At 34.3% G+C, this 122,714-nt stretch overlaps 16 protein-coding genes, 3 long non-coding RNA genes, 1 other non-coding gene and 2 pseudogenes across 30 annotated transcripts; 18 read left to right on the forward strand and 4 right to left on the reverse strand.

Moving 5' to 3' along the window:
• The first annotated feature begins 4,032 nt into the window (after window positions 1-4,032).
• Window positions 4,033-8,560, forward strand: LOC140835956 (probable inactive receptor kinase At5g58300). Its single transcript, XM_073201371.1, has 3 exons — window positions 4,033-4,429; window positions 5,651-6,952; window positions 7,246-8,560. The coding sequence occupies exons 1-3, from the start codon at window positions 4,414-4,416 to the stop codon at window positions 7,854-7,856; spliced, it is 1,929 nt and encodes a 642-aa protein (XP_073057472.1). The 5' UTR covers window positions 4,033-4,413; the 3' UTR covers window positions 7,857-8,560.
• LOC140835966 (uncharacterized) lies at window positions 8,328-9,601 on the forward strand. The gene is made up of 2 exons (XM_073201380.1): window positions 8,328-9,081; window positions 9,440-9,601. The coding sequence occupies exon 1, from the start codon at window positions 8,328-8,330 to the stop codon at window positions 9,078-9,080; it is 753 nt and encodes a 250-aa protein (XP_073057481.1). The 3' UTR covers window position 9,081; window positions 9,440-9,601.
• A 3,163-nt stretch (window positions 9,602-12,764) lies between these two features.
• On the forward strand, window positions 12,765-14,249 carry LOC140835977 (pathogenesis-related genes transcriptional activator PTI6-like). The gene has a single exon (XM_073201393.1). It carries the CDS (start codon window positions 13,400-13,402, stop codon window positions 14,144-14,146), a length of 747 nt encoding a protein of 248 aa, XP_073057494.1. The 5' UTR covers window positions 12,765-13,399; the 3' UTR covers window positions 14,147-14,249.
• Window positions 14,250-16,513: 2,264 nt separating this feature from the next.
• Window positions 16,514-18,901, forward strand: LOC140835985 (uncharacterized). 2 transcript variants are annotated; one of them, XR_012118960.1, is made up of 3 exons: window positions 16,544-17,576; window positions 18,178-18,484; window positions 18,607-18,901. It is a non-coding gene; the product is annotated as an uncharacterized lncRNA (long non-coding RNA). The 2 variants fall into 2 exon arrangements; XR_012118957.1 differs by having other exon boundaries at window positions 16,514-17,576; window positions 18,178-18,901.
• Window positions 16,796-16,882, forward strand: LOC140815336 (small nucleolar RNA SNORD34). Its single transcript, XR_012114346.1, has one exon. It is a non-coding gene; the product is annotated as a small nucleolar RNA SNORD34 (small nucleolar RNA).
• A 3,353-nt stretch (window positions 18,902-22,254) lies between the features above and the next one.
• LOC140835933 (uncharacterized) lies at window positions 22,255-27,422 on the forward strand. 3 transcript variants are annotated; one of them, XM_073201348.1, is made up of 5 exons: window positions 22,255-22,273; window positions 22,455-22,510; window positions 23,990-24,063; window positions 24,313-24,421; window positions 24,767-27,422. In XM_073201348.1, exons 3-5 carry the CDS (start codon window positions 24,049-24,051, stop codon window positions 27,247-27,249), a joined length of 2,607 nt encoding a protein of 868 aa, XP_073057449.1. In that variant the 5' UTR covers window positions 22,255-22,273; window positions 22,455-22,510; window positions 23,990-24,048; the 3' UTR covers window positions 27,250-27,422. The 3 variants fall into 3 exon arrangements, with proteins under 3 accessions (XP_073057449.1, XP_073057455.1, XP_073057462.1); XM_073201354.1 differs by having other exon boundaries at window positions 22,256-22,273; window positions 24,013-24,063; XM_073201361.1 differs by lacking the exons at window positions 22,255-22,273; window positions 23,990-24,063 and having other exon boundaries at window positions 22,464-22,510.
• A 4,298-nt stretch (window positions 27,423-31,720) lies between these two features.
• On the forward strand, window positions 31,721-34,348 carry LOC140835996 (trans-cinnamate 4-monooxygenase-like). Its single transcript, XM_073201414.1, has 3 exons — window positions 31,721-32,610; window positions 32,879-33,012; window positions 33,572-34,348. Exons 1-3 carry the CDS (start codon window positions 31,826-31,828, stop codon window positions 34,168-34,170), a joined length of 1,518 nt encoding a protein of 505 aa, XP_073057515.1. The 5' UTR covers window positions 31,721-31,825; the 3' UTR covers window positions 34,171-34,348.
• A 2,715-nt stretch (window positions 34,349-37,063) lies between these two features.
• On the reverse strand, window positions 37,064-39,195 carry LOC140836006 (trans-cinnamate 4-monooxygenase-like; annotated as a pseudogene).
• A 5,400-nt stretch (window positions 39,196-44,595) lies between these two features.
• LOC140836015 (B3 domain-containing transcription repressor VAL1-like) lies at window positions 44,596-50,507 on the forward strand. 2 transcript variants are annotated; one of them, XM_073201430.1, is made up of 14 exons: window positions 44,596-44,966; window positions 45,138-45,284; window positions 45,872-45,953; window positions 46,055-46,171; window positions 46,550-47,205; window positions 47,308-47,404; window positions 47,497-47,671; window positions 47,795-47,871; window positions 47,943-48,023; window positions 48,118-48,333; window positions 48,662-48,711; window positions 48,831-48,944; window positions 49,402-49,469; window positions 49,680-50,507. In XM_073201430.1, the coding sequence occupies exons 2-14, from the start codon at window positions 45,172-45,174 to the stop codon at window positions 50,354-50,356; spliced, it is 2,523 nt and encodes an 840-aa protein (XP_073057531.1). In that variant the 5' UTR covers window positions 44,596-44,966; window positions 45,138-45,171; the 3' UTR covers window positions 50,357-50,507. The 2 variants fall into 2 exon arrangements, with proteins under 2 accessions (XP_073057531.1, XP_073057540.1); XM_073201439.1 differs by having other exon boundaries at window positions 46,589-47,205.
• A 4,560-nt stretch (window positions 50,508-55,067) lies between these two features.
• On the forward strand, window positions 55,068-60,653 carry LOC140836030 (B3 domain-containing transcription repressor VAL1-like; annotated as a pseudogene).
• A 1,019-nt stretch (window positions 60,654-61,672) lies between these two features.
• Window positions 61,673-63,252, forward strand: LOC140813436 (uncharacterized). Its single transcript, XM_073171901.1, has 3 exons — window positions 61,673-62,410; window positions 62,504-62,607; window positions 62,831-63,252. Exons 1-3 carry the CDS (start codon window positions 61,838-61,840, stop codon window positions 62,952-62,954), a joined length of 801 nt encoding a protein of 266 aa, XP_073028002.1. The 5' UTR covers window positions 61,673-61,837; the 3' UTR covers window positions 62,955-63,252.
• Window positions 63,253-64,614: 1,362 nt separating this feature from the next.
• Window positions 64,615-67,057, forward strand: LOC140836042 (small ribosomal subunit protein eS26y-like). The gene is made up of 5 exons (XM_073201459.1): window positions 64,615-64,766; window positions 64,876-64,968; window positions 65,757-65,841; window positions 65,958-66,091; window positions 66,836-67,057. Exons 1-5 carry the CDS (start codon window positions 64,764-64,766, stop codon window positions 66,899-66,901), a joined length of 381 nt encoding a protein of 126 aa, XP_073057560.1. The 5' UTR covers window positions 64,615-64,763; the 3' UTR covers window positions 66,902-67,057.
• On the forward strand, window positions 64,980-65,639 carry LOC140836052 (uncharacterized). The gene is made up of 2 exons (XR_012118967.1): window positions 64,980-65,117; window positions 65,197-65,639. It is a non-coding gene; the product is annotated as an uncharacterized lncRNA (long non-coding RNA).
• A 2,823-nt stretch (window positions 67,058-69,880) lies between the features above and the next one.
• On the reverse strand, window positions 69,881-71,334 carry LOC140813443 (transcription repressor OFP3-like). The gene has a single exon (XM_073171910.1). The coding sequence runs from the start codon at window positions 71,229-71,231 to the stop codon at window positions 70,215-70,217; it is 1,017 nt and encodes a 338-aa protein (XP_073028011.1). The 5' UTR covers window positions 71,232-71,334; the 3' UTR covers window positions 69,881-70,214.
• An 8,377-nt stretch (window positions 71,335-79,711) lies between these two features.
• LOC140813452 (uncharacterized) lies at window positions 79,712-81,531 on the forward strand. Its single transcript, XM_073171922.1, has 3 exons — window positions 79,712-80,168; window positions 80,366-80,421; window positions 81,206-81,531. The coding sequence occupies exons 1-3, from the start codon at window positions 80,012-80,014 to the stop codon at window positions 81,440-81,442; spliced, it is 450 nt and encodes a 149-aa protein (XP_073028023.1). The 5' UTR covers window positions 79,712-80,011; the 3' UTR covers window positions 81,443-81,531.
• Window positions 81,532-82,512: 981 nt separating this feature from the next.
• LOC140836099 (CBL-interacting serine/threonine-protein kinase 11) lies at window positions 82,513-84,199 on the forward strand. Its single transcript, XM_073201511.1, is given in 2 exon segments — window positions 82,513-83,781; window positions 83,783-84,199. Coding segments are annotated over 2 exon segments (1,296 nt in total). The 5' UTR covers window positions 82,513-82,638; the 3' UTR covers window positions 83,936-84,199.
• Window positions 84,200-84,877: 678 nt separating this feature from the next.
• Window positions 84,878-89,523, forward strand: LOC140836060 (uncharacterized). Of its 6 annotated transcripts, none has more exons than XM_073201475.1 (11): window positions 84,878-85,022; window positions 85,169-86,060; window positions 86,423-86,538; window positions 86,643-86,762; window positions 87,234-87,321; window positions 87,645-87,736; window positions 87,815-87,919; window positions 88,529-88,638; window positions 88,878-88,965; window positions 89,046-89,081; window positions 89,162-89,523. In XM_073201475.1, exons 2-11 carry the CDS (start codon window positions 85,238-85,240, stop codon window positions 89,243-89,245), a joined length of 1,662 nt encoding a protein of 553 aa, XP_073057576.1. In that variant the 5' UTR covers window positions 84,878-85,022; window positions 85,169-85,237; the 3' UTR covers window positions 89,246-89,523. The 6 variants fall into 6 exon arrangements, 4 of the variants coding, with proteins under 4 accessions (XP_073057576.1, XP_073057597.1, XP_073057583.1 ...); XM_073201496.1 differs by having other exon boundaries at window positions 87,253-87,321; window positions 87,645-87,767; window positions 87,845-87,919; XM_073201482.1 differs by having other exon boundaries at window positions 84,899-85,079.
• A 2,399-nt stretch (window positions 89,524-91,922) lies between these two features.
• On the forward strand, window positions 91,923-92,925 carry LOC140836109 (uncharacterized). The gene is made up of 2 exons (XR_012118980.1): window positions 91,923-92,271; window positions 92,571-92,925. It is a non-coding gene; the product is annotated as an uncharacterized lncRNA (long non-coding RNA).
• Window positions 92,926-98,156: 5,231 nt separating this feature from the next.
• LOC140836126 (uncharacterized) lies at window positions 98,157-100,133 on the forward strand. Of its 2 annotated transcripts, none has more exons than XM_073201539.1 (4): window positions 98,157-98,372; window positions 98,519-98,657; window positions 99,016-99,149; window positions 99,354-100,133. In XM_073201539.1, the coding sequence occupies exons 1-4, from the start codon at window positions 98,209-98,211 to the stop codon at window positions 100,036-100,038; spliced, it is 1,122 nt and encodes a 373-aa protein (XP_073057640.1). In that variant the 5' UTR covers window positions 98,157-98,208; the 3' UTR covers window positions 100,039-100,133. The 2 variants fall into 2 exon arrangements, with proteins under 2 accessions (XP_073057640.1, XP_073057647.1); XM_073201546.1 differs by having other exon boundaries at window positions 98,519-98,612.
• A 138-nt stretch (window positions 100,134-100,271) lies between these two features.
• On the reverse strand, window positions 100,272-103,500 carry LOC140836116 (CBL-interacting serine/threonine-protein kinase 10-like). Its single transcript, XM_073201529.1, has 2 exons — window positions 103,363-103,500; window positions 100,272-102,150 (listed from the first exon to the last, which is right to left on the reverse strand). The coding sequence occupies exon 2, from the start codon at window positions 101,767-101,769 to the stop codon at window positions 100,477-100,479; it is 1,293 nt and encodes a 430-aa protein (XP_073057630.1). The 5' UTR covers window positions 101,770-102,150; window positions 103,363-103,500; the 3' UTR covers window positions 100,272-100,476.
• Window positions 103,501-107,927: 4,427 nt separating this feature from the next.
• Window positions 107,928-109,417, forward strand: LOC140836143 (LOB domain-containing protein 15-like). Its single transcript, XM_073201556.1, has 3 exons — window positions 107,928-108,067; window positions 108,176-108,413; window positions 108,690-109,417. Exons 1-3 carry the CDS (start codon window positions 108,054-108,056, stop codon window positions 109,107-109,109), a joined length of 672 nt encoding a protein of 223 aa, XP_073057657.1. The 5' UTR covers window positions 107,928-108,053; the 3' UTR covers window positions 109,110-109,417.
• A 4,148-nt stretch (window positions 109,418-113,565) lies between these two features.
• LOC140836153 (protein TIC110, chloroplastic-like) lies at window positions 113,566-121,969 on the reverse strand. The gene is made up of 15 exons (XM_073201565.1): window positions 121,337-121,969; window positions 120,399-120,458; window positions 119,967-120,090; window positions 119,792-119,860; window positions 119,599-119,697; window positions 119,380-119,446; window positions 118,842-118,906; window positions 118,600-118,694; window positions 117,942-118,060; window positions 117,697-117,797; window positions 116,928-117,144; window positions 116,617-116,774; window positions 115,316-115,441; window positions 114,139-115,101; window positions 113,566-114,047 (listed from the first exon to the last, which is right to left on the reverse strand). The coding sequence occupies exons 1-15, from the start codon at window positions 121,840-121,842 to the stop codon at window positions 113,805-113,807; spliced, it is 3,012 nt and encodes a 1,003-aa protein (XP_073057666.1). The 5' UTR covers window positions 121,843-121,969; the 3' UTR covers window positions 113,566-113,804.
• Window positions 121,970-122,714: the final 745 nt, after the last annotated feature.

The following is a 122,714-nucleotide window of genomic DNA, read 5'->3' on the forward strand; positions in this document are numbered from 1 at the left end:
TATCAACATGGCCGAGAGGCCTGTACAGAATTTTTAAAAGACTCTTGCTGGCAATTTCGTTTTATTGTTTGCATCCTGCTTATATAAATGTTTAAACATATCTATAGGGCTTGATTGAAGAGCAAAGAAGCAATATATACATGCCTGGAAATCGTTTTGAAGAAGAACAAACCAATACGACAATACGGCGCGGCGGAACAAAGTTGTTTCCTCTTCTTGTTTTCTGCTGAATTCTCACGCCTCTAAGCTACTGTTTTCTGGTGTATTTCGAAGGTAATGGTGTGGAGGTGCTAGACAATGGAGATGGTTGTTATAGGAGGTGTTAAATGGGTCTTGAATTGCATTTAGTTAGGAGTTACAAGTGAAAGCTTTGAATGGAAATTTGAAATGCTTCATTCTCTGGTTGGCCGATTCTTTCCTCCCTTTTTCTGCATGATTTCGTTATTTGCTAGCTTGATTGGTTAAGGAAGAATCAAGGTGTATTATTGTATTTGAATTCACTAATAATTAATGGGTTAAAGGTGAGGAATTGTATTCAACTTCAAGGCTATTTAAGGGTGGCTTGAATGGGATTTACTAAGCATTTGAATTTGCTTAAGAAGTTGATTAAATTTCTTCTAATATTGCATGGTATAATGTTGATTAAGTCTTGTATTTTAAATTCTTAGTGTTTTAACTAACCATTTTATGTTTTAGTGAATTAACAAATTAAATTAGAATGAAATCTTGCATGGCCTTTACAGTTGGTCAAGATATGAGACAAGATAATTATTTATTTAGAAAATTTTCAATAATTCTGCAAAATTACGAATACGAAATACGGGCCTTTACAGTTGGTCATGGGCCACTAGGCTGAACCAACAAAGGCCTCGGCTCATATCCACGCACCACTACTGGTCATGGGTCGTTAGGATGGTCCAGCATGGGCCTCGGCCTATGCCCATGCACCGCCACTCACAGAATATCCCACTCCTGAAAAGTGGGTATGGGCCGAGACCTTTGTTGGTTCAGCCTAATGGCCCATGACCGTTACAAAAAAAAGGCGCCTTTTATTGTAATGCACATGGGCTGTTCCCGATTGGGCTTAAGTCCCCTCACGGTTATCCCATTACCCATTACTCATAGAACTTCTCCAACCCAGGCATTGGAGTTTTTACCTCCCCTGGATTAGAACCCAAGACCTCCTTGACTTATATAGATCTTGGCAACAATCTTGGTACCAGTTGATCTAGTATTAGTTTAAAATTTGTTGTTTCATAAAAGAAAATAAACAATAGATTTTCTGAATGGGAAACTTACTTAATTTGATTTTATATGATACCTATTTGATTGTTTTACCTAAAATAATTGTAAAAAATAGATATAGTCTCCTTAATTTTGAGAGCATGTTTCTTCTGAGACGGTCTCACGAATCTTTATTTGTGAGACGAGTCAATCCTACCGATATTCACAATAAAAATTAATACTCTTAGCATAAAAAGTAATGATTTTTCATGGATGACCCAAATAAGATATCTGTCTTACAAAATACGACCCGTGAGACTGTCTCACACAAGTTTTTGCGTAATTTTGAATGTTGTTTAGCTAGGATTTAGTCATTCATCTCCTATACATGATTGAATTCACGATATCATAATTATAAAACTATAATATAAAATCCAAGAATACAAAATTGATTTGGATATACGAGATTCATTAAATTTTTATAGAACCTACACAGCCAATGTGAAATCGCAACATTAGATGTAGTAACGAAGAGATGAAAAACTCTTATGCAATCGTCTCATGAACCAACTCTCACAACTCAGAAAACGAAGTAAACAAATTCTTGAAATTTCTTATTTATTTTTAGTTTATATGATATAATAATATGGAAAGGAAATGAAAGAAATGAATGGCACAAGCTTTGCCACCTCTTTCACAGCAAATTAATGCAACCCATGTTCAACCTTCTGTAATATTAATGGGTTTTAATATAGAAATGAGTAGTTCCAATTTTTGCTCAAAAAGAGAGGCAATAAATATATATGCAGCTAGGTGGTCCATGTCTACACCCAAAAACATAAAATTCCATATTTTTTTCCCTATACAACATGATTGGCGATTATATATATGACCACGTTGGTGGTTGATTACACCTCATGGAATTAAATAAATGTTTTTTTTAAGTTTATTTTAAGTTGGTTCGAAGTGATTTATTTAAAAGAATTTCACTACGATAAATTGATATTCATGAAAAAAAAAGAAAAATGTATGACGAATGAACTCATTTTAACATCGATTGTCATCACTTAATTTTTTAGGATCATCTAGAATATATACATATGAAATTTACAAAAAATTGGTCTCCTGTAAGACGGTCTCACGAATCTTTATATGTGAGACGGATCAACCATATCGATATTCACAATAAAAAATAATAGTCTTAGCATAAAAAGTAATATTTTTTCATTTATGACCCAAATAAGATATTCGTATCACAAAATACAATATGTGAGACTGTCTCATATACTTTTATGAAAAAATATAATTTTTATTTTTAAATATAGATCAGATCAATATATCTTACGACTATAAATTCATAAGACATACTCTATAAAATTTCAGTCGCAGAAAGTTGTTCTGAATACTTCTACTTGATATAAACTTGTATGTCCTTGTATGGGATACCATGTCGAGTTAGATCCGGTAGAATACCGTCAGATTAAAAGATAAATATAATAGTTTTGCATTTGATGTAAATCCAAGCGCGTTAAAGTTAAAATTTAGATAATATTTTAGCCTCCCATTTATTATTCACAAAAACTTCTGTTATACGTTTTCACAGATCAATTTTATAAGATAGATATTCTATTTGGGTCACCCATAAAAAATATTAATTTTTATTATAAATATGAACATGTTAAACCGTCTCATGAATAAAGATCCGCAAAACGTGTTTTTTTTTCGTGTTATTGACCCTACGATAGTCCCAAAATGGAGGAGTCCGAGACGGCATTCCGCGGCATGTTGTCTTAATTCTCGATCACAATAAAACATCTACCCCTTAAGAATTATAGAACTAAATTGGTCTAAAAAAGTAGTTTGCTAAGTCGACCTCTTAAAGCACTATTTATTTGATCAAAGTCGATACACAAATATTCTTTAAATTTTTAAACATAGATAAAGTAGAGGTCGAAGAATAAAAAACGTTTGGTATGTCCGATTTTAGCGCTTGGTCTATTTCTATAAAAAGTGTGTTTCATGTGAGACCGTCTCACGGATCTTAATCTGTGAGACGGGTCAACCCTACGGATATTCACAATAAAAAATAATATTTTAACATAAAAGGCAATATTTTTTCATGGATTACCCAAATAAGTGATCCATCTCACATATAATACCCATGAGACCGTCTCACACAAGTTTTTGTCTTCTCTATATTATTTTAGAAAACAAATTCAAATATTAGTGTTTTATTCTAAAAATGTAGATTTAAAAATTATTAGCTCCCCGTACGTCACGTCTCAAATCTAAACCCGCTCAAACAAGACGACACTACAAGCTCTTATAATAATTACTTCGTATCCATCATTCCTTTATAAAAAAACGATTAACTCAAGTTATTATAAAATTCAATTATATCTCTTTGTAAACTTCATTTTAAATTTTCAATTTTTAGACAATGTATTTCATAGTATATTTCCCAATATATTATTATTATTAATTTAAATTTAATTTATCTTCTATATTATATTGTTATACTATGTTTTTTTAAAAGTCAACCAAATATCAAATTTTTGTATATTTATCTCTACTTAGCCATGTTTTTCTAGGCTTTTCTTAAACATAATATTTTTTAGTTTTTTAAAAGCTTTAAAATATATGATCCAAATATCAATTGGATATGTGTGCTAAAATTCAATTACAACATTAAATTTCTTCAACTCGTAGCTTGTATATATTTATTTCACGCACTTGATTTATCGTACGTTAAAAAGAGACGTTTTTTAGGTACAAACAAAGCAAAGGAATCAACAGATTATTAATTGCAAATCACACCCTGGCAGTGGTTGGGTGAGTTACTTCAGTCAGGGGCTCTTCACTTCCCTTCCCTTCCCTTCCCTTCTCCCGCACTTCATCTTTTGTCCTCTGTTTTCCAGCTCAAACCAAGACTTGCTTCACTGCAGCTTGACTTTGATCTGTGGATTCCCACTTGTGGTGTGCATACTTGGCTACAACGTGGTTACCAATGCTGCTGCATTCTCAAGATTTGAGCCATGTAAAAATTCGTTCTTTATCACGCTGTGTTCAGTAACTTCAGCGTCGAGATTGGAGGAAAAAGCTCTGATTTTTCAGTCTTAAACTCACCATTTCTAGTTAACCCCCTCTTAAAATCAAGAAATTAGCCGAGAAATTTCCGGGCTTCTCGGAATGCTGCTGCTTCGAGGTAATCTTTGGAGACACTTTACCTTATGCTCTCTCTCGTTTATGTGTGGTCTCTGTACTTTTTATTCTATTTGGAGTAGATGAAGTGGGAAAATTTGAGTTTAATTGTAGATCTGAGTGTGCTGAGTTAAACCAGTTGCAGAAAATATGTGTGGTCATTTATGAACTGCATTTGTTGCCATTGAAGACAATCTGAAATTGGTTTTTTGACGATTTTTATGCCAATTTTTCATAGTGTTTGAAGCTTAGGAATCTTGGTTATACGGTTGAAACAATCAACTTTTTTGGGGGTTCTTTTTTTCTCCTTCTCAACTGCCCAAAGGCACATTTTTACTCTAGGATTCGCATGTTGTATAGGATTCCTTTTCATGCTTCCCCACCCCCCCCCCCCCACCACCCCCTCTCTTTTAAGTAGTAATTGGGAAGAGAATTTCTCGATAGATTCCACCTGAAGAACGAAAATAACCCTTCTCTGTGTTTTGTTTCATCAGATGATGAGCCTTGAACCTATGAGATGGTTGGTAGCTAGGGAAGTATAAAGAAGTTTTATTTAGAGTCGGAATGTGCGGTATTTAATCTAAATAGTTACAACTAATGAGGCTAAGATATCTTTTCTTATATAAATTACTTGCTAAGAATTTGTGTTATTTTGAGTGTGCCCCGCCAAACCCAACCCCCAATGTTTCTCTACCATAAACTTTTAATCCCCTTTCTTGTAAAATATTAAATTAGATTTCTCTGCTTAGCTACCACGGTTTGGGAAAAGGCGGCATTATTTTGCCTTTCCACTCCAAAATGCGTTTTTACTTTTAATTTTGTTTTCATTTCATTTGTTCCATAATTTTCTGAAAGAAAGGATGACTAGGGTAATCTATAGCTTGATTATCGATTTCCTAGTGCTTTTTTTTTTTTGCTATATCCAAATTCATTTTATGTATAAGCTAACTTGGGTTGTGGATCCTTTCACTACAAATGTGTTTTAATTTGACCTGATTTTATGGTTCTGTACTCATGAACGGGCAGTATACATGTCATGGTGTGGTGAAATTCTTGCCTTGTTAAAAGAACTTGTTTTCTTCTTCCCTTGTAATCTGCTTTTACCTAGAGTCTTAGTTTTTTTTGTTCAATTATTTCAAATGAAGATTGTTTTAATCGTATTTTTTTATCTCTCTAAGGATAAACTAATGCCAATTTATTTATTATCTCTCTTTCTCGCTTTCAGAAAAGCCACATCGTATCCTCCTGAAACTCTGGACGGCCCGTGTATTGCTTTCTTTGCTTTTCATAACTATCCAGTTTCTGCCTCTGGCTCTTGGTGACTTGAAAGCGGATGGACAAGCCCTCTTGGCGTTTGCCACTGCCATACCACACGGCAGGAAGCTCAACTGGAATCTTACTTCTCCGGTGTGCACGTCTTGGACTGGAATAAATTGTGCTAAAGATGGTAAAACCGTGATCAGTGTTCGCCTTCCTGGTATTGGTCTTACTGGTCCAATTCCCAGCAACACTCTCGGAAAGCTGGAATCTTTAGGGGTTCTCAGCCTTCGATCAAATCTCCTCAGTGGAAATTTGCCTTCAGACATTCTTTCTCTACCTTCTCTTCGCTATCTCTTCCTCCAAAATAACAGATTTTCAGGTGAAATCCCTACATTGCTTCCCCCTCGACTAAATGTGTTGGACCTTTCATTTAATTCATTTACGGGCAGCATTCCCATAACCATTCAGAATTTGACTGAACTTACAGCATTGAATCTTCAGAACAACTCTCTTTCTGGACCTTGTCCCGATCTGGGCCTACTACCTCTCAAACGTTTTAACCTAAGCTACAACCATCTCACTGGCACCATTCCATCTTCTTTACAGAAGTTTCCAAATTCATCATTCATCGGAAACTCTTTATGCGGCCCACCTTTAAGTCCTTGTTTTCCCGTTCTTCCACCGTCTCCTTCCCCAAGTCCTTTTCTACCACCCACCGGAGGTCCTCAAAAGCAAAGCTCCAAGAAAAAACTTGCTTTAGGAGCTATAATAGCCATTGCAGCGGGAGGTGCTGTACTTCTATTTCTTCTTGCTCTAGTTTTATTTTTGTGCTGCTATAAGAAAAAGAAGAATGAGGGTGGTGCTGTGCCAAAAGTTAAATCTTCTAGTGCTGGGAGGGGTGACAAGCCAAGAGAAGAGTTTGGAAGTGGGGTGCAAGAACCCGAGAAAAACAAGTTAGTTTTCTTTGAAGGTTGTTCTTACAACTTTGATCTCGAGGATTTGTTGAGGGCTTCGGCAGAAGTGCTTGGCAAGGGTAGTTTTGGAACGGCATACAAGGCAGTTTTGGAGGAGTCGACTACTGTGGTTGTGAAAAGGTTAAAAGAGGTCATTGTTGGGAAGAAGGATTTTGAACAGCAAATGGAAATAAGCGGCAGAGTTGGACAACATCCAAATATTGTGCCTTTACGTGCATATTATTACTCCAAAGACGAAAAGCTTCTGGTCTATGATTACTTTTCAAATGGCAGTTTGGCGACTCTTTTGCACGGTACTGACTCACTCTATAGAAGTTTTTTGAACGATAAAATCTACCTGAGTTGTTGATTCTGGACAAATTGTACTCACTGAATGAAGCAAATATTGAATATTTAAAGGTCTTCCAAGATCATATGGATACCTAGATAAACCTCATGATGCTGTAAATCCATGATATGTTTTTATCTTGGATCGCTTTTTTCCCAGCATCCGATAGTCTAAAAACAAGCTTCCGCTGATGGAAACTTTATCTATTAATATTTATACTACTTGTTTGACATTTATTTCTCACTGTCGACTTAGCAGGAAACAAGACCGCGGGACGAACTTCACTAGACTGGGATTCAAGAGTCAAGATATCTCTTGGGGCAGCAAGAGGCATCGCTCATTTGCATTCAATAGGAGGAACAAAATTTGCTCATGGAAACATAAAGTCCTCAAACGTCCTCCTGAATCAAGATCTGGATGGATGCGTCTCAGATTTCGGCTTAGCCCCTCTAATGAACTATCCCCCCACATCATCTCGTCTTGCAGGATACCGTGCTCCAGAGGTAATCGAGACGCGGAAGCACTCTCACAAATCTGACGTTTATAGTTTCGGGGTCATATTACTAGAGATGCTTACTGGGAAACAACCGATTCAATCCCCAAGCCGTGAAGACACTGTTGATCTCCCAAGATGGGTACAATCTGTTGTTCGAGAGGAATGGACAGCTGAGGTTTTTGATGTTGAGCTAATGAGATTCCAAAACATTGAAGAAGAGATGGTGCAAATGTTGCAACTCGCCATGGCCTGTGTTTCAAAGGTGCCCGAAATGCGACCTAATATGAATGAAGTAGTTAGAATGATTGAAGAGGTTCGACTCTCTGACTCGGAGAATCGGCCTTCTTCTGACGAGAATAACTCCAGGACTTGAATATGCAGACGCTGTATTTTTTAGAAATGAACAGTCACTCATTCTAAATTCTGAATTTTCTCATCTGTTTGTGTTGTGAAAAATCTTCTGATTCTAAAACGCCATTTGATATTTACATGTAGAGTATTTATTCTGGTTTGTTTATCGTCACCATTGTATATCGATTCAGAAGCTTCTTAACAATTCAGTGGTTATGAAATCTCCTTCACCTTAACTGTTCTTATTCTAATCCTCTCATCAAAATTTATTGAATTCTGATCACCGATTCTGTGGGCCTCTTATTATCTGAATGGCATTTTCAGAACTAAAGATTGTTTCGCACAATTTAAGGGCTGCCCCAGGTTATTGTCTGCAACAATTGTACGGTCCTCCCGAGTTTGCGAGTCCATGAAACATATCCCATTGAATCATATGACATCAGACTCACATTGCCCCCTGAGATATTAACGTGTTGAGACCCGTTTTCTTGGCATGGCGGCAGGCCAAGTTTCAAACAATGGCCCAAAACCGCTGCAGAGGAACCTTAGCCGCCGAGTCTCCTTCAACGAAGCAACCCTGGCAAGATCCCAAGAGCACCCAAAACCACCCTCGGAACCTGAGTTCATAGACACAGAAGCTCAGGTCACCGGTCGCCCCGGATGCAGCGCGTGCTGCAACTCGTGCTGTGCCTGGACCTCGCTAATCCTTGCACTGCTGCTGGTCCTGGCTATACTCGTAGGAGGCGTATATTTCGCCTTCCTCCAATCCAACCTACCCGAAGTCCGCCTACATCGCCTCGATGTCTATTATCTCGGGGTCAACAACACGGATACGGACACTTTTCTGACCTCAGATTTCGAAGTACGTCTAAATTTTACAAACGACAACTCGAAGATCAAGCTATCTTACAGCCAAATGACCACCTCTTTGTCGGTGGAAGGAGTCGACCTTGGGACGGTGAAAATCCCCGCGATAATTCAAGAACCAAGCTCATCGGTAGACGTGAAGGCGAGGACGTGGATGAGGAAAACTTCCACAGAAGAGACGGTGGCAGAGGATTTGCGGGATAATTCATTGAAACACTTGATGGTTATTGATGTAGTGCTCAAGGGACACATTGATTTCTTGGTGAATGGGAACAAGATGAATGGTTTCCCATTTAAGGTTTCTTGCCGGAGCATTGATCAGTCGGAGATTGACAATGGACATGCCCCTAAATGCGCTGTCCAAATGACTCCTCTATAAGGTAAAACATACATACATGCATGCATGCATGCTGCTCCTTAACTATTTTCAATCATTTCTTTGGAAAACCAAATTTAAATTCTTTTTACATATAGGATAGGGCCTGAATTCTTGTTCTTTTTTTTGGGTCCAAAATGTTATCTTTTGAACTTTACGGTCTAGACTTAAAGGATTGGGTTTCGTGATTTGAAGTTTTAGGATTGATGAAATTGGATTTGCATGTCCAAATAAGTTTTTGGGGATCCAATTCCATTATAGGTTCATCTCCTATTCTATTGTTTTATTTTTTCTTTAATTTGTTGGAAATTTTTGGGATTCATGATGCACATATTATAATATTTAATGATCAAATATTGCAGATACTTAATATAAATTATACAGAAAAGTGTATTGCCATCGTGCAATTGAAGATATTTCACATGTATTTTTCAATGGGTTGCTATACATATACGATTGTATGAGTTTTTTGTACAATAAAATGTTCCGAGCTTGGTTTATTTCGAACATAATATCGACTTCAGCTCATGGAATATTTCGGATTTATCTCGTAATTAAACTTGTTTCAAAATCAACCAATATATACGAAAAAAATTCTCAAATTTTTTTAATGAACAATTCATTAAAGTTTGGTAAAAAAAATGTTATTATACAAGTATTCTGGGTATCCCAGTAGATAATAAAAGATAACAAATACAATAGGCATCTCCACTTATTTGTCATAACACATCAAACTTCATTTTCATCTGCGATGTTAAGCGAGAAAATTTCACGATGATGAATTTGCATATGAAGAAGAGTATGATCACAACCATAGATTGAGTTGATTTAGATAATGATTTAATATTTTAAAATTAAAATTTAATATTATTTTTTATTATTCATTTTCTCTTCACTTATATCGAAGAATAATTTAATATCTTAAAATAAAAATAAAATAAAAATATTTTAAATATATTAATATATAATATTACTATATAAATAGTCGTTCGTAGAACAACTCATATTCTATATATGTTTGGTTGATGTTTGCCTGTTATCATAAGTTGATGGGAATATAAATAACAAAACTAAAATATGTGTATATTTATATTTAATTTAAATTAATAAATAAATAAGAAAGTCAGATTTAGTACTGCGAATTTTAAAAACTCTTCACTTGGTACTTGCACGTCTGATCGACCGACAATTAACAATTAATAATTCTAAATGTCTTTTTTCAAATTTTAAAAAAAAACTATTTTTTTATTTATAAAATTTCAACACCTCCTCTGTGTATTCTTGCACTACATTTTAAGTAACGTAAAACTTGTTAAACATTTTATTAGTTTTTATGATTGTTTGGTTCCTGAGATATGATGACAAATAAAATATAATTAGTTTGTTCAACCTGAATTATTCAAGATATAGGACTTGTTATAGAAATCGTTCCGAATCGAGTTTTAGTAATTTATTTCAATTTTTATCAAATTTAATTATTTTTTTATCTGGAATAATGATCTGACATTGAACATGTAATCGTTACGACAACGTCACATAAACTCCAACCAAAATTTCAAAGAAGAGTAAGTATATCCTACAGTAATTAAAATTCTACAACGTATAAAATAATTATAAAAATTAAAATCACGATTTTCTCGATTTTATGACATATTAATTGTGGTAGCTAATTACAAGTGAAATCATTCTGACACGTACCACATTTCGCACCGTTGCCTTAAATCAACCGATCCACAAATTCAAAGTTAACCTGGTCAATAAATGTTCCAGTCAACACATATCGTGTCACCTTCACAATTATTTTTCGAAGAATTTGGAGTGTACACCAAGTTTTTTAACATTTTATTTGATTTATTTTTTTTTTTTAAATGGGATGTAATAATTTTTCTTCTTCTTTAATTTAGGTTAGACATTATAGCATGGGTATCAATTGTTTTCGAATAAAATTTGTTCTAAAAATATATATTTTACAAATAAGTAATTTGTTTTTATCGTAGACCATCAATTTTTTATTTTTTTTTGCTATCCAATTTAAAAATTGTACAATTATTACTTTATTTGGACTATTGTTTGAAAAAAACAAAGTTACACAAATTTATAGAAAAAAAGTTCAAACTAAAATTAAATAATGTTATATACCTTACTGTTAATTTTTTAAAAACTTTATTTCAAATAAATTTCAAATCACGCCAGGAAATTTATGTTTGGGTCGACCCCTTTTTATACTCTTCTATATTCACATAAAATAATTTTCAATATATTGTTTTGTCTTAATAAATATAAATAGATTTTGAAAATTCATCCTCCGAAAAAAAAAAAATTTCTAAATAGAAGTTTAAATTTAAAATATATTTTTGGTATGATTTAATCTCCCTCCCTATTATTTAGAAAAAAATGAGTCATCGATTCAAGTACAAGATATTACGACTCAATTGCAAAAACTTCGCTCTGCTAACTGAGCTATATCCCCCAGCCAAATGGAGCATACATAAAATAATCAGATTTTTCTGTTACAACTAGACAAATCTCGACTTGAACCAAAAACTTTACATATGAACTTATTGTCCAATCGATTGGAACGGGTTCATGTATTAGCAACTACCAAAGAGTAGCATAAACCTACGACTCTGCTTGGCGCCGCCATGTAATTATTTGCGCGACACTATCATTTTCGCTCCGCTCTCATTACCATACCTTTCTTTTCATAATCACAATCTTAGGATTCCATAATTGATAAACAATTAATTATTCACCACATATTATCATCAATTACAACTGGAGTCATGTATTCTTCCCTCCACTAGTGATGAGCAAGATTTCAGTTAAATCGAATTAATTGATCGAACCGAATCAATTCGGAAATTCGGTTCGATTATTTCGGAAATTCGATTTTCAAATTAAAAAAATCCGGTTATATCGGTTAATTCGGTTAGATTACGGTTTCCAGAATTTTTAAATCGGTTAACCGAATTAACAGATATATTAAATACTATTATTTAATAAATTTTTATTATTTATCAATTTTTATATATATTATAATTTTAATTTTGAAATCAATATAATATATATTAATTGTGTTCAAACAAAACTTATACATTTGTGATGTGTGTGATTTTATGTTTTTATGCATTTATGTAGATTGTAGTATTGAAGAAAAATTATATATAATTAAAGTTAAATCACATTTTTTCTAAAAAAACTAATCGGTTAATTCGGTGACCGATCGATTTAACCGATTTTAATTCGATTCGGTTTTCATCGGTTATGAAAAATAATTCGGTCAGTTCGGTTATGACAAAATATTTCGGTTCGGTTCGATTGTGACTAATTTGGTTCGGTTACCGAAAACTCACCCCTACTCCCCACTACTTCATCATTGCCCAAAATATCCCAAAAAAAAAATCTTTATACAATTTTAGATTGTACGTTTAAATTGTTTTTAGAGTTGACGACTCTTTCCTAGTCCGATTTATAATAAAGATTTTCTAAAGTAGTCCTACATGTTAAGAAATGACAGAAATACTCTACACTGACGATAATTCGATTATGGCATAAGGGTGATGTAACAATTCCATTGTTTTTGGGAATACGAGGCCTAACAGTATCAAATACATTAAGGCCGTTGGATCTTAGCTACGGATCCGGGATTGGTGAATATAGTTCAATCTTATTAAGGTCATGTGGACTCGGGGTAGTAATTAAATACAGAGACAAAGCTCGCACACACAGAGACAACTGGGTGGAGGGAATGATAGTGAGGATCCTGCATCCGTTCTTTCTACTCCTCCACACACTCTCTGTTTGTCTCGTCTTTGCCTACTTTCCCGCCAAAACAAAGGAAAAGGCGCGTTTTTATTACAGCTGCTGCTGCTTGAATCACACCCCACTTTTCCCTCTCTTTCTTGAAACCTGTGCGACCCTACACTCACGGCTCCTTCTTTCTATGTTGTGTAACCAGATAGATGCAGTATTGGTGCATGCCTACAAAGAACGGAGTTGGTTGCCTCATTTGCTTTAATGCTCTGTCTGTTTCTGTTCAAAGCTTTGAAGACTATTTGCTTCTTTTTGTGAACTACTCTGAGCTTCTTTCGACAGTTCAGTCTCCACCCCTTTTTCACTCCGAGTACTACTACTACTGCGAATTTTTTTTACTCAGATCATTTGGTCTGAAGATTAACGAGAAAAGAAATCCATCATGGCTTTGGTTCTTTCTTGATTTGGCTTTTGATTTTGAGCTTCAACTGTTTGTAGTAGAGCGGCTCCACTGCTTTTAGGGGTTTGTTTTTTATATTTATGCTTTAGTCTATTTGGTTACGATATCAATGGAAGTACAGAGAAGATTTAAGTTTACGGAACACGTCGTCTCTAGTTCCAAGCTCGTAAATAACCGGATTTCCGCCGCCGACGCAAAGAGAACCTGGAAAGTAGTTAGAATTGTTCTGACAGACGGAGACGCTACGGATTCCTCCGGCGATGAATCCGACTCCGCTGCGGGACTCTGCTTGCGGAGAGTTAAAAGGCACGTCAAAGAGATCAGCTTCCACACACCGTCCATGCAACATCAACCTGGACAAGATCAAGATCGTTGCAACAAGAAGAGGCGGTGGAGGCCGACTAGAAATGACGTCACCAGCCGGAAGAAGTTCCGCGGCGTTCGCCAGCGGCCGTGGGGGAGATGGGCTGCCGAGATCCGGGACGCGACTCTCGGAAAACGGGTCTGGCTTGGAACCTACGACACCCCGGAAGAAGCTGCTACCGTTTACGACAGCGCAGCCGTTAAACTGAAAGGCCCCGCCGCTGTAACCAACTTCCCTGTTACCTCCCCCGCCACAGACTCCTCAACTGAGAGTGAGGCAATTTCTTCCGAAAACGACGCCTATCTGTCTCCGACATCAGTTCTCCAGTTCGAGGAATTGCCGGCTTTCGATGGCCTATGCTACGGCGTCGAGGACTTGGGGTTCGACTTCGATTTGCCGTTAGGCCTCCCGGGTATAAGGATGTCGAGGGATCACCAGACCGACGAATTCGGCGAGTTTGACTTCGATAACTTCATCGACGACATCAGCTGATCTTGACGTGGCGCTGTATGATTGGCCATAAATGATGTCGGAAATTTCTTATTAAAAAATTCGCGGATCCGTCACTTGTATTATTAACGGGGAAGTCGGTGAAAAATCCTCAATCAAAATATTTTTTTGGGTTTACTCTCTACCTACAAAATTATGGTACTATGTCATTCAAAATGTGGTATACTTTATGTGGAAATGTGATACACTTAATGTAGAAATGTAGTACTAAAAAAGTACTCAAAGACTGAATACAAAAAAAACGACGACGGGATACTGAGAGTAAATTTCTCGTAAATGTATAACATACCGCAAAATTTTGAGAAGAGATTTTGTGTTTTATATTTCCAAGCTATTGGATAATTTAATCTAATGTATAAATACAAAAGCATGAGTAGTAAATATTAAAGAAGATGGTATTTCGTATCGCAATTTTATTTTGTATGAAATGGAAATATTTCGTTGATTTATAATTAGATCGAGATTTCATATTGGAGATCAAATTATATCAGTATCTTTTTGTCACAGCCGATTATTTCATTTTATTAATTATTAATTACTTAATAATTGTGTCACTAGCCAATTATCAATTCCTAATGAGAAGATGTACGAGGTTATTTAATCAAAAATACGAATCCATATGATAATAGAGTGTAAAAAATTAGTATAATATTGTTGGTTCAATCATTCCGGGGTGGCCCTGCTCATGTCTCTATACTCAGTGGCAGATTCAGGAATTTGACTCTATTCGAACTAGAATTTTAAACTATAGAATTTTTCAATATTTTAAACCGATCTAACCGGGTTAATATCGCATTAATCCAAAATTTACATATAAATTTTTTATAAAAAAAATTAGACCAACCCGGGCTAAAGCTAGAGTATCATTGACTGTGGATCCGCCCATGTCTACACTAGTCGACGGTGGGGAGAGTGAGTATTCGATGTTGCTCATTATCTTAATCAATCTATTTATAATCTACACTAGTAAAATATATAGTTTGAGCATTACATTTTTGTGAAAAATGTCTTCCATTATGTTTTGGATGCAGTCTAATTATAATATATTATACTTATGTATCTTTGTTTATCGTTGAGGTGATGTTGGTTATTTGATGTGATGAACATATCGAAATTATACATTTGATAAACAGACGTCACTCAGTGATAGTTATATAGATATTCACAATTAGAATACAATATAAATTTTCTTTCTTGAGAATATATGTTATTTCCTATGGATTTATATTGATTGACATTGATTTGATTTTAATGATATTGATGTTGAGTAATTTGTGACTTTTCGATTATTTTTCAAATGGATATATCTAATTATAATATATTATACACACGAACCCTAGCTAGCTAATACGGGAAAACAACGTATGGTATATATTTTTAAATATAATAATACTCTAAATTGTATTAATAGTTTTTGCAAATATATAAACTCGTTTTCAATTTTGTTGGATAAATAAACTTTACCCTTTTTAAAACAATCAAGAATTTATGAATCTCTCTGTAAACCCTATAGAATCTTAATTTTGTTTTGATTAATCGAAATGCGTTTAATGAAATTTAATAATAACAAAAAATTGAAAAAGAATATTATTTTATTTATTTTTTGCTTCCAGAATTAATTATTATTTTTTTGAGACCGGAAATTGCTTGGAAAGAAAAGGGATAAGAATAAGACATTGATGGGTCCAACGGTTGGTGACCAAACTCCACAACGTGGTCATTCACATGCCGCCGCCGCCTTCCACTATTCGCACGTAATTCTTTTTCCAGAATATATATAATTCAAATTTCATGTTTTGTATTATAATAATACTCGTTCAGTATATTTTACCTGCATAAATATATTTTGATAAAATTATATACACATATGTGAGATGAGTCTTTTCAATCCATATTTATAAATTTTGATCATGAGCCGATAGTTTGAAATAAGTCTTTTTCTTATTCTGAACAAGTCTTTTCTTCACATTTAATCGTCACGTCGACGTCACATCAACTCCAACAAAAATTACAAAGAAAAATACTATAATTACAATTCTACAACATATAAAATAATTATAAATATTAAAATTACAATTTTCTCCATTTTATGGTGTTAGTTGTGGTAGCTAATTACAAGTGAAATTATTCTGACACGTACAACATTTCCCACAGTTGCCTTAAATTAACCGATCCACGAATTCAAAGTTAACATGGTCAACAAATGTTCCAGTCAACACATATCGTGTCGCTTTGAATTTGGAGTGCACACCAAGTTTCTTACATTTTTTTTTTTGAATGGGATGTAATAAAAAAATTTCTTTAATTTAGGCCACACATTATATAGCACGTCTAACAATTTTTTTCGAATAAAATTTGTTCTAAAAACACATATTTTACAAATAAGTTCTTAGTTTTCGATCGTAGAACATCAAAAAGTCTTTTTTTTTTTTGCTATCAAATAAAAAACGTGTAGACTTATTATTTAATTACTTTTTTTGGAATTTTATTTTGTTTCCGGAGGCGAAGGAGATGTAAGCGTAAGCAACTTATTTGGTGCGGGGTTGAGAATTGAATGTTTTAGTCATAAATTCGTGCAAAAGGGTCAATGGGTAGATGAATGAAAATATTTTTTTTTTTCCAAATTTTCTTGGGGGCCAATGATTATCCAAACTATTGCCTACATCGTCTGATTATTTGAGGTGATCAAGAATGTTATATACTGCTTATGAGGCCCCTTTTGAAGATGATTATTATGGTTTCTGCTTGAAAATATTTCATGGAATCTTCTAAGATTCTTCCACCATCGTAACTTTTAAGTTTTGATTTGCACTTTTGCTTGGATATCATACAGATCATACAGTTTGGTCTGGAGTAGAAATCGCATTCATATCAGGTTTGTTCGACTCAAATGTACATTCGTATATGGCGTCGTAGATTTGTGTAAAAGGATATGATGATCAAAACTGTTGCCTACATTGTCTGATTTTTTGAGGTGAAGAATGTTAAAGCTACTACTTCTCAGGCCCCTTTTAAAGATGATATATGAATGAATAATGATGCATGAAATAATCACCCCTTTGAGGGAAACCCCTATCATAGTTATAATAGGCACGCACATGGCTGCGTCTGTCGCCTAGGCGGAGCAAGGTGCACCCCCAGGCGTGCCTAAGGTGCGTGACTGCCGAGGCGGGGTGCCGCTGGGAGGCGAGCGCCTGTGAGCTTGAGTGATATGTATCAGATTTTTGTGCGTACATAATTCACTACATATATAAATTAAATGAAGCCCAACAAATTTTAAAGCCCAATAAGGAAAGCCCATCCCTATTTAAATGTATGTTTCATGTCATCTGATTCCATCTGCGACCTGCGTCTACGAGTAGCAAATTGGAGAGTGCAACTGCAGCGGCTTACGTTCCAAATTCCGATCAAGGTAATATCTCGTTTTCTAAATCTCTGATTATTCTAGCCCCATTAGCATACTGCGCTTCATCATTTCATCAAAAATGATAACACCGTCCACCACTATCAGATTACATTTCTTCCCGGATGATTTGATTTGAATTCATAAGATAGTTATATCACCATACATGGGCAAAATACCAGACGTTCAGGGTCTTGTGTCATTGAACATGCTGCAAAATATGAATTATGAACCTGCTGATTCCTGAAATTACTTGAATTATGTGCATGCTTCTTCTGTATTTTTCAGTAGTGACTTAAAATCACAGTTGTTTGTGTCAAAGTATCTATTAATGAATTTTTATTTATATTGTATGCTATGTTTGTGAAAAATGTTTAATTTAATAGTATAAGTTACTTTATATATATGTTTAATTTTATAATTTATGTCAAATGCGGTATTTTTCGATAATGCTTTATATTTCGATGAAGTCTCAAGCCCCAAGGCCAAATAACTACGACCCCTGTAATTATTTTGATATGTTCTGTGAAGCTCTGGCTCCAAATTATATTTGGGCTGTTTAATTCAACATTTATTTCTGCTTTTATTCCACCTTTATGCAACATATCAGGATACAAATTTTCATCTAGAACAAGGTCATCAACACCACGACTGCAGCTGATAACAAAGCGAAAACCGGAGTTGAGCTAAATCTGTATCCATGAGATTGATATAAACTGACTCCAGTGAAACCTAGAGAGGTATTGCAGCCATTGTTGATGGTTTCGTTGAGATCTTTGATGGTAGCTTTGTTTGCAAAGTAGAAGTCTTTTTTGACATGTTCAAGGCATAGAAGCACATCCCTGGTGTGAGCCGCACACCCTCCCGCGCAGAAAGACTGGCCGTCACTTTTGGTTACGTTCAGCCATCCTGACATGGTTAGCGTATATTTTTGTTGGCAGCTGTTAGATACCTGCATATTATCCAATCATATATGCTCAGATGATATGATTTTATGAAATTGATACACAAATGCTCGGTGTGTGTATTGCCCTCGTAGGAAAATGTTGCGCGAAAGCTGGGGAAATCTCTCTCCCAGTTCTTACATTCTGTAAGCAATAGTAAGCACTCCTCCAAGCTTGGATTGGACTTAAATTCACATTGTTTGTGGGATCCGTCGTGTCTGCAACAAATATTGCTTTGTAAATATAATCATCAGGCAGCTAAATAACGTACCGATGTCGAAAGATGCGTGTATTTATTACGCGATGGAAGAATTTCAAGTCAGTTTGAGCTATTGCGCAGATGATGATCGTCCATTGAGATTTAAATCGAAATAATTAACTTTCTTTCAATGGTTCAAAATTGATTTAATACGCGAAGTATACGAAATCGACCCTTGGGATGTAGTCTTCAATCAGACGTACACATCCTGAAGCAATCAATGCGGGGCGTGTGTTTGATCGATCATTGTACAATATTCGAATGTAACCATGTTGTGTACACGGAATAAAGAAGAGAAATTACTCTCCGCTTTGGCTAAGCTGTGCGAGACGAAGAAAATGGCAAGGATCATGCCTCCTAGATTTTGCCATCTTTTGTCCATCTTTTTCCCTCTCCTGTTCTGTCTAAGAATTAATATCGAATGGTGAGTTTTATGGCTTTTACATGTTTATATACGAATAAATCTACAATATCTAGGAATTTAGTTGGGCATTGTTGGATTACATGAAACAAGAACTATGTGGAACTGGAGCATATACTGTTGAACAAACGGCTAGATGAAATCAATGGCATCTAAAGCACCTTCAATTTATTATCATTGTCGATTTCAAATTTTAAAAAAATATGTCTCGTTCGAGTGTGGTCAGTGCCACATGCTCACCGGGAAAAAATGTTTGTAGAAAATATCAAATCTTGATTATTAACCAAAAATTAATCTACTTCATAAATTCGAACATCTATGTTATACAATATTCACATTTGTTCACTACGTGATACTCACGAGAAATTTAAGGTCCGCTTCCGGTAAGTGTCACTAGTCCAGACGCAGGTTTTGAAATTATCCTGAGCCTGAAATCACAAATAAGATCGTTAGAAGGAGGCCAGAAGGGTGTCCTGACATAACTCCTCCGCAACGCTCAAGTCAGAAACTGAGGATATATGAGGGGAGCAGCTAAAGGTGCTGACGTAACCCCTCCACGACGCTCAAGTCAGAAACTGAGGATATATGGGGAGCAGCTAAGGGTGCTGCTGAAAACAATATAGTGAATCTAATGAACTGAATATTCAAACATGGTATTTATAGGAGGATACCTGGGCCTTTGACGGACCTTCTACCTTGGATGGGTCGGGCCTTCCCCTTAAGATAGGGATGGGCCATGGGTCCCAAATCTAGTTTGAGCCTAATTTTAATGGGTCCATCTATGGGTATCACTATAGATACCGACGAGTATAATTTTTGGTGAGAAAATTGTGTTTTTTATTCGGATTATTGCTCCTTATATTTAATTTATTTACCTTTTTTTATATTACAATGGGATTGATGCATTTTCAAATTAAATAACAATAAAATCGAACGGCATAATTTCACTAACATTATATTTAAGCATTCATGGAGGTAAAGCACGGACGTGTAATAATATTTTAAAAAATAATACATCAGCCGAACTCCTCCTGTCTCCTATTCCAATCATCGATAAAATTTGAAACTAGACCAATTATCAATTGTACAGCGAAATGATTCCTAAATTATTTTGTATGTTATATATTGTCTAAAGATGACAGCGAGACGATTTCATGACAAATATGACCAAATCCGAGACTCGTCTCACACTCACTTGAGATCCATTTTATCGGGTCTAACTCGTGCCGACGAAATGAGTATAATTTGTAGTTGGATTTAGACTCATCCTATTGTGATCCTTATTCTCATCCCATATTTTGTTTATTCAGATTGTTTCGTGAATTTACCAATTATAATAACGAAGTATTTTACATCATAAAGAATGCATTTTCATACAAAGTCGTCTCTTGTCACTATCTCAGTGCTCCAATTTTTTTTTTATTAAAAGATGATTATAATTGATTTTACATTGATATTAAACTTGAGATTTTAATGTCGGTTGATAATTTTTTTTTAAGATTGAAAAATAAGTGAAAAAACATTATTCTCGAATTAGATAAATATATAACTATATATAAAGATTAAACTATGCTTATTTTAATTTTTTTTAAACAAAACTTGCAATTCAAGTTTGACAAATCAAGGTAACTATTAATAATTAATCACATCATTAATAACGAAAGGCACTAAGTGTAAGTGTTCTTGGTAAATCTACTTGCCGACCTACAAGCGAAGAAATTAATCAACGTAACATCGAGACATTTATTTCAACATTATGTTTTTAACTTAAGACATCATATATAAATTAATCTAAAAAAATAGGAAACATATTGAGTAATAACATGTTACTAACACAAAAACAAGATGTATTTTCAATTCGACCCGACTCATGAAAAATTATTATTTTTATGTCCAAAACATTATTTTTCATAATAAATATGAAACAGGTCTACTCGTTTCATGAATATAAATATGTGATACTTGTTAAGATTGGAACTTGTACCTAACTCAACCGCAAAAGCTAGCTCAAGGGGGAGGATTGTCTAAGACCATATATACAACTCCCAGGTTATTTATCCTACCGATATGGGACAATTAACACACCCCTCTCACGCCAAGGAATGAACATCTGGAGCGTGGAGTTTACAAATGACCCAATTATGGGCAGAACGGGTGGCCTAATTATAGGCAGTCCAACACATAACGGTGGAACCCAGGCTCTTATACCATGTTAAGATTGGAACTTGGACCTAACTCAACCCCAAAAGCTAGCTCAAAGGGGGAGGATTGTCTAAGACCATATATACAACTCCCAAGTTATTTATCCTACCGATATTGTATAATTAACAATACCATTTTAAAAACATGATCACTACTAATAAAGTTTACTAATGAGATTGATTTCAAAATAATTTTTGAATAAATGGTGTGATTGATATTTAATTAATAATATTAATAAATCTTCCATAAAAAACACACACACACACACACATATATATATATATGTTCAATATTTGGACTCACATTGTATATGAATATCGTTAAAATAACGTTTATGTATAGGCTGTATATTTTTATTAAATGCAATATATAGGAGTTCTCTCAACGATGCTCACATGAAATATCAAAAAATATATATATATATATATATATATATATATATATATATATATATATATATATATATATATATATATATAGAGTGAGTCTATGTGAAACCGTTTCACGGATCTTAATCTATGAGACTGATCAACCCTACCGATATTCACAATAAAAAGTAATATTTTTTCATGAATGACCCAAATAATAGATCCGTCTCACAAATAAAATCCGTAAGACCATCTCACACAAAATTTTGTCATATCTATATATAAATGCTTATTATTTATGTATTTTTTAAAAATACATTATTTGTAGACAAATATCATACAGGTACATGTAAACACAAGATTTGACTTGGCCCATACCGTGTTTGCATGTACGTTTCTTCTTTCCAATAACCCTCCAAGTAAATGCACACACACAAAAATAATAATTATATATTCCACTCTCTCTCGCTGAAGCTAGTAGATTCATCAAGAAATTATCAGAAAAGAAAAAGGTGAGGCATTTTCTGGCCATTCTCTCGCTTTCTTTTTCATCTTCCTCCATTAATTTTCTCGCATAATTATTTTATTTTTTTCGGTACCTTGTCGATTTTTTAATGACAATCCATCTTCCCAGAAGTGCCCAGAAGAATTTAATTCATCTTCCACTGATTTCTTTGTTCCCTTTTTTTCTAGTTTTGCTGCTTGGGAGTATGATTTACTGGAAATAGCTTACTTGCTCCTGATCTGAGGTATGCTCAAAATCTTGAAATTTGAACCTTTTTTTCGCGAAGCTTCTGCTGGATGATTGTTTGTTGGATGAACTTGAAACTTTTTCCCATCTTCATTAGTTTCTTGAGTTTCACCCGCGATATCTAATCCCATTAATATTCAATAATTTTACTTAAAATTTATGCAAAAGATTTAAGTTTCTGCATTTTCAATTCTCTGATATTTTATTTTTTGATTAGATAGATCAACTGAAGTAGTCTTTGATATTTCAGTCGAAGTAGCTGTCATTATCACGATGAACTTGCTGAATCTATCTCTTTTCACGGAAAAGTAGACTCTCTTTTTGTTTATATATAAATTCAGTGATTTCACGATAAAATAATATTTTTAATATAAAAAATAATATTTTTTTTATGGATGACTCAAATAAAATATTTGTCTCATAAAATACGATTATTGAGACCGTTTAACACAAGTTTTTGTCATTATTTTAAATATATAATTCGATTTTTTTGTAAATTTTTTTAATAAACTTTATTAGTTAACGATATTTTTAATGTCGAATAAGAAATAAACCTATATATTTATAGAATATTGACTATAGAATTTGGCGCGAGATATTAAAGGAAGACAATAAATGTATGTTGGCGGACAGTTGTACGCTTTCTCCCTACTTATAATAGCAAAATAATGCCGGTCAACTTATTTATTATCTGGCCCATCTTCCCACTTGGCCCATGGGCCTACGTAATAAATGGCCCACTTTGAAATTTTTGGTTGCTTCCTATTCCAATTTAGTTATTAGGCATTTAATTTCTTTTATGGCAAAATAATTTATGCTTATATAAGTCTTTGAATATTGGGCAAGTAGGGATATGACATTAACCTGTAGTTTTTTTTATTTTTTGTTGTAAAAAGAAGAAACATTATTTTTGTTTTTATGTATTACTACTATTTAGTTATCAAGTACCTTAACATAGAGATGAAATAAAGGTCATTGAAACTAAATTTTTTGGTTTATTTGCGTAAAAACACATTCGAAATTACAAAATCTTGATCAAACACCAAGTTTTTTTTCCATAGAACATACTCTCTGTCCACTAGTAGAAGTGCTGCTTCGAATGCCTGTGAACTTTTAGATCAAAGTAGCGGTGTTCGAGTCTTAGGTGCATTTCTAAAGTCATGTAGAAAATGAACATTTGATTCTTTTGTTCTAGCTTCCGTGTGGTGGCTTCAAGAAATTCATTCTTGTTTTATTAATCTGTTATACTGTTAAATTAAATTATGAAACATTTACAGTGATCAATATTTCGGTGTATCACACACGAGTTGAAAGAAGTTATGAAAATGAAATATGATCAGATGCGGATTTGTAATATGCACTTCGAGGTGCAACTGAGACAGTAGTAGTTAATGCTTATTTCGGAAAATATATATTTTGTCGGATGATTTGCATCTTTAACATTAATCTGTGGTTACATATTATCTGACTAATCCAGGTGTTTCATTTGTTTTTACCAAGAAAGCAGAACTATCAGGTCACTTTGAGTTTGCAGTAATGGCATCAAATGATGTAAGAAACTTATTTCGACGCTGTATTTTTTATTTAAGAATTTAAAACTAATCCTCCAAGCATATATTGTTAAAATGGGAGGTATTGGCTCTCCCTGCTCACTCCTTCTAGGTTTGCCCCTACATACTTTAATGTAATACATTGGATGCATACATATAAATTATAACTGTTATAAATTTGTTTGTTTGTTTTTTTCCCCAGTTTTTTTCTCGCTCGTTTCTAACGTGATCTTAAACTACTTTGCTATAGGCGAGGCCTAATAGAATGAAGAGATTGGAATCAAAGAAGTCTCACTCTTGGTGGTGGGATAGCCACATTAGTCCTAAAAACTCCAAGTGGCTGCAAGACAATCTTGAAGGTTAGATGTTTGGAATTGAACATACATTTAACATTTTATAAATCATTGCTTGGCTACATTTCGGTCAAATTTGATTAACATTGATTTGGTAATATATTCCATGGCTTATAAAATGCTTTTTGGGTACGCGATAAGTGTAACGAGGCACATATGAACATTCAGTTAATGAAACAGTAGTAGTAATGGAAAATGATTTGAAACTCTCATCTTAAAAAGTATAACATGTCTCAAAATGTCATTTACAAAAACTCTTGCATATTCTGGACTTTGGTTTCAACTATAATGTTCTTGTGCTCCATATTAATAAAAAGTACGACGCAAAATATGATGAGTTTTTGATTTCAGAAATGGATGATCTTGTCAAACGAATGCTAAAACTCATCGAAGAGGATGCAGATTCATTTGCCAAAAAGGCTGAACTGTATTTTAAGAAGAGACCAGAATTGATCAGTCTGGTCGAGGAGTTTTATAGAATGTATCGATCATTGGCTGAGCGGTATGATATTGTCTCCGGAGAACTACGAAAAACCATGCCCTCCGATCTTGTATCTCAAGGTTCCGGAATTTCTGATGTGGGTTCAGAACAAAGTGTCCGTTCTCCTAATCGAAAGAAAAGTCATGGTAAGTCTGGTTCTCGTGCTGCAGGATTTGATGTTTTTCTTGGTGGTGGCGGCGGAAGTAGCTTGGAATTAAATAATAAAGGAGATGATTCGTCTAGTTCTGAATCAGAAACCGATGAATCCTCCATCGATAATTACAATATCACACCGAGCAATGATGGTGAGACGCAAGAGTTCAGTCAGAAGAATATTGAGTTAGAGATCCAGCTTAGAGAGGTGAATGAGAAGCTGAAGATGCTCCAAGAAGAGATTACTGAAGTGCATAAGAAATCCCATGATGAAAATGCTGAATTTTCCTCCAAGATAGCTTTTTATGAAGAGGAACTGCGAGTTGCTAAAGAAATGATACGGCATTCTGAAGAAGAAGTTACTAACTTGACAATCGAGCTTCAAAAGTATCATCAGTCTTTGGAAGATTCAAATAATATTACTGATCCTAGAGTCTTGGATTCAAGTTCATTACAGGAGCTAAGTCCAGCCCAAGAGCTCGAGGAAAACATCAATGGTTCGCAGGCGGAGGATTCGGATTCTGTCTACAAAATTCAGACGCTAGAAAAAGAGCTGAGAACCGTGGAAGAGAAGCTTTTTGATTCAGTGGAGGAAATCGAGAAATTGAGGCAGGAACTTATGAGCAAGGGCTCGTTCATTCAAAACTTGCAGAATCAGCTCGAATCAGCGCAAACAGAGGCATCAGACTCAAAAAATGAACTCAAGAAAGAGAAAAGAGAGGTCTCGGAGCTGCAAGACGAAATAACCAGGTACAAAACGAGCCTTTCAGATAGCGACCAAGTAATCATGGGATTAAAAGAAACGTTATCTAATGCCAACAATAACTTATCTGAAGAAAACGAGCAACTTCAAGCACATATATCGAGAATGACAACGGAAAAAACACACTTGGAGGATAGCCTAAAAGAATTGGATTTACGTCGTCAATCCTTAGAACACGAACTGAGACAAGCCAAGGCTGGAAAAGACGAGAAGGAAGGTGAATTCCGAGGTCAAATAGAATCGTTATCTAATGCCATTAAGAGCTTATCTGAAGAAAACGAGCAACTTCAAGCACATATATCAAGATTGACAACGGAAAAAACTCACTTGGAGGATAGCCTAAAAGAATTGGATTTACGTCGTCAATCCTTAGAAGACAAACTGAGACAAGCCAAGGCTGGAAAAGACGAAAAGGAAGGTGAATTCCGAGGTCAAATAGAGTCGTTATCTAATGCCGTTAAGAGCTTATCTGAAGAAAATGAGCAACTTCAAGCACTGATATCAAGAATGACAACGGAAAAGACTCACTTGGAGGATATCCTAAAAGAATTGAATTTACGTCTTCAATCCTTAAAAGACGAACTTAGACAGGCCAAGACTGGAAAAGACGAGAAGGAAGGTGAATTCCGAGGTCAAATAGAATCATTATCTGATGCCAATAAGAGCTTATCTGAAGAAAAGGAGCAACTTCAAGCACAGATATCAAGAATGACAACAGAAAAGACTCACTTGGAGGATAACCTAAAAGAATTGGATTTACGTCTTCGATCCTTAGAAGACGATCTTAGACAAGCCAACAGTGGAAAAGACGAGAAGGAAGGTGAATTCCGAGGTCAAATAGAATCATTATCTGATGCCAATAAGAGCTTATCTGAAGAAAAGGAGCAACTTCAAGCACAGATATCAAGAATGAGAACGGAAAAGGCTCACTTGGAGGATAATCTAAAGGAATTGGATTTACCTCGTCAATCCTTCGAAGACAAACTGAGACAAGCCAAGGCTGAAAAAGATGAGAAGGAAGGTGAATTCCGAGGTCAAATAGATCGGTTAAATGCTGATATTACCGAGAGGAATGAGCGTTTGGAAGAACTAAACAAAACCGTCGATTCACTACAGCTCAAACACGAAAGTCTAAAGTCCAAGAAAGATGATCAGATCGATCAAATGAGCAAACATCTGCACCAACTGCATATGGAGCACGTCAAACTGATTGCTGGAGCCGAGAGGGCACATAAACTGTCAGAGGAGCTGGGTTCGAGGGTTAAGGAACTGGAAAGGGATGTAGAAAGGAAACAAGAGATCATTCTAGAAGGAGCAGAAGAGAAACGAGAGGCGATCAGGCAGCTTTGCTTCTCGCTCGAGCATTACCGCGATGGGTATCATCAGCTTCGCCAGGTCATTTTCGGCCACAAGCGATTGCCAGTAATGGCATTGTGAGTTTTAGTCTTTATTTGAGGCATATCATGTTAACTAGCTGTCCTAGCTCCGTATTTTGTTTCGTCCTATGTTTCTAGTCCGTTGGTGTACCGGTTTTAGCTTTGATGAACTACTTCAGTTGTGGTGGTGTGGTTGTCACTGAGTTCTGAAGGACTAAAAGGATGTGATACCAAGTGTAATGTGTTGCATTTTTCCTCTCTAATATTGTATTCTTACAGGCAGCATTATTTTTTATATGATTTAAATACCTTATTTTCCATTGTCAAAAAGCTTTGATCATTATTATTAATTACCAGTGACTAGGCCATATAAGACTGACTAAACACATTATACGTTGTTGAATGATGAATCACGATAACTTGATAATACGTCATAATTGAATGAGTGATTAGGATTTATCTATTGATCACACTTGTCTTATGCTGAGTTTGTAAGAACACTGTCAAGTGAGTAGAATGAATAAAATCGTACACAGCCGAATCTCAGAGTTGGGTTCAGTTGAATTAGTTTTTTATAAAAAATATATTGGGGTTATTTTCTTGACTCCATGTATTTAAAAATAATCCATGTTTTTCATTTTCTTATTATTTTTTAAAATAGTGACACTACGGGTTGATCGCACCAAAGCGTTTGACAGCCTGTTGGCTACTTATTATTAAACAAATAAAGTAAGTTAAGAGCTCTTTTTAAGATTAGTTGACTTTGCTCGGTTACAAATTAAATATCAAATTCCATATTAATCATAACAATTTTTTTTTCTAGTAATATATATATGAAAAACTATATAAAAATAATACCGATAGGCTTAAAAAAATCGAATAATAATACCGATAGCTTTAATCCATCTGGCATTCGAGTTCAAATTGTAACAATGCCAGATGGATTAAGGCTATCGGTATTATTATTCGATCGGTATTATTTTTATATAGATTTTCATGTCCAAATTGTTATTCGAAATTTAATCCCAAGGTGATGGTTCAAAATTTAGTCTGTCGCTAATATGACACTAGGGCTGCGTTTGGTTCGGGTGATTAGGAGGGATTGATTATTTTATCCTACCTAGTCAGTCGTTTGGTTCGCGTGATTATTTAACCAAGTCAATACCTCCTATGAATGATTAGGTTATATTAAGTGGGTTAAAATAATACCTCCTCACCCCCTAGGATTATTTATCCAAATCTTAATCCTTCATATTTTCCAATTTTACCCTTCTCTATATCCAAACTCACCACCACTTCCTGCCATAACCGCCGCCACCGGCCACCGCGCGCCGCCGCCAGACCACCGCCGGCCGTCGCCGGAAGACCACCCACCGTCGGCGTCGCCGGCCGTCGCCGCCGCCACCCACCGCCGACGTCGACGGCCGCCCGACCACCCACCGCCGGCGTCGCCGCCAGACCACCCACCGCCGGCGTCGCCGCCGAACTACCGCCGTCGCCAGCCCGCTGCCGTCGCCGCCGGAGTGGAAGAAAAAAAAAGAAGGGGCAATTTTGTCCTTTCATCAAAAAATTCAAAATTATCCCACACTTAAAAATCATACCAAACATAACACCATATAATACATTCCTACAACAATCATTTTCTTTATCATTTACTTACTAATCATTAGTTTATTTTATCCTCCAAACCAAACGCAGCCTAGGAGTTATCTTTGTGGGGTTAGGTTTTGGTTGAAAATGATGTCCCCATCCGTGGTGGTAGGTTTGAAAAATATAAAGATATAATACATAACGTGGATAAATAAAAACAACTAATTTATTTTTGGATTTATCCTATATTAGTTAGTATATTCCATGTTAGAATTGAAAGAGCAACTGCCCCATTTAAAGATCCTTGTTTATTTTTTGCAATAATTTTCGATTTCAAAAAACTTAAAAATAATAAAATTTTACTTAATCTTGAATAATAATTGTGTTTAAGAAAAAAAAATTGAATAACCATATATAAAATAATTAATTCTAACATCTGATAATTATATAAAACAACACAAAAACTCTTGTGAGACGGTCTCACAAGTCAATTTGTAAGTCAAATATCCTATTTGTATCATCCACGAAAAAATATTATTTTTATACCAAAATTATTACATTTTATTGTAAATATGAGCATAATTGACCTACGTCACAGATAAAGATATGTGAGATCGTACGACAAAAGATCTCTTCAAATAAAACACTAATTGAATAATCATTGTTTCCCACCGATATGCTCCCTAACAATCCTACAATTATTAGTTTTTGGAAATTAATCGTTTGACCTTAATTTTAATATCAGAGGATCAAACTATAGTCTGTTATCATAAAAAAATAAAGATTTTATTCCATACAGACAGTAAAGCGAGATATCGAGATGTCTATACTAAGTCACCATAAGTACTTGTATAATCGTGAGGCATATTAACTTACGAGATAATTACCTTATTAAGATAACGAGTAATTGACATGTGATTTTTGATTGTTGCACGGACTATCTAAAAGATTGAATTTTTCAATTATCATCGATTATAACTTTTGATAATAGAACCAATGCTTAAACCAGATAAAAACCCAAAATTTGTGCGTGGAAATTCATTTATATATTTAGTAGCTACCTGGTTGTTTATATGAAGTCTTCTTAAAAAGAAAGAATACATAATAGCTGCATTCAAACAAATAGTTACAATGGATTCTGGCATAAAGGTCAACCTGCATGCTAGGTCTCCTCCAACATATATATATATATATATATATATATATATATATACACACACACACACACGTTTGAATCGTGATTACACTTTCAATCATGCATCCAATGATCCAAATAGGAGCCAACTCACACACACACACACAACTCTTGATGGACCGTAAAAGTTGGTGGAATATATGCATTTGTGATCAATTCATCGCACAAATTAAATTCTCTATCAACACATTACTGGACAAGACCGTCGCACATAAGCTTGTATAATGCAGTTTACTCGACTAACGTGATTTGCACGTTATTGCGCTCAGTCTGAAATTTTTTAATTTCCACACCTACAAACTTCGTTACCAAAAAATATATATGTATCTATCTCTCTATCATAAGGTTAAAAACATTATTTATTTTTAAAGATTTTGGTTCAATTTGTGATCAGTTTACTAAGACAGTCAACTGATATATATTATTTTGCACGAATTTAATTTTACGAGACACGTGAAAATAATGAATTTTTATTAATGGTGGTGGAGAGAATCTTGTTCGGCTAACTCATAGATCTATTCGAATTCTTCAATCCACCACGAGTTTTACCATTCGATCTCACATCAAAGCAAAACTCTTCACCTCGATTTACAATAAAGAAAAAATTATCTATAACAAATATATTTTTAAATAATCAAAACACAACTGGAACTCTATTTTAGAACACTGTTAGATTTGAAAGCACGTCTCTCGTGAGATGGTCTCACAAATCTTTATCTGTGAGACGAGACAACCCTACCAAAATTCACAATAAGAAATAATATTTTTAGCATAAAAATTATATATTTCATGATGACCCAAATAAAAGATCTGTCTCACAAAATACGATTCGTGAGATCGTCTCACACAAGTTTCTCCCTAGATTTGAAGATATAAACTTTTTTCCTAAAATGTTGTTTAAGAATCAATTAGTTTAGCAAAAATAGATAATTAGAATCTCACAAGAGTTGTCCCAAAAAAATGTATGGAATGATATCCGAAAGTTTAACCTACCATTATTTTGTATCATTTCAACAATATATATTTATTATTAAATGGAAGGTCAATTATTTTTTTATGCGAAGTGGGAATTAATAAGGAACAGTAGATGCAACATTAGATGAACGATTAGTCGTGGGTTTGATTATCCTATTTTCTCGGGTTAATTTCTTGTACAGAATTTGTCAAGTATGATTTATCTGTCTAAAATGATTTCAAATTATTACTTTAATTTGAAGATTTATCCCATACACATGGATAATATCTTAAACAAGCATATCATTAATTGTATTATTCTTACAAATGTAGATCCAACAATCTTAATTGCTCAAAATACACGAGATATATGCTTCGTTCCATATAATTTTTTTTAAAATATATAGATGAAATTAAACTATGTATAAGTATTCGAAATGATTAAATAAAAAATTTAAATTCTTGAAAAATGGAATTCAATCAACTACTCCTGCTAATATAAAAATAATAATAAAGTATCAGCCAGATCGTGAAATTTAATAATTAAAAATTACTTGAAGCCAAAAAAAGAAAGTATAATTAAATGCGACTTTCTGTGAACTCACGGTGAACCGAAGTACCAAACCCGTTTACCTACCCACTAATCCTTTCCTAAAATTTACCCATTCAATTCTGATTCTCCACCAGTATCTTTGACGCCGTCAATTCCATATAAAATCAACTTCTCACCAAACGCCGTTAACTTTGACGCCGTCAAATCCTGCCTCCGTCCTATAAGTTTCAACCTTCCAGTGTCACCTTCTCATAGAACAGGACAACTCCGCCAACATTGTACTTAACCCACCATCACTCCACCGCCATCAACCGCCGTTAGGCCCCGGCTCAGCTACTTCTACTCATGGATCTTCTCCTCCTAGAGAAGACCCTTCTTGGCCTCTTCTTCGCCATAATAACCGCCACCGTCATTTCCAAACTCCGCGGCAAGAAGTTCAAGCTCCCCCCGGGCCCCATCCCCGTTCCAATCTTCGGAAATTGGCTTCAAGTCGGAGATGATCTGAACCACCGCAACCTGGCAGACTACGCCAAGAAATTCGGGGAAATATTCCTGCTCCGTATGGGACAGCGTAACCTCGTCGTCATCTCCTCCCCTGAACTCTCCAAAGAGGTCCTCCACACTCAGGGAGTGGAGTTTGGGTCCCGCACGCGTAACGTCGTGTTCGACATATTCACCGGAAAAGGGCAGGACATGGTTTTCACCGTATACGGCGAGCACTGGCGGAAGATGCGGAGGATCATGACGGTGCCGTTCTTCACCAACAAAGTGGTGCAGAGGAACCGCCGTGGATGGGAGGCGGAGGTGGCCTCCGTGGTGGAGGACGTCAAGAAGAATCCCGAAGCTGCCACGAATGGGATCGTTCTCCGGAGGAGACTCCAGTTGATGATGTACAACAATATGTATCGGATCATGTTTGATAGAAGGTTTGAAAGTGAAGAGGATCCACTGTTCAATAAACTCAAGGCTCTGAATGGGGAGAGGAGTAGATTGGCGCAGAGCTTTGACTATAATTACGGGGATTTCATTCCCATTTTGAGGCCATTTTTGAGAGGGTATCTCAAGGTCTGCCAGGAGGTTAAAGACAAAAGATTACAATTATTCAAGGACTATTTTGTTGATGAGAGAAGGTGAGTTCTTATTTCCACCTTGTTTTCAATCATTGCATTATTAACTCACTGCTTTTTACCCTTTTCCATTTTGTCAAAACCTTTTGGTTGGCAAAGGGCATATTCTGATCTGTGCTTTGCTCTTGAAATAACTATGATTTTTAGGCATACTTTTTCCCTCAAAAGATTCAATTTTGCAACCCATACATCTGTTCAAGCTTTGAAGCAATTTAGCGTAACCAAGAAATAAATCAATTTCTTATTCAATAGCTTGAATTTCATGTTATAGGAAGCTTGCGAGCACGAAGGCTACAGACAATGACGGCCTAAAATGTGCCATTGATCACATCATCGAAGCCCAAGAAAAAGGAGAAATCAATGAAGACAACGTCCTTTACATTGTCGAGAATATCAACGTTGCAGGTAAATTTTTTCCCCTATATTTGTCCGATAATCCTTTCATTTCTATCGCTGAAAAAATTTCCTTTTGAATCTTCTTCTAGTATAAATGATTTCTTGATGGTTCCAGATTGTGTTATTGATAATTGTGGAAATGGGGTAGGGCCGTAGGGTTGTTGACTTTGATATCACAGTTGTTTTCTAATTTGAATAAGTGACAATGACTGGAAAGACAATTCGAAGGCTCTCGTATGTTCTTGTCTGTAGTTAAAAATGTCCTCATCAGTTGAGCTAATAAATAACCCCACGCACTATATGTCTTCCTAGATATATTCACCCCGGGTCTTCAATTGTAGATCACCAAAAAATTAGGCCCTACTTCAACTTAAAACAGCACAAGGATGTAGAGGATAATATTGAAATAAAAAATTCAGACCAAAGTTACTTACTTGCATTGATAGGAATAGATTATTTCGAAATCTAGGAACTCCTGAAAGATTGACCCGACAAAAGTTTCATACTTCACCAAAAAAGTTATCGTTGGTGATCAAGCCAAATCTAACTCATTTTTCCCCATGAACAGCAATTGAAACAACACTGTGGTCAATTGAATGGGGTATTGCTGAATTAGTGAACCACCCTGAGATCCAGAAAAAACTTCGGAATGAGTTGGACACCGTGCTTGGTCCGGGAGTACCAGTTACGGAGCCCGAACTCCAGAAACTACCATACCTTCAAGCGGTTATCAAAGAAACGCTCCGCCTCAGAATGGCCATTCCTCTTTTAGTACCCCACATGAACCTCCATGATGCCAAGCTAGGTGGCTATGACATTCCAGCCGAAAGCAAGATCTTGGTGAACGCTTGGTGGCTGGCTAACAACCCAGACAACTGGAAAAAGCCCGAAGAATTCAGGCCTGAAAGATTTCTGGAAGAGGAGTCCAAAGTGGACACTGCTGGCAATGATTTTCGGTATCTGCCATTTGGGGTTGGCAGGAGGAGCTGTCCTGGAATTATTCTCGCATTACCAATTCTTGGTATCACTTTGGGGGGACTGGTGCAGAATTTCGAGATGTTGCCTCCTCCAGGGCAGTCGAAGATCGACACCACCGAGTGCGGTGGCCAATTCAGTTTACGTATTTTGAATCATTCCACCATCGTTCTGAAGTCAATATCTCAATAAAGTTTCATCGGTTTGAATCATAATGGGACTGAATTTTGGATTCTTCAAAATCATGTTTTGTAATATTTCTATTTTGCGTGTCTTTGGGTGATAAATATCATTGAAAAATCCCCTTCTTCGTGTTTGTTCGTCTTTCTTGCTTCCCTTTTTTTCTTTTTAACCCCAAAACCCTTCAATATATTGGCTGCCTCTTCTGATCTCTAACATATATACACAAAACAGAATAATCTGAATTAAAATATAGAGATGAAAAATAAGATAAAAAGTCACGTGCGTGCTCTATTTCAAATGGAGCTAAATTTTCGTACTTTTGATATTTTTAATTTTATTTAATTATTTAAAATTTGAGTGAAATAAATACGATAAGATCATCTCATTTAAATAAATTTTCATGATGCATTAGTCGTATGCTAAAAAATTCATTAAATGTTCCCAATACTTTTCCTCTCTGCCGGCCATTGATGGCTTACAATTGATTTCTATAATAATTTGGGTTAATTATTTTCGTAAAGCGATAACGAATACGAAATAGCTACTATAGGGGCCTATTGTACAGTAACGCAAGTGCGAGCCCGGGCTCGGGGCGTGATAATGGTGACAGAGCCGGTCACCGGCATGGAACACTGAGAAATAAGTGCTATGCGGGGCAAAGTGGGATGATTCGATGCTGGGCCCCACACAGTATCAAGAGCCAGGATTTCATTTCAGGGAGGAAAAAAATTAGAAAAAAATAAAAATTGGCCAGATCTTGGATGCACCCCTGCAGGCAGGCACTGTCTGCAGGGGTAGCATGAAATATTCCGGCAAAGTGCTACGTGGATGGGATCCACATCTTGAACCTGCGGGGTAAAGTGCTACATGATGAGAACCACCTCTTGAACCTGTAGGTAGGGATGTAAACAAACCAAACCGTTCGCGAGCTATTCGAAGCTCGGCTCAATAAAAAAGCTTGTTTGAGTTCGTTTGTTAATCATATCAAACCAAGCTCAATATCGATTTTGAGCTCGACAACTTAATCAAACCAAGCTCAAGCCTAAGCGTATTCGGCTCGTGAGCTCGCAAACATGTTCGTTAATAGGCTCGCGAGCTCGAACTCGGCTCGTTTAGGTGGCTCGTAAACTCGAGCTTGACTCATTTGTTGAGTTGACAAATTAAAATATTAGTACTAATAAAAGTTGAATTTTTATGTCTAATATAACATTAGTTCATAAATATATTTAATTTTAACAAGCTCGAATCAAGCTCAAATTCGAGCTCAATTATATGTTTTACGAGATCGAAAACGAGCCGAGCTCAAGTCAAGCTTGTTACATAGGATAAACGAGCTATTAATAAACCAAACTCGAGCCAGGCTTGATTAACATGATAAACGAGCTTTTAACGAGTCGAACTCGAGCTTTTCACTAGCTTAGTAATTTCAAGACAAGTCAAATTCTAGTCTGATGATAAAAGCTCGAATAAAGCTCGAGCTTGAGCTCGAGCTCTATCAATCTTAAATGAGCCAAACTCAAGCCAGATGATAACAGCTCGAATCAAGAGTCGAGCTCGAGCTTGAATTAATCTTAAACGAGCCAAGCTCCAGCCTGATACTGTTCGGCTTGGTTTGGATTGTTTACATCCCTACCTGTAGGAGCCACCTCTAGATTCTTGGTGCTGGTGGATCGAGGGGTCAGGCCGCGACGAGGACATCGCATTCTGAAAGAGGGGTGATATTGATACCGTTGTCCCACATCTTAAAAATGGTTTATAATGGCTTACAATTGACTTCTATAGCAACTTGGGTTAATTATTTTTGTAAAGCGAGGACGAATACGAAGTGATTGCTATAGGGGCCCAGTGTACAGTCAGGCAGCCGCGAGTCCGGGCTCAGGGGCGTGACAATAAATAAATAATATAATATATATAATATAATATATATATATATATATATATATATATATATATATATATATATATATATATATCCGAATCACTCATATATATTCAACTATGCAATATATATTTTTCTCTCTTAAGCGATTTAGTTGTTTGTTTATTATCACAATATTTAATCATTTCTTACATTATTTATAAATTTGAAAATCATTAATTTAGACGAGTTAAGGAGATTATTTAAAAATTTGTATAAATAATTTTAAAAATAAATTTTATTTTAAGAAATTATAAAACATCATCTTTTTATAAAAAAGAAACAATTAGCTAACGGGGCACTGATCTTGCGCTTTCAAGATGCTAATTAGAGACGTTTTTGGAAAGAACCGTCGCTAATTAGCGCTGAGTTTTGAGAAAGCGTCGCAATATGTTTGCGACGGTGACTTAACGACGATATTAATTTTCGTCGCTAATTTGCTTAAAAACAGTTTATTCCGTTGCAAAAACCGTCTCTAAGTTTTTTTTTGTAGTGTATATCCTAGGTCTTCTCGTTCCGTTTATATATATATATATATATATATATATATATATATATATATATATATATATATATATATATATAATCGTTCGATCCTATCTGTGAGGACACTGTCCTCTACAGGATTTAGATGGTCCAGATTTAGCCACATTTGTGATTTTTAAAAATTAGTAGACCTCATGTACTTGTGACTAAATCTGGACCCTAGATCTACACATAGGGACACTGCCCCACATGTAGGGTGAAATATTCCATAAATAATATATATATATATATATATTATATATATATATATTATATATATATATATATAAATATATATATATATATTTATATATATATATATATATATTTATATATTTGAAAAATTACAAGTTTTTAAAATAAGATGTTTGTCAGCTTAATAAATTAATTCAAAAAGTTAGACGATCATAGTGTATTGTCCATAAAAATACATGGAGATTTGACTTTGTGGTCTTCACCTTTGTTACGAAGTCTCTACAAATTCGGGAATTTTTTTCAAAACGATGAAGTTGAATTCTTACAAGAGCACATACGTAATTGCCCAAGAGAAGATAAATATTCGGTCAATACACAAATTAAGAGTAGTTTTCGTCAGATAGATCGTGGCTTCATCACAATGGTATGGCGGTTCAAAATGCGGGTAGAAAATTGTCCATTATTTTCTGTCATATCGACCTTGGATTGTCCAGGCGGGGGCAAAAGCTCGAAATTTTGAACCAAACTTCCCAAGGTGATTCCCACAGAAGCCATCGCCATGAAGATTCCGGGGCAGCTCCTCCTGCCAACCCCAAACGGGATATATTTTATATCATTACCATTGGCTTCCACCTTACACTCTTCCTCCAAGAATCTCTCGGGTCTGAATTCTTCCGGCTTCTTCCAGTGAGCAGGGTCGTTCGCCAGCCACCAGGCGTTGACGAAGATTCGGCTTCCTCCGGGGATCGTAAATCCCTTGAGATCAGCATCCTCCAGGTTCAGGTGTGGAACCAAACAAGGGACGATCATTCTTCGGCGAAGAGTCTCCTTTATTACTGCCTGGAGATAGGGGAGCTTGAAGGTATCGGGCTCGGTAACCTGCACGTCCGGCCCGAGCACGGTGTCGATCTCAGCCCAGAGTTTGCTTTGAATCCGAGGGTTGTTGATCAGTTCTCCAACGGCCCACTCTATCGCCCATATGGTTGTCTCGATTGCTGCTCCATCGGAAAAAAAGATAACTCAGGTTTCTGTCACATTTTTAGCTAAAGAAAACAAGTTCGAGAGGCAGTTTCCAACAATGAGTTGGTCCGAAATCTGATTGAATTTAGTTTTAGAGTTGAATTAAATGGATCAGTTTCAAAGATGTACATGTTTTAGCACCTATTAGACGTACCAGCAACATTCATGTTCTCGACAATGTAGAGAACATTGTCGTCATTTATCTCTCCCATGTCTTTGGCTTGAAGAATGTGATCGATTCCACGTTTGAAACCTTTGTTCTCTGTTGTTCTCGTGCTTACATTTTCTCTGTTGAAAATTTCAAAAAAGAAAAATAAAAAAAAGGTGTCTAAAAGAATTACTTACTCTTTAAGTGAGACAATATTTTCCAAGATTTATAATTAATAATTTAGGTCAAAGAGTGAAACTTACTTCCAGTCAACAAAATAATCCTTGTACAACTTCAACCTCCTCTTGGTAACCTCTTGGCAAATCTTCAAGTAACCTCTCAAGAAAGGCCTCAAAATGGGAAAAAAATCACCAAAATTGTACTCGAGACTCTGCCCCAATCTATTCCTCTCCGCGTTCACGGTCTTAACCTTGAGATACAAAGGATCGTCCATTACTCGCAAACCCTCTCCCGAACATGATCTTGTACACATTATTGTACACCATTAACTCTATCCTATCCCTCAGAAGAATCCCTTCCCTCGCCGCCGCCGGGTTCTTCCTCACATCCTCCACCACCGCGGCCGCCTCCGCCTCCCACTCGCGGCGGTTCTGCTGCACCACCTTGTTTGTGAAAAAGGGTACCGTCACGATTCTCCTCATCTTTCTCCAGTGCTCCCCGTATTCCGTGAAGATCATATCTTGCCCTTTACCAGTGAAGATGTCGAAGACGATGTTTCTGGACCGGGAGCCGAACTCGACTCCTTTAGTGAGCAAGACTTCTTTGGCCAGCTCTTTCGAGGAGATCACGGCGATCTTTCTTTGGCCCATCCTGATCAAGAAAACTTCCCCGAATTTCTTGGCATAGCGGATCAAGTCGTGGTGGCTCTAGCTTGTTGCCAATTTGGAGCCAGCTTCCGAATATGGGCAAGGAGAATGGGCCTGGAGGGCACTTAAACCGCTTTCTGCGTAGCTTGGACACAAAAATGGCGAATGTTACTGAGACAAGGAGACTTACAAGGGCTTTCTGGAAGAGGGAAAGATCCATTTGGAAGAGTGAACGAGCCAGAATTTTACAGGGAGGAACTGCTGCTCACTTTGCCACCGATTCGTAAACGAACACGGATGAAAAAATAACAACAATAATCGAAGTGTCGGCAAAGAAAGATATTGACACAGTAAATGCAAGGTGATTAATTCTGAGAAAAAGACTGGTCGTATCAGAGTTGCAACTGGAAGGAAATTGTCTAAACGTGGTTTCACAAAAGACGAAGAGCTCCCTCTTCTTATTTTAAAATAATCTATTCTTCTAATTTTTTCGTCTAATAACATTTGAGTTGTTAGTTATATAATATTTATGGGGTGTTTTGTTTTTCTATATTAAGTGAATATGTGTTTTTTTTTGTTATTGTACACCATAAAATATTATAGTGAAATTTTTTTCGTCTTACCCGTAGTTTTTACCATAATAATTTTTTAGTGGTTTTCTACGTAAATCTCGGTTTTGAGTTTATCTTTATTTTCATATTTATTATCTCAAATTGTCGCACATGGATCAACACAAAGAAAAACGTGAAAGATATAGTGATGATGACCATATGGATCCCAATGTAAAATTCCGAACAGCATGAGGCATAGCGATTTATTGTAGTTATTTAAAATCAAATGCTAATTAATCAAGTTTGGCAATTGATACACTCCGTGAGGGAGCCATGAATATGGTTATATTTGAGTTAGAATTTTAAAATCTAGAATATTTTAATATATTAAATTGAACTACTCGAACTAATATAATATTAATCCAAAATTATACAAAATTTACACGTACATTTTTTTTTTAAAAAAAAAATTGGCCCCTAAAGCCCGGGTGTCAATGACTGGGCTTCGCCATTGAGTTCAGATGTTTTTCTGATTCTGCTCAATGGATTTTTTGTATCCAAGTTTCTATATTGTATAAAATATCATTGGCGCACATACCATCACAGTCTCAAATTAGTCATTATTTCACAGCAGTTTGAACAAGGCGATGAATCCTCAAGGAACATGTCCATTCTTTCTATCATGTTGACTATTTATTCCTACCACTTGTTGGCGAGGAAGTCGTTATTGAATTTACCTCTTTATAATAGCCCATTCGCCGATCAGGTCGCTGCTATATGGGTGCAATGTTTGTCTACGGAGTGATATAATTTAACAAGACTTTGTAGTTTTCATTTAGCAATACGTCAATAGAATTTCCCCTATGATGATGTTGGTTGGCAACAACATATATTGAAATCTGGAATTGATCATAGTCATGCTGCTGTTGACAATAACTTGGCATCTACTTTTGAATTTCCTTCTTTTCCTCAAGATGTCGGCGGTGAAATCTGAAGTGAGTTTTATGGGAAATTCAATATAAGGTAGAAAATATTTAAAATTTCGTCATTATATGGTGTAGTTGATAATCAGTGCAAATCAGATTTTCAATTATGCTTTTAAAAAATGAATAACTATTTAACCAAAGAGTGAGTCTTATGTGAGACCGTCTCACGGATCTTAATCCGTGAGACGGGTCAACCCTACCCATATTTACAATAAAAAGTAATACTCTTAGCATAAAAAGTAATACTTTTATATGGGTGACCCAAATAAGAGATCCGTCTCACAGATACGATCCGTAAGACCGTCTCACACAAGTTTTTGCCTTAACCAAATTACAACTGCATATTAACGTGTATATTGATTTACTTATGTCATAATGTGAAAAATTATCTCTGTAAATTTCATTCTTATACAATAGTTCAGCATATCAATTTGTTTCCCAATACTTTTAGATTAATCTAAAAGACCAAGTCCTCAAAAAAAGTATATTTGGCCGCTTTGCTGCTTATGTTTATGTTATTGAGTTCCAGAAATGAGGTTTGTCGCATTGCCATATGCTTTTTATCTTATCTACTGATTCCAAGATTAGTTCGCCTGATGCCTCAAAAAATGTTCTTGTATGATAAATGAAAATGCAAAACCCATTATCCTCGTATTTTTTTAGAGCAAGCAATGCAAGGGAAAGATGGGTATCTGTGATATACAGAAGAAGAAATTATGGGAGAATTGTTGAAGTCCGTCATCGCATATTGAATTCAAAGTGGGTTGTTCCATTTTTGTTGTACGTGTATAAAATTTGAGATTTGTTCCGGCCTCACAGCTGTCAAATACTTTTACAAGATATATGTTAATATTTCATCCCACGATTCTGGAACATACATCGACGAGATCAAGGCGTGTCAAGATGTTAGGTGGGTCAAACAAATTCAATTTTGCAGGTATAGATTATCATTTTTGTTGGATGATGATACAAATATTGCTAACATTACAATCTTTGAAGAAGTTGTGAAGGCAATAATTGGACATCCGTTGAAGACTATATGAAGTTTCATAATCAAATAAACACTAAATATGATGTATTCTTATCATCACAATAAAATCTAAAGATTTTGTTTTTTTTTTTCTTATTGTCTCCGGCTTGCCCCTGATACCACAATTAAAAATCCTATTGATGCAATGCTAAATGAAAATTACAAAGTCTTGTTTAAATTATATTACTTCGTAGACAAACGTTGCACCATATGTTCTGTAGAAGCCGAAGGTGTTGAAAAAATCAGTAACAATTTGAACAGAGAAAGGAAGATCAGAAAACGAAAATTGACGAAGAAAGTAAGGCATAAACACAATCTATCATCATAGAAGAAGAGAAGAGCACAACTGGATCATCAATAAAACTCGTCAAAGACACCAAAGGAAATAAGAAGCAAATAGAGATCGACGACAACGAAAAATTGGGTGATTATACAAAAAAGATAAGATCGCAAGCTCCGTCAAAATCAAAGAATTTGCTAGAAAAATTTAAGATCAAGCAAGAAAATTTAGGATAATAACTTTTGGTGCATCAAATAAATATATATGTTCATTAAATTAAAGATATCCATCAAACTTTTTGTAAGAACCTCTTTCGACTTATGTGGCTTCAGGAAAAAACAAAAAAACAAATTTGCTTATCATCTAAACTTGGTAAGATATTATATGAAATTTTATTAACGAAAAAGCTAATATTAAACAAACTGGAAAAAGACACAAGATTATATATACTCCATTTAAACAAAACACTGATGATTACATCTCACGTGTAACACACGTGCACACACGTGCCCCTTGCCCCTTCTAGCTCGTTCAAATATCCTGAAGATCCGAGAAGTAATCTGTCACCGATTTCTCCCCCTGAGTAAGAGCCTTCAGTTTGGATCGCAGTTCAAATATCTGAGAGGAATTTCCAATGTAAAAATACATTTTTTGTTGTTGTGTCCACACCTCCTTCGCTGATTGGAACCAAAGATGCCTTCAACTGATATCGGGCTCCATCGAATCGAAGAGCCAAGCAAGGACAACGGAGTTCTCGGCAATCCAGATTTTTCAAGATGGGTCTCAGATGTTGGACAATCCTCTCCCATTGAGCTAACTTTTAGATTGAATTATGTCAAAGTCTCGATCTTAACATCATCCTCTAAAAAAATGTGATTATTGGATTTTCCTTCACAAATTTAGTTGAGCATGTCCAATATTTTTTATACAAGTCGTATTCATTACATGACAGTTAAAAAATGTAAGATGATATATAAGATTCATAGGTTTAATGGTATTACAATAAGCCTCGTTTGTGTTATAAAAATACATTCATGCAAATTCATGCAATACACATATTGTTGCCTAAGCTGATGTCGAAAACAAATTGAATATATGATGGCAGTTTTTTGACCACCCCATGCCAGATTACGGACATCAACTCGTGATTCATGCCAAGTTGTAAATAATCTTTATGCATAATAATTAAATAAAATATCAATTATTAAATGCTCTTCCAAATTCTGATTATATACGTGACATTCTTCTTGTTGGGCCTTGGATCAATCCTATACGCCCAAGATATTCCAATTCCATATACACACACATTTGTCAATTCAATTGATAAAAAAAAAACACGGTTTGTGTATTTAAGATTGAACATTTATCAATATACGTGAAGTCTATTAATTTTAATTTCTCGTGTTCAAGAAGGACGGATATGTGATATGTGCAATTGTATCTCAGTATAGAATAAAATCAGTAAATATAAGAAATAAGGAAAAAGGTTCGAAATTAAACTTGTGTTGGTATTTTTTAATATTTCTTAAATTAAACCTGACTTATGGAATTTGAACTAGTTTTGAATCGACATTGGGAATTTTATTGAGAAAAATACGAAAATTTCAATGATAATAATTTCCTCGTTCAAGCGTGTCCTTTATTTTCTATTGGGAATATTTTCATTTTTTTATGCTTAACTGGGGGAGCAATGGAATGGATTTCAAATCACTATTTAAATCGATATAATTTATGTATTCATCAGTATATAATTAGATGTTGCATTTTTTACTTTAGCATGGAATACAATGTTCCGACTACGTTATGAGAGTGTGTGAATGTTTGACCAATTGTCAGAAATTCAAGTCGTCGTACCAACACCTTTTCGAGCAAGCCATGTGCAGCTTGTCTGGCTAGCATAGTTGATATGATGTTATGTTAGCCCAAATATTTACTCGGTAAACATCACGCGATAGTAGTTGCGAATTCTCACGTCATAGAAAAAAATGTTTTGACAACCATACATCCTAACATGTGAGACTCCATTGAACAAAATATGACCCCCACATTATACTTAAATTCATTTTTATTTAACGTAGTAAACATAGTATTAATTTATATCATAAGATAAACATTGTAAAAAAATCAACCAACGCCCGCCTAAATCATATTAATTTGTATTGGGCATGAACTTCAAATTTGGTAGCATGACAATTGTTTTAGTTGCCTAGTATTTACAATTATCATCATTGTTTAAATATTTTGTGAGATGATCTCACGGGTCGTACTTTGTGAGACAGATATCTTATTTAAGTCATCCATGAAAAATTATTATTTTTTATGTTAAGAGTATTACTTTTTATTGTGAATATCGGTATGGTTGATCCATCTCACAGATAAAAATTCGTGAGACCGTCTCAGACAAGACCTACTCTTTCCAAAATTAGGGATGACAATGAGTTGAGCTCGAATGAGATTTCATGCATGTCTTCATCCCCATCCAATTAACACCATTCAACAAAAGCAAGTTAGAATTAATATTTTTAATTTAAATAAAAGCATACATACATACATACATACATATGTATGTATATATTGAGTTGGGTGTGGGTAGGATGTTACTATATCCGCCTCCATCTCATATCCGAAAATCACTCGATTACTCATTATTTAATCGGATAAAAAATTTAATTTATATCCTCTTATATTGATATCGGATTCTCTATAAGATTCTGAGGAAATTTTCATTCCTAGTTTATCCGTATTGTAGTTTTTTATTTAGATTATCGTCAAATTTCAATTTTGTATAATTTTTTTAAATTTAAATTTTGTTTAATATTTTTAAATTTAACTAATTTAATATTTTTTTAATATATATGATATTATTGAAGTATTTGTTGAATAAAAAATTGAATTTCAAATTAAACAACATTAATTTAGTGCATCTGTCTTCGTGCATGCATTTTTGGTTCATCTGTTCCCTTTTTGCATGCACGCCCCCCTCTCTCTTCTCTCTTAATTCTCTTTCTACACAGAGTCGCGACGCCTACGCTACATACACATCCTTGTATCTACACACCTCTATATATACTCAGTTTGTTTATCTAATTTAATTTAATTTTAATTTATATTTAAGTTTAATTAATTTGATTTTGGGACTGCAAGAATCAGTAGCACCACCGACGGGGTCATCGGCGGCCGCCGCAGTTTTGACTTTCGATTTTGAATCTCAGATGCAATCCAAGATTTCTAGTTTGTGATATAAAAAAAATTGGCGACGTGGGTTTGGATTGATTCGTCCTGGAGATGGTTACATGCGGTCGTGCATTTGATTGATTTGGATAAGGTAAGTGGAAAGTGTTTTTTTCTGAAAAATTAAGGTACACGAGAAGTTTTCTCTTGTTTTTCTTTTGATATGGTGATTTTCCCGAAGAATTATGTGTTTTGTCCGTCTGGGTCAGCAAGATTTCAGATTTGAAGGGTTTTGATCTCGATGTATAATGTTTGGGTTTAATAGGGATTTTGACTTGGGAAGTTGAAATTTGCGAGAAATGGGGTCAGAGAATTGCATGAATGACGCGTGCCGTACGACGACGTTGTCTGAGTGGAAGAAAGGTTGGAGCTTGAAATCAGGAGGATTCGACACGCTTTGTCACCACTGCGGGTAATTTCTGAATGCCAAATTTAACCCTTCACAATTCGGCATACAATTTATCACCTCCACCCGCGTCTGGTTTCAGCTCGTGGGGGTAATATGGGGATGTGAAATATTGATTCCTAAAATATCGTTCCACCAGCGAGTTTTTCTTCTTCCGCTAGTATGAATGTTTTTGCTGTCATTGTGTGTGTCCTATTTTTAGAATTTTTTTTCTTTTTTCTGCGCCATTTTTGGTTCCCTTGTCTTTTCCTCAGTTTTTCCTCGTGGGTTTTTTCCCCATTTTGTACTTGTTCGTTTTATTTTATTTTAAACAAAGAAACATTTTTTCATCTGTATTTATTAAATTGGCTCAGGAGCTATTCATATAGATAGATATATGGAATCCGTTTCTCTTTGAAAGATCACGTTTTCATCCGTATGCTTACTTCACTGGCTGTGCTTCGAGTTCTTGTGTATGATGTCTATATCTTGTATCTATTTTTTATTGAACTAAATTTTTTTAGGAATCAAAGAAGTTTCTTTTCACTTAATCAGTTAGTTAATTTGTGTGGTCTGCTCAATTCGTGTTGTGATATGGGCTAATGTGGATTCAGATTAGCGTATGAGAATTCAGTCTACTGTGAGACATTTCACTTTAAGGAATCTGGTTGGAGGGAATGCAAATTATGTAGGAAGGTAATAATGTATTGACAACCATGCCGTCTTTTTGAAGTTGTTCTTATGTGTGAATTTAGCTTTTTTTGTGTTTGTCTATCCTTTGTCATTCGGCATGACAGATCATCCACTGTGGGTGCACTGCTTCAAGATATCTGTATGAATACATGGATTTTGGAGGTATCAGTTGCCTAAGCTGTGCAAAGCATTTGGAAATTCAACCTGTGCAACCAGTTCAGGTTTTTGTTCCTTTACCATAGCAAAAAATGCAAGAACTATAATGTGCTTATTTCGAGAGGTAAATCTAGGGGGGATGATATGCATACGCAAATTTTTTGAATAATTTAAGAAATTGCAAGTTCTGTTCCATCTCATCCGGTGTCTTCGAATTCTTGAATCATGGATTGCATCTATTGTGAATTGACCATTTTATAAAGAAATAGTTACTCTTGTATCAATTACATTAACATTATCTGTATTCGCATTTGTAGAGATTCTTGTCTTGATTGCAGTTCATGAAATTGTTGTTCCTTTGAAAGCCTCTGAAGTTGAGCTCTGTTTATTTGTGATGCATGATCCGATTACTTTTGAATATCTCTTATCTTATGAGATGACAGGATGATTCCTGGGTACTTATACTTGAATCGTTCAAGCAGACTCCCAGTGATCTTCCCTGTGGCCCGTTTATGACAAATGGTGTAAAAGATGTGTATCCTCTAGTTACTGAGCATAAAAGAAACGACGACAAATTTAGTACTGAGAGACTTCTTCAGTTGACGAAGGCTGTGGAAGCAACTGACGTGATTTCGAAGCTCGAGCAAGTTAGACGAGAAGAATCCATGTTGAAAACCGTGGACACCCAAAACTGCGTATCAAATCTCAGACAGCAGTGTTCCTCACCTGCTTTTCTCAAAACAGATATTGGTCGACCAAAACAAGAAGTTAAAGATACACACGAGTCTCTGACTCAGCAGTCTCAAAACTTCTCTTTGGCAACTCCTTTAGGTAGCTCAAGTTCGCATCTGCCTTTTGTTGGAGAGATTACTGAAGGGGTCGAACAGAGCAGAAGTTCTTTCCAACATGGTAAAAGTACAAAGCAAGCATTCTCAAAGCCAGTCAAGAATAGTCCTGCATCCTGTTCAGAGACAAACAAAGGCAATATTGCGCAAAAACGTTTTGCTAGGCCTCCAGCTGATGGGCGGGGTCGGACTCAGCTGCTTCCTCGCTACTGGCCTAAGATCACGGATCAAGAATTGCAGCAATTATCCGGAGAGTATCCTCTATAATATATTTGTTCCTTTTTTTATTCCTGACACGTATTTTTATTTGCAAGAAAAAAATTTATGCAGAGTTTGCCTTGACTGTATATTTTCAGCTTGAAATCCTCGATTGTACCATTGTTTGAGAAGATCCTGAGTGCAAGTGACGCTGGCCGAATTGGTCGCTTGGTCCTTCCTAAAGCCTGTGCTGAAGTTAGTCTCGTGTTTTTACTTAGTGTCACTATTTTTTTCAGCATCTAGTGACAAAACTTCGGAAATCATCACCACAAATATATTTGATGCAGGCATATTTTCCGCCTATTAATCAATCAGAAGGTATACCTATAAGGATTCAGGACATAAAAGGAAAACATTGGACATTTCAATTTAGATTTTGGCCTAATAATAACAGCCGAATGTATGTATTGGAGGGTGTTACCCCTTGCATCCAAAATATGCAAGTACAAGCCGGTGACGTAGGTATATCCTCCGATGATTATAATTTTTTTTATATCACTAAAGTATTTATCATTAATGCTTATTTGTCAAACTGTTTGATGGAAAAAAATTTATATTACCGAGCATTATTTGTGTTATGAGCAGTGACATTTAGTCGGATAGATCCTGGGGGTCAGCTCGTGATAGGCTGTCGGAAGGCGACAAATAACAGTGATGTGCAGGTAAGCATGTTATGCATGAACCTGTTGATTATTTGAATTGCTGACGTGTAATTTTATTTGGAAACAAATAGGATTTTCATGCAACCATCCTTCCAAATGGTAATTCTTCCGGGGAAATGTCGTATTCTGGTGTCACCGACACTTTGCTTACCGTAATAACTTACTTTCTTTTTTTTACTTGATTCATTCTTTTATTGTTTTTACGCCTATGATAATGACATAATCTTGTTTCCCTATATTCGGAAGACTGAAGGCCGAACATCTGATGATTCCATGCAGCAAAGTAATCATGTGTCTGAGAAGAAGTTGAGAAACATTAAAAATAAACGGCTTCTTATACCCAACGATGAAGCTGCGGAGCTGAGAATTACATGGGAAGAAGCACAAGAGTTGCTTCGTCCCTCACCATCTGCCAAACCAACCATTGTCTTGGTTGAGGACCTTGAATTCGAAGAATTTGACGTAAGAAAATTTTCATTCAGTCATCGTATATGTTAATTTAATAAAATGGTTCCCATGTTATAAGGTGTAAGATTATGAAACCTTGTGTGTCGCTATGGTTATGGTTTTTCGGATTTCACTTTCTATTCTGTTGTATTTTGTATATCTATTGACATGGCACAAAAATTGAAGCATGATGTTTTAACTGTTTGACTTTTAAATTTTTGAGTTATACTTTTACCATCTTCTGCAACTTTTGGTGCATTGGTGCGGGCAATAATATTCGGCTGTTCAGATTCTTATTTTTACTTAGGTAGTAGTTAGTATTAATTATTCTTCTGTTGCTTAGGAGCCACCAATTTTCGGTAAGAGGACAATTTTCACTTCTCGACTTTCAGGGTAAGAATTTAAGTATTATTTTTATCTTGTGAGACTGCGACTCAAATTTAAACAAGTGTCTGCAGGAGATTTTTTGTTTTTGGGTGTTTATTAATTATAATGTTGGATAATTTTATCAGAGAGCAGGAACAACTTGCACAATGCGACATTTGCTCAAAATGGCGAAGATTACCTGTTCATGCTCTTCTTTCTGCCAAGTGGACGTGTTCAGATAATACTTGGGACTCGAATAGGTGAGTACTTCGAGAGGTTCTATATAGACGAAAATATGAAATTCATAAACTTCAGTGTGCGAATTCTTGAACCTTCTGAGCGCATCAATAAATTTTTGGAACCATGTTTGAATAAATATAAACTAGAAATGTTCAAGGTCAACGCATAGATTTTTTCTAATTATTTTAAATTTGAGGGTATGCCTAAAAATTCAAACATCAGCCTAAAGGGACACCAAGAGCAAAATCTTCAAATTTGAGTATCTTTCAGCTTCTTGTCAACGATACTAGAACATAATTAAATTATTCATTCCGAACTTAACGTGACAAACTCTTAAGATTTGTACGATTCTTATCCGATGTCCATACCCTTGAGGCTTCTCTCAATAGCTTGTTTAATTTATTAATAATTTTTTTCTGTTTATTTCTAAATCTTTCATAGCAGTAATTTTGAGGATGTGCTGTTTATTTGCTTCAGGTGTTCATGTTCAGCTCTAGACGATATAAGTATGCAGGATCTGGAAGCTCTCTTTACCTATAACAATGGTATGAATTATAAGCATTGTTCAATGTAAAAATTCCGCCTCCTTTTGTGGACGTTTAGAATGTGCAATTAAATAATTGGAGAACTTCTCTATTTTGTTAATCTGTATGTACCACCTATTTACGTCTATTGTAAACCACTTTCTATGTGTTTCTTTCACAAAATAATTGTTCTTGTGTACGATTCTGAGTTGTTTCGTGTATGATTTCCAGAGTTTAAGAAGAGAAGAATTTCAGATAATGTGTCCAAAGAAGGGGAGCCGTCTGGCTTAGATGCGTTGGCTACCATTGCAGTTCTAGGAGACAACATTGGCGACACCGGAGAGTCTTCTGCTGGGGCCACCACAAGACATCCTCGACACCGGCCAGGATGCTCTTGCATTGTTTGCATCCAACCTCCGAGTGGGAAAGGAAAACACGAGCCTACATGCAAATGCAACGTCTGTTCAACCGTAAAACGCCGATTCAAGACTCTAATGATGCGGAAGAAGAAGAGACAATCAGAACGTGAAGCTGAGCTCGCCCAGGTGAAAGATAAGCCTGCTCTTGCCAAAATTTGTTTCGAGAAGGAAGAAGAAGAAGATATCGCTGGAAATGCTCTTTTAGATATGAATCATCAGAAGGCAAACGAAGATGGAAATCAAATGCATTTGGAAGAGGCGAAAATGGGAAGATTGGATTTGAACTGTGATCCGTACCGTGAAGAGGATGGGATGAGCTTGACAACGTTGATGAGCGTTGCTACTCTTCCTTTCGATATGTTCTTGGGGAAGCCGGATGCCTTACCAACCCTTGAAGCATCTATGCTTAAGAAGGAAGATAATGTTGCCGGTGAAGGAGCCATTCTACCTACGGATTCGGGACAAGAAAATCATCCAGGAGATGGGTAAGGGGCATTATTTTTGGGTACCATTTACCATTTTTGATGATGATTTCTTCATATAATTTTCTTTTTTTTGTGTGACCACAGTCCTTTTTTCTTGGATACATATAATCTGTTTTTAGCTTATGTAGTCGTATACAAGGTATAGAGTTGAGTGAGTAATTTTGTTTCCTTTGGATTGGTGTTTGCTGTTTGAAAATATCCCGAGCGAACCAAATTTGTTGAGACTAAATCAAGTTTCAAAATAGAGACGGACTTGTAGTCATGTGGTCTCACCCGCCAGATTAGCTGGCTCTCTTCCTCGGGTTCGATCTCCCTCTCTCCGTGTGTTGTAATAAAAAAAAATTTAGTTTCAAAATATATATTAACGTTTTCATTTTTGTCTAAAACTGAAATTCTAGATCATATAATTGTTAGGGGGTTGCGAATAATGTCGTGTATTTATTACATTTTCAAATTAAATCCATTATCACAATAGGTCCTGCACATTCATAATGCTACTGCATACCCAAACAAAAAGTCGTATGTCGTACTGGCGGGGAATCTTAGGACAAAAACTTAATCAGAAAGGAACGTAAATTTTGAAGAAATCAGCTTCGATTCTCTTTGTAATTAAAGACAAATTGTATTTTTGGTTTCACGTGTTGGTTTCATAACAATTTTGATATGATATGTTATTAAATTTCAAATTTAATCTGTTATCTTTGTTTTTTCTTTCTTTCGATTTTTTAGTCTTTTTTATGATTTTACGCTAATATGTACTAATGTGATGCTAACGTGTACATCAAATCAGTATTCTCGATGAAAAATATTGAGTTTGCGACTAAACTGATGGATTTCAAATATTTTTGTTGTTGTTTAGATAAACATGATCAGAAATTTCAAATTCATCGCTTATTGTTTATGTATTATATTTCATGTTAATTTGGTGGATTTGAAGTTTACCGAATAATGATGTCATTTTAAATTCGTTTTATTTTGTATTTACTAAAATGTATAATCATTAATACTTTTGTTTATTACATTATTTTTTATTCGGTCAAATATGCTTCACCAAATGTCATTAAAATTAATCTTTATATGTTTTCAGAAATTTAGTAATAAATAAAATTATCTACATGTTTTCGAAAATTTAATAAATATTTTAGTCTCTCGAAACTAAAACATTTGCATATATCAAATGTTTTTTCTATGAAAAATTTCAAGTTACCCGTAGATAAATTTTTCGAAGATACTTTTAAAAAGCAAACGTATATTTCAAAATGTAGAGCCAACTGAAAAAAGTATAAATTATATATGGTCAAATGTTAACTCTTGAATACTCGAGTAAATATAACTTATAAGATCGAATGTCCATCATTTAATCGATGCCCCCATATTATCCCATTAACCCTATTTCATGTCCTTAATTATGTTGTTAATTCCATAATTATTGATGCATGGACCCTGTTATACTAAATCAATTTTTACTTATACATAAACATAATATTAATTTATAATTTTTTACTAATACAGTAAACATAATATTAATTTATATTAAAAGATAAACATAGTAAAATAACTATCCAGCCAACCCTACCTAAATTAAAAATTTGGACATGCAAGGACTTCAAATTTGGTCGGTATATGACAGTAATCATTTAATTGCCTAATAATTACAGTTGTCACCATCTTTGGCACGACAATTAAAATAACAGCTTCAATCATGTTAGCCTGGTTTCGAGAAATTTGGTTTTTACATCCATACATGAAAATTAAATCATGTCAATATTTTCTCGAGTCATATATAATATCAAACCGCTGTCAATTGAACCCTCGAAATCATAATAAATACGATGAATCTTGTCTCACAATTGATACATAATAGATAGTAGACGATTTTATGTATAAAAAAAAAGTCGTATATTACCACTCTAAAATGCTCTCATCATATATTAGTTAATAATATATTCTTAAAATATTGAATAAATAAATAAAATATCTAGAATTAATTGATTTAAAAAAATATAAATAAAATTTAAATATTATATTAATTATTAAATTTTCATTAATTCCAATTTTCGAAAAAAAAACTAAAAACCTGATTAATATTATAAAAAATAATTAAATTTTGATAATAATATAAATATGCATTTATTGTGATAATTAAAATATTAATACAAATTTGAATAATAAAAAATGGTTAATAAAAATTATAATATTACAGTTAAAAATAATATAATAATAAAAAATATGATCAATAATAATTAAATTATTTATAATATTAGTAAAATTAAAAATATTTAAATATTATTAAATGTTTTGAATCTATAATTATTTTAAACTTTAGAATATTAAAGAAAAATTTAAATTAATTAAACATAATCCCTTCTCCCCCAAAGGATTATATAATCACCCACATGAGGATAATAATGCATATGTGCGGGCCGGGTGCGGGCTGAACGGGCCTATCACAATCTTAATCATGCACACCAAACACATGATAAGTGAAGGATTAACAATCAATCCCCCCTTATCATGCACACCAAACAATGCCTTAATGATTTGACAATATTAGATCAACGGCCTTCCTCGGCCACATATGACCACTCTCGGCGATCTTCATAATGAAAGAATACTTATTTATATAGACAATCTCATTATATCCAAGATAGACATTTTCTTTTCAAATTGTGAATCATATATTCTCATATTAATCAAGACAATATATTTCAATATTTGCATAATATCTTCAACAATCACAATATATCTACAAAAAAATAACTTCTTTAATTATTTCTTTTATATCTAAAATCTTCAAATCAATATTTTATATTTTATTGATAAAATAATCTAAAAAATAAAATGAACCAAAAATAACAGATAACATGCTGTAAATTACTCAATTAATACATGACTCAACTAAAAAAATTGATTTCACTCTTACCGTAAATTATTTTTGAAAAATCATTTAATTTTATTGAATAAAATTAGGTACGCATTTTTTATTTTCAATTTTATTTTATTGATTTTTTTTAAAAATATTATGTTAATTTTAAAATTGTATCATGATTATCATACCCTTTATATTAAACTAAAATTATTAATCCATACAAATATACATATAAATTGATAATTATAGTCTCAAATATATAGTGTATTTAAAAATATCTATAATATATGATAAAATGTGTCGGTTGTAATAATTTTCAGTGTGTGTGTGTGTGTGTGTGTGTGTGTGTGTGCGTAATGCAAGTGTATCTCGACAACATGGCATAAAAATAATGTCTATTTGTTTTTGGAAAACGACTGTTGTACACTCAAGGTTACATAAGACTTATATTTTGCATGATAAATTACAAAAATACTATTGAATCCAATTAGATCTTTTTATTTTTTTTATTCTTTGTTACTCTTAAAAAAAGAAAATGTATATTGTGTATCAATCTAAATAATATATAAAATTATTTTTTCCCTATGTCTGAACTATTTTGGCATATAAACGAGTACAATTTTATGACAATACAATTCTAAAACCTAATTCTTATATCATATATTTGACAGAATTACACACACTTGAGTTATATTATTGATAAAAATTTGTGTGAGACAGTCTCACAGGTCATATCTTGTGAGACATATATATATTTGGAACATTAATGAAAAAACAACTACGATGTCACCTTAATACTACTTCGGAAAAAACGACTGATGTTAGGAAAAAAAACAAACAAAGATGACATATAAATATAGGGAAAATAACATTTTGTTAATGTAATTTAAGTTTTTTCATTTTTTGTCATGTTAATAGTAAATTTATATGTTCTACTTTTTTATCGGAAGGAACGATGAACTCGAGTAAAAAAAACCATATTGGTTACATGAATACAAATGAAAATGCATCAAACAAGACAAAAAATGAAGAAAAAAAAATACAAGTTATATGCCTAAAAGTACAAATTTATTCATAACACGATCAAAATTTTGAAAACTGAAAATTTCATGATCCGAGATATAATTTTTTCCTATAAATATATATGTACACACGATGTATCTTGACATCATGTGATATATGTACATGGTATGTAATTGTAGATATAAGGCAACACCGACGAACTTGATTAATGTGGAAAGTTATATATATATATATATATATATATATATATATATATATATATATATATATCATTGTTATGAATTTTGAAACCAGTAAATTTTGTAATATAATAAGTAATATATATTTCAAAAAGATTTTACATTTTAATTTCATAGAAGTATTAACGTTATTTTAGTTAATTATTTCAAAATCCATAAAAAAATATCAAAACAAATATAAAATGATATCTACTATGTATGTATATATATATGTACGTATACAATGTGGGATATCAAATGGGATACGTTGACAACGTGGGAATCTACGTAACGTAAGTGTCATGAAATTAATCGTATCGGTTGTCTGAAATATGTAAAAACCCTGAAATTAATTAATAATAATACTATTAATTTGATAATTAATTACTTATCTTCTTTAAAAAAAAATCCCAAAAAAAAGAAGGAATTAAACAGCATTAATTTAGTGCATCTGTCTTCAAGTGTCGTGCATGCATTTTGTGAATCTGTTCTCTTTTGCATGCACGCCGGTTTTTTTCTCTCTCTATTCCTCCTATCTCTGTCTACGCGTACGCACACGCCCATGTATGTCCGCTACTAGACACATCTCTATGCCTAATCCGTTTGTTTATCTATTTTTAGTTTAATTAATTTGATTTGATTTTGACGCAGCAAGAATCAGTAGTACCACCATGGGGACACCGGCGTCCGGCCCCGTTTTGACTTTTGATTTTTGAATCTTGGATTCAATCCAAGATTTCTAGTTTGTGGTACAAAAAAGAAAAAAGATTGGAGACGTGGGTTTGATTGATTCGGCCTGGAGATGTTTACATGCCGTCGTGCATTGCTTGATTTGGACAAGGTGAGGGAGTGGAATATGGTTTTTTTTCTGAAAAATTAAGGTACATGGGAAGGTTTCTCTTGTTTTTCTTTTGATATGGCAGAATTCTGTGTTTCGTACATGTGGGTCAGCAAGATTTCATTTTTGATGGGGTTTTTAGGGTTCTGATTTCCGTGTATTATGCTTGGGTTTAATAGGGATTTTGAGTTGGGGAGTTGAATTTGCGAGAAATGGGGTCAAAGAATTGCATGAACAAGGCGTGCCGTACGACGACATCGTCTGCGTGGAAGAAAGGTTGGAGGTTGAAATCAGGAGGATTCGCTACGCTTTGTTTCAACTGCGGGTAATTTCTGAATGCCAAATTTGACCCTTCTCCATTCTGCATACAGTTCCCGCGTCTGGTTTCAGTTCGTGGGGGTAATTTGGGCATGTGAAATATTGATCCCTAAAATATCGTCCACTGGAGAGTTTTTCTTCTTCTGCTAGTATGAATGTTCTCTGTCATTTCTGTGTTTCCTATTTTTAGAATTTTTCTTCTATTTTCTGCGCCATTTTTTTATTCCCTTGCCTTTTCATCTCGTTTTCTGTAATTTTTCCTCGTGGGTAAATTTTTTTTTCTATTTGGTAATTGTTAATTTTATTTTAATTTTTTTTAAAAAAAATCATTTTTTCATCTGTATTTAAATTGGCTAGAGCTATTCATATAGATATATGGAATCTGTATCTCTTTGAAAGATCAAGGTTTTCATCCATATACATACTTCACTGGCTATGCTCGAGTTCTTGCGTATCCTGTATCTATTTATATTGAACTAAATTTTTTCTAGGAATCAAAGAAGTTTCTTTTCGGTTAATCTGCGTGTCTGCTTGATTCGTTTTGTGATGTGGCTTAGTGTGATTCAGATCCTCGTATGACAATTCAGTCTTTTGTGAGACATTCCACTTTAAGGAATCTGGTTGGCGGGAATGCAGAATATGTGGGAAGGTAATAATATTCTGACATCCATACCGTCTTTTTAGAGAAGTTCTTATGTGTTCATCATTATTATTATTTTTTTTAATTTTTGTGTTTGTCTATTTTTTTTCATTTGGCATGACAGCTCATCCATTGCGGGTGCACTGCTGCAAGATATCTGTACGAATACATGGATTTTGGGGGTATTAGTTGCCTAAGCTGTGCAAAGAATTTGGAAATTCAACATGTGCAACGGGTTCAGGTTTTTGTTCCTTTCAAATCGGAAAAAATGAATTAACTATCATGTGCTTATTTCGAGAGGTAAATCTAGTGTTTTTTTTGGGGGGGAAGCAATATGCATATATTTTTCTGAAATTGCAAATTTAATTCCATCTCCTTCTGTCCTCTTCGAGTTCCAGAATCATGGATTGCATGTATTGTGAATTGACCATTTTACTAAGAAGCCGTTACTACTTATAATTGAATCGTTCATGCAGACAATTGGTGATCTTCCCAGTGGCCCGTTTATGACAAATGATGTAAAATATGTGCATCCTCTAGTTACTGAGCATATAAGAAATGACGACAAATTTAGTACCGAGAGTCTTCTTCAGTTGACGAAGGCTGTGGGAGCAAATGACGTGATTTCGAAGCCTGAGCAACTTAGACGAGAAGAATCCATGTTGAAAACCGTGGATACACAAAAATGTGTATCAAATCTCAGACAGCAGTGTTCATCTGCTTTTCTCAAACCAGATATTGGTCGACCTGAACAAGAAGTTAAGAATGCATATGAGTCCCTGGCCCAGCAGTCTCTAAACTTTTCTTTGGCAACTCCTTTAGGTAGTTCAAGTTCGGTTCTGCCTTTTTGTGGAGAGATTATTGAAAGGGTCGAACAGAGCAAATGTTCCTTCCAACATGGGAAAACTACGAAGCAAGCATTGTCAAAGCCAGTCAAGCATAGTCCTGCAGCAAGTTCAGAGACAAATAAAGACAGTATTGCGCAAAAACGTTTTGCTAGGCCTCCAGCTGATGGGCAGTTTCGGACTCAGCTGCTTCCTCGCTACTGGCCTAAGATCACGGATCAAGAATTGCAACAATTATCCGTAGAGTATCCTCTATAATTTATTTGTTCCTTTTTTTATTCCTGACGCAGATTTCTCCTTGCAAGAAAAAAATTTTATACAGAGTTTGCCTTGACTGTATATTTTCAGCTTGAAATCCTCGATTGTACCATTGTTTGAGAAGATCCTGAGTGCAAGTGATGCTGGCCGAATTGGTCGCTTGGTCCTTCCTAAAGCCTGTGCTGAAGTTAGACTTGTGTTTTTGCTTAGTATTATTACTCTTTTCAGCATCCAGTGACAAAATTTTGGAAATTATCATCACAATTATCTTTGCTGCAGGCATATTTTCCTCCTATTAATCAATCAGAAGGTATACCTATAAGGATTCAGGACATAAAAGGAAAGGAATGGACATTTCAATTTAGATTTTGGCCTAATAATAACAGCCGAATGTATGTATTGGAGGGTGTTACCCCTTGCATCCAAAATATGCAAGTACAAGCCGGTGACATAGGTATATCCTTGGATAATTATATAATTTTTTAAATCACTAGATAGTTTTTACCATCCACGATTATTTTTCAAACTGTTTCCCGGAGACATATATATGATATTGCTGTGCATTATTTGTGTTTTGATAAGTGACATTTAGTCGGATAGATCCTGGGGGTCAGCTCATGATAGGCTGTCGGAAGGCGACAAATAATGGTGATCTGCTGGTAAGCATGTTATGCATGACCCTGTTGATTATTTTAAATTGCTGACATGTAATGTTGTTGCAAAGGATTCCCATGTGACCATCCTCCCAAATGGTAATTCTCCTGGAGAAACATCGTTTTCTGGTGTTATTGAAACTTTGCTTCCCGTAAGTTAATACTTACTTTGTCCTTGACTCATTCTTTTATATATGCCTATGATAATGGCATAATCTTGTTTCCCGAAATTGGAAGACTGGAGGGCGAACATCAGATGATTCCATGCAGCAGAGTAATCCCGTGTCTGAGAAGAAGTTGAGAAACATTAAAAATAAACGGCTTCTTATGCACAATGATGATGCCGTGGAGTTGAGAATTACATGGGAAGAAGCACAAGAGTTGCTTCGTCCCTCACCAGCTGCGAAACCAACCATTGTCTTGGTTGAAAACCTTGAATTTGAAGAATTTGATGTAAGTAAAGTTTCATGCAGTTAGCATATATGTTCTCATAATGGTGCTCGTGTTTTAAGGTGTAAGATTATGAAACCTTGTATGTTGCTATGGTTATGGCTTTTTTGGATTTCACTTTGGATTCTGTTGTATAGTATCAGTGCTCCGCTCCATTGTTTTGTATATCTATTAACATGGTACAACAGTTGAAACATGATGCTTTGACTGTTTCACTTCTAATATATCGAGTTATTATTTTACCATGGCCTATAGCTTTTGATGCAGGCGTTATTGTTCGGTTGTTCAGGTTTTTATTTTTACTTCGGTAGTAGTTTGTATTTATTATTTTTTCTATTGCTTAGGAACCACCAATTTTTGGAAAGAGGACAATTTTCACTTCTAGCCTGTTGGGGTAAGAATTGAATTTTTTTTTAATCTTGTAAGACTGCGACTCAAATTTAATTGTCTGCGTGAGACTTTTTGTTCTTGTGTGTTTATGAATTACAATGTTGGATAATCTTATCAGAGAGCAGGAACAACTTTCACAATGCGACATTTGTTCAAAATGGCGAAGGTTACCCGTTCATGCTCTTCTTTCTTCCAAGTGGACGTGTTCAGATAATATATGGGACTCGAATAGGTTAGTACTTCAAGAGGTTCGATACAGATGAAAGAGCAAGAATTCTTGAGCCTTCTGAGGCAGTCCATAAATTTTCAGAACCATGTTTGAATAAATATAGACTAGAATGGGATTCAATGATTCAGTCCAAACTTAAAATGAACCATTCTTAGTATTTGAATAATTATGATCCCGCTTCCATACCCCTAAGACTTCTTTATGATTATTGATAAGTCATTCAATTTATTAATTTTTTTTTCTATTTATTTCTAAATCTGTCGTAGCAGTAATTTTGAGCCTTTACTGCTCACTCAGTCAAGGCAGAGCAAAGGGAACATTACTGATGTGCTGCTTATTTTCGTTTATTTGCTTCAGGTGTTCGTGTTCAGCTGCAGATGATATAAGCCCGCAGGAATTGGAATCTCTCTTTACCTATAACAATGGTGTGAATTATAAGCGTGGTTCAATGAAATAATCCCTCCTTTTGTAGACATTTACACTTTACAATTAAATAATTGGATACTTTTTCTATTTGGTTAATCTGTATGTGTATATGTAGGTCTCCTGTAAACCAATTCTTATTTGTTTACTTCACCAAATAATTGTTTTCGAGTACGACACTGAATTGTTTCGTGTATGATTTCCAGAGTTTAAGAAGAGAAGAATTTCAGATAATGTGTCAAAAGAAGGGGAACCATCTGGCTTAGATGCGTTGGCTACCATTGCAGTTCTAGGTGATAACATAGGTGACATTGGAGAGTCTTCTGCTGGTGCCACCACGAGACATCCTCGACACCGGCCAGGATGCTCTTGCATTGTTTGCATCCAGCCTCCGAGTGGGAAAGGAAAACATGAGCCCGCGTGTAGATGCAATGTCTGTTCAACCGTAAAACGTCGATTCAAGACTATAATGATGCGGAAGAAGAAGAGACAATCAGAACTGTGAAGCTGAGCTCGCCCAGGAGAAAGATAAGCCTGCTCTTGCCAAAATTTGTTTCGAGAAGGATGAAGAAGAAGAAGATATAGCTGGAAATGCACTTCAAAATATGAACCATCATCAGGAAAATGAAGATGGAAATCAATCGCATTTGGCAGAGGCGAAAAAGGGAACATTGGATTTGAACAGTGATCCGTACCGTGAAGAGGATGTTATTGCCGAAGAGGATGGGATGAGCTTGACAACGTCGATGAACGTTGCTACTCTTCCTTTCGATATGTTTTTGGGGAAGCCGAATGACTTACCGAGCCTAGAAGAATCGTTCTTAAGAAGGAAGATAACGTTGCCGGTGAAGCAGCCATGCTTCCTGCGGTTTCGGGACAAGAAAATAATCCCGAAGATGAGTAAGGGAATTATTTTTGGGTAACATTTTCTCTTTTAGATGATAGATTTCTTTGTATGATGTTAAATTCTTCTTCTTCTTGTTTTTTTTGTATGTGTGTGTGTGTGTTTGGATACATATACTTTGTTTTTAGCTTATGTAGTCATGTACATGGTATAGAGATGAGTGATTGTGATTTGTTTCCTTTTGGATTGCGGTTTGCTGTTTGAAAATATCCGAGGGAACCAAATTTGTCGAGAATAAACCAACTTATGGAATAGGTCGCAAGACCAAATTTACTTTCCATCACGCTTTCAAGCAAGTCTTCTTCCCACGTACTTTCCATCCCTGGAATGGAGTTCTGACATGCTTAGCCTAACTCTTTTTTTAACAGCTTTACAGTAAAAATAGTAAATAACCATCTTCTATCAATCATAGTAGAGTCCAAACAGAGGACAGATGTATTCACGGGGCAATGATAATATTGAGGCCGGACTTGTCTTTTGAAGTGAGTTTCTCTAATTGGCTCCAGTTAATGTAAAAAAAAATGTTTTCAAATTGCCAATTTCTTATCCATATATTACTGTCACTCCCACCTAATTATTATTTTATATATATATAGTTTTTGGAAAGGACTTAGTTATTTTAAAATCCCACTGAAAACTACAAAACTATGGTATATTAGCTTGCAGCAACCAATGTAAGCATCCGGCCTGCAAGAAAATTTAATTGGAAAGAAAATATATATCCCAAAAGATATTATCGTCTAAGTATTAAATTATCGATAAATTTGAGATTTTAAAATAAATAATTGGTCTTGAATACTTATTTGGATTTTTGTTACATATTATAAATACTCGAATAATATTCGTGTGAATATTTTGAATGCTAATTTTGATATAATTATCGAAGATAATTGACATCACAAAAAGATGAGACATTAACTGAATATTACAGTAAAGTTTTAGCAAAGATTAAAATTGTAAATTATCACGAATCTTTATCTGTGAGACGGGTTAACCCTACCAATATTCACAATAAAAAGTAATACTCTTAGCATAAAAAATAATACTCTTAGCATAAAAAATAATATTTTTTTCATGGATGACTCAAAGTCTCAAATAAGATATTCGATTCGTGAGACCGTCTCCCATAAGTTTTTGTCATTATTATGTTATCATGTATAACTCGTTCGTTCCCATATGTTACGATGAGATTTAATTTGAAATTAAATATTAATTACATTTGAATAATTAATCACGGGCTCAACTTTGTTCCCTTTCTCTTGTGTACACTAGAGACACCAAAACGCGTGACCGGCCTAACGTTTTGGCTCTTTGTAATGTCTAGTCGTCCCTTACATTGTTCGATATATCCCACCAAACACACGTAAGTTCATTTTACAACTCTCTCGATTCCGAAGAAAATTTTCAGAAATATATCTTCTCAATTCATGGGGGATAGAGCAACGCTAGAGAAAGCAAGAAAAGAGCTCGAGGATTTGTATCTCGGAGTGCCAGATGATTCAGTGAACCTCACTTTCCAAGACCTGGCTCAAGTAAGGCAACAGCATGCAGCAGACAAGAGAAATGCCATAGAACCCATATCGGAATCGAGCCCGAAAACACAGTTAGCCAAACTCCCTAGCCTGGACTTCAGCAAAGGCTTAGAAGCATCTTTTCAAACCACTGATTACCATCACCACCAGCATAACAGTCTGCATGGCGATCACCATGTGATCCATCGATCGAACGAGGGTGATTTTCGGGGGCCTGTGGGGAATATGTTGGGCCATGATCACCATGGTGACCATCTTCATGGACTGAGCTTACATAGTGGTGATCATGGGGCTGGGAGTTTTCAGAGGAGTGTTGTCTATGATGATGATATGAGCCATGTCAGTGGCATGAGTGTGGCCTATGGAGGAGAGAGAGGCGGCGGTGGGAGGCATCGCCTCGGGATTCCACACACCAATATCTGTACCGTATGCTGCAATTTTATCTACATTTTTCGGCACCGTTGCTTAGTAAGTAGCTTGTTTTTTAGATGTTTTTTAGTTGAAGCAGCACATATTTTGATATGACATAATTATTACATTTATGCGTATTCATTATATTAGGTGTGTGGAAGGGTATATTGCAGGCAATGTGTGAGCATTGGAATGGGAGAGATGACCGAGGGTAGAAAGTGCATAGAGTGCTTGGGAAGAAGATTCAGCCAAAGGTACAAAACTCCATGATCCAATTGCTGCATATGTGGCTAGAATGAATTTTCGATTTTATTGTAGACGTATTCTCATATTCAATATATGTGTATATCTACATCATCACGATCCATTTATTTTTGTGAAATTTTTGGCCATACCATTATCAGTTCCTTCGATGATTTTGAGTTATTACCAAGAAGTTGATACGACAATCACATATATGCTGATATTGTTTGATAGATATATAAAAGAAGCTGGAAAGATTGGGTGTTGTATGGGATATCCATCTTTGGTGAAACAACAAGAGCTCAAATGGGCAGAGAGAGGACCCCGAAGAAGTGGCGAAAATCGATACACTCAGTAGCGTGATGGTATCCAGATCAAGAAGTCCTGCGACTCCAAGAACGCTGAATAGGCCACATTCTCCTACCAATCATCATTTCCCGGTCACTCCAAGAACAAGAACACCAACCAGGCCACATTCTCCACACAATCCCCCTTCATTTGTCTCGAGCTCGTCGCCCTATTCGCCTTATTCACCAGCTCGTCACCATCCATTGCCTTTAGTAGTTTCTAGTACTGATGAAATTATTTAGGTTTTTCATTCATAATCAATGTTTTGTTCCTGTTGTTTGAGGATAAATTAAAGGTTATATTTTTGAAGTTCATGCTATTATTATGATTATGTTTATGATCGAAAGGGTGCTAGCCTTTATTGGATGGGGCTCGAGCAGCTAATTTAGGAGAATAATGCTGCATTTTAGAACAATGTTGTATATTTACTCTCAAGTTTGAATAATCAACAATATTCTACAATACAATATATATATATATATATATATATATATATATATATATATATATATATATATATATATATATCATAATTTCCAGTTTTATTCAATAATATCCGAAATTCTTGTCCTTAGATTAGATGATTTAATTTGGAACGAAAGAATTGGTGAAGGTCATGGAGATCTATCTTCCAAGACGGCGGAAGTGATTGGACCGAAGAGGGCCATCGACTTAATTATATGGTCTAAGGTGATAATTGAGACTAGGGGTGTAAACCAACCGAATACGTTCACGAACTTTTCGAGCCGGTTCGAATAATATTTGGTTCGAATTCGAAATTATCGAATTCGAGCCGAACTCGAACATGTTCGAATATTTTTCGAATCGAATTCGAGCTAAAATTATATTGTTCGATTGTTCGCGAACTTTAGCATTATATTTAAAAAATAAATAAAATATTATTAAATATATATATATATATATATAATATTATAACGTATATATATATTATATATAATATTATAATATATATAATATTATTCGAGTTCGAATTCGATTCGAACTCGAGCTTCAGTTCGAATCGAAAATAATAAAAGTTCGAGTTTCGAATCGAGCTTCGAAAATGTTTATTTGAATTTGAGCTCGAACTCGAATACTGAAAATTTCATAAAATTCGATTCGATTCGTTTACAGGCCTAATTGAGACAGACCCCTTCCAAGTAGGGATCAGGATATATATTCTCTACCGGTGTACCAATAGCAAATCAAATTTGCAGACTCGTTTCCGAAGTCAAGAGGTTAATATTCGATATTGCAACAGAAATGCAAATCACGTAATGATTTTAATAAAAAAAAAATATATTATTCATTTTAAAATAAATTGGAAAATAATATTTTAAAACAAAAAGTGACATAGAGAATGAAGCTGGTATCCGTATCCTCGCTGAGCTACTGCCCTATACGCCGTAACACAGACTCCGAAAGACTCGCATTCTGCAAATACCTTTGCGAGACATCCGCGTCTCTCCCGAAACCAAAACTCAACCGCTTCTCTTCTCTCTCTTAAATAACCATATAAAATTAAAATTTAAAAACTTCACAAACGTAAGATTGAACAAAATTAAAAAAAAAATTTAAGTAAAAGTCCAACTTACGACCAAGCACAACCTTCCAATTATTCTTTTCTCTCTAATCCCTTATTGGGCTGAAAATGGATCTACATTATTATGCTCTCGAGCCCAATGGACTCTAGGGTTTTTAATAAAGCGTATATAAGACCACTGCAAAATTCCTCTCGCACCTGCTAGCTGAACCCGAGGTACTTTTGCGCTGTTAGCCTGCGGCTTCACTTCCAGAGATCAAGAACAATATATCAACAATGGTGATTAATTAATTCTACTTTTTATTTTTGTATTATCCACTATTCGATCATGTTCTGTATACTTGCAATTTTCCTGGAGTGCTGAATTTTTCTGTGTTTGAATTCTCAGACCTTCAAGAGAAGGAACGGAGGCCGCAACAAGCATGGCCGTGGCCATGTCAACTTCATCCGATGCTCCAACTGTGGGAAATGCTGCCCCAAGGTCGCTTTTTGTTATTTTCATTAGCTTTTTGTTGAATGGATAATTGTTCTTTATAACATATGTGCTATTCCACTATGTTTAGATCTGTACATTTCGTTGGTTTGAGTTTTATTTTGAAATTAGTTTGTGTTAGGTGGTCAGAAATGAATGTGTTTTGATATTATTCTTTTTGGTGAAGTATTGTTAGTTGGTCAAATATTGTTTTGTGGTTCGAATTTTAAAAATCAGCTCCTTCTTTGATTGAAACTCTGTTTTTAGGGTGCCATTGCTTTACAATGTTGAAGAAACACAATTTTTCCTGCTATTTTGTGGATCTTATGTGAATTTTTTATATTATCGCGACCTTACTGGCTATGGTGCATGAAATTTGATATTGCATCTCTAAGCGTCATTAATATCTGCTCATAGTTATTAAAGACGTGACTGATGCACCTAAAGTTCGGGTGCATCTGATGCACCTGGAGGCACAGCCAGGTGTGGCAATGAAGCAAAGCTTTAGCCTGGCACCTATAAAAAAGAGTGGTGTAGATGTGGTTCTTTAATAAAACTCGAGCCCTTGATAACCAAGTTTCTGCTACAATAAATATTCACTATTTTCTATTTCGATTTTCTTAAATACATTTGATAAGCTTAAATTTAATGGCTTCTTTACGGGAGTGTTTGCAATCTCTCCACTTCCTTCACAATTTTGTGTGTGATACTGCCCCTAGGTTGAAGCTGTAATCCAATTATATGAGTAAAGCACTGCTGATTAATTTTTTGGTCACTGTTTTGGTTGACTTTGGTAGGACAAGGCAATCAAAAGGTTTCTGGTGAGGAACATTGTCGAGCAAGCTGCTGTGAGGGATGTTCAGGAAGCCTGCGCTTTTGACAGTGAGCTTCCTTTGCTTTAGTTTTACACCTACATTCACCTATCCGTGTAATCTTTCCTCGACCTAAATAATCGGTAGGAAGATAACATCTCATGTATATCTTTGTGTTCTCTGTAGTGTACACCCTTCCAAAACTGTACGTGAAGATGCAGTACTGTGTTTCATGTGCCATTCACTCCAAAGTGGTGAGGGTTCGGTCTCGTACTGATAGGAGGAATCGTGAGCCTCCACAGCGCTTCAGACGCCCAAGGGTAAGTATTCTTTACCTTTTATTATGCAATTTGATCTTTATCTTTTGGCTATTAATGATTGTGTTCCAGTTCTCTCAACTTAACATGCAATTATTTTTCACCTTTCCTTCTATCAAACACCATTTCCCGATGTGACAACAATTCAAGGTAGAATGTTCTTAATTCTCTTTCTTGCCTCTCTTGTGGGCACAAATTCGAACTCCCCTTTCAACGGGTTTTACCCCATGTATATAATGTTGGGAGGTATTTACCTCTGTATGCCCTCGTATTCATTCCAGATAAGTCCTGAAATAATATACTATTGAAATTGCTGCTTTATATAGAAGATGTTTGCGAGGAGAAATATTTAACATCTGAAAAACTAAGTGAATTAGTTTCAAATCTTTAATAACCATGACACCGAGGAAGATTCTTTCAAGTCTGTGCTGCAACCACCAGCAAGTTTCAGAGTTCCTATTTTTTCGTTGTTTTCCCACTGGACCATGAGCTAAAGTCAAAGAGGGTTTCTCTTTTGGATACAATCTTACAGGGTATTCTCAAGTTTAGTTAGCTATATACGTTATAGCTCTTCATGTGCTTCAAGGGATTTGAAATTCTGTTTGTTTAGATAATATTTGGAAACATGAACTATCAATATGTTTTGCTCACTCGTATCTTTTCTTCTGTTTTCTGTGGACATGTTCTCTCTTAAATTTATAGCGATGATGACTTATATTACTGCCATTCTTTCTTCCACATTTACAGGATGATATGCCAAAGCCTGGCCAAGCTCCCCGTGTTGGTGGAGCGCCTGCTGCGGCGCGTCCATAGTATAATTTTGTTGAAACATTTGCTATTAGACTCGCATTGAAGTAGTGCTATGAATTCTACATGTCCTGGTTTTGAGCATATCATCATAAGTTCGGTTTTTTCCCTGAATGGAACTTTACTTTCATTTCTAATGCACAAACGCACTTCCTTAATTTATTCAATGGGTTTTTCGGTCGTATGTTTCCCATTTCAGAACATTTGCTATTTCTCGAACACAAATCTTTTCTTACAGAATGTGAATTGACTTATCAATATTCGTTTATTCATTCAAAGGAAGACCATAATATCTATTTCTCCTTCTGTCCCTAATCCTATTTTTTTCTTTAAAAAATCTAAATTAAAGAATTTGATAATATTTGTTAGAATAGGAATCTAAATACCTATTTGTCCTCATGAAGGGTAATTTGAGGAGCCTGCACGAACAAGGTGCCTCTAAAATTCAAAGCAAGTATACAAGTCTGTACGAAAACTTGTGCCGAACAAATATAAAAGTTTAAAGGGTACTGGTACCCGATTTTAACTTGAATTCATCACACGAGCTTGTTCACATTCTTTTGGGTTTATACTCGATAGCCCTGGTGATGATGCATAAGCATAATAAATTCATCAAAATTGAAAAAATATTTAATATAAATCAGATTATTCAGCACCATAGAATTTAGATGTTCTCATACGATGATGATAGATGTGTAAACGAGCTAAATTGAGTCGAACATTATTAAAAATTTAATGTTCGAATTCGATTCAAAATAAGTATATTCGAGTTTGAGCTCGTAATGAAATTCAAGTTCGACTCGAAATGTTGGACCTATGCGCGAGCTATTCGAGCTATTGCTTGGATATTAAGATTCCGGAATGAAAGTTTGAAAGGTTCGAAATGTATATATATTTAATATACAATTACATTCATTAAATAATAATGCTGAGTATGTTCGAGTTGTTATTGAATTTGATAAATTCAAATACAAATCAAATATTTATCCGATCGACTCGAAAAACTAATCAACGGTTGGAATCTCGCAGAAGAGGTGATTTATGCCTCTACTCAAGGTAAGGGCCCAACTCAATGTGCGGTCACTGGAAACCCAAGGCTGGAAGTGCGACAAATAGTGAAGAAGGTATGAAAGTTATGTTTCTTGACACACATAATTATTTGATTAGAGTTGGATATAATGAGACAGACCCACTACATAATAATTCTCATGCATCACGCCCCGTTAGTTAATATTCTTACAACTTGCTTCTGCATTCTCACAATGTTACCACATAATAACCCATTCCGTGAGGGATTTCTTTAATTAAAATTCATATGTTTCAATCAAAATGTGGGTTTAAATCGAGTTGTAGAAAATGTGCGTGCATGTTTTGTGCTAATTAAGTAATTATTCTATGAGAATTCTTTAATTAAAACCCACATGTTTCAATTAAAATGCGGGTATAATTTAAAGAGTGAGTCTCATGTGAGACCGTCTCACGGATCATAATATGTGAGACGGGTCAATCATATTCATATCCACAATAGAAAGTAATACTCTTAGCATAAAAAGTAATATTTTTTCATTGGTGATCCAAATAAGAGATCCGTCTCACAAATACGACCCGTGAAACCGTCTCACGCAAGTTTTTGCCTAATTTAAAATGGTATATTAAATTGTATAAAATTTGGGTGCATATTTTTTTGCTAATTATTCGATGAGAATTCTATAATTAAAATTTATTTGTTTCGATTAATTTTTTTTATTTCAAATCGATATATTAAATTTTAGAAAAATTAATGTGCTGCATGTTTTGTGCTGGATTTAATTTTTTGAGCCTTTTTAATAAAGAGTAGGTCTATTGTGATACGGTCTAACAAATCTTTATCTGTAAGACGGATCAACCCTACCGATATTCACAATAAAAAAGTAATACTCTTAACATAAAAAGTAATATTTTTCATTAATAACCCAAATAAAAGATATGTCTCACAAAATACAGCTCATGAAACTGTCTCACACAATTTTACCATCAAATAAAATAATTTAAGATTTAGTTTGGATACCAACTCAAAAGTGGCTTTACTTGGTCTACATGCCTATCTTGATATATAAAAAAAATTGTGGACATCCTTTCTTCGTAGTGCTATCATAATCATTAAAAAAAAAAAAAGAAGAAGAATCAAACACTAAATACAAAAGAACAAATTTCTTCTGTTTTTTCGCATGATTTTCCGACAATTAATCAATAGTTAGGAGTTAGGACATCTAAAATAATTAAATCTTTTGATCAAAATAGGAATACCAGAGATCTATTAAACGACAACAAAATCTAGAGAAATTTTGATGTTATGTTTCGAAGCCTAATTGGTCCTCACTACATTTCAAATGATTAGCTTATTGGCTTTGATCGATCTTTTCAAAACGAGTAGGTCTCTTGTAAAACGATCTCACGAATTTTTATCTGTGAGACGGGTCAACCCTACCGATATTTACAATAAAAGTAATACACTTAGTATAAAAAGTAATATTTTTTCATAGATGACTCAAATAAGAGATATGTCTCAAAAAATACGACCCATGAGACCGTGTTACACAAATTTTTACCCTTGAAAACAAATAAATGGAACATGGTACCGTACGTAAATTCAAAAACATGACTATCTACCACTTATGCTAATCTCTTTCTAATATATTTTCCCAACAATTGATTAAAATAACGACAAAATCTTGATTATGGACCAAAATATTTTACCTTTTAATTCTCAAAACTTTAAAAATGTATTTGTTTACATCAAATAAATCCCATGCTTGCGCATGCTCCACTTGACTCGGGGGATATAGCTCAGTTGGTAGAGTTTTGTTCTTAATTGTAATTGAGTCGTCGTGATTACGGGTCGGATATCTAATTGTCCAAGACAATAATGATAGTATCTTGAACTCGCGTGGCTCAATTTTTTTAAGTAATGGGGAAGAGGATAAAATATATGTATATATGCCTTACGTGCACTATAGGATTCGAACAGTGTGCTTTAATTCAATGTGTAATGGAAAGAAGAAGAAAAAAAGAGAAAGGAAAAAGTGATGATCATTAAAGAAATTGAAAGAAAGAAAAGTTTGCACCACACATTCCGGGGGGTGAATTATTTGAGGAAGAAAAGCTCTCAACTATTTTTTTTTTTTAGAGGAAATCACTGATTATAGTATTATATCGTAATAAAAGATCATTTTATTTTTCACAAATTTGAAGCCATCAAATTTATACAATAATGTCTAAAACTGCACAAATTGATTTTTAAAAAAAGTACGATCGAAATATTAATACTGATAATTTTTAGCTAGCTTGAAATGGGCATGGTGAACCAGATTTGCTCGAAGGCCTTGATAATGAGATCATGATACTGACTCGAATTCAACGAGAGGTAACAAGCAAGAAGCTCTTCGAGTTCCCTCGAAGCCCGGATATTGTTCTCAACGATCATCTCCTTCATTGAATCCCTGAAATCTTTTTGAGGATCAAACGATGCCTTAACCATCGCAAAGCTCTCGGAATAGAAACAATTACATGCCTTCTTTTGATCATCTTTTGAAGTACTCTTCCTCGTCCTACAGGTTTCCATTTTCCTGTTTTTGATCTTCAGTCTCGTGGATCGCGAAACTGGTTTCCGGGTTGGGGGACTTGTTTTTGTTTTTGTTGTTTTCTTTGGCTGGATGCTGATTTTTTCAGTTCGGGAATCGACTGATGAATTGTTCTTGTTCTCGGAGTAGGGAGATGCTGCTGGAGTGATCTGTTTTGTGGGCTTAGTCAAGATTCGAGGGAGTGTTGACTCTGATATCACGTCGAATTCCGCCACCTTTTCGTTTTTTTGGGACGTTTCTTCCTTGCTGTAGATGATCGAGTAGGAGTCGAGCTCCTCGTCGAATGATTGATCATAGGAGTACTGATCAGAAGAATCGACGTATTCGAATTCAGATGAGGGAGATTCAAGAAAAGTATCTTGAAAACATGAGGCGTGAATTTGAACAACCTTTTCAGGCTCCAAAATACAATTGAAATCATCTGAAACGGAAGGGATTATTTGCTTAGGAGACGGCCTGTAGATGGTCTTTCTCTTTGGTTTCTTCTTCGGCGATTTTGTCGGAGAATCATCGATCTTTGTTGAATTGTAAAGAGTGTCCAGTGTGACGGATTCTGGAATGTATTTGAAAGAATTTGTTGGGATTTGAGTCGGGTGAGGAAGCTTTTTCTTGATGGCATGAAAAGGGATTTGATTTCTGGCTTTGTTCATGTCTCTCAGCTTGTAAAACCAGGCATTTGGCATCATGTCCGCCAATCTGAACTTGTGATTTCTCATTGAAAAATACTCTTAGGTTTTGATGTGATGTGGGCTTGTGGTTTAATAAAAGTGAACATGCAAATTATGGGAGAGAATATAATATGAGAGCACATCAGGGGAATGGGAGCTTTATAAAAGGAGCATACAAAATATATGCAAGTTTTAACCATGGTTAACTTCATTCTCATGGTTAATCTATGACTGAAATATAATATATAAGGAGTAGGTCTCTTGTGAGACGGTATCACGAATCTTTATCTGTGAGAGGGGTCAATCCTACCGATATTCACAATAAAAGTAATACTCTTAGCATAAAAGTAATATTTTTTCATGTATGACCCAAATAAGAGATTGTTTCACAAAATACGACCCGTGAGACTGTTTCACACAAGTTTTTGCCATATATAACTTGTAATGTTAGATCTATCAAGAAAATGTAAGCATAAATTTAACCAAAAGATATCGTATTTCTTACTAGCTTTATTTGAGTAACAAAAAAAGGGTAGAAAACAGCCGAAACCTCATTGACAGCAAGTGGATGCAGGCTAACAAAGAGGCCAATATTGCTTTTGCCCTTTCCTCTTATAACCACAACCACAAGCTGTAGTTCATTCACGAGGCTCTGAAGAGGAATGATGCCGCGTTTGCATGAGTACAATTACAATTTTTAGGGAATTCTTTTTTTCCCGTATATACACGTCGCTTTGCGATTTCGGAACGTTACGTTATCAGAGTTGAGTTTCAACCACATACCCGAAAAAAAAAATTTGGGTCAATTTTGGTTCTTTATTTGTAATTTTACTCATTTCACATGAAAGTATTCACGTGACACTCAAACATATCAGTTTTACTAATATCACCGTCACTTAGAAAAATGATTAAAATTGGAAGGAAAAAACAAATGTAACATAATAAATCTAAAGTTTCGATAACACAAAGGACTAAAAGAGCACAGAGACAACAAACTTTAAAAAAATCAAATTTTCAATTTAATTTCCCTACAATATTATTTAGATAACAAACTATATATGTAATTATTTTTTAAAATAAATAAATAAAAAAAGAAAAAGTGAGATAAAATATGCATAGCTATGTTAAACATTCATTCAAATTATGCAAACATTTTCTCCTTTCTTTGTAATCATTTATAAGCAATTTCATTCGCAACTGAAAACTAGACTTTGTAATACTGGATAGATTGTTTGATGAACTAATTAAATAATATCACACGTATGAACGTTTGATATTCAATGATTATATACAGTCTTTAAAGTGATAATATTTCTTCTTCTGTTTTTCGACAATGGAACACTCAACAGCTTTTTCCGATGTGCATTGGGTAAAAATCGGACTAACGTAATAGCCTGTAAACCACCTAAACAAACCTTGTATCACATGTTCGTCTGTAATTTTATTGATTAAACACTTACCTACTTCACCGTACTTTAGATTGTTTAGTAGTTATAATGTATATTGACTTTATATTGCTAAAATCTAAGGCCCATGTGTCAAAGGAGTCCATATATTATATCTATAAGTTGTACCATCCAAAAATATAAACCCATTTTCCATACTGGATGTCCAATATTATCCAACAAAAAAGCCCAATTTCACATATTTTAAACCCAAAACTATACAAAAGAGTTCGGCAGACGCAAGAAAGGGCCTCCAAATCCAATCTCTTTAACCAATACTTTATAATTCAGCAAATCTAGTTTTCTAAATAATGATAATCTTCCTATTACTGTTTATATCTTACAATTTTATTTTTTCAAAAAAAAACACGAATTTGATCAAAAGACCAGTAAACCAAAACCTTCTTTTTGTTGTTTAGTATCTTGCAAAGTTTTTTTTAAAAAAATTATCGGTTATTGCTCTCAAGATAAGTTTGGATGGTAGGATATGACGAGTCTCTACCAAGAGGTCAGTGGTTCAGTATCTTTTCTGTGAGTAGGTCTTTTGTGATACGGTCTCACAAATCTTTATCTGTGAGACGATTCAATCCTATCGTATTCACAGTAAAAAGTAATACTCCTAGTATAAAAAGTAATATTTTTTCAAGGATGACCCAAATAAAAAATTTGTCTCACAAAATATGATCTATGAGACCGCCTCACACAAGTTTTGCTCTCCTTTGTCTCTTCCGTCAGCTTGTTTAGATTTGTTTAAAACACAATAAAAATAACGGCATAGAATTCTCAATTTTTTTTAAAAAAAGTGGGTTTTATTTGGTAAAGACAACATCCATCGAGCTGCAGACTTTATCCCCAGCAAAATTTGACACCTATGCATTAGGGTTCTCATGAGAATCAGCAGAATTATTACAATTTTCATTTTAAATTTCTTGTCTTTTTTCCCATATTCCCCAAATTGACCCTTTCAAGTTTCAATATTCCTCCCACAGTTTCTTAATTCTCTGCGCCAAGCTGACGTAGTAGTGATACTGGAATCTTTGGGATTTTGTTGATTTTTTTTTTTTAAAAAATTTTAGGAAGGAATTCGGAGTTAACGGTAAATTAAATTAATAGTGGACAAAAATACGTAAATGTGATAAAATGTTCACGTCCGAGGAGTAATTAGCATATATATACAAATACAATATTAAGGGAGTATTTTGAATATCTTTTGCTTATTTTAAATAATGATTCTAGAGATTATTTTGAAGTTAGTGAGAAATTAAAATAGAGAATTTTCGAAAATATAAATCTTAAATTTGAGTGTGTGGAGAAAAATTATTTCAAGCTTAATTTTTAGTTAAATAATAACTATATCCTTAAATTATATAAAATTGATATATTTTAATTGTCTAAAATTTGATATTCACATCATCAACAATGGATTTATATAATTATTATTAAATCATGAATATTGTATCAAAAGTAATTTATTTTTATAACATGAATGCTTGAAATATATATAAAAATAATTAAAAAATTTTTTAAAAAAATGACAAAATATGTATAATAAAAAAATTGGACAACCCAAGACATCTGACATAAAATACATTAATTTTAGAATGTGTCCATATAATATAGCTTGATTTATTTTAGCTTAATTTTGCACAAACGGTATGGAATTAATGACAAAAACTTCTGTGATACGGTTTCAGAGGTCGTATTTTGTGATACAAATATCTAATTTGGATCATCTTTTTAAAAATATTACTTTTATACTAGGGTGTGTTTGGTTGAGTGAATTAAATAAGGATAGATTAATAATCCAATATTTATCGTTAAAATTTTAAGTTGTTTTAATAATCATTTTGACCCGGTTTAAGATCCAATTTTATGGATAACTATTTGATTAATAAAATTGAATCTTAAACCGAGTCAAAATGATTATTAAAACATCTTAAAATTTTAACGATAAATATTAGACTATTAATCTATCCTTATTTAATCCACTCAACCAAACACACCCTTAAGAGTATTACTTTTTTTTCTTTTCAAAAAAAAAAGAGTATTACTTTTTATTGTGAATATAGGTAGGATAGATACGTCTCACAGATAAAAATTCGTGAGACCGTCATACCTAATCAAAATTAATGATCTTCTTTAGAAAAAGTATGCATGAAATACTGCATTCTTGAAAATGACAATGGTAAAATAAATGTAATTCAAATACAGTAATAATAATAATAATAATAAAAGCAATTCATGTACACTGAATCAATGATGATGATGATGATGATGCAAGTGAGGTTCTTGTCACTCGTGTGGACTTATACTGAAAATTAATCATGTCCTCCAAACGGGCCCCTTAGCTGCACTTCTCGAAATCTCGTTCTATATAAAAATAATAATATAGGATTTAAATTCGAAGTTTGTTTATATAAAATAAAATAAAATAAAATAAAATAATCACATATATATAATAAAATAAAATAATCACATAATTTTGTGTCAACAAAAAAGATTCATATTTGCAAACATTTAAATGAAGATTTCCCTAACCTGTCATTCCGATTAAACATCAATTCACGTCCCTAATTTACAATAAATGGTCGATTATTCACACCATGCGCACGTTCCCTACAAAGGGATCGGATATAGACGTGTCGACGACTCGACGTATTACGACATGATCGCGGATATCAATTGGGTGGGACGGGATGGATGGGCCGGAGATGTCTTCCCAATCTTCGCATCATATCCCTTTTTTTTTTTTTCCTAATAGAAGATTCCCTATTTAATTTTTGTGGGGATTAAGTCTTTATAGGAGGATTCTATCTAATTGGCCTGAGAATTATCATCCCGACTTCGTGGTCATTGAATTTTTATCCAAGTCCCCACCCTCATTGTAAATAATCTAGAATTGGCAACGATGTGATCCGGATGATGACGTGAATTAAATCATTATCTTTATTCTCACTTCAAATATAAAAGTTGAATTAACAACAAAAAATATTGATATTCATTTAAATAATATTGATACAAGAATCCAGGTACATATATAAATACTAATTTTACTTGAATTTTTTTATATATATAATTCATGGTTTTAATAAACAGAAAATATGAAACCACATATTAACATAAGACGATGAGTTGGATCATGAACGAGATTTGAATGTTATGATTTTGAGTTTTTTTAAATTATTAAGAAAAATATATTATTATTAGTTACAATAATGATATAATTATCAAACGCATCAGAGCAAATTCGAGAATGGGGATAATATTTTCTTACACGTGTACGATTTGCTTTCCCTAACATACCCCATTTCGTGTTTTTCTCGCGGACCTCAACCGTTGGAAAAATATAATCCCTAAGACATGACATATTTAAACCACATACATCGAATTAATGCATATAGTTGTTAGATTTAATTATGATATTGATTTGGTCTCCTCCGTCATAAATTAATTCATAGACCATTTAAACAAGTACTGTCGAGTCAAAATTAATAGATTTTGAATTTATATTAGATACACTGTTATATATATATATATGTATATTATAATTTTGACATGTTTGACGAAAAATAATGGCTCAAGCATACGAAGTGCATATCATGCAAAGCAGTGACAAAAGGTTTGGACGAAATTTCCTTGCAAGTATATATGTACTGTGGAAGGACAGCACATATATAATCAAACACATTGTCATAATTTGGTGTACCAAAAAAACATATGAAATAGGTTTTGTGTTCTTAGTTTTAATGTCTTGTCCGCTTCTTTTTGCCTTTGGAATCCAAACAAAGTGATGGATGGATGGGAAAGGGGAATAGGTTTTTCATTATTTATGTATTTCACAAAATCTTATGTCACATAGAAATTCGTGTTTGTAGATAATAACTTGAAATATTCGATAATAGGAAACGAATAAGTATCGATGAGTTGATGTAAGTGTTCAATATTTTTTTTAAGAAAAATTTGTCTCTTTTTGTCGTCTTCTTTTAAGACACAACAACTCTTTATTACAAAAAATCGCAAGAACAATAAACCAGAAATAGAGTAAACTCTCTTTATGGGAAGAAGAATGATTTAACAATATGAGTACATAATTTCTAAAAAAAATTCTCATTTTGTTTTAATGATATAAATACATTGAACTAAAATATTGTCACTAGATTAATATGTTAATTAAAAATATATGTAATTTTGCAATAATGTGTTAAAACTAAAGAGCAGGTCTTTTGTGAAACGGTCTCACGAATCTTTGTCTGTGAGACAAGTCAATCCTACCGATATTTGTCTCACAAAATACGATTGGTGAGACCGTCTCACACAAGTTTTTGTCAAAACTAAATTAGAGCAAGTAATAAACACCTGATAATTTATCACTAGCATCATTAAAAACTTTTAAAATTTCATAAATACTAGTACTTGTGTTTCATTGATTCTAAAACAAATAAATATCACGAGTTTGAATATGTTGATGAAAAATGTACATAATAATTTTTTATATTCAAAAGACGACAATAACAATTTCTATATTGAATTATAATGAGTTGGAAAGTCTCGCGCAAACCTTTTAGGCCTCATACTATTTATTTTTCAAAATTTGCACATTGTTTCATAATTTGGATATATGTCTATAGATAATGAATTGTGGTCTTAATTTGTTGAAAGTGTGATTCTAATTTTTTAGTTCATCTTGAACACATAAATTTAAAATATGACGTGTTCACTTAATATGAAAAATTTTACCACATAATGATGATTTATATATTTGAGTAAGTTCACTAATATTAGAATTATATGCACTAGTATTATAAAAAATTATTGAAAAAATTTGAGAAGTTAGACAATATTTTTCTAAAATAACAAATATAATTTGAGAAATATTGTGTCGTGTATAGTTCATCAAAACATATATATGCAAGAATTTTTTTTATTGTTACAAAAACTATCAATCCAATGACATGTAATACTTATATATGAACAATTTTTATAATAATCACTACAATTATTCGAAAACAAAAGTTTTTTATTATTTAAACTAGAAATTTTTTTAATGAATTCTTTTTTCAATGACTAATTTTTAAAAATGAATGTTTTAGTGTATTTCATGGTATACATCTAACAGAAGAATTTGTACTTGTAGAACGTCAATTTTAAAAAGTTAATTTATCAATAAAACTAAAAAGAGTTATTCAGCAGCATAAAATTTAGTCGTTTCTTCTTTAAAAATAACTTGGTAAAATTTAAAAGTTGAGAATCGTTATCCGATTAACAAGAGAATGTTAGAATTTGAGTTTAAGAGCGATAAATACCAATTTTTATCATATTATTTTTCTCGATGTACTATGTTAAAGTTTCATAACCACATCCTTGTTGAAATCCGTAACTTTTGAACAATATTTGTGTTTGGCTTGCAAATCACACGAGGGAAACATCACACGATTTTCGAAATGTTTAATGAAGACTTCGGTTGTCGCGTCGTCAGATTGCTCATTCTTTATTGACTTTAACGATGATGTGTGTTGTTGAACATCTTGTTCTCGTCATTCATGTTTCTTCTCATAAAAATCAAAATAATAATTTTCGACATTGAATGAATGATAATCGTGATGCTTGAACTCAGGTGACATGATGTCCTTTCCACCCCCAATGACTTGATCCAGTTCATGACCATTTGTATAAATATTAAATTGAAGTAATTATGAAAATAAATTGACAATTAACAGCTAATCAATAATTGAAATATGATATTTTTATAATAAATAAAGAACTAAGAATTAGAGATTTAGATAAAATTGTGTGAAAAAAATGAAATGAGTGGAGGTACTTATAGGGAAAAAACGGGGAAAAAAATTCAACAGTCGACCTATTAGTCCATATCTGGGTCGACCTACTCCTCCAGATCCGGTCAACCCGCATTGCACAATGGCCACATCATTGTGGCCTTTGACTATGAGTCGATTCCGATTCAAGTATGGGTCAGACTCATCCCTTGGCCAAGTCTACAACAAAGTGATGGATGCAATTCGACCTAGCTTCATTCAAATCCAATAATGTGATGGATGCAATTCGAGCTAGCTTCAGTCAAATCCAATATTAAGGTCTAAGAGTTTGAAAGAAATAATGTTCGTGCTTCAACTAAAGAAAGAAAGAAAACAAAAATCGATCACAAAATAATAATCTTGGATCGTGAAATACGGGGGAGTCTGGTTAGTTGGTGGCATGCACGCTGTGTACAAGAACATGATGACAATGTGTAATAATAATTTTTTATGATAGAAGTAGCAGTCGCCATCATTCGATGCATACATAGTAAACTATCGGATTAATGAAATATCATACAAACCATGCAAGTCAGATAAACTGTAGTGACAAAACTTTGTGCGAAATGGTCGGTTGAAAATTTTTTTCTAAAAGGAATTAAACTCTTGATTATTGGACTAACGCTCACCAACTCAAGTACAAAAATGATTTTCCGCAGCACATCATCAACAACGTGCATTAAAAGTACGATGCGAATATTACTTTTAACGACGTGCACCCATATGTGCATTGTTAATATTGTTGCACTTGACAGAAATAACGACGTGCATTAAACTTTTAATAAATAAATATTTTACGATATATTTAATATATCTATGTCAAAAATTTGAAGTGATTAGTAACACATTGTAAAAAGTGAAATAACAATGAAAATGTTGGGACAACCCACACATGGGAAAAAGGTGTGGGGCGGGAGAGTTGTTGGCGCTGCTGTCTTTGGGGGTTGTAAGAAAAATGTCTGGAGCGCAAATCTCACCTCCAGACATAGCATAGCCCAGGAATTGACCCCCATACCACTTTCCCAATTTCCCATTCCATGAGTTAGTTCTTGGCCAATTCTACAATAATAATACTCGCTTTTTATGTTTAGTGTGATTTTATAGAAATATATATATTAGTTGCTAAAATTAAAATATTCGAGTTAAATACGTAAACATATTATTAATTTATATATATATATATATATATATATATATATATATATATATATATATATATATATATATATATTGTGCATATCTATTACATTGTATAAGCAAAATACTTTTGTCACATGCCAAATCCCACTTCTTCTCTGTTGAATATTCCAACTGCTCAACTTGATCATCTCGGTCATTTATAATATCCTTGCACGATTAAGTTCCATCTTCCATTTCGATCCTCGTAAACCATTTCGATCCAACAACTCTAGCTAGCTCCAAACATTTGCACACACAAATCCCACCATTACTTGTAAAGTTTACTGTTGCATGGGGTACTATCAGATGTCAGAACCCAGCGACAGCGAGGGCTGATTCTTTACTTTAATTTTTTTATTTTCACGTTTTAGAAGAGCAATTCTTGTGGTACATGGCGCAGTTTTTCTGCAGAAACAAAAATGGACTCATCAAGAAACGGAAGACAATACAGACATGGCCACTTGTTGTTTATGCTGTCATCACAATCTTCTGCGTCTCCGGCTTCTGCGTTTATGTGAGGAGAAATATCTGCTCATTTTCTTCTTCGGGTGAGCTTAAAATACTGTATATTTCTTCCTCCGTGATTTGTGGTCAATTTCTAGTCTACTAATTTATTGATCAATAAGAAATTTTTCAAAAAAAAAAGTCTACGGAGCCCGAAACAACTGACTGGTTGCGTTTTCATGAACAAATAGAGGCAACTTAGTTGTCTATTTGTCTTATTTATGGATGCATTCATTCGCAGAATACAAGAGGTCGATGGTGTTGGCTCTTAAAGCTAATGAGGATTACTTGCAACAGGTTAATTAGTAGACATTTCAATTTGTCATTCCTTGTTCATTTTGAGGATTTTATTTTAGTTTGTTTTTTGTTTCTTGAGCTTGAAGACGGGTTTGTTATAATCGAGTGTCGAACTCAGGATATCGTCTCAAACTTTAGATTTTGATGGTAAATGTGTTACAAGTTATCGGCTACAAAATACAATTATAATTTGAATTTTTTTTACGGTAGACAAATTCAACCCCCACATGCAGTTAGTTGGCATCATATCTTACAAGTATCTGCTGAAAATATCATCGTTTTATTGCAATAGAGGTTAAATTTGTAGGATTTAGAAACTAGAGAGAAGCATTGACATAGAAAATTAAAAGGAAAAAAATGAATTTATCAGTGGATTGAAATATTAAGGCCCGTTTAATTTTTGGTCCATTAAGGGCCCATTTGGATTTTGCGAATCCCAGCATGTGTGGGAGATTGCGTTTGATTGGATTTTTAGTTTCTTTTTTTTTTTTTAAAAATTTTATGTTGTTTTCCAATTATTAATTAAATATCAGTATTTTGTTTTAAATCAATTATTGAAAATGCAGTAATTTATTGATCATGTTGTCGAAAGAAAAAAGAGTCTAAGATTGAGTTTGGTTCAAGTAATTTTGATGGTATATCAATTATAAAGACGTGTGTTTGTTTCCATTTCCTAAGATAAAATATTCTTAGTCAAAATACAACTTGTTACCGGTAGTTCTCTTTTTATACTATTCACTCACTTTGCTCAGGATTTTGAATGTGAATCTCATGATTGTTACAGAATTCAGATAGAAACAAGATTTGGAAGCTAGTCGATGCGACAAGAATAAGCATCACTGGGACAAGAAGACTCCTAGGCCGCCCGGGATCATCACCTCCTCATTGCACTTCGAAATGTGGTAGATGTGTACCGTGCAAGCCCGTTCAGGTCACGGTGCCGCCGGGGACGCCTGTGACTACAGAGTACTACCCCGAAGCTTGGAGGTGCAAATGTGGCAACAAATTGTACATGCCATAGTCAATTAATAAGCTTAGAGCTTATATATTCACTTGGTAGCATGCATGCGCGCACAGCTTGTTTGTCTATAGACTATAGGTAGTGAATCCATTTAGCGGGTAAACGTTATATTTATGACATTGAGGGTATGTTTGGTATGAGTGATAAGCAAATGATAGATTGTTAAACTCATGTTTGTCTCATTTTTTATTGGTCCAATTAATCAAGAAGGTTATGATAAAAAAACCTATTTAGGTGAAAAGACATCTCATTGTTTTGGGAGGATTGATAATCCAATTCCTAAAATATAAAGTAAATTATCATTTTACCCACAATTGATAGTTATTATTTTTTTATTTGCACACATATAACATAAATAATTTCATTATGAAACTAAATAAAATTTTAAAAAATAGAGGAAAAAAAATTAGAAATCCACGTATCATTCTCTGCGCTTAAAAAATAGAGATAAAATGAGATAAAATGCAAAATCATATTAATTTTTATTAAAAAATAAATTTTCAGATAAATATATAATTTAAAATTTTATAAAATATTTATTTATTAATAGCTGAACACATGTTTTGAAAACATTGCTACAATATCATTTTATATACCAAATTGTCATCAATGTTAGGGTATTTTTTTTCTCAACAACAAAAAATATAAAATTTATCATACTCATTAAAATCTTACCAAACAAAATATTCTTCATCACTACACATTTATATATCCTTATTTTAAATTTTGTCATCAATTAGTTATCATATCCTACACACGATGGATTTAATTAAATTAAATTTGATAAAAATCTGTGTAAAATGGTTCGTATTTATCAAGATATTTTTTCTTTTTTAATATATATATCCCCGCGTTTTTGCCCTGTGATGGCACATTTCACGTGTTGGCCATGATTTTGCCAATTTAAATATAATTTATTTTGGAACTGAAAACACGTGCGACCATATATAATATAATATAATATTTTGGTAAAAATTCAAAATTCTGATGCTCAAATTCAACGATACACGTTACAGACAAGACAACCACACCTTTTCTTTGTGTGTGTATATATAATAATATATATATATATGTATATATAAGCATCTGAAAACCATTCAATCGTCTTTTACCTGAGTAAAACTCGCTCTGTCTCAATTTTCAACAGCTCGTAAATATCTGTATACTTGTTTTTCGGTCTCTGGATCAGCCCAGCGATGCCAGAGATCGACAACGTTTCGGCTTCCAACCGGCCCTCGCCCGCTTTGTTAAACAAATACGAGCTCGGGAAACTTCTGGGCTGCGGCGCATTTGCCAAAGTGTACTATGGGAGAGATATTGAAAGCGGCCAAAGCGTTGCTGTTAAAGTCATTCACAAGAACAGGCTCAACAACGCCGCCAATCTCATGGGTAATATCAAGCGAGAGATTTCCATCATGAGCAGGCTGCGCCACCCATATATCGTCAAATTGTTGGAGGTTATGGCTACCAGGACCAAGATTTACTTCGTCTTGGAATTCGTTAAAGGCGGGGAGTTATTTGCTAAAGTGGCAAAGGGACGGTTCAGCGAAGATCTCAGTCGGCAATATTTCCAGCAGCTCATCTCCGCCGTCAGTTACTGCCACTCGCGAGGCGTTTTCCATCGCGATTTGAAGCCTGAAAATATGTTGGTGGACGAAAACGGAGATCTCAAGGTGTCCGATTTCGGACTCAGCGCTCTCACCGAACAAGTTCGACCTGATGGCCTTTTGCATACTCTTTGCGGGACCCCAGCTTACGTAGCGCCGGAGATTCTAACCAAAAGAGGTTACGACGGCGCCAGAATCGACGTATGGTCGTGTGGCGTCGTCTTGTTTGTGCTCACAGCTGGATTTTTGCCGTTCAACGATCCGAATCTGATGAACATGTACAGAAAGATATACAAAGGCGAGTTTCGGTGTCCGAAATGGATGTCGCCCGATCTCAAGAGGTTTTTGTCTCGCCTTTTGGACACCAATCCCAATACGAGAATCACCATCAACGAAATCGAGCGCGATCCTTGGTTCAAAAAAGGTTACACTCAACCCAAATGCCCGGAATACGAGGATCTTTGCACCGTAGTGGAGGAAAAGCAGGACAGGAAATCATTGGATCTCAACGCATTTGACATCATTTCCTTCTCTTCGGGGCTCGATCTTTCCGGATTGTTCAACGACAAACTTAGACCTGCAGAGTACGTGGAACGGTTGACGGTGGAGGATCAGCCGGAGAAAGTAATCGAGAAGGTGGAGGAAGTTGTGAACGCCGAGCATGGCGGCGTGAGGTTGAGGAGAAAGAAGGATCGCGGATTGGAGCTGGAGGGGCAGAACGGTAATTACAGTAGTCCAACTGGAGGTCTACCGGTTGACTGACAATTTAGTAGTTGTGGAGGTGAAGAAAGAAGCTGGGGATGCCGACGTGTTCTCGGATTTGTGGGAAGACAAAATTAGGCCCCTCATCGTAAGGAAACCGGAGAAGCAGGTTTCCGGCGACTAAGTTAGGGGCGGTTCCGGCGACTAGGGTAGGTTGCCAGCCAGTTGGAGAGGGTCGTTGATTTTGTCCTTCTAGTTTTTTGATAGATTGTTTCATTCTTCCACAATTAAATAAAATTAATCAATTATTGTAAATAATTAAAAAATGTGGATTATCAAATAAAACATTGAACTCGGCCCTAAAGGCCTGGATTAGAGTTTAGGGTGTGACATTTGTGTTTCTATATCTTCTATTGTGGGATGTAAATTTTCTTGATTGGGATTTGTATTTGGATCATACAATACAATGAAATATAAAGTAAATAGGAAATTTTTTATTTATCTACACGAAAATTTTGAGGGATCAATTTTGTGAGACAAGTACTTAACATAAAAAAATATATAATTTTTTATTATAAATATGGATCGACTCAACTAATCTCATGTATCTAAACATATGAGACGATCTTACCAAACACCTACTCATCTATCTATCTTTTTTAGTCGTATCATGTGAAGTTCAAAAAATAATTTTTTCAGCAAGCAATGTATGATATCAAAGGCACGCACACTATCTGAGCGTATTCAATTCCATTTCAATTGGGAAAAAACATTCTGGAATTGTTTAAAAGGAATTTTTTCTAAGTGCATGTATATATATATACATGCTAGGAATCACAGCTTTAAATTACAAATGTTTAATAAAATTTGAACTTAACAAATTGAAGTGCTAGTAGCTTCTGAATTTTATTTTTTTTACCCAAAAAAGGGGGGTATTTTAGTAATTTACATTTAAGTATCAAGATAGACATAGTTATTCAAATTCATATATAATAAGTGTGTGTGTGTGTCTATATATATATATGTATATATATATATATATATTATTAAAAACTAAATAAATTTTCAAAATGGACTATCAAAATCATTTTGAATTTTATTCAGCGTAGAAAAAGTGGTGAATCGAATGTTGGACCGAAGAATTCCGCAGGCGCAATTTCGGCCCGCGAGTATGACAATACAAACGGCTTCGCCCCTCTCTCTCACATCTGCCGCCTGCATATTCTGAGAGGTGACCGTTTAGCAAACACCTACTGTGCATGGATTCAAAGGTATTCTTTCCTTTTATTCCTCCAACTTTGTTCCAAGGTTTTATGTGCTCACCAATGGTAAGCTTATGTAAATGTAGAGTTTTTTTCGATTTGGTGCCTCAGTTTTCGTGTTTGTGCTTTGAATTTTTACTTTATTTGTGTTCCAGTGTGAAGAGCCTGTGAAGTGTGGCTATTATTGGGTTTAATTATTAGTCTCTGTTTCGAATTTCTGAGCAATGCCTGTAGAAAGAAGTTCAAGTAGGGGCACTGCTAATAAAGTTCATAGGAAAGTGAAAGTTGCTGCGGGAAGATCAGGAGGGTTGAGTGACGGTGTTAGAACTCTAGAGCATGAGAAAAAGGGAAGGAAAAAGGTGCAAAGTAGAGGGAATAATGGTGATGTTTCTTATGTCAACGTGTATGAGAAACCTAATAAATCCATTGGTATCGGAAAAAGGGATGAGAAATTGAAGAGTAGAACTGGACATGAAGGGCTTGAAGCAGTAGTTGAAAGGAACTGCAGTTGGAAGAGGAAGAGGATCAATGCTGATTCTGGAAAGTATGTGGATCGAACACTTGAAGGCAATCTGAAAAAATTCAAGGCAAAGACTGTGTTTAAAGATGAGACAAGAGTGCTTCGATCCAATTTTGATAAAGAAAGCACGGTGGCAAAAGGAAAAGTTCGTGAATTTGAAAAGCCCTTGTTGACTGGAAGCAGTAAATCCATTGGTAATGATGATGTACTTGGTCAGAAATATCAGAGACACAAGGTAAAGACTGCCAATATTTTAAGCAATGCTTCTAAGAATGTCGTAAGGAATGGGACATTGAATACACTGGAGAAAAGTAAAGCTCTGTTTTCAGCAAAAAAAAATCTGAGCCAGAGAAAACATGCTGTTGACTCTATAGAGAAAAGTCAAAAGAAAGGGACTCGGGGCAGGAAAAGCTCGGCCATTGATTCAGAGTTAAGGGAAGAGCTTCCAAAGAAGAAGAAACGAGTTATTCGGCTAGATCCTCATGATACATCCAACAAGAGGTTGAATGATGACTTAGCTAATAGTGGTGGGTTTTGCTCCTTCAACATCATGTCTGTTACTCTGTTTATATTTTCGTTTTTCATATAATGATCATGACTTTCACTTTGATTTTTTTTAATCTGGATCTGTAATTTCAGAAATCCACTGCTTTTTAGAATCAATTAATAATGATTTTTGTAACTGTTACCTTTCTCAATGTTTGCACATACTTTTTGAAGTTGTTTCTATAAGTCTTGGTCCCAGACCAGTGGAGATTAGCTACATGCAACTCTGTCGCCATAATGCAAATTCACCAACAAACATATTGGATTTAATACTCTCCATATTATCATTTCAATGTCTGTAGATAACCTCCCTCTCCTAATTTACTGTCATTGTATTATCCAGGTGACAGTGTACAGAAGAAACAGCAGGCAGCAAACATTGATGTTCAAATGTCAAATAATGCAAAGTTTCGTGCCATTTGTCCTAGCTCCTCTATCCTTTCCTTTGTAGAAGACAATGTAATCGACCTCATCTTGGATGCTTGACAAGTATATCACCTTCAGAAGATATTCATTTCTAAAATCTTTGGTCAAACTAAGATTTTCTTTATATTGTTTTCCAGTTACTAGGTCGTAGGCGGGAGATTGAATTCAGGAGGGCAGGATACAACACTGAGCTTTCTGCCCCTTTAGATAACATTCCTTTCTCAACAAGTTCAGAAAGAGAGAGGATCGAAGTACCAGTATGCATATATGTCTACAATTTCCATTCTCGTTTTGTTTTGGCGAACCTTTGCATACAGTCTCAATGTAGAAATTTTGTTTCAAGCATGAGACAGTAGGTACTCGTTGAGGATGAGAGACTGAGACAAAATGCAGTTGCATCCTATCCTTACAATATTGTGTGTACCTATTACAAGCTCCTATAGACCATGTCTTACCAGTTACCACTTTACATTTGCTAGAAGAATTAAGCTATGTAGTCTGGTGAGAACTTAGGAATTAGGAGTCAATGATGCATAAATTAAAAATCTAATCTTGCTGGAGATGTCGTAATTGCACCATATTTTCTCAGTTTTCGAGGATAAGCATCCTGGCATAATTCAGAAACAACTCTAATGGCTGCCAATCAATAACCTTGAGCATAAAATCAACAAATTTTTTTATCATTATTTTTTTACTCTTATTGGTGGTGGGTACTAACTAGTTTATAGGTGTTCCGTAATAAATTAGAATTCTTTGCTGCGGCCAAGATTTCATCATCATTTCCATCCCCTGATCTTCCAGAGATTGCATTTGCAGGTAAGACTGTTTAATCTCCTAAATAGAGTCAGATGATGAATTATTTTCCACATATTGCGGACTAATGCTTGAGGCCAGTGATGTATGTGCTATTTGCTGAATAACATGTTTCTTGATTTGGTTGCTTCTATTGTTCATGTTTCATTTATTAATTTGAATCTCAATGTGGAAAATTTTAACAAAATGTTTTATATTTACTGGTTTTAGAGGCAAACATGAAGTTGTTTACTTTTCTATTGTTTACTTATATTAGGTCCTGCTAGCAAAATAGTTTTGTTATGTGTGTGGGGTTAAATATGTACTTTGGACTTGAATCTCTTTAGGGCGTTCAAACGTGGGAAAATCATCTTTGCTCAATGCACTTACCAGGCAATGGGGTGTTGTACGGACATCGGACAAGCCTGGCCTTACTCAGGTGCTGCTTGTGTTGTACAGCTGAATTAAAAGTATGTTGGTTATGCATGTGTTGTAACGACTTAGCACTCTTTTGTAGACTATTAATTTTTTCAACCTTGGACCAAAGCTCTCACTGGTGGACTTACCTGGATATGGGTTTGCTTATGCTAAAGATGAAGTGAAAGAATCTTGGGAGGAACTTGTGAGTCTGAAACTGCGTGTTAAAGAGTTTATTTATGTCTTTCTCAACCTGTGTTTTTCCTTTGTTAATTTGGCATCATCATTCTTCAGTAGCTGATATTATGTTATGTGCATTTGTAATTAGCATCGTGTCATGGAAAATGTAATGTCTTTTCTTCCTATTAAATAAGTTTTAAGTGAAAAGTTTGCACATAATACCATAATACTTTCTCTTACTGTCATATAAAGAAAAAAGGAGAGCTGCCTGTCTTTGGAATGACCCGTGGCCTAGTGATCTCAACTTGCCATGACTTGATGTCAATCTGCATTGATAATTTAAATGCTTTACTTGCATTTGATAACGTGTAATTAACAATTTAAATTGTGTCACATCTATTCTTTTATGAATTTTCAACTGGAATTCTGAACCAGATCTAACTCACATCTTAATCTAGATTAATAACAACTACGAGAGTGTACTTGCTTTGGTTATGTCTCTGGTGTTTATCTGAGGATACTTGTCTGTTTTCCTGAGGAATGTAACTTTTTGTGTTTACAAGAATAATACTTGGATTTCTTTTCACTGTTTCATATATTGTGTGTTCATACCACCAACAATTCACATTTGCAGGTGAAAGAATATGTCACCACCCGTGTTAGTCTGAAGCGAGTGTGCCTTCTTATTGACACAAAATGGGGTATGAAACCAAGGGATCATGAGCTCATCCGGTTGATGGAAAGGTAAGTTTATCATATGCAATGTCTGTATGGATATGGTGTACTGTTGCATATCTTTTTTGAATGTGGTCGATTAATGTGCTTTTCTTTAATTATAATTTTATTCATCCTTGGATTTTAATTTCTAGACTTAAAAGACTGGTGCTCCGAGTAGCTTACTTCTTAATCTTTTGCCTTGTATATATTATCCAGGTTCATTCTTGTCGGATAGGCTTGAGTCTATTTTATTTGTTGACTTGCAGGTCTCAAACCAAGTATCAAATTGTTTTAACAAAGACAGATTTAGTTTTCCCAATTACAGTGGCGCGAAGAGCAATGCAAATTGAAGAGGTGGTACACATCTTATGCATTTGATTGAAACTTAATCAATTTTAATTTCCTACTGAAGCTACAACATTTCTTGTCTACAGAGCCTCAAAGCAAGCAAGTCTGTGATTCAACCCTTGGTATGCTCACTTAGTTAGCCTAATAGCTTCTCAATCTCAATCATAATAAAATATTATGGTGACTTATGCTGGAACTACAGATGATGGTTAGCTCAAGTACTGGAGCTGGCATCAGAAGTTTAAGGACGGCACTTGCCAATGTTGCTCGGTTCATGAAGCGCTAAAAATTATTCCTCGGGTCAGGTATGTGTACACTAAGTAGGTCTAAATTAGTGAAGGAATTTGATTGTCTCGGCTCAATCCAATTCGATACCAATTATCTTGTTAATTGGTCTGGAGCTCCTAAGCGGGAGTAGTATAATCTTCGTTATCGTTTTTGTAAGCCTGTTTATTAAGGCTGACCTGATTGAATCTTTGCCTCAAAATCAAGCTTGCTCAACTGCAACCTGTTGACAAAGTCATTTTACAAGATTGGTTCAACTCCGATTGGCTTATTTGTTTGTTTTGTTTGGAAAAAACTGCACAGGGTTTTGACAACTGAGTACTGTTGTGTTAGGGATTCCCATTCTTGCATAGAAAATATAATTGTCCACTCCTTTGTCTATGTCAAAATTTGAAAATTAATATAGGTGACGCATCCAGACGTAAGTATTCTGATTTATATATATTTTTGCGTCAAAAATTATATTCAACTTCATTTTATATGGATCAATTTGTGTGTCTTAATTTGTAATTTTAAAAATAATAGGTCGAAGGCATTTTGTAAGGTTTAAGAAATGTAAAGTTTTTTTTTTTTGTGAATTGATGAAATTTGAAAATAAGAAAATCTAATTTGGAGGCAATTCGTTTGTTTGTTCGTTTGTTTGTTTATTTGTTTTGTAATATTTTATAATTTGTTATATAATGTCATTTATAATTATAACTTGTGTGTTTATTCTTTTATATATTATATATCACGTAGTTAAATTATCGTAGTGCTATTTTTAAAATAAATTTAATCCTATTATGTACTTAAAAGTCATATTCGGCTCGAAAGATGAAATTATGATAAATCTAAATACGTAGATAACACAATTTTTGTAGAACTTAATTCTGTAAAAATCAAATATTGGATGGAGCAACTATGTGTAAATTTCAAACAATAAAGTTTTATAAAAATCAAATTTTGGATAGAACAATTATGCGTAAATTGCAATCAATTAAAGTCTTTTTTCATAGTATTTTCTTATGAACATTCGCTGTTTGTAAAGGATAATTTAGCATGTCAGCCATGGAGACTTTGGATTGATTAGTTATCCCTTCCCCGTAGCTGTGAAATGGTAACTCTTGAAAGTCGAATATGTCAGAATTCAAAATATTATATACGGAGAGTCGTCCATCTTTCTTTTTTTTCTTTTTTTTTTTTTATTTTACGACTGTACCGATAAAAGGAATCGACTTATTATTCACAGCTGTACCACTCAAATATTAGTAAGAAATTATATGTATCACGCAATCGTGTTGAAATGCGAAGGGTTGACCAGTAAAAAAATATATACGAATACGTATAGCAAAGGCAACATTTTGTTTTCCCACGACGTTCCGGATGGGGAAAAAATTGTTTTAGTATTGCTGTCTATTTGTGGATAATATGGCATGCATTTTTAAATAAATGAACAAGTGTGCATGACGAAGTTTCGAGTTAGAAACCCGATAGAATTCTATTAGGGGAGCAGTGAATTTAGGTTAACGGATAGAGCACAGATCATATGTAATCCCTGTGAGTCCCCAAGTCAAAATGCATTTTTCATATCTATCTTTGTGTTTTTTACATAGCTCATATGAGATTGTCTCACGAACCAACACAAAAACTCCAGTAAGACGATCTAACTAGTTAATTTTATGATACAAATATTCTATTTGAGTCATCAATAAGAAAGTTTTACTTTTATGTTAAAATATTACTTTTTATTGTAAATATAATTAGAGTTGGCATGTCTCACGAATAAATATCTGTGAGACTGTCTCACAAGATACATATTCACAGATCAATTTTGTTAGACGGTTTTCCATCTCGGCGCTACCCAAACCAGATGACCCGTCATACGGATAAAAGTTCGTGAGATCGTCTTGAGTCTTACTATTAATTTTTATAATTAGATAAGAAAGGATGCATGACTACTGATGATGATAGACATTAGAAATATGATTAAAAAAAAAAATTGCAAAACATATTCTTGTTTCCCATGATATAGGGGGGGGAGTTTTGTAAAATTTATAAAATCTGAAGGAACTTTGTTTATATTGTTTTCCTTCACAGATCTATGGGCCATTTATTGAAAACGTAAAAAGGGGACACAAATACAATTCCTCCATTGTTTTCCTTCACAGATCAATGTCCTTATTTAATATTTGTTGGACTAATACTTCATATTTGTAATTCAATCCAAGAAAACGCGACTTTCTAAAATTGCTATTATATTTCCTGAGCCAACCAATTATCTGGACCTTTTATAAATATATATCAGTTTTGATATGGACTGATGTAATGAATCATATTCAAATTATACATTCAACATATAGCTAAAAACTTGTGTGAGACGATATCACGGGTCGTATTTGTGAGACAGATATCTTATTTAGGTCATCCATGAAAAAATATTATTTTTTATGCTAAGAATATTATTTTTTATTGTGAATATCAGTAGGATTGACCTGTGTCACAGATTAAGATCTGTGAGACGTTTCACGTGAAACTCACTCCAATATATAAGTGATATTTCATCGATGAACATAAAAATAAACATGATATATGAACCACATATCAAATCTATATATTTTATAGCAATTGGAGCTGGACTGGCAAAATGGTGGCTGCCCACCATTCACGTTATTATAGTAGTATCTTTATATTAATGGCAATTAGGCGTAATCTTGCAATAATAGTGATAATATAAGATATAGATAGATAGATAGATACAAATGTGGAAATTCAGAGTGAAAAAGCACCAAACCACCTTCTCCACCACTAATAACAAAATTAGAATTCATATTTTTTTCTTCACCTAATCATTTGATTTCTTCAGCGCAGAGTGGGAGGGAGGAGAAAATGTGTCCCCTCAGAATTATTCTCATCTTCCTCTCCGCCACCCTCGCCGGATTCCTCGTACTACGGGGCCTCAAATCGCCTCCAAATCTAACTGACGACGTCGTTGCTTCCTCTTCCGAAGATGAAATTGCCTCCAAGAACACCGTTTCCCCTTCTTCCAGGGTAATCTTGTGATCATTGTCATGGTTTGATTTTTTTTTCGATTCAATTCATTCCAATTGGAACGTTTTCAGGTTCAATTTTAGTTTTATGGAGGCTCACGAACTATTTGGATTGGATTATTTTGAATTTATGTTTAATTCGGGGGGAAATTGTTTTTTTTTACCCCAGACGCTGAATTAGATTTGACTTTTTTACTGAATGAGTACTGATTTTATATAGAAGGAAAAAGGAACAATGGAATTTAGCTAGAAAATTTTCGAAAATGCGATGACTCTGATATTTATAAAACGTGATTGCAGTTCTGTACGGTCGTAGGAAAGGGGTTTTGGACTTGTGTGGACATGGCAAGCGGCAGATATCTGTGGAGGAATTTAGCTTCTTCATCATCTCCATTGGAAGGAAAGCTTCGTGCTGATTAATTCGGATATAGGCCATTCTTTCCACTCTTGTTTGTTTGGGCCGTTTTTTTTTAACCTGTCTCATGTAAGATCTGTTTTGACGCAATACAATCTGCATTAAGATCATTTTGATTGAAAGTTATATGCATGATTTTATAAAGGTGGGTGTAATCTGTTGTTGTACTGCTGTACTGAAATAGTTCCTTGTATAGATGACTGGTATTACCTTGTTATGATTCTTTCTTTCTTCTGACTTAATTTTGTGGTTTCATTTGTAAAATGTAATTCACTTTGAGAGTTTATTTGCACAAAACTTAAGTTTTGGTTGGCTTTGTTTACAATTATGGTTGATGTATCTGGTTCTTTCCGGTTTTTAAGTTGCCTTCTGTTTGAAGATCATTTTACATTTGCTTCCATAAAAATAGATGTTGCAAGACTCTTTTACCATACTTGCTATTGTCATTTATATTGTTTGCTGAAATAATGAGTGCCAATTTTTTACTTGGATCCATATTACAGTTGGGGGAGCGCGGAAGATCATTTGCGTGGTTTTCTAACTTGAACTGAATATGCTATGGTATACACGTGTTTCCTCATTCCTGTTATCTCCATCTTTCAGAAAATGAGGAACGGTCTTTTTATGTCTCTCATTTATGGTAATAAGCTTTGATTATAAGCTGGTGCATTGAGTGATTTGAAAATCCACCATTTTTTGAATCTTAAAGCACCCCTTTTTTTTGTTCCTGTGTTCGGGCATCTGTAGCCTTAGATCTACCGCCTTTGCATTTATTAATGAATTTGTTTAGTTTGGTTCTTGCAAGTGAGGGGTTTCCCACTGGCTTTCAAACTCTAATGTGTTTGTTTAGTTTGGTTCTTGCGAGCGAGTGGTTTCCCACTGGCTTTAAACACTGCTTTATTGGTAAGAATGATTAAATGTATACCATTTTCCTTGATTCCTTCTGTGAATTCATCGTCTTAGAGCTCTTTGATATGGGGAAACCTGAAATTGTTGAGATTGGGAAATTATCCATAGCTAGCAAGTGGTTGCTGGTTGAAATCTTGAGGTAGGATTGACTGTATACTTCGTTCGATTGTTGTAGCGATTTTGAGTGATGACTTTGGAAAAAAAAAAGCATTTTGATTTTATTGCAGTTTGTACCTTTGATGGGTTTTTTCAATTATTATTTCAGCATGTTGTGGATCGATGGTAAATTAGTAATAACATGTAAAAAAAAAAAGAACAGAGAAGTCGATAATGGATAATTGGATATTTAATTTGGAAAGATATTCATTTCTTGTTTTATGTGACGACTGGTATGTACACATTCTAACTAATTTCAATCGGGACATAATGCCTAAAAGAAATAAAATAAAATAAAATGTTAAACTTGTTTAATTTACAACGCAAATAATATTTTATCAATTAACAAGTATTTTGTGAGATAGTCTCATAAGTATATATATGTATAAGACGTGTCGATATGATCTATATCTATCACGAAAACTAATATTTTTGACATAAAATATAATATTTTTGTATGAATGAAGTTTTGATTAGAGATCTGTTTCATAAAATTAACTTTTGAGATAGTTTGATAAGATTTTTTGTTTATTGGATTGTGATTTTTTGATATAGTCGTATTCAACATTTAATTAATTTTATATCTATCTACTTATATGAAAGCATGAATAATTTTCCATGGGCCTGTTTTCTCCGGGTTGTGTTTTGCATTCTTTTCTCTACTACACCAAAGCCCAAGGACAAAATCACTTGGCGTGTGCTTTTTCTTCCACCTCATCACAGAAGAGGAACAACCGGCTCTTCTTTCTACCGCAAATCAAGTGTTTGTGCCAGTTAGTTGTCTTTACCAGGCGTTGGAGTTGGTTAACTTACGTTCCTGCTCGAACTCGAACTGTATTGACTCCTGACTTATGCTCGCTTGATTGAAACAGTGGATGATATACAAGTGTTATGGTTTAGATCCTATATCATCCATGGATATGAATGATATGAATGTAAGGCAAAAACTTGTGTGAGACGGTCTCACGGGTCGTATTCGTGAGACGGATCTCTTATTTGGGTCATCCATGAAGAAGTATTACTTTTTATGCTAAGAGAATTACTTTTTATTGTGAATATGGATAGGGTTGACCCATCTCACAGATTAAGATCCGTGAGACGGTCTCACATGAGACCTATTCGAATGTCAATGTATCTATATGCGTATTATTTTCAACTATGAATTGGACAACCGTATTCTCCGGTCTCCACCAACTTCAAATTCTGGAATGATGATAATGACTTGTCATCAATACAGCTGCATATCAACTTCAAATTTCCGTTCTTCACGCCGTTGCTTTTCAGTTCCTCTCGTAACTGCAAGACCAAAAGTAAATTATCTTCACCAAAAACTATTAATCGTGTGTGGCATCTGACTGTCTTGATTGGCAAGAAAAAAACTTTAAGACACTAAAGGATCACGATTAAGACATTCTGCTGGAGGACTTTATTTTGATAGCGGTATCCCTCTGATTTTATTTTTTAGAAAGTGCAATCTTCTTTCATTAACAACTACATTTGGAAACCCAAATAATCTTGTAGTAACAATGACAAATCATCCAAATAATCACCTTGTCAGTGTCATAAATGTAATCACAAAACGTAAAAACTTATGCAAAGTTACTCTGGCTTTGTCATAATGATGGTAATCCGCACCACCATTATAAAAAGGGATATATTTCGTCGGCGTCCGAGGGAGATCGTACCTGAATTATTGTCAAAAACATATTATTCACAATGGAATTGATATCACTTCTTGTTAACAATTTGACTTGAATAAAATGTGTTTAGGGACAAAGAAGGTAGAAGAAACATTTTGCATATCCGTGAGCAAATGCAACAAATACCAAAATTAATATCATCTCGGATGCATGGATAGATGTTCTTTTCTTCATTGAAACGCAAGCTTTGCTCCTCGTACATGCTTTTTTATTAACAAATGTACAATTTGCTACAATCACAATCATTACGACTAATTAATTATCTCATTATATAAACTGAACTATGTTCGAACCACAGTATTTAACTGTCATACATAGGCAAATCTAACCAAATTAAGGATTATAAAGTAACAATGACAAATTTAACATTTTTTCTCCCCATATTCCACATCTAACAAAATTTATTTTCATTTGTTTTTAGGTTTTTTTATACAGATAGATCAAACTTGATTAATCTTTTAGGTGACCATAACTAAGTATTATACAAAGCAAATTGGAAGAACGAATAAACGATCGGGCTTGAACACTCGATGAGGAAACTGGGCTGCAATTGTTTCAACCCATATAGTTTCATCAAAGCCCATTAACAACTTCAAATTAATAATGATAATAAACTAAAGAAAAGAAAAATAAAAAAAATGGAAAAGAAAATTCATAACGGTCATATTTGTGCTTCTGAATTGGGGTTTTTTTTATAATTAACGTAAAAAAAAAATTTAATTTAAAAAATAATGTAAAAAAAAAATTATTTGCAAAACTATTGTAATCCGTGCTTACAAAGCACGGACGCTCCACGTGGACGAGCGTCCGCGCTTTGTAAGCGCGGACGCTCGCTTACGTGGACGAGCGTCCGCGCTTGCAAAGCGCGGACGCTCGTCCACGTAGATATATTATTATTTATTATTATTATTTAATATTATATTATTATTTATTATTATTTTATATTATTTATTATTATTATTATTATTATTTATTTTAAATAATTAATATAATTCGAATATATTATTATAATTATTATTATTATTTTTATTATATTTTTTAATTATTAAGTTAATTCGAATAAAAAATAAAAAATATAAATATTTATAATATATGTTAATTATTAAATATTTTGTATTATTTGGTTGGGTGATTGAAAAATTAGAGATATGAAAAAATTAAAGAGATATGAGAGGATTGAAGGGAGAAAATTAAGGAAAATAAAAATAATAGTCTTTCACCAATATGCCAATAAGAGATTTAATTTTAGCATATACTATCGTTGAAACTTACGCTTAATTATAATATTTTCATTCTATTATTAAATTTACATTGTTTATTTTATATTTAAGCTATTATTATTAATTAATTTCAATCGCAACATAAATACTCAAAGGACGTGAAAATATATTTATAAATATTTTATTATTATTATTATTATTATTAACTAATTTAATTCGAATGAAAAAAAATATATAAATATTTATAATATATATTAATTATTAAATATTTTGTATTATTTGGTTTGGTGATTGAAAAATTTGAGATAGGAGAGAATTGAAGGGAGAGAATTAAAGAGAATAAAAATAGTAGTCTTTCATCAGTACACCAATAAGATGTTTAACTTTAATATATATTATCGATAAAACTTACATTAAATTACAATATTTTCATTCTATTCGTAAATGTACATTGTTTATTTTCAATTTAAGCTATTATTATTAATGTAATTTCAATAACAACATTAAAATAAAATATTAATCACAACATAAAAATACAATATTAATATATTTTACAAGTAATTATTAATTTTTGCTTGCTTCCTTCACGTTTGGCCTTCTTATTTTTAAAAATTGATTTATTTAATAAATCTATTAATAATAATAAACCGAGTATATATAATTATATGTTTTACAATTAATTTTTTTTTTATGAAATATGTGTTTATAAAATTTTGAGAGATTCGAAATGGGTCTTCCTAAAATATCTTTTTGAACAATTGATTTTATGTACGTTTTCTTGAAATAATAATTTAAAAATAAAAAATATTTTTCCGTTCTCTCATATCTCTCATATTTTTAATCATCTCATATTTTTAAAATAAAACAATAATTTAAAATGAAACAATAAATATTTTTTCAATCCTCTCATATTTTAAAAATATTGATTTTATGTATTTTTTCTTTCAATACCTCTCATATCTCTAATTTTTCAATCACCCAACCAAATAATACAAAATATTTAATAATTAACATATTTTATAAATATTTATACTTTATATTTTTAATTTGAATTAAATTAAATTTTTCGAATTAAATTAATAATTAAAAATTATAATAAATAATAATAAATATAATAATAATATATTTTTATTATATTAATTATTTAAAATAAATAATAATAATAATAATAATAATAAAGCTACGTACGATCAACAAATAATAATAAATAATATAAAATAATAATAAATAATAAATAATATTAAATAATAATAATAAAATATTATTAAATAATAATATATTTACGAACGTCCGCGCTTTGTAAGCGCGGACGCTCGTCCACATAAGCGAGCGTCCGCGCTTACAAAGCACGGACGCTCGTCCACGTCGAGCGTCCGCGCTTTGTAAGCACGGATTACATTAGTTTTGCAAATATTTTTGTTTTTACATTATTTTTGAAATTAAATTTTTTTTTTACGTTAATTATAAAAAAAACCCTCTGAATTGAGGTTAATCAATTCATTGGATCAGAAATTTGCAATAGACAAACAAAGTGAGAGATGGGGAGAAGGAAGCGTACTGCTACAAAGGAGATCCAACAAACCCTAAATTCATCTCACGATAGTGGCGAAATTCATGGAGGAGTAGAGAAAGGGGGGAGATTCTTTGCGTGTTATCTGCTCACGTCTCTCAGTCCCAGATCCAAAGGCCACACCTACATAGGGTACGCTGTTGGATCATGGATGGAATTAAAGTTCTTGATTTACTGTAACGGTCGGGTTTAGGATCATTTTGTTTATTGAAGTGATTATATCTTTTCAGAACAGTGGGGAAATACCGAATTTTTTTTTCTGTGGCGTGATTTTGCAGATTTACTGTGAATCCACGGCGGAGAATCAGGCAGCACAACGGCGAAATCGGGAGTGGCGCTTGGCGTACCAAGAAGAAACGTCCGTGGGAAATGGTGCTGTGCATCTATGGCTTCCCCACAAATGTTGTCGCTCTTCAGGTTATTTGATTAAGACCAGAAAATAGATACGGTGCAAAATTTTCACCTGCCCGTTTAAGTGAAATTACTTATTTATTTTGAGAAAATTTTCGTTAACTTTAAACCAATTCATGTTTTTAAAAAAATATATATGCTTTTTTTTGAATTTTTATCTTGATTTAAGAAACCTGAAATCCTGTTGTCCGGATTGCCGATTACCTTGTAAAAATGTGATACGGCAGTACGGGGAAGGTAGTTTTAGATTAGCAACACGGAACAAAACAAAACCAGCAGGGTCTTATGAATTTGTAGTAATGTTTATGTAGTTTGGCCATGAATAATTGAAGTTGAATTGTGTGTTTGGTTGGAGCGCTTGCAGTTTGAATGGGCGTGGCAACACCCAGTGGAATCTTTGGCTGTAAGATCAGCTGCTGCAAGTTTCAAATCCCTTTCTGGAATTGCCAACAAGATTAAATTGGCCTACACTATGCTCTCCCTTCCTGCATGGAACAGGTATGTCAAATTTGAGCAGGTCTCTTGTTAGCACAGATCGATATTCCTGATATGGTTTGACCCGATCTATATTTCAAATGAAAAGTAATATTTTTGATATAAAAAGTAATATTTTTTTATAAATCGAGTCGTGTAGGGGGAACTGTCTCACAAAAATGGACGGGGCTGTTGATTCTTAATTTCTTTCTTTGATTTGTGTTTCAGCTTGAATCTTGCTGTAAATTTCTTCTCCACGAAATACAGAAACCAGACACCTGGTTGTCCAACTTTGCCTCAGCAAATGCGAACACAGATTTGTTCAATGGATGAGTTGCCCTGTTACAATTGGAGCAATACAGGGGCCAATGACGATTTGGGTTCCGATGAAGACCATGATTCAACTGACATTTTGCAAGAATCGACACAAGAATCTATAGAAGCAGCAAGAAAAGAAAGTGATTCCCCAAGCAGTCGTGGTTGCGAGGAAATTTTACAAAACCATATAAGTGAAAATGATGATACAAGCCATGAGTCTAGTTGTTGTTCAAAGGAAAATTGGATAGGGATAAAGAACTTACTGCATTGCAGAGAAGAAGATAAAAGGTATCTATCACCTCCCAATCGAGCAGAATCTTCGTTAGTCAGCAGCTTCTGTAATATTGTCAGTTACGTTGAAGACGAGCAAATACCTGTTTTGGTAGAAGAGTGGGACAAGAAACAGTTGACAACAACCTTTGTTGCTAGTGAAGATCAACTCTCAATCAATAAGCCTTGTATGCCTCGAAAAGTCGAGATTATAGACATTTTTACACCCTCTCCTTGCCATATGATAAGTTCAGGTAGCAAGAAGAGAAAGGCAGTCGCGTATCCTGAGATAATTGACTTGACAAAGTCTCCCATGTTTGTTTAATTTGACTCTTTATCATGTAAATGCTACGCCCAAAGGTGTACAATAATGTATTAACGTGAGGAATCTGTGGTGTTCAAATGAATGAACAATTTGAGCCTCAATATTCGGAAAGTAGGTGTACAATTAGATCCCACCGTTGCTTAGAACCAGACCAAGGTAAGAAACTTACACAAATATAGCTCAAGAATTTTAAAGAAAAATGCACGAATTAGTGATGGTAAAAAACAGCAAGAGGCAGCTAGAATATACTGCATTTCTAAATGAGAGGGCGTCACAAAATTTGAAGAACTCGGGGGTATAGTTACACCAAGAATTTCTTTCCACAAACATTTTGAGCCTACAAAATCAGTTTCTTAAAAGACTCGGGAATTCAGTCAATGGAGCGATTCAATGTATTTGACAGGCCGAAAGGAAGTGAACTCGCAGCGGTTCACCTTGTCAAGTCCAAACAATTTCTTGAAGACCAGGTCTAAGAACTTCATCCAATAAATTATAATATTCCGAGGTGTCTCCACTTGTTTTCCTCACTTCCACCATATGAGACGCTGGGGCGACCCCAAATATCTCCGCTTCAATTGATAAAATTCCATTCCTACCTTCCTTCGCTGCCTCAAACTTGAACAACCCCTCGTCTTTTTTACTTATCTTCTGCTTTGAACGTTTGGCAATTTCTTCCAGCGTAGAGACAATAACTGATGCAGGTTTCCAGGAAAAGAATCGGGCTTTTGAACAAGGCTCCTCGAACAATCTGGAAACATCAAATCCATCTGATAATGAGATTATATCAAACGCATTTAGGTTTGTAATCCTCGGAATTTCTTCCAAAGCACCACCATTTTCGTGCTGAAATGAAGCCGCGACATTTCTATCTAATGAATTAGTTGTACTACTCTCTGCATTATATGTTCTTGATTTCATGCTTATCCCTCTCCTAAACCAAGCATTTTCCTTGATTCTTGCTATTGTCATTCGACTTTCCGGATTTGGATCCAGTATTCTTGCAAGTAATTTGCGTACTTCAGGTTGAAACCAACTCGGGAACTTAAATTTCGCTTTCACGATTTTTCTGTACATCTCCATCAAATTAGGATCATAGAACGGCAGATAGCCAGCCAATAAAACATAAAGAATCACACCACACGACCAAACATCAGCTTTTGCCCCATCATAACCTTTCCTGTTTATTACTTCAGGAGAAACATAGGCAGGAGTTCCACACGTGGTATGAAGGAGCCCGTCTAGGCGTTTTGAATCAGCAAGGGCACTCAAACCAAAATCTGAAACTTTCAGATTTTCGTTCTCGTCTAATAATATGTTTTCAGGTTTTAAATCCCGATGGTAGACAGCCCTGCTATGGCAGAAATCAACTGCATTTATTAACTGCTGAAAATATTTTCTTGCTACATCTTCCTGTAATTTTCCCTTAGCCACCTTGCTGAATAGCTCGCCACCTTTAGCATACTCCATCACAAAATAAATCTTGGTTTTTGTAGCCAAAACTTCGTAAAGAAATATAATATTTGGATGTCTCGCCAGTCTCATATTGGATATTTCACGTATAATTTGAGCAGCATTCCCAATTCTCATGACCTTCTCCTTGTCTATCACTTTAATAGCAACACTTTGCCCCGTCTGGTAACTCCTAGCATAATAAACTTTTGCAAACGCACCCTGACCTAATAACCTTCCTATCTCGTATCTTTGCATCAGTACCCCGCTCTTGTTATCCATAATAAATGTACCAACAAAACAAGTCTTTTTTCTTTTTTAATCTGTAAGAATTGTTCAAATTCACCATCCAAGATTCACTATTATGCTGGCTAGGCTGACCATTCATTCAGTCCTAAATAAGGTAACAGCAGTTACATCCTATAGCTACTACACCCTCATTCAGAACAAAAATGCGGAAACTCGTTCAAGGCCAAAATCTTGGAATTGAAGGGTTTCCAATAATGCAAGAACAGTTTTTTGTGATCTCCAGGTGTCTTTTCTACTGAAGACTGCAATAAAATGCTGGAATTTTTCAGGCGAAAAATGAGTAACTTCAGTGACTTAAATTGATCCAACAAATATAAAGAAGGTCGATATATCGGAGACAAATGAGGCGTAATCCTGTTTGAAGAATGAACAATTTAATAAATATAAGCATTAAAAGAAAAGAAAGATGCATAACATACAGCATACTATGGCAAACAAAATTCAGCCCTTGGTACTGCTAATTGGGGACATTACAGAGTTGATAGGACTAGAAGACTATTACCTCGCCTAAATTGCTATGCTCTTAGTCAACATGATTCGTATATTCGATGTATATAGGTAAATTGCTTTGCTGTCAACCAAACATATATACATAGGAAAACATAAAATTTCTAATATCTTTTAGCAGTATGTCACCATCAGAGAGCAAAAACGTATAGCTGACATCATTAATGAAATGCGTACAGAAAAAAACAAGAGGAAGAAAAGGGATAGCTAACATGACAGATTCTAGTACTTCAAACTGGTTTTAATAAGCTCGGTGAATTTACTGTGAAATGAATTTGCATAATGGGGTTTGGGTCAGTTTCATATTAACCTAAAAGTAATAAAGCAAGGAAGGCATATAATATCACCAACTTGAGTAATAAATATGAAGTTCTTATACATCTTTCGTCAGAGTATTATCATCAAAACAAGGGATAAAAATCCAACTCGGGTAGGGTTTCCAGTTTCCTCTTTATCAGGCTTTTGAATGAAAATGCATCCAATGCCAGGTATAAATCAAAGGTCGTGTATACTCGTAATTCAAGAAAATTGAACCCATCAAACACCCCAAAAGTCTGGATTAATCACGCAACGAAACCATAACTGGCGAAATATCTGATGTCCATGGTTTTACAACCTTGGTTTAGTTCAATTTCGTTTTTTTTTTTGGTTTAATCTAAATAACAATGGGCTGCTCACCAAGTTTCATGATAATCGATCTATGTATTTTGCAATCTGGATGCTTACTTCACATAAATTCCTAGAACTGAGTACAATTTGAGGCCCCAACTGAAAAATTCTTAAGATCCCATCTTCTAAATGATCGAGTAAGACTACAACACAACCAGAAAAAAACAATTGCAAAGAAGCTAAAACGACAGAAAAGTCGGGCGAAAAAAATACACGCACACGTAATCCTTCATGAATAGCAGTAACCGGGTAGTAGATATTGCCAATCCATTGTTTCAGAACTCAGATGAATAACCACACACAATAAAGAACCAAATCGCAATAGATTATGTTTTTGCTCGACAAATTCCATTCCACAGCCAAATTAAGGAAATGGGATTCGCTAATTACCTCTAAAATGACCCAGAACGAGTTCGATCGATCGAAAGGGAGCTTCTTCTTTGTTGCGATGTGGAGAGTGGGACGTTAATTAAAAATAAAAATAAAATAAAAATTGCGTCTTTCTGGTGGCCTCTCACAAATTCACACTCCGACTTTTCAACGCGCAATTTTAATTTATTTTCTGTCATGTTTCAAATTTTATTGCCAACAGAAATGTACAAAATGCAATACGTGTCCTGTCTCGATGGTACGACCTTTTACCAAGTTTTTTGTTTCCACTATTTTACTCGTTAAAAAACAAAAATTTGTCATAGACAATCTCACGAATCGTATTTTATGAGGCAAATCTTTTATTTGAATCATCCAAAAAAATATATTACTTTTTATTGTGAATATCGATAAGATTGACTCGTTTCACAGATAAAGATTTGTGATATTATCTCAGAACAGACCTCAGAAAATATGTTTCTAAAAAATATGATTTTGTCTCGATTTGCCATTTGTCATTAGCTTATTCAAGAAGATCCATATCAACGAAAAACACCATCAACTCATGACATCACAATTTCATGTATATATGACGTGTCTTTCTAGATTTGTCACCGTCTTTCTTTCCTAGACTTTATTATTGCTCTTCATCAAATCAAATAAAAATATTTTTAATTTCATCTATTTGTAAACTACCAAAATAATCGAATTATTGCTTTTAAATATTATTTAATTTTTTGTATTAATTTATATATCTAATTAGTATTTTTGCTTCATCTCTAGTACATTCATTTAATCGATATCACGATACGTATTTATTTCCTAAAATACACGTTTTTACACTAATTATAATTATATAATAAATAAATAAATTGTCCATAACTTATAGCATATAGTAAATAAATTTTCTTCCTGTTCATTACATTATAAATAAATAAATAAATAAATAAATTGTCCACCGACAGCACGATGTCGGGTGGTAGGCGGCAGACCACACCTTATTCAACTTGTTTCACCCTGTCTGATTTATATTTGCTTCCTGTTCATTACATTATAAATAAATAAATAAATTGTCCATAACTTATAGCATATAGTTTATCCGATAATGTTTAATTGTTTTATGGTATAAATGTTATTAAAAATTTTAAGATTATACGGTGAAAATTAATGTGAAACTGAGCCGTATAATACCATATGAATGCATTAAAATATTTTAAAATATTTTGGTTTCAAACCAAAACATTCACAAATAAATACCACTATCTTCATTTCGATTATATATGTCATTTTCTTTTCCGTTTATATATATTTATATTTAGCAATATTTCTTCTATTCTTGTTCTAATATACATTTTGATGGATAATAACTCAATTAGGATTCTCATTGTTCAAGAGGAAGATTTTATGCTTAAACTTTTTAGCTCTCGATTAACATCTAAATTGTTTTTTGACTTGAACGTCTGGGTATCTACCTCGGACAAACCCTACGAACCTACAGAATAATTCGGATAATCCAAAATTTTTAGCTACATCACATTTATTTAATTTCTTGTCTTGTATTGATCCTAATTGACCATGGAGCAGTAGTAGCAGCTATCCACGACGGCAAATACTTCTGTGAGACGGTCTCACGGGTCGTATTTGTGAGACGAATCTCTTATTTGAGTCATCCATGAAAAAGTATTATTTTTTATGCTAAGTGTACTACTTTTTATTGTGAATATGAGTAGGATTGACCCGTCTCACAGATTAGAATCCGTGAGACGGTCTCACATGAGACTCACTCATCCACGACAGCCTTCTTTGTATCTCCAATCAATTGATTGTCGAGCTTTAGAGATTCGGGAAGCTCTCGGTTGGATAGAAGAATTACAACTTAAGTATAATCTTTGAATCAAATGCACTAATAATTATCGACTCTATAAATTATGTGATACCGCTCATCCAAATCAAGCCTAAACTCCCGACCCATCTTTAACCCAGGTGGAGGAGGGCCATGAAGGGCCTAGGTATTCTCTTATAAATACCAGGTTTGAACATTCATTCATTCACTATATTATTTTCAGCAGTACCCTTAACTGCTCTACACTTATATCCTCAGTCTCTGACTTGAGCGTCAGAGGGGCTACGCCAGGACATCCTCCTGGCCTCATTCTAACGGTCTTATTCGTGATTGCAAGCTCGCGATAATTTCGAAATCTGCGTCTGGACTAGTGATACTTGCTGAAATCAGACCCTAAACTTTCCCTGAAGTATCATTATGTATCACAATACTATTCTACAGTTGGCTTAATTGTTGAAGATTGCAAGATCCTCGCGTCGGAAATTCAATGTCTAATTTTGTTTTGTTAAACAATCAACGAATTACGGTGCACATGTGTTAGCTAGGGGCACCTTCTTTGATTTCTGATGTAATTATATCGGATTTAGTACGACGTGTTCTATTCAAAAAAAAAAAAAATCATTTATTAAATAAAGATAAAACTGAAAAGTTGTTTATATAAATAATATTTCCAATAAATTTCTTAATCTGTATGAAAAAATAAACAAATATATATATTTGGGACGGATATAGTATATATAGTTAGTGTATTTATTTGTTTAGAATATTAGAATTAATAGATTATTAATAAGATTACTCAATTTAATTATTTATCCTTCCATGTGCATCGTGGTGTGGCGATGAAATCATCAAAATATAAATTAATATACATTTAATATGTTAATGTCAATATTGAAAAGGAAATATCGGCGTAATATTACACACTTTAACTTCCAATTACCATTATTTAATTTAATTTTCAGCTTGAAATCGTCAATACCAATTAATTAAATTTATAAGACAGATGCGGTAATTCAACGTGTGAAGCAATTAATGTAAGTTGATTTCAGTCCAAAAGTCATCAAGTGCAACATGTCACACGTGGGCTAACTTTATCAATTTTATTATATTTCCATCGATCGTGTTCATTCTATACTATCACTAGGTGATATTTACTTATTGAATAATTAAGTATAACAAAATCGTATATCAAATATGATATCCTGGGATGTCCCGGGCCATAAATAGTGCCTGGGTCAGAAAAATGGATTATTCGGGGCAATGGGGCGGGGATATGCATATAAGCTTGGATCTCGAGTGACCGGGATATTAGATGGACAGCTTGCCAGGGAAAATCTACGGAAAGTGTTCATCAGAAGGTCGGACCATTGAACATCCGGGACATCTTCTCCCCGGGCTATTGGACGCCCGAGCCCTTAAGCAAAGCTTCCAGGGACATTTCGATATGAGCGTCGTACTTGAGTATACCAGTAGGGTAGGGTGTGGGCGGCTGTCTTATAATTGACAATAAGTGGTTGACAAAATCAGATAGGCTGGATGTGACTAGTAGAAGATTTGACATGTCATGTTATAATTAGCTGTCCTACTATAATTAGTAGACAACACAAAAAACGATATCATCATTACATCCTCTACTATAAATAACAGGTTCTCTCTATTCAGATATTAAATACACACATTTACTACTCATTTATTGTCTACACCAATATCACAACCATCACCTGGTTACATTGGTTTCTTGCTTGAGTCCTTCAGGCGCTCATTCACGTGGTTATCTTCGTATTTGCAGATCTTTCCAGCTGTCCAGGAGAAAATCTTTTGATCCAGATGTTTTGCTCTTATTTCCCTCATTATATTGATAGCAGATCCGGTAGAGCACCCGACGCGGCTCATCCATTTCACCTGGATCGCATCAAAATATATGAGTGTCGACTCAAAGATGAATACAGAGATAAGCACGATTAATGAACAACATAACAAAATTATATATATAAACAATTTTAACCAAAATTCAACTGGGAGTACATTAGCTTGTTGGCTTGCAATGCTACACTATCATCTACAATAATGGTTTAGGTGAATTCGTATATCATTAATTAAGAAATATAGTCTTAGGTGTTTTATAAATTGGATAGTATAATTAATGTTATCATGTACTAATGCGAGGGATGTGTTGGAAATACATCAAATCGATTAATTAATATGGTGTTCATATGCCAGTATCACGATGAGAATGACTAATAGTGAAAAAAAAAATTATGAGTATGTATCTTGTGAGACGATCTCACGAATTTTTATATGTGAGACGAGTCAACGCTACCGATATTTACAATAAAAAATAATACTCTTAGCATAAAAAGTAATACTTTTTCATAGATGACCCAAATAAGATATCTATCTCACGAAATACGACCCGTGATATTGTCTCACACAAATTTTTGCCAAAATTTATTGGACGAAAATCAAATTTTCGACAAATTGATTAGAAGACCATAAACCAAAAATAAGTGAACTTATACGATGTATTTGTAGTTTTCTTCACATCTACATATTCCATTTAATATTTTCTCTAATTATTCATAATATGAAACTTTTTTATATAATTAAAAATAAGCAAGAATATTATGATTATTAAATATGAGATTAATCTCTTATGTAGTAGTATTTTGGTAAATGTTTTATTAGTGGAAACCCTTAAAAATTTCTTACCAAGAACATTGACCTATTTTTCCCTAAATAATAATAAGAATCCAAACCCCCTTCTTTTAAGCGCTCCTCCATTGTTCCCCATTCGTGCTTCCTCTCTCTCTTTTCCTTGAGTCTTAGTTGATTTGAAGATTTCTTGATCAGCAACAGTGATTTTACTTGAATGTCCAGAGAAAGGTAAATCCTTTTGATTTCATCTCTTAAAAAGCCAGAAACCCCAGGTTTTGCGTCCATGGAACTCTTTAATTCGCTCCATTGTTGACTTCATTTTTATTGTTTGATTAGGGTGGAAGGGTTAGAAGAGATTGGCAAGAAGTTGAAGACGGAGAGTAATGGTTGTTCAGTGATGGGAAACAGACAGACGATGCTAAACACAGTAACTCCATGCGCGGCTTGTAAGCTTTTGCGAAGAAGATGCGCAGAAGAATGCCCATTTTCTCCTTATTTTTCCCCGCATGAACCCCAGAAATTTGCTGCTGTTCACAAAGTTTTTGGAGCAAGTAACGTTTCCAAGATGCTCATGGTAATATTAATTAATATTCACTTTTTAATCAACTCCCACATCAGATATATGTTCCTTCAAATTAGGTTAACTAATCAAATACTGTTCTGAAATCTTTTTAACTTATTTGAATCATTAAATACCGGTCGCAACGATTGATTGGATGCTTTAAGAATTTATAGTTGAAAAATATGGTTTTATATCGATCAAGAATGGCCTAGAAACCTCAGAGATCTAGGTATTATGTTTTTTTTAATGATATATATGTTTAATTCTTCTTGTTTAACTCATGATTAGGAGGTGCCCGAGTCGGAAAGAGCCGATGCTGCAAACTGCTTAGTTTATGAAGCCAATGTGAGGCTTAGAGATCCGGTTTATGGATGCATGGGTGAGATTTCAGCACTGCAACATCAGGTTCAAAATTTACAAGCTCAACTTAATGCTGTCAGGGCTGAGATAATAACATACAAATATAGAGAAGCTGCAAATAACATCATCAATGCATCTAATGATCATGCCGCCGCTTTGGCTGTTTCCCTGGCTGAGCTGCCACAAGCTCCGACAACTCCAACCCTTTCTCCACCAGCTCCAACCCCACCACCACCTCCGTCAGTTGCCATTTCCTCGTCTTCTTCGGCTCCGTCTTTGTACACCTCTCCAACTAACACTGCTAGCTACAGAAACATTTCCAACAATCATGTACCTTACTTTGATTAGAAATCATTGGATAAATCAATCGGCCTCATAGATATATGGTTTGTGCAAATTAAAATACATATTTGGTTTCAAGATCACATATGGAATCATTGGAATAAACCAAATCTTCTTTTGTACCAAAATCTTGGCACATAGATAGCCAGTTTTCTAATATTTGCTATAATTTGTTCTGTTGAAAGATTCTAATTTCTTTCGCTGAAGTTTCTTCGAAGAATGGGTGTAAGTTGACTTTGTAGAGGTACATTTATTTTATTGTATTCATGTTACCGCCTTGGAAGACTAGCTAGATGTATCCATAATTAGTTTATGTTTTGCTCTAATTTTTTTTCTTATTCCACAGTACATTAATTTTTGACATTATTTTAATCATGATGATGATGATGATGTATAAATCAAAACATTAGTGGTTAGAAATCCCAAATTACGTCGATAATAACTTATAGTTAATCTAATATTAATTTCTATACGTGACACGAGATTTTAAGTTCGAGAGTTAACTTTAACAAACCCTTACACAATTTACCAAGTACTCCTTGTTGGCTACAGAATATTTCATAGTTCTCTTCCAGCAAACGAACTAGGTTGAATTAGATGGGAATTCTCACAATCTAATTAATTAATGGATCTAAAAAATGGCGTTTCATATAAAATATCCCAAAATATAAATCTCATTCAGTCAAAAATACACCGACGGATATATATTATATTTATATTATATATTCTCAATGGCCTGCCTCTATTGAAAAGACCTGCATGAAATGGATTTCAATTTTTTGAAAATGGTTAGCACATAAAGGAATGGTAGTTGCACGTGCATGGGATCAAGAGCTTTGACTGAGTAATAAATAAAGTGTGTACGCGAACATGTTATTTTGTACCATTTAATTAAGGAGCTGGGCTGGGTAGTTTAAGACATACTAGAAATTAACAGGAGACAAAAGGTATGATGATTGTGCTGCCCAATGTTGTAACTCTAATACAGAATAGTGGAGTCAGAAATATGATTTAAGTCATATTTCGTCGTCTTAGTGCAGGCATGATACTAGAAAATATTGAATTAACGTTAGAAATTGCTGATGCAACACCAGAAATTGCTGACATTGAATTCAACACTTTATCAACGATTGGATCAAAATGACCTAAAATTTAAAATTAGTGTATCAAAATTATATTTGTTTACTTTTTAATATATCCATGCAAAGTATAATTATCGTCAGTTACAATTTTTTTATTACAATATTGATTCTACTTATATTTTCACGACAAACGATGTGGTGTTGAGTTGCAATAATTGTTTCTACTAAGAGAGTGGTACACATGTGAATTGTGATAGTTAGGCTACTATGTGGTTTAAAATATTATACTTACATTATTACCGTTAGTTATAAATTTTGGTAAAATGATAAATGTTGGTCCTACGTATATTTTTTTTAAAGAAAAAATACGAATGAAAGTTTTTTCAATTAATCTTATAATTAAGTCGGTGAAATGAATATTTTCTCCCGGATCTTCTTTGGAGTCCAACATGATATATGTACGAATTCACATTGTCGGTCTATTTTCCTGAACTAAACCTATTTGAACCTTGCTTCTCTGCTGGCTTGGAAGTTGGAACAGAGGTGTAAGCGTCAGACAATACACGAGCTACAAGCAGCCAAGAAAAGCTAAGCTTGGCCGACCTTCCAGTGAAAAGAGTTAATTTCCAATCGCTGAAACGAATTATAAATTCCTTCAAAAATCCGGTGTGTCATTTGGAAATATTGTCCAGCGACTTGTTACTCAGAAGTCAAACAAAGAAAAATGTGTCCCGACATACAAATATTATGTTATCGTGCCACCAAATACCAGCGACCATGTTTTGATTATTTTTATGTATTTTTAATGATAAGCAACCATATTATTTAAATATTTTAATATCTCTAACTAATAAAGCCAAATTGTCAACATCTTATTCCCACGGTAAATTGCTCAAAATATTTCAAAATCAAACAAAAAAAAATAGTATTCGTATCAGAAAAAACGTGTTTGAACTCTTAAGTCTTTTCTTTTAAAAATCGGTATAAAATATTAAAAATATAATATTAATATATGATAATTCAATATAGATTGCTTCATAACAAGTATTAATATATGATTTTTGAGTATTCAGAAATTTATAATAAACATTGATATTAATGAGTAATGACACATATCTTTTCGGATGAAAATATGTACAAAACATTTAAAATATGATATTGATACCTCATGGATGAGCCCACTAAGATCAGGCCTAAACCAGATTTTAGACCCCTGGCTCATCCCAATAACGGATTTATATTAATAAAGTCATTCTAGTTTGAATACCTGAATATGTCGGAGGGGCTACACCGGACACCATCCGACCTCTTTCTAACGGTCTTCTTTGTGATTTCAGGCTCAAGCCAAATTCAAAAGTTACGTCTAGACTAGTGACACTTGCTGGAATCGGACCCTAAATTTCCCGTGAGTATCATATATTAATATATGATATATGAGTACTAACTGTTTTATATCCGGTACAAAAGATGAGATTTTGAGTATAAAACTAGAATGACTTTATTAATATAAATCTTTTCTAAACATATTCAGGTATTCAAAAAGTATATATTAATACAAAATTTGAAACAGTTGATATTCAAATATTATAAAATTATATTAATACAATTTAAAAAATCACTCTTAAAAAACACCATTTCTAATATGGTTTTAAAAAAAGTGAAGTAAATTTCATTCATCAAACCATACATTACAACAATAACAATTAATTGAAGTACTTTATAAATTCCCTTTTTAGCTTTTAGCATAACTTGGCAATGGCAATTTACCATTTCTATTAATTGTGCCTTCAGGATTAGATAAGAAAACAGAGTTTAGTTAAACATTGACACAGATATTGTTTTAATACATGATTTTTCAGCCTTTTCTATTAAACAATGGAAAATTGATAAGCCATTGTTTACATGTGTTTAGAAAAGAAATTGAAACATTCTTATTGCACTATTAATTTCTGTTTGATGAAATGTTTTAATACCTTCAGAAAGGACTTCACCATTCAATTCATGAAGATCCTCAAGATTTCGATTTATAATCAAACGTAAATATCACCAAGTTCTTCATTCACAAATCAGGATCTTATTAAAGAGCATACTACTCAACACAATTTAAATCTTTTAAAAATTATTGCTAACTTTTCTCCACAAATTTTGCGAGTCGAACCTGATATAAAATACAATCAAACACGACACATGATATATTTCAATCACCAAGTGGCTGACTTGGTCTTCAAGATCTTGTTCTCCCGCTCTGCCGATGATTTCATCATGAAGGCTGAAAGAAAATCAAGAAAAGGGTCAAGAGTATCAAAGTCTCAGGGGTTCATAGTGGAGTAATTAGAATCAATGATGATATTGACTCTAAAGACACTTGGGATAGCAGGAAATCGTTCGGACGTGCTGATAAATTCTTGAGAAACTAGAGTTGGAATCGTGGAGCACTAGCACAGTATGTGATATTAGATTAACTAGTTTGCCTGTCAAGTACGGGACAAACGACAGTTGCTAAAAAGACATGAAAATAAATTTGAATGTTTTGTTGATGTGCAAGTCTAGTAGGATCCAAAACTTAAAAAGTTTTTATTTGTCATAGAGAAAGAAATAGACCTTAGCAAGCATGAGAGGGAGAAAAATACCTGGAAGACAATATGTATTCATTAATCCATGGAAAGAAATATCTGAATTTTCTTGATGACATTTGGTGCACTAGAACATGGAGATCATTTAAACAATTTCATTATCACCAATGCGAACCTCGTTGAAGCCATTAATAGACCATTAAGAACCATAGAAGAATAGCTCATTAACTCATACATTAAGAGATAATAAAGGATATTTCTGTAACATCTTAGTTCCATTAATTCATAGCTCTAGGATATGTTGCGCCTTATCGCATTCCTTCATATGATTATGGAATGCTCGGCGCGTTAACTCTTTTTAGAGTTCCATCTCTCTGTCAGAAATACTAGATTTTGTATAGCTCAATCGCCGTGAAGGCTCACTCAAATGATTATTACATCTCAATACCTGAACACGGGCAGATATATAGTTGAAGCAAGTTCTTGGGTTCCTTTGTATCCTCTGAAAGGATTTGATCATGCTCACCTGAGTGTTGAGAAAATCTTTTCCAAACAGGAGTCCTCGATTCGGGTATGCGCAGAAGGAATTAGCTCCAGCCCGCCCACTGGTAGCTCTAGGAAGGGAGTTACTGGATGACGCTCGTATACTTGGGTAATGTGTGTTCTGTGGAAACTACTGGGGATGGGGATGACCCTTGAGAGATGAGGGGAACAAAAGTTTTGACGTTAATGAAGAAATATTGGGCACAATTGAATAAAATATTAAACAAAATCACGAGTACTTGAGAGCATAAATACATACATATGTTTTGTGTGATAATCGTAACTTAAATTTTCATTATTTTGAAATGTGGAGTAACAATGAACCCAGGAATGCTAACTGCAGAATTCACCCACTGCACATCAAAGAAAATCCTATTCGACGCCTTCAAACAGTCAGTTACTCTCAACATAAGAATGTATTTGCTTACCTATTCGGCTATTAGTAGAAATATATGACAAAATCTTCGAACAAATCGAAATCAAAATGGCTAAAACAAGCATTTTTAAAACACAAACTCTTCCTCGACCTTCTCATTTGATAATCCTTTATCTTTCATGGCTTCTAAAGCTTCCGCAGTTGAATCACTAATGTTGAGCAGATACTGTATCCGGGCTCGTTTTTCATCAGCAGGGTTGCTTTTTAGGTACACGAGGAATAAATCTGCCAGTTCCTCTGGTACCTCCCATGACAATGGAGTGGAAGGGACGGCTTTGTCACATGCTAACAGGTTGTTGAGAGAATTAACCTGAAAATCCGCACAACGATAATGGGCAACGGTTTTTACACTTCTTAAATCTCAATTAAGACCTGGCGACAAAATTAGAACTAGTACGTACCACACCCGACTGATTTCTTTGTCTTAAAAATGCCACTGCCTGGATGAGCGAGTTTGATAATCTAGTGCGAGCAAGCTCAAGAACTACTCCTTTGGCTTTCTCGGGATCAATGTTGAGATCTTTTGGGATTCTCTGATACAGTTCCTCTTCATCAAAATCTCCAGTACCAGCGGAGAAGATGTCATCCACAGTTTTTTTGAAGAGGGACTCTCGTAAACTTTTTGATATCATGGTATCTACATCGACTCCATTTTCTTTGAGATCTCGAAATTCCTTCATGTTCAGTCTCCCCCGACCTACGGCAGTTTCAAGAGCTGCTGACAGTTTCGTAGTCGTTATGCTTTTTATGATATCTTTAGCATACAGAGGTGGCAATCCAACATTTTTCTGCAACACATCTAGTTGCTCCATCCTAGCTTTAGTCAACTGTCCATCAGCTAAAATAACCTCAGCTTCTTGCCTGAAAGCTTGTTCTGCTAAGCTCCTATGCACTTCTACGATCTCCTTGTCTGACATCCCAAGAATGCCACCAAGTTGGTTAAGCAAAACATACTCAGAATCATCCTTCTTTGTGGTGATTTGAGCACCAAAAGGAATCCTGGTCACTTCACCAGTAAGACAAAATAGCAAGTACGTTTTGTAAAGGTCAGCTCTATCCCTTCCTTGGAGGTCATCTCTAAGATTTATCTCCGTCTGGACTGGTTTTCCCTTAGTATCCTTGCTGGGCCTTGCTTTCCGAAGCGACTGCAAGGAATACCATTCCTCCTCACCCTCCATCTGTAGTTCTTCTGTCATGTTAGGTTCTTCAGGTGTTATATCAGTTGATTCACCTTTGATATCTGCAACCAGTTCAGTAACAACCAAACTATTGAAAGCAATCATTTTCTTGAGTTCCTTCGCGGATTCAGTACGACTTCCAGCTGCCCTTGCTCGCTGAATGTAGCTTGCGAAAATCTTACGGACCTACGCACAACCAATAACATAACTATTCAGATTAATCAAATCGATGGCATCACAAGATTTGCAGAAAATTATCTAGCATACAATAAGCCCCCAAATAAATCAGTAGCCAGCCAGATGGCTGATAGACCAAAAAAATAATCAGAGCCGAAAGAGCTCTATCCAGGATTCAAAAGATTTTTTAGGATAAAAATGTCTTGGTTCGTTGGGAACTTACTGCCTTGCTAGCAAGAGACATAGCAACCTCCCTGGTTAAACGCAAACCAAAAGCAGCTTTTCTGACAGACTTTTGGATCGCTGCATCGTAGCCATCAACTCCGGCAGCAATTGCCTCCTTAACGACCTGTTGAAGTGATTGGACAACCAATTAAATGACCCAGTAATTATAATTATTATCACCTAACACCACCTTCAAGGTTGCGTTTCTTTATGCACAATGATACAAAAACAGAGATGAGAGAACTCAGGACCTATTGGGGTGGGCCTGAAGCAAAAACGTATAGCCTAGTAGATGGTGATGGTAATATGTAAAAAAACATTCACATCTATGAGGAGGTATGAGCAAGTGTTGATTTAAGGATATTACACAAGTGAGAAACATTTTACAAGATAGAGAAAGTATTTTTACAAAGGGAACACAAATTCATTATTCTGAACAAGTCCCCTGCATTCCAAAGAACAAATATAAAAGTAATTCGTCAAATGAGAAATTTCTGAACAAGTCGCCTACATTACTTTGAGTACCTAGGCACTTAGTTTTAAGCAAATTTCGATGCAGAAGCACTTGGCTTAAATAAATTACTTTGTTGAGCATGGTTTTTTAAGTGTGTTTTAAAAGCAGAAACAGAGTCCTAAAAAGCAATATTTTCTTGATTAAAAAAAAGTATTATTTTCTGGATGTTGACATTTTATGTATTTTTTTATTACAAAAAAATACTACTACTATTTAAACAAAATAGCTTTTAAAAAACTGCTTCATTAGAAAAGCTTCTCCAGGCTGTTTTGAGATTTAAATTATCAAATGATTTTTTTACTCTCTGGAACTTGAACCACTTACCAACCTCTAAATTTTTTCGGTCATGGTTGGCTAACTTAAAATGTTAGGTGAAGTGTTATTGGGCCGTCTTCAAAGATGAAATCAAACAGTGTGATTTATATAGTTTCTTATCTTTATATTAAGGAGAAGATGTATATTGTTATAAAACTGGAGAATAGCTCATACTCAAAAATATACAATTATAACTTGTTAACAGCATTAAAAAAAATTATTAGAAGAAACAATACCAAGTGAAAAAGAGCACAAGTACTAAAGTTGAAATCAACATTACTTCTGTTCTTTCCTAATTTATTTGACAAAAACATTCGCTAGTCTTTATTACAGGTGGGGGGCTGTAAGACCTGGCTACAAGTGATTTTAGTTTTGAACTTCTAGTGAATTCTTACCTCTTAAAAAAGATTAAACTCTACATTAGTCTCCCACATTAGAAACATAAAAGAGACGGAAAATAACAATGTTACCTTCTCAAACAAACTGCCACAGATATCAGCATGAATTGCATCAATAGTTTCTTTTGGAATGCATAAACTAATCTGTATCTTCTCTAATGTTTCCACATCCTGATCACTGAGTTCACCTTTGTCAGCTACCAGTTGCGCAAGTCTTTTTCGGTAAATTTCTGACCAATAAAAAAAGTTATGCTTTCGGGAACAAAAAGTAATACACGATTAGGTAACTCATTGAAATACTCAAGTAAATATAAATACTTAAGACCATACAGAAAACAGCTTCCAACACAATATAAATGTTATCCCTCATAGATAAACCGAACCTTCATGAATCTCTACGGCCTTCTGTGGATCAAAGTGTAACTCTTCACATAGATTTTGAAGATAGGCTGCTTTACTAGCAGCAGCTGCCAAGGTGCCACTAGACACTGCTTGCTGAAGGCGTTTGCGATATACTTGGGAGGTAACTTCCATAGCAATTGACTCTGCTTCTCGTCTTCCTAAACCAAATATATTCCTTAATTGATTAAGAGCAGCAAGCTACAATAAAAACAAAAAAATGAAGTCAGTGCAAAAAATAAATTTTTAAAAAATGTAGGATTACAAACGGAAAACAGGTAAGCTCGACAAAATTTAGCAGATAAAGATATGAAATATTTAACATATTTAGTCTCTAACAGCACAAATACCATTAGGCATAGGCATCTCATTGTAAAGAAATAAATAAAAATAATATGGTGGTGAATGTTGAATATTCACTATAAAATAAATGTAACAATAACCAAAAGCCTCAGTTTTCTTTCCACTGATCAACTGAGCTGAATCTCTTCACCGTACATACACACTACATAGCACGCCACTATATAAGCATATTACAGGATACCACCCAACACCCCACAATAATCATAAGTCTAAGCGTGTTTACCCACTCGAGGTGGTAATTGGTGAATAGTTCAACGCAAGATTGGGGTAGCTATCGCATATTCCATGACCATAAGTTACTAGGAAAGCATTATGTTGCATAACTTGAATGATAGTTTACAACATTTCAATAAATGAAATAATGAAATAAATAAACATGTTGGTCAGAACCTTTTGTTCTTCCATGAGTCCCCCCGCCAAAGCATCTGTCACATACTCTCTGTACAAAAGCTTTAAGTCATCGATCTTTCCGTCGCCATCATACTCCCCACCTAAATCAAGAAATAACAAAGCTTCAACTGACAAGTACATACAGGAAAAATTCCCAAATAATCTTCAAGAAAATAGTACCAGAGAGCCTATAGAATATTCAAACCAAGATGAACGAGGGATTCAAAATTGCTCACTAATAATACCTACTAAAGACACAGGCCCAACACCCCTAGCAAAACGACTGGAATCCGGATGGCTCTTAAGAGAAATTAGGAGATTATTAAATGCCAGAATCTTGTCAAGTTCTTCAATGACACGATTCCTGTAAAACACACACAGCTGGTTAAGCATTCATATTACCAAGAACGTAAACATTGTCGGACTGTTTATAGCTGACCAAAAAAAGTGGGGATGAAGACAAACTATAGTTACAAACAGTAAGAAACAGATTAACAAACCGCAGGCTGTCAATACGAGGACAAGGCTCTATTATTAGGTCAATATTTTTCAAATGAATCTTTGAAAACCTGATCAGACCAAACTCTGCCTAATCAAATGATTTATATTTTAAAGGCTTGCTGATTTAAAATATTTTAAGCACAAATCATTCAACTTTAGGGCTTCTGCTAACAACGTGTACAAATAAATTCACTTATTAGGTGTCACGGTGCTTATTTTAACTTTATCCCCATCACCAACAAAGAAACATAAATTTACACAGGAGAATGAATTACAAATTAATCACAGAACCAAGTCTCAACACCTGCACCAAGGCAACTTCAAGGACTAAAACAAACTTAAAATCAAGATAAGTCGCACATTACTACAGGTTCAAGCATAGAAGCATAATAGTTCTCATACCCAGCTCTAGTTCTGGACTTCAATAGATTGAGAGCTGTTGATATATTTTGCTCCACAAGCTTTCTGGTATGCTCCCTAAAGATGTCTGCAGCAAGCTGAGGAAAAAAACCACCTTTGAAAGACAGGCACGATATGTATCTTCTCATTCTTATATATTCAACAGTATGGCCAGTGGCATCAAATATGAAATATCTGATGGATACATATGCTATTTGATTCCCAGGATTTTTTTGTTTCTTTACCTCGTCCGAAAGTTGGTACAGGAGTTGTGCTTCTCTGAGGCTGATCAACTGAGTCGCGTTAAGATCTAGCAAACATAAAGACGCATAAATAAGTGGCAATGTCAACCTATTACTACTCGTTAGTCGAGTGTAGAATGTAGCGAGGAATTTACTAAAGCATCAATAATAATAATAATAATAATAATAATAAGTAAGAGATCATATTCATATATTGGAAGCAAATTCTGCCAGATGGAATCTACATAAATCAATCTAACCAAAAGACTTAACATCTTAACAACATTCAGCTTGTCACTTTAAGATACATTACAATGAAAAAAAATTACATTTTTCCACATACTTATTCTTGGTAATCTGTTAAAGCAGAAGCCTAAATACAAGTTAAATAATTGACACGTAATGGAAGAAACAATAAAAAATTTGCTTGAAAGATTTTTCAAGACCAACCATAGGAAATAAATCTAACAGGGTTTTCAATAAACGAAAAATGATATCAAGAAACTTGTGGCGCATAAAACAATCACATAATGGGTATTACCTTGGCCAATCGATTTAAATTTGAAAGCATAGAGCCTCTGGGCGTTATCCCGCACAGCAACCTCAACCTGACAGACAAGGTAATTTGATGACTATAGAAATTCTAAAATGAAGCAATGGATTTTAGTTTATCCGCATTTACCCAAAGAAAACAATACAAAACTTCACAATCAAATATGCAAAGAAATTATCACGGGAAAGCCTTACAATGCTTAAATACCTGGGCATCAGTGACCTTGAGCACGCGTTTCCAGGGTAACAGGAAAGCTGACGCTTGTCCAAACACAAGATTCGACACATATATCAGCTTCTGAAATGCCTGCAGCAGAAACATAAAATTTATACAGCCTCAAATCACTGTGTCCTAACGGATGAAATATATAATATCAAAGAATATATAAATAACATCCTACCCGACGATGTTCCACATCAGCATCACGATCCCCTGTTTCAAGTCTTTGCCTGGTTATCCGCTTACCAATCTGAGAAATCAAGATAAAACACTTCAAAACAAATCATCCCCATAGTAAATTAAAGCCACGAGTATTCTCGTTCTCACTTTAAATCAAGAATCACAAACAATAGTACCTCCATGTGTACTGATGCCGCCTCTGGGTCATCAATGCCCAAGGATTGTTTGAATTTAATAATGGTCTCAACTTCATCACCTTTGAGATCTTCACCTCCAGGAGGAAGGACAGCCAATACAAATCTAAGATTGAAAGCAGAATGATAAACAAAAGGATCTGAAAGTTTTTTAAAATGCCGTTATCGGTTCTTAAATCTCAAGTGTGCAATGCATGTTGAATGGGCATTGGATATGCATTCATTTATTGAAAACCCTCGAACCACAAAGCAATGTTTAGTTGTCATAACTCTAGCATGTGAAAACACATATTGATCCATATAAACACTAGAAAACCAATTTTCCATTAGATGGGAAATATTTGAAAACATGTCTGCACATACAAACAAACTGATAATTAAACTTTATAATTAACCAAATAGCTTCTTACTTACTTGCCGTATATATCGCAAAGCTCCGCATTGAATGCTGCATTTTGTTTGCTAACACCATATCTGAAATATTGTACAACAAGAATACAACAGAAGCAAAAAATGATAAGGTTCACAATCATGCCAATAGTAATGAAAAAATAAACAAAGAGCAAGAGTAAGAAACTGATTAAAGTCGAAGAAAGGAGGGGGTAGAGAGAGGAGTTTTTTGGGAAAAAAGCCTACTGTGTGTTTTTTTAAAAAAAAAACTAGGCCTCAAAATAAAACATACAGTAGCCTAAAAATCTAACTGCCCCATTAGGAAAAGCTAATACAAGTAAAGAAAAATTAAGACCATATCAACAAAAAATTGAGACGGGGACCTTCTAATTACAAAATTATGGACATTAAAATGTCCAGACACTAGAGAAATGAAAGTGGTCTTTTGCAACCACTCCACTCTACTCTTGAGCAACTCCCTTGTTTGCCACTTCAAATTGGCCAGTTATCATTCTTGGTCCAAGGTTCCTATTACCTATTCGCCTCACAGGTCTGCCAGATTAGAGTACTCAAAAGATCTTCTGAGTGACAGATAAAACTAAGAACTTTAATAATTGATGACTGAGAAACTGATTTATTCATAACCGGAAGTTATTGCGAAACCAAGAAAATGCAAAAGCATGGTTCAGTACTGCTTGTGGGTACCATCCATTGGCTGCTGGACTTGGACCCATTATTCATATCATGATTGTATTTAGAAACTTCTGCATATTCTGGAAAATATCAGTTCTGTAGGTTTCATCAATCATTATAGAATGAACTATAATGATAGCCGTATCGCTCCTGACACAACTAAAGATAGAGCCAGTAATAAAGTAGTTTTGCAGTAAAATTAAACAGCCAACCATCAGATAAAATTATCTGAAAACCAATGACCATGCTGTGAAGTAAAATTAGATTACTTGTTTGCTATGGCTTCAATATCTTCCTTCTTCAGATCCCCCGGATCATCACAACCCACGACGTAATTGTGCAAACTAGCAGCCGCGACTTCTGGCACACAGGAATTCAACGCAAAAGCAGCCCCAGCTCCAGCTGCCCCAAGAACCACAGCCCCACCAATCCCGGAATTGCGAGACCCTCCAAACCTAAACCCAAGCCCATATCCAGAAGCAACGGCAGCCGCAAAGATAAGTGCAGAGCTGGCAATTCGGATGGGTGGCGACATAGCCTCCACCAGGGAGTGGACGCCAGTCAGCTCCCTCTTGTCTCCAAACACATCAGACTTGACTACGGCGGCTGGGGGTTGGGAAGAAGATCGGGTGACGGGTATTCTGTAGCGGTGAAGGCGGAAATGGGTTTTGCATAGGCTAAGCGGGAAGGGCCTGCAGATAAAGTGGGGTGCAAGAAGAGTTGTCGTGCTTGGAGAAGATGGATTAGTAGCTGTATAGATAATTGATGGGTTCATTGCAAATTTGATTGTATGATCCGGTAAGGTTTTTACGCTGGAGATTGCGGGGATGGTAGAAGCAGCAGGGTTGAAGGAGGAGAAGACAAAGAACCTGCTTCTCTTACATCTCCTTCCTATTCTACATTACATGTAAATCAATAAATAAATAGGTACTGTAAAATTCATGACATCAAAGAAAATTAATTCCAATAATTTATGGTTAAAATTCTTATTATAAAAAAATACAACTAATAATCGAATTCAGCATCTAATTATAATAAAACACTCATATGCGAATAAAAAAGAGTAGGTCTATTGTAAAATGATCTTATAAATTTTTACTTATGAGACGGGTAAACTTTACCGACATTCACAATAAAAAATTGAGTGGGTCTCATATGAGACCATCTCACGAATCATAATCTGTGATAGGGGTGATCAAATTTTTTTATTAACCGCCCGAACCGAATTGCACCACACCGTTTTTCATAATATTTAAAAAAAGCCGCGATTAAAAATAGTAATCGTAAACCGCACCGCATACGTGGTTCGGTTATTTTTTTTGCCAAAAACAGCACCAAACTGCACCGCCTAAACCGCTTGTCATAATATTTGACCTAGAATTATAATAATTTGTAAACACTATATTCAAATTACGAAGTTGTCATTCATTAAATCTCAACTCTCTTCAAAATTATTATTTTTACAAATAAAACTTATCTTCTTCTTAATTATTCTTCATATTAATATTTTATTAGATTATTTATTTCTTGGCAAAAACTTGTGTGAGACGGTCTCACGGGTCGTATTTGTGAGACGGATCTTTTATTTGAGTCATCAATGAAAAAGTATTACTTTTTATGCTATAAATATTACTTTTTATTGTGAAT

This window comes from Primulina eburnea, chromosome 1 (assembly GCF_022965805.1).
Source record: "Primulina eburnea isolate SZY01 chromosome 1, ASM2296580v1, whole genome shotgun sequence".
Lineage (NCBI taxonomy): Eukaryota > Viridiplantae > Streptophyta > Magnoliopsida > Lamiales > Gesneriaceae > Primulina > Primulina eburnea.

Excerpts from the sequence above, each read along its gene's own strand:
- LOC140835977 (XM_073201393.1), top strand. The coding sequence starts at position 13,400 with ATGGAAGTACAGAGAAGATTTAAGTTTACGGAACACGTCGTCTCTAGT.
- LOC140813452 (XM_073171922.1), top strand. The coding sequence starts at position 80,012 with ATGGCGCAGTTTTTCTGCAGAAACAAAAATGGACTCATCAAGAAACGG. Across the intron at positions 80,169-80,365 it reads CTGCTCATTTTCTTCTTCGG|AATACAAGAGGTCGATGGTG; the intron begins GTGAGCTTAAAA and ends ATTCATTCGCAG. Across the intron at positions 80,422-81,205 it reads ATGAGGATTACTTGCAACAG|AATTCAGATAGAAACAAGAT; the intron begins GTTAATTAGTAG and ends TGATTGTTACAG.
- LOC140836116 (XM_073201529.1), bottom strand. The coding sequence starts at position 101,769 with ATGGATAACAAGAGCGGGGTACTGATGCAAAGATACGAGATAGGAAGG.
- LOC140836126 (XM_073201539.1), top strand. The coding sequence starts at position 98,209 with ATGGGGAGAAGGAAGCGTACTGCTACAAAGGAGATCCAACAAACCCTA. Across the intron at positions 98,373-98,518 it reads AAAGGCCACACCTACATAGG|ATTTACTGTGAATCCACGGC; the intron begins GTACGCTGTTGG and ends GTGATTTTGCAG. Across the intron at positions 99,150-99,353 it reads TCCCTTCCTGCATGGAACAG|CTTGAATCTTGCTGTAAATT; the intron begins GTATGTCAAATT and ends TTTGTGTTTCAG.
- LOC140835996 (XM_073201414.1), top strand. The coding sequence starts at position 31,826 with ATGGATCTTCTCCTCCTAGAGAAGACCCTTCTTGGCCTCTTCTTCGCC. Across the intron at positions 32,611-32,878 it reads TATTTTGTTGATGAGAGAAG|GAAGCTTGCGAGCACGAAGG; the intron begins GTGAGTTCTTAT and ends TTCATGTTATAG. Across the intron at positions 33,013-33,571 it reads CGAGAATATCAACGTTGCAG|CAATTGAAACAACACTGTGG; the intron begins GTAAATTTTTTC and ends CCCCATGAACAG.
- LOC140835966 (XM_073201380.1), top strand. The coding sequence starts at position 8,328 with ATGGCGGCAGGCCAAGTTTCAAACAATGGCCCAAAACCGCTGCAGAGG.
- LOC140836042 (XM_073201459.1), top strand. Across the intron at positions 64,969-65,756 it reads GTGGGAAATGCTGCCCCAAG|GACAAGGCAATCAAAAGGTT; the intron begins GTCGCTTTTTGT and ends TGACTTTGGTAG. Across the intron at positions 66,092-66,835 it reads AGCGCTTCAGACGCCCAAGG|GATGATATGCCAAAGCCTGG; the intron begins GTAAGTATTCTT and ends CCACATTTACAG.
- LOC140813436 (XM_073171901.1), top strand. The coding sequence starts at position 61,838 with ATGGGGGATAGAGCAACGCTAGAGAAAGCAAGAAAAGAGCTCGAGGAT. Across the intron at positions 62,411-62,503 it reads TTTTTCGGCACCGTTGCTTA|GTGTGTGGAAGGGTATATTG; the intron begins GTAAGTAGCTTG and ends TCATTATATTAG. Across the intron at positions 62,608-62,830 it reads GGAAGAAGATTCAGCCAAAG|ATATATAAAAGAAGCTGGAA; the intron begins GTACAAAACTCC and ends ATTGTTTGATAG.
- LOC140836153 (XM_073201565.1), bottom strand. The coding sequence starts at position 121,842 with ATGAACCCATCAATTATCTATACAGCTACTAATCCATCTTCTCCAAGC. Across the intron at positions 119,447-119,598 it reads TCAAGGTCACTGATGCCCAG|GTTGAGGTTGCTGTGCGGGA; the intron begins GTATTTAAGCAT and ends CTTGTCTGTCAG. Across the intron at positions 115,442-116,616 it reads GTGGCAGTTTGTTTGAGAAG|GTCGTTAAGGAGGCAATTGC; the intron begins GTAACATTGTTA and ends TCACTTCAACAG.
- LOC140836015 (XM_073201430.1), top strand. The coding sequence starts at position 45,172 with ATGGGGTCAGAGAATTGCATGAATGACGCGTGCCGTACGACGACGTTG. Across the intron at positions 48,712-48,830 it reads TTCACTTCTCGACTTTCAGG|AGAGCAGGAACAACTTGCAC; the intron begins GTAAGAATTTAA and ends TAATTTTATCAG. Across the intron at positions 49,470-49,679 it reads TCTCTTTACCTATAACAATG|AGTTTAAGAAGAGAAGAATT; the intron begins GTATGAATTATA and ends TATGATTTCCAG.
- LOC140835933 (XM_073201348.1), top strand. Across the intron at positions 24,422-24,766 it reads GCTGCAAGACAATCTTGAAG|AAATGGATGATCTTGTCAAA; the intron begins GTTAGATGTTTG and ends TTTTGATTTCAG.
- LOC140835956 (XM_073201371.1), top strand. Across the intron at positions 6,953-7,245 it reads TTTGGCGACTCTTTTGCACG|GAAACAAGACCGCGGGACGA; the intron begins GTACTGACTCAC and ends TCGACTTAGCAG.
- LOC140836060 (XM_073201475.1), top strand. The coding sequence starts at position 85,238 with ATGCCTGTAGAAAGAAGTTCAAGTAGGGGCACTGCTAATAAAGTTCAT. Across the intron at positions 86,763-87,233 it reads GAGAGAGGATCGAAGTACCA|GTGTTCCGTAATAAATTAGA; the intron begins GTATGCATATAT and ends ACTAGTTTATAG. Across the intron at positions 88,639-88,877 it reads CTCATCCGGTTGATGGAAAG|GTCTCAAACCAAGTATCAAA; the intron begins GTAAGTTTATCA and ends GTTGACTTGCAG.
- LOC140836143 (XM_073201556.1), top strand. Across the intron at positions 108,414-108,689 it reads ACGTTTCCAAGATGCTCATG|GAGGTGCCCGAGTCGGAAAG; the intron begins GTAATATTAATT and ends ACTCATGATTAG.
- LOC140813443 (XM_073171910.1), bottom strand. The coding sequence starts at position 71,231 with ATGAGAAATCACAAGTTCAGATTGGCGGACATGATGCCAAATGCCTGG.